At 44.4% G+C, this 142,950-nt stretch overlaps 3 protein-coding genes and 2 long non-coding RNA genes across 6 annotated transcripts; 3 read left to right on the forward strand and 2 right to left on the reverse strand.

The window, feature by feature from the left end:
* Window positions 1-993: 993 nt before the first annotated feature.
* Window positions 994-17,800, reverse strand: LOC309794789. Its single transcript, XR_014292190.1, has 3 exons — window positions 16,417-17,800; window positions 15,516-15,629; window positions 994-2,047 (listed from the first exon to the last, which is right to left on the reverse strand). It is a non-coding gene; the product is annotated as an uncharacterized lncRNA (long non-coding RNA).
* Window positions 17,801-18,169: 369 nt separating this feature from the next.
* Window positions 18,170-52,889, forward strand: ABCB10 (ATP binding cassette subfamily B member 10). Of its 2 annotated transcripts, XM_082611511.1 has the most exons (14): window positions 18,170-18,734; window positions 26,836-27,036; window positions 27,795-27,997; window positions 31,679-31,813; window positions 32,573-32,719; window positions 33,717-33,852; window positions 40,026-40,121; window positions 41,331-41,540; window positions 43,408-43,487; window positions 44,891-45,071; window positions 47,610-47,653; window positions 49,426-49,460; window positions 49,925-50,170; window positions 51,351-52,889. In XM_082611511.1, the coding sequence occupies exons 1-13, from the start codon at window positions 18,239-18,241 to the stop codon at window positions 50,154-50,156; spliced, it is 2,196 nt and encodes a 731-aa protein (XP_082467637.1). In that variant the 5' UTR covers window positions 18,170-18,238; the 3' UTR covers window positions 50,157-50,170; window positions 51,351-52,889. The 2 variants fall into 2 exon arrangements, with proteins under 2 accessions (XP_082467637.1, XP_082467636.1); XM_082611510.1 differs by having other exon boundaries at window positions 18,171-18,734; window positions 49,925-52,889.
* Window positions 52,890-52,896: 7 nt separating this feature from the next.
* On the reverse strand, window positions 52,897-58,578 carry LOC309798831. Its single transcript, XR_014293236.1, has 3 exons — window positions 58,474-58,578; window positions 57,459-57,694; window positions 52,897-56,139 (listed from the first exon to the last, which is right to left on the reverse strand). It is a non-coding gene; the product is annotated as an uncharacterized lncRNA (long non-coding RNA).
* A 154-nt stretch (window positions 58,579-58,732) lies between these two features.
* NUP133 (nucleoporin 133) lies at window positions 58,733-113,950 on the forward strand. Its single transcript, XM_082609426.1, has 26 exons — window positions 58,733-59,016; window positions 60,674-60,792; window positions 63,601-63,704; window positions 65,062-65,169; window positions 66,865-66,999; window positions 67,606-67,776; window positions 69,376-69,531; window positions 69,827-69,897; window positions 73,383-73,530; window positions 74,997-75,144; window positions 76,456-76,613; window positions 78,022-78,113; window positions 82,353-82,516; window positions 83,567-83,661; window positions 86,055-86,279; window positions 89,451-89,573; window positions 90,149-90,248; window positions 90,814-91,065; window positions 91,706-91,839; window positions 94,167-94,325; window positions 100,533-100,668; window positions 102,451-102,569; window positions 104,108-104,188; window positions 104,938-105,002; window positions 106,297-106,385; window positions 110,456-113,950. The coding sequence occupies exons 1-26, from the start codon at window positions 58,835-58,837 to the stop codon at window positions 110,590-110,592; spliced, it is 3,471 nt and encodes a 1,156-aa protein (XP_082465552.1). The 5' UTR covers window positions 58,733-58,834; the 3' UTR covers window positions 110,593-113,950.
* A 3,979-nt stretch (window positions 113,951-117,929) lies between these two features.
* Window positions 117,930-120,379, forward strand: ACTA1 (actin alpha 1, skeletal muscle). Its single transcript, XM_082602069.1, has 7 exons — window positions 117,930-117,948; window positions 118,724-118,864; window positions 118,970-119,294; window positions 119,380-119,541; window positions 119,643-119,834; window positions 119,921-120,102; window positions 120,206-120,379. The coding sequence occupies exons 2-7, from the start codon at window positions 118,736-118,738 to the stop codon at window positions 120,347-120,349; spliced, it is 1,134 nt and encodes a 377-aa protein (XP_082458195.1). The 5' UTR covers window positions 117,930-117,948; window positions 118,724-118,735; the 3' UTR covers window positions 120,350-120,379.
* The last annotated feature ends 22,571 nt before the right edge of the window (window positions 120,380-142,950 follow it).

The raw sequence follows: 142,950 nt of genomic DNA on the forward strand, positions 1-142,950 counted from the left end.
AGAGTTCTTTTTTATTGAAGGCTACTTGGAAAAGACCAATAATCACAAAAGTAAATATTAGAATTACAGGTAACTACACCTTCAGAGAGAATTGAGCCATGTTCAGCTGTTTAATCAATTGTTTTCATTTGCAGAATCAGGATGAAACCTAAGATGCTATTAATGTCATCTCCTTTCTTCATTTAACAGTGTCATAAATATTGTCATTAAATATTGTTCTGCATGATTTTTAATGGCCTCAAAGTCGTCCATTGTAGGGAGGTACCAAAATTTGTTTTATGAATCTTGAACTCTGGACCATTCAGTTTGCTACAAATTCCTAACAATTTCTTTAGATTAAGTTCCTAGAAGTGGAACATTAAAATGAAGTGTATTAAAAAAAAAATGAAGTGTATTTGTCGAGTTTTTTTTTAACATGTTGCCAAATAGTCCTCCCAAAAGATTGTACAATTAAGAATTCCACCAAGGGCCTCCCTGGTGGCGCAGTGGTTGAGAGTCCGCCTGCCGATGCAGGGGATACGGGTTCGTGCCCCGGTCTGGGAGGATCCCATATGCCGCGGAGCGGCTGGGCCCGTGAGCCATGGCCGCTGGGCCTGCACATCCGGAGCCTGTGCTCCGCAACGGGAGAGGCCACAACAGTGAGAGGCCCGCATACCGCAACAAAAAAAAAAAAAAAAAAAAAAAAAGAATTCCACCAAAAGGTGTATGAGTGTGCTGTTTGCTTACATTCTCCACAATACTTGGTATGGTACTTTTAAATATTTTGCTTAATTTTTAAAATTGAATTATAGTTGATTGACAATATTGTGCTAGTTTTCAGTGTACAACAAAGTGATTCAGTTTTATATATATAAAACATATATATATAAATGTTTTTTTAAATTATAAAATTTTAAAAATTCTAAAATTATAATTAAAAATTTTTAATTAAAATTAAGATTTTTTAAAATTATAATTTAAATTTTTTAATTAAAAATTTTTTTAATTAAAAAATTTTAATCTTAAAAATTTTAGGGGGAGGAGCTTCAAGATGGCGGAAGAGTAAGACCACCTTCCTCCCCACAAATACATCAGAAATACATCTACATGTGGAACAGTTCTTACAGAACATCTACTGAATGCTGGCAGAAGACCTCAGACTTCCCAAAAGGCAAGAAACTCCCCCACGTACGTGGGTAGGGCAAAAAAAAAAAAAGGAAAAACAGAGACAAAAGGATAGGGACGGTACCTGCACCAGTGGGAGGGAGCCGTGAAGGAGGAAAGGTTTCCACACTAGAAGCCCCTTCGCGGGCGGGGCTGCGGGTGGCGAGCGGGGGGAGCTTCGGAGCCGCAGAGGAGAGCACAGCAACAGGGGTGCGGAGGGCAAAGCAGAGAGATTCCCGCACAGAGGATCGGTGCCGACCGGCACTCACCAGCCCGAGAAGCTTGTCTGCTTGGCTGCCGGGGCGGGCGGGGCTGGGAGCTGAGGCTCGGGCTGCGGTCGGAGCGCAGGGAGAGGACTGGGGTTGGCGGCATGAACACAGCCTGAAGCGGGTTAGTGCGCCACGGCTGGCCGGAAGGGAGTCCGGGAAAAGTCTGGACCTGCCAAAGAGGCAAGTGGTGCGCGAGGAGAGGGGATTAAGAGCACTGCTTAAAGGAGGTCCAGAGACGGGCGCGAGCCGCGGCTATCAGTGCGGACCCCAGAGACGGGAATGAGACGCTAAGGCTGCTGCTGCCGCCACCAAGAAGCCTGTGTGCGAGCACAGGTCACCATCCACACCTCCCCTCCCAGGAGCCTGTGCAGCCCGCCACTGCCAGGCTCCTGGGATCCAGGGACAACTTCCCCGGGAGAACGCACGGCACGCCTCAGGCTGGTGCAACGTCACACCGGCCTCTGCCGCCGCAGGCTCGCCCCGCACTCCGTACCGCTCCCTCCCCCCAGCCTGAGTGAGCCAGACACCATGAATCAGCTGCTCCTTTAACCCCGTCCTGTCTGACCGAAGAACAGAGGCCCTCCGGCGACCTTCACGCAGAGGCGGGGCCAAATCCAAAGCTGAACCCCCGGGAGCTGTGCGAACAAAGAAGAGAAAGGGAAATTTCTCCCAGCAGCCTCAGGAGCAGCGGATTAAATCTCCACAATCAACATGATGTACCCTGCATCTGTGGAATACCTGAATAGACAACGAATCATCCCAAATTGAGGAGGTGGACTTTGGGAGCAAGATAGATTATTTTTTCCCCTCTTCCTCTTTTTGTGAGTGTGTATGTGTATGCTTCTGTGAGAGATTTTGTCTGTATAGCTTTGCTTTCACCATTTGTCCTAGGGTCTGTCCGTCCGTTTTTGTTTTTTTTTTTTTACTTTAAAAAATTTTTTTCTTAATAATTATTTTTTATTTTAATAAGTTTATTTTATTTTATCTTTATTTTATTTTATCCTCTTTCTTTCTTTCTATTTTTTTCTCCCTTTTATTCTTAGCCATGTGGAGGACAGGCTCTTGGTGCTCCAGCCAGGAGTCAGTGCTCTGCCACTGAGGTGGGAGAGCCAACTTCAGGACACTGGTCCACAAGAGACCTACCAGCTCCACGTGATATCAAACAGCGAAAATCTCCCAGAGATCTCCATCTCAACACCAGCACCCAGCTTCACTCAACGACCAGCAAGCTACAGTGCTGGACACCCTATGCCAAACAACTAGCAGGACAGGAACACAACCCCATCCATTAGCACAGAGGCTACCTAAAGTCATAATAAGGTCACAGACACCCCAAAACACACAACCAGACATGGACCTGCCCACCAAGAAGACAAGATGCAACCTCATCCACCAGAACACGGGCATTAGTCCCCTCCACCAGGAAGCCTACACAACCCACTGAACCAACCTTAGCCACTGGGGACAGACACCAAAAACAACGGGAACTACGAACCTGCAGCCTGCGAAAAGGAGACCCCAAACACAGTAAGATAAGCAAAATAAGAAGACAGAGCAACACACAGCAGATGAAGGAGCAAGGTAAAAACCCACCAGGCCTAACAAATGAAGAGGAAATAGTCTACCTGAAAAAGAATTCAGAATAATGATAGTAAAGATGATCCAAAATCTTGGAAATAGAATAGTGAAAATGCAAGAAACATTTAACAAGGACCTACAAGAACTAAAGAGCTAACAAACAGTGATGAACAACACAATAAATGAAATTAAAAATTCTCTAGAAGGGATCAATAGCAGAATAACTGAGGCAGAAGAACGGATAAGTGACCTGGAAGATAAAATAGTGGAAATAACTACTTCAGAGCAGAATAAAGAAAAAAGAATGAAAAGAATTGAGGCCAGTCTCAGAGACCTCTGGGACAATATTTTTTTTTTTTTTTTTTTTTTTTGCTGTACGCGGGCCTCTCACTGCTGTGGCCTCTCCCATTGCGGAGCACAGGCTCCGGACACACAGGCTCCGCGGCCATGGCTCGCGGGCCCAGCTGCTGCGCGGCATGTGGGATCTTCCGGGATAGGGGCACGAACCCGTGTCCCCTGCATCGGCAGGCGGACTCTCAACCACTGCGCCACCAGGGAAGCCCTGGGACAATATTAAACACACCAACATTCAAATTATAGGGGTCGCAGAAAATGAAGAGAAAAAGAAAGGGACTGAGAAAATATTTGAAGAGATTATAGTTGAAAACTTCCCTAAAATGGGAAAGGAAATAGTTAATCAAGTCCAGGAAGTGCAGAGAGTCCCATACAAAATAAATCCAAGGAGAAACACGACAAGACACATATTAATCAAACTATCAAAAATTAAATACAAAGAACAAATATTAAAAGCAGCAAGGGAAAACAACACATAAGGGAATCCCCATAAGGTTAACAGCTGATCTTTCAGCAGAAACTCTGCAAGCCAGAGGGGACTGGCAGGACATATTTAAAGTGATGAAGGAGAAAAACCTACAACCAAGATTACTCTACCTAGCAAGGATCTCATTTAGATTTGACGGAGAAATTAAAAGCTTCACAGACAAGCAAAAGCTAAGAGAATTCAGCACCACCAAACCAGCTTTACAAAAAATGCTAAAGGAACTTCTCTAGGCAGGAAACACAAGAGAAGGAAAAGACCTACAATAATAAACCCAAAACAATTAAGAAAATGGTAATAGGAACATACATATTGATAATTACCTTACATGTAAATGGATTAAATGCTCCAACCAAAAGACACAGACTGGCTGAATGGATACAAAAACAAGACCCATATATGTGCTGTCTACAAGACACCCACTTCACACCTAGGGACACATACAGACCGAAAGTGAGGGGATGGAAAAAGATATTCCATGCAAATGGAAATCAAAAGAAAGCTGGAGTAGCAATTCTCATATCAGACAAAATAGACTTTAAAGACTATTACAAGAGACAAACAAGGACACTACATAATGATCAAGGGATCAATCCAAGAAGAAGATATAACAATTGTAAATATTTATGCACCCAACATAGGAGCACCTCAATACATAAGGCAAATGCTAACAGCCATAAAAGGGGAAATTGACAGTAACACAATCATAGTAGGGGACTTTAACACCCAACTTTCACCAATGGACAGATCATCCAAAATGAAAATAAGGAAACACAAGCTTTAAAGGATAAATTAAACAAGATGGACTTAATTGATATTTATAGGACATTCCATCCAAAAACAACAGAATACACATTTTTCTCAAGTGCTCATGGAACATTCTCCAGGATAGATCATACCTTGGGTCACAAATCAAGCCTTGGTAAATTTAAGAAAATTGAAATCATATCAAGTATCTTTTCCGACCACAACGCTATGAGACTAGATATCAATTACAGGAAAAAATCTGTAAGAAATACAAACACATGGAGGCTAAAGAACACACTACTTAATAACCACGAGTTCACTGAAGAAATCAAAGAGGAAATCAAAAAATACCTAGAAACAAATGACAATGAAAACACGACAACCCAAAACCTATGGGATGCAGCAAAAGCAGTTCTAAGAGGGAAGTTTATAGCAATATAATCCTACCTTAATAAACAAGAAACATCTCAAAAAAACAACCTAACCTAACACCTAAAGCAATTAGAGAAAGAAGAACAAAAAAATCCCCAAAGTTAGCAGAAGGAAAGAAATCATAAAGATCAGATCAGAAATAAATGAAAAAGAAATGAAGGAAACGATAGCAAAGATCAATAAAACTAAAAGCTGGTTCTTTGAGAAGATAAACAAAATTGATAAACCATTAGCCAGACTTCTCAAGAAAAAAAGGGAGAAGACTCAAATCAATAGAATTAGAAATGAAAAAGGAGAAGTAACAACTGACACTGCAGAAATACAAAGGATCATGAGAGATTACTACAAGCAGCTATATGCTAATAAAATGGACAACCTGGAAGAAATGGACAAATTCTTAGAAATGCACAACCTTCCAGACGGAACCAGGAAGAAATAGAAAATATGAAGAGACCAATCACAAGCACTGAAATTGAAACTGTGATTAAAAATCTTCCAACAATCATTTTGTAATGTATAGAAATATCAAATTACTATGTTGTATACCTGGAACTAACAGTGCTGTAAGTCAATTATACTTGAATTAAAAAAAAAATAAAGAAACCAACATTGTTACATTAAAAAAAAGAAATCTTCCAACAAACAAAAGCCCAGGACCAGATAGCTTCACAGGTGAATTCTATCAAACATTTAGAGAAGAGCTAACACCTATCCTTCTCAAACTCTTCCAAAATATAGCAGAGGGAGGAACACACCCAAACTCATTCTACGAGGCCACCGTCAATCTGATGCCAAAACCAGACAAAAATGTCACAAAGAAAGAAAACTACAGGCCAATATCACTGATGAACACAGATGCAAAAATCCTCAACAAAATACTACCAAACAGAATCCAACAGCACATTAAAAGGATCATACACCATGATCAAGTGGGGTTTATCCCAGGAATGCAGGGTTCTTCAATATATGCAAATCAATCAATGTGATACACCTTATTAACAAATTGAAGAAGAAAAACCATATGATCATCTCAATAGATGCAGAGAAAGCTTTTGACAAAATTCAACACCCATTTATGATAAAAACCCTCCAGACAGTAGGCATAGATGGAACTTTCCTCAACATAATAAAGGCCATATATGACAAACCCACAGCCAACATTGTCCTCAATGGTGAAAAACTGAAACCACTTCCACTAAGATCAGGAACAAGACAAGGTTGCCCACTCTCACTACTATTATTCAACATAGCTTTGGAAGTTTTAGCCACAGCAATCAGAGAAGAAAAAGAAATAAAAGGAAACCAAATTGGAAAAGAAGAAGTAAAGCTGTCACTGTTTGCAGATGACAGGATACTACACATAGAGAATCCTAAAGATGCTACCAGAAAACTACTAGAGCTAATCAATGAATTTGGTAAAGTAGCAGGATACAAAATTAATGCACAGAAATCTCTGGCATTCCTATACACTAATGATGAAAAATCTGAAAGTGAAATCAAGAAAACACTCCCATTTACCACTGCAACAAAAAGAATAAAATATGTAGGAATAAATCGACCTAAGGAGACAAAAGACCTGTATGCAGAAAATTATAAGACACTGATGAAAGAAATTAAAGATGATACAAATAGATGGAGAGATATACCATGTTCTTGGATTGGAAGAATCAACATTGTGAAAATGACTCTACTACCTAAAGCAATCTACAGATTCAATTCAATCCCTATCAAACTACCACTGGCATTTTTCATAGAACTAGAACAAAAAATTTCACAATTTGTATGGAAACACAAAAGACCCCGAATAGCCAAAGCAATCTTGAGAACGAAAAACGGAGCTGGAGGAATCAGGCTCCCTGACTTCAGACTATACTACAAAGCTACAGTAATCAAAACAGTATGGTACTGGCACAAAAACAGAAATATAGATCAATGGAACAGGATAGAAAGCCCAGAGATAAACCCACGCACATATGGTCACTTTATCTTTGATAAGGGAGGCAGGAATGTACAGTGGAGAAAGGACAGCCTCTTCAATAAGTGGTGCTGAGAAAACTGGACAGGTACATGTAAAATATGAGGTTAGATCACTCCCTAACACCATACACAAAAACAAGCTCAAAATGGATTAAAGACCTAAATGTAAGGCCAGACACTATCAAACTCTTAGAGGAAAACATAGGCAGAACACTCTACGACATAAATCACAGCAAGATCCTTTTTGACCCACCTCCTAGAGAAATGGAAATAAAAACAAAAATAAACAAATGGGACCAAATGAAACTTCAAAGCTTTTGCACAGCAAAGGAAACCATAAACAAGACCAAAAGACAACCCTCAGAATGGGAGAAAATATTTGCAAATGAAGCAACTGACAAAGGATTAATCTCCAAAATTTACAAGCAGCTCATGCAGCTCAGTATCAAAAAAACAAACAACCCAATCCAAAAATGGGCAGAAGACCTAAATAGACCTTTTTCCAAAGAAGATATACAGACTGCCAACAAACACATGAAAGAATGCTCAACATCATTAATCATTAGAGAAATGCAAATCAAAACTACAATGAGATATCATCTCACACCAGTCAGAATGGCCATCATCAAGAAATCTAGAAACAATAAATGCTGGAGAGGGTGTGGAGAAAAGGGAACCCTCTTGCACTGTTTGTGGGAATGCAAATTGATACAGCCACTATGGAGAACAGTATGGAGGTTCCTTAAAAAACTAAAAATAAAACTATGATATGACCCAGCAATCCCACTACTGGGCATATACCCTGAGAAAACCATAATTCAAAAAGAGTCATGTACAGGGCTTCCCTGGTGGCGCAGTGGTTGAGAGTCCGCCTGCCGATGCAGGGGACACGGGTTCGTGCCCCGATCCCGGAAGATCCCACATGCCGCGGAGCGGCTGGGCCCGCGAGCCATGGCCGCGGAGCCTGTGTGTCCGGAGCCTGTGCTCCGCAACGGGAGAGGCCACAGCAGTGAGAGGCCCGCGTACAGCAAAAAAAAAAAAAAAAAAAAAAAAAAAGAGTCATGTACCAAAATGTTCATTGCAGCTCTATTTACAATAGCCAGGACATGGAAGCAACCGAAGTATCCATCAACAGATGAATGGATAAAGAAGATGTGGCACATATATATAATGGAATATTTCTCAGCCATAAAAAGGAACAAAACTGAGTTATTTGTAGTGAGGTGGATGGACCTAGAGACTGTCATACAGAGTGAAGTAAGTCAGAAAGAGAAAAACAAATACTGTATGCTAACACATATATATGGAATCTAAAAAAAGTTGTCATGAAGAACCTAGGGGCAAGACGGGAATAAAGATGCAGACCTCGTAGAGAACGGACTTGAGGGTACGGGGAGGGGGAAGGGTAAGCTGGGACAAAGTGAGAGAGTGGCATGGACATATATATACTACCAAACGTAAAACAGATAGCTAGTGGGAAGGAGCCGCATAGCACAGGGAGATCAGCTCGGTGCTTTGTGACCACCTAGAGGGGTGGGATAGGGAGGGTGGGAGGGAGGGAGATGCAAGAGGGAAGAGATATGTGGACATATGTATATGTATAACTGATTCACTTTGTTATAAAGCAGAAACTAACACACCATTGTAAAGCAATTATACTCCAATAAAGATGTTAAAAAAGAAAAAAAAATTTCTAATTAAAAAATTTTTTTTAATTCTAAAATTTTAAAAGATTAAAAATTTAAAACATTAAAACATTATATATATAAATGTTGTTTTTCAGATTCTTTTCCGTTATAGGTTATTACAAGATACTGAATATAGTTCCCTGTGCTATACAGTAAATACTTGTTGTTTTAAATATCTGGGTTCATTTAATATAGTGGTGAATGCAACTGGTTAATTTAGTAGGGAGAGACTGATATCTCATGGCTTTAATTAGCACTTAATTACTAGGCAAGGTCAATACTTTTTCATATATTTTGGCCATGTTTTCCTAGTTGTATGTTTATTTTTCTACATGAACTTCAGTATCAAATAGATTGGGTCCTAGAAAAGATTTATTGGTATTTTTATTGAGGTCATGTTAAATTCATAAATTAACTTATAGAGAACTAATGTGTTTATGATACTGAGATGTTCTGTCTAAGAACACTGGATGTTTTTCCATTTGTTTAAAATTCACTGTTGTATCTTTTAGAAGTGTTTCAAAGTATCCCCATATAAATTTTGCACATTTGTTTTTATGTTTATTCCTAAATACATTTTCTATATTATATTGTCTACATGGCAATTGTGTATCTGAAGCCTCTTTTTCTTTTAAGAAATTTATTTCTTTTATTTATTTATTTTTGGCTGCGATGGGTCTTCGTTGCTGCACGTGGGCTTTCTCCAGTTGTGGCGAGCGGGGGCTACTCTCCGTTGCATGCGTATGCTTCTCATTGCGGTGGCTTCTCTTGTAGCAGAGCACGGGCTCTAGGCACGCAGGCTTCAGTAGTTGTGGCACAAGGGCTCAGTAGTTGTGGCTCGTGGGCTCTAGAGTGCAGGCTTAGTAGTTGTGGCGCACGGGCTTAGTTGTTCCGTGGCATGTGGGATCTTCCCGGACCAGGGCTTGAACCCGTGTTTCCTGCATTGGCAGGCGGATTCTTAACCACTGCGCCACCAGGGAAGTCCCTCTTATTTGTTGTATGCTGATACTGTACAATATTTTGCTATCTTAATGAAACTTTTTGTTGAGTCAGCTTTAATTTTGATTCTCTAAGGCTATTTAGGGTTACTATCATATCATCTGCATTTTCTTTTTTTTTTTTTTTTTACCAATTCTCCTGTCTCCTTTTATAATTAGCATTGGTTAATATCTCTAGTATCAATACAATGTTAAGTAGTAATGTACATAATGGGCATCCTTTTCCTGTTCCTGATCTTAATAGAAATGCCTCTAGTATTTCCCCTCTAAGTAGATGGTGGTTTAGAGCTAAGATATATGATATATATATGAATAGGAATAAGAGTTGAATTTTGTCAATGATTTTTCAAAATCTAGGGAGATGATGTTATTTTTCTCCTTAAATGTGTTAATATGGTATATACAGTTGACCCTTGAACAACATGGGTTTGAACTGTGTGGGTCCACTTATACTCAAATTGTTTTCAATAGTAAATACTATAGTACTGCACAATCCACGATTGGTTGAATCCTCAAATGTAGAGCTGGGGATACAGAGGATCTTCAGATAATGGAGAAACTGTGTATACCAAGGGCCAACTATAAATTATTCTTGGATTTTTTAACTGCACAGAGGGTCGGTGCCCCTAACCTGCATGTTATTCAAGGGTCAATTGTACTATATTAATGAATTTCCAAATATTGAACCAACCTTGTATTTTAGGATTAAATTGTACTTGGACATGATGCATTATTTCCTTAATGTGGTGGTACATTCTGTTTACTAATATTTTGTTTAGTATCTGTCTGCTGAATTGTGTCTACCTAAAATGTTGAAGTCCTAAGCTACAGTACCTCAGAATGTGACTGTGTTTGGAGATAGGGTCTTTAAAGAGGTAATTAAGTTAAAATGAGGTCTTTAGGGTGGGTCTTAATCCAATGTGACTGGTTTTCTTATAAGAAGAAGACATTTGGACCAAGACAGGCATGCATACAAAAGAAAGGCCGTGTGCAGACTCAAGGAGAAGGTGGCCATCTGCAAGCCAAGGAGAGAGGCCTCAGAAGAAACAAAACCTGCTGTCACCTTATCTTGGACTTTCAGCCTCCAAGACTGTGAGAAAATAAATTTCTGCTGTTTAAGCCACCCAGTCTGTAATATTTTGTTCAGGCAGCCCTAACATATAATAAAGTATCTTAGTCTTGATAATCATAAGTGACATCAGTCTGTAATTGTTTCTGTATTATTTTAAACAGGAATCAGTATCAATATTATACTGGCTTTATAAAAGTTTTCCCCAACATCACTTAGTTGAAGTTCATCCTCTAATAGACTCTTCAAGTGGGGCTCATAAACTCTGTTTTTCCCAAGCTTCTGCATGTTCAAATAAATTTTTCTATAGTGTTGATACTTGAAGGAGAATATAGTGGGTTGAATAGTGTCCCACAAAGAGAGATGTTCAAGGGACTTCCTTGGCCCAGTGACTAAGACTCTGCCCTCCCAATGCAGGGGGCCCAGGTTTGATCCCTGGCCAGGGAACTAGATCCCACATGCCGCAACTAAGAGTTCACATGCCACAACTAAAGATCCCACGTGCTGCAACTAAGACCCAGTACAGCCAAATAAATAAATTAACATTAAAAAAAAGAGAGAGAGATATTCAAGTCCTAACCCCTGGTACTTGTGCATCAACTTATTTGGAAATTGGGTTTTTGCAGATATAATTATCTGCAAATCTTGGGATGAGAGTATCCTTGATTTAGGATGGACCTGAAATGCAATGACTGGTGTTCTTCTAGAGAAAAGAGGGTGAGATTTTAAACAGAGACACAGAGGGGAAGACCATGTGAAGACAGAGACAGAGATTGCAGTTATGCAGCTATAAGCCAAGAATGCTGGCACCCACTGGCAGCTAGGAGTGAGGCATGGAACAACAGATTGTCCCTCAGAGCCACCAGAAGAAACCAATTCTGCCAACACCCTGATTTCAGACTTCTGGCCTCCAGAACTCTGAGAGAATAAATGTCCATTGTTTTAAGCCACCAAGTTTGGTAATTTGTTATGATAGCCCTAGGCAACTAATACAGACTAAAATCTTTAGTTCATACTTTTCTTTTCAGAGCTGCTCCATGGTTGCCTTACTTTGTGTGTTACTTTGGAGAAGTCTGAAGTCTGAAGGCTGTCTAGTTCTCTTGCCCTTGCAAGTTATTTAACCCTTTTGCCTGGAGGCTTTGAGAACTTTTTCTGTATCTTGAAGGTCTAATCTACCACAATGTCTCAGAATTGACCATTCTCTGTTAATTTTCTCAAGTGGCTGTGGGTTCTTTATCTATTTTTATAGACAATGATGGAGATGGGTATTTTTATTTATTTATTTATTTATTTATTTATTTATTTATTTATTTATGGCCACACCGCATGGCTTGCGGGATCTCAGTTCCTCAACCAGGGACTGAAATGAACCCTGGCCACGGCAGTGAAAGCACCAAATCCTAACCACTAGACCACCAGGGAACTCCCCCATATTTTGCTTTTAGGTAATCTTTTGCTATCTTAAAAAATTTCTTCTTCCTTTTTTTTCTTATCTTTGTTTTCTTAGTTGTTTGTCAATAGTATTAACTGATTTTTGAATAATGGTGAAAAATCCAAAAGTTACAGAAGGACACCTACCCTTATACCCCATTCACTTCTCCCCAGAGGCAACCACTGTTCCTTGTGTATCCTTCCAAATATATTCTATGAATATATGAATATTAGTGCCTGTCAGTGTATTTATATTTTTTACTTTTTACACAAATACACTATATTATACATGCAGCCCTGCACCTCGCTGTTTTCATTGTACATCTAGGGTATGGTTCCAAATTGGTGCATATAGAGCTGCCTCATTTTTTTGAAGATTGCATGGTCTTCCATTGCATGAATGTACCTGAATTTATTTAACCAATGCCCTAATGCTGGACTGCAATTTACAGTCTTGCTATTATAAACAACACTGTAATAAATATTTGGTACATATTTATCATTCCACACATGTGGGAGTATATATATATAGCCTAAATTCCTAGAAGTGACACACCTATTAGAATGGCTAAAATGCAAAACAGTTACAACACCAAATGCTGACAAGGATATGGAGCAACAGGAACTCCCATTCATTGTTGGTGGGAATGCAAAATATACAGACACTTTGGAAGGAAGTTTGGCAGTTTCTTACAAAACTAAACATACTCTAATGGTATGATCCACAAGTGGTGCTCCTTTGTGTTTGCCCAAAGGACTTGAAAACTTACATACACACAAAAAACTGCCCACAGATGTTTATAGCAGCTTTATTCATAATTGTCAAAATTGGGAAGCAACCAAGATGTCCTTCACTAGGTGAATAGATTAATAAACTGTGGTATATCCAGGCAATGGAATATTAGTCAATAATAAAAAGAGGGCTTCCCTGGTGGTGTAGTGGTTGAGAGTCCGCCTGCCAATGCAGGGGACACGGGTTCGTGCCCCGGTCCAGGAAGATCCCACATGCCGCGGAGTGGCTGGGCCCGTGAGCCATGGCCGCTGAGCCTGTGCGTCAGGAGCCTGTGCTCTACAACGGGAGAGGCCACAACAGTGAGAGGCCCGCATACCGCAAAACAAACAAACAAACCAAAAAAATAATAATAATAATAATAAAAAGAAATGAACTATCAAGCCATGAAAAGTCATGGAGGAAACTTAAATGTATATTATAAGTGAAAGAAGATAATCTGAAATGCTACATGCTGTATGATTCCAACTATATTATATGGAATTCTGGAAAAGGCAAAACTATGGAGACAGTAAAAAGATCAGTGGTTGTAGGGGGTTGGGGGGAGGGAGGGATGAACAGGCAAAGCACAGGGGATTTTCAGAGCACTGAAAATACTCTCTATGATACTATTATGGTGGATACATGTCATTATACACTTGTTAAAATCCATAGCATGTACAACAGCAAGAGCAAACCCTAATGTATGCTATGGACTCTGAGTGATGATGATGCATCAATGTAGGTTCATCCATTGTAACAAATGTCCCGTCTGGTGGGGGTGTGGTGGTTTGGGGGCTGTGCTGTGTGTGGGAAAAAGGGGTCCATGGGAACTCTCTGTACTTTCCACTCAATTTTGCTGTGAACATAAAACTGCTCTAGGAAAATAAAGTCTATTTTTTAAAATCCTGGGGGCGTTTGCAGGATCAAAGGATATATGCATTTAAATTTTTAATAGATATAAGAGCTTTCCAGAACTACTGTGGCAATTTACATCAGCCTTGCTTATTTTTATACCTCACTCTCATCAATATAATATAGTTGAACTTTTTGATCGTCACTAAATTGTTAAAGGAATAGGGTATCTGCTTGTCATTTTAATTTTCGTGTCTCATTATAAATTAGATAGAACACCTTTTTTTCTTTTTTTTTAATATGTCTGAGCCATTTGAATTTCCTTTTGGGTGAAATGCCTGTTCATTTTCTTTGCCCATTTTTCTATTAGGTCTGCACCTAATTTTATAGTTAGAAATCTACAAATTGGAATGAGAATGATAGTGTTAAGATCTTATATTTTGGATTGAAAAATATAGTTATCATATACCCTGCAGTCAACCTTCCATCTTTTAAGCATGAGGTGAAACTAGAACTGAATGAGAAAAGTAATAGGGTATGGGTCCTTTTTCTGTATATCTGGGTACAACCTCAGCCTCTTAACATAAAAAAAAATACCATACCTAAATGTTATAAAGAGCATAGAATCAGGTGCACCGTCTAGTTTCATTTATGCTGTCTTTTGTGGAACAGTCCCGAGCTACATTTCATTAGATCATGCAAGGTTCTTTGTGTAGCCTGAAATCTGGACAGCTGCTGAACATACTTTTTGGTAAAATAAAGTTAAGCATTGTACCAGTTGTGATCTGCAAACTGACTATTTAAAGTAGCCTGAATAGGGACTTCCCTGGTGGCACAGTCGTTAGGACTCTGTTCTCCCAATGCAGGGGGGCCCGGGTTCCATCCATTGTTAGGGAACTAGATCCCACATGCATGCCGCAACTAAGAGTTTGCATGCCACAACTAAGGAGCCCACATGCCACAACTAAGACCCAGTGCAACCAAATAAATAAATAGATAAATATTTTTTAAAAATAAATAAATAAAGTAGCCTGAATAACTCAGTTGCTTTTTTGGCCAAACATGAGTAAGTGGACAAATAGTGAGCATGTGTTGCAGTATCAGACGAGATACTGACCTTTGTACTACTTTCCTAGAGCTACCTTAATAAAACAAAAACAAACTGGTGGCTTAAAACAAATTTATTGTCTCATGGTTCTAGAGGGTAGAATTCTGAAATCAAGGTTTTGGAGGGCCATGCTCCCTTTGACACTTGTAGGAGAATCACTCCTTGCCTATTGGCAGTTTCTGCTGATTTGCTGGCCATCTTTGGTGTTCCTTGGCTTGCAGCTGTATAACTGGATCTCTGCCTTTGTCACCACGTGGCATTTTCCCCGTATGTCTCTGTCTTCACATGGCCACCTTCTTATAAGGACACCCTACTCCATCTCCAAAATGACCTCATCTGAACTATATCTGCAATAACTCTATTTCCAAGTAAGATCCCATTCTGAAGTACTGGGGTTTAGGATTTCAACATACCTTTTTTGGAGGGACACAATTTAACCCATAACAACCTTTCTCTAGAATCTTCTGGGAGAAGGTGAGAGAGACAAGGTAAAAGCCAAAGAGGCTGACACCTTCTACATACATTGCATTCAGCCTGCCTGAGCCATATCGGCATTTGCTGTAAGCACACAGTGTGGATGACTTACCAAAAGCTTAATTTCGGAGGAACTTACAAAGCACTTCTGCCCCACGTGGATCCTAGTCCTTTCGTTTGTGATTCACTGAACTGCATGCTCCACCTTCAGCCATCACCCTGCCACCCTGTCCCTGACAGGACAAGCTGCAAGCTGCAGAGAAAAAGAAATGAACTAAGAAGGGTCAAATGATCCCCCATTAGATCACAGATCAGACTGCAGGCTGGGGAGACTTCTGTCTGCTTCCCATGCTATTGTGCTCCGAGTGGGGCCCCCCTCCTGTTGTCCACCTTGTCGTCCTTTGAGAGCGACAAGGACCCATACGTGGAGCTGTTCCTGAAGTAGTCTCAACTGATCTCAAGTTTCAGCCAAAAGACATCCTTTTTGAATTCGACACCTATTGGCCGCCTAACCTATTAAGCATCCATTCACCAAGGGCCAGATTTTACTACTTGGTTCAATCAATCACCCCTCTGCCGAGAGCCCTTTCTGTCTCGCTGTGGGTAGCATCTGAACTTCTGCTTGCTGTCTCAGAATTAATGTGCAGCCTTTCCTTGCTTTCCTGAGGAATTTTGTACTACTAATCCACTCACATCTAAGTGGTTTTTTTCCTTCTTTCCCAAACTCACCTTAGAGCATTTCTTGCCCTTTTCAGTGGCCAAGGAATTTTATCCTAACTTCTAAAAAGGCGGTGAGAAGTTATCCTTATTTTAAAATGGGAATATATATACGTATATATATATAATTGCCAATATATATTTAATATATATCTTTAGAGCAGGCCACACTTTTTTTTTTTTTTGGTGTGATGACTATATAAGTCCAGATGAGCCTTCAGCCAATTATTATTCCCTGCTCCATTCCCCCATTGTATTTTTTTTTTTAAAGAGCCATGGACACTTTCTTTAGATTCTTTGCTAGTAAATAAAAAATTTCTTGCCTTGAATATCATATGATAGCTGGGTGGGGGGTTTTTGTTTTGTTTTTTTTAAGCATGACAGTTTTGTCAGGGATAATTTTCAGATTATCAACTGACTGATTGTTAGAAATGCAAGCAACACAGAGAGTTTTGGTTTTTTCATCAGCTACACTTCAGGTATTTTTCTTTTGACTCCAGGCCCCAGAGATTGCTGGCTGAAAAGGCCTGGCGGACTTCATTCCAGGGAAGGCAGAAAGCAAAGGCCAGTCTGCTTTCCCCAGTGAGCAGCAGCAGCAGCAGCAGTTTTCTGGAAAGTAGGAAACAGAAAAGAAGAGGAAGATTAGATGTGAGTTACAACTGTCACTTTCTCTCCAACTGGGAGAAGGTCATTCTCTGACATGATGTGGGGTATGGGGCACTGTATCTCCCTTGTTTGCAGAAGTCACCTAACAAAATCTTTCCCAGTAGGACATACCTACTCATAAATCAGCAGCGTCAGCTTCAATCACAGCTTGCATTCTAGAATGTAGACACCAGGGAGAGGCTGACCTAAGGTAACCTGGGGGGACTCCATGCCCCCCTGGTCTCAGAGGTTGGAATTTAGAGGATGGCATGCTTCCTGCTGTCTTCACAGGAGCATTTAGAGTGCGATTTAATCCCGCATTATCTTTCCATTATGGGTACTTCTCCTCAAAAATCCTACATTCCTTATCTACCAGGGCCCCAAGTAGGGGGAGGTAAGTGAGGCACTTTTCTAGGGCCAAAATTTAGGGGAACCCTAAATAGCCCCAGTAATCAAGATAAACGGTATTTTAACGCAAAAAAATTAAACAAACAAACAAATTGGCAAACAAAGTTGCTAACTGCTTGATGTTGGAAATAAAGCTCCCAGGGCTGGGATCAGGGTGAGGAGAGAGAGGTGGGCTCGTACAAGTGCGGGGGCAGATCCTGCATTTGAAATTTTGATATATTGTTCATTATGGGGTTTTTTGCATTAATTTTGGCCTTTAAAAATTTTTTAACTAAAATACTTATCTTGATTATTGACTTTTTTTTTCGAATCCATAAATACTGCAGCTGAGGCAATTGCCTCTCACTGGCCTCACCCGAGTCCCGGACTATAAAATACTGACGAGTCAACAAAAAGCTATCCACCTTCCCGAACCAGGACTCTTAGATAAGTACCAGGCTCCGCGGTACAGACGCCCTGCCGTGAAGTCTCCGCGTCCCGGTGGGTTTAGACCCTCCCCTCCGCCTTTCCGCGCTCGGGTATTAAAACACTGAGCGTTCTGCCTGGCCTTACTCGGAGCGGCCGGCGCGCCCGGACCACGTCCGCTTCCGCACGTCTGTCCACGTTATGAGATGACCCCTTCCCTCTCAGAGACCCAAGTTTCACTCACTGCCAAGCCCGTCCAGCACAGCGGTCCCCAGGCCTGCGCACTGCCGCAGCGCACTACCCGCCCGCCTCTTTCAGGCGCCGGGCCCGTGTGGTCGCGCCTGCGCGCTCCGCCGTGCGCGGGCGTGAGAAAGGGCCCGCGCCGCTCCCAGGTTCTTCCGGAGGGGCAGAGGAGGGCGAAACTGCTCCCCGCGCGGCAGTGAGCAGGCGCAGCGGCACGCGGCGCTTTCTTCAGCCTCAGCCACCGCGGCTCCGGCGGCGCGCCAGTCGCTGGGCCGCCCGGTGGGGGGCGCTGCGGGCCGGGGCGCCCGGGGTGGTCGGGGCCGGGCTCGCCGCCCCGGGGCGGGGCCGCGCGGGCCGGGATGGGGCGGGCGCCGGGGCGGTGGTCCAAGCCGGCTAGCGGCGGCGGCGGGCACAGGAGAGGCTGCGGACTGAGGACGCGGCGCCATGCGTGGCCCCCCGGCCTGGCCGCTGCGGCTGCTCCTGAGGCGGGGCCTAGCCGCCCGCGCCCCCGGGACCCGGCCGCCGCCGACGCTCCTGGCGCCGGCGCGGCTTGGGGACGCGGGGCCAGCGCTCCTCGAGGGTGGCGAAGCCGCGCGAGGCCCGCGGTGCCGGGCGGGCCGCTGCCCGGGCGGGGGTCCCGGCAGCCCCGCCGGCGGCGCGGGCCTGGCGCGGCTCCTGGCCCTGTGGGCGCGGCCCTCCGGGCCCTCCAGGTGCGGGGCGCTCGCCGGGCCCGGCGTCCCGCGGCTCCCGCGCGCCGCGCTCCCCGGCGGCCCAGCGGCGGTCGCGCGGGCTGGGGGCGAGGCTTGGCTGCGGGAGCCGGCCTTGCCTGCGGCCGCGGCGACCCCCGGACACAACCCGCTGCAGCGGCCCGTGGCTGCCGGGCGCTCGGAGGCCCAGAAGCTCCTAAGGCTGGCGCAGCCCGAGCGCCGGAGGCTGGCAGGTAGGGCCCCCGTCCCCTCCCCTCGGTCACCGCGACCTTACACACGCGAGGTCCGGGGCCGCCGAGAGAGGCACTGCGGGGGCGGCAGGGGGACCTGGGGCCACTGGAAACGGTGAGGAGGACGGGGTGCCTCTACCTGGGCGTCCCCACCTGGAGTACGGACCAAGCGCGCCTGCTGTAGCGGTGTGGAGCCGGCAGGCCCGCCGGGAATCCGCTCCCAGAGCTAATGTTTGTTTTCTTATCTTGATACATATTATACAAGTGGGGCGGCATCTCAGTGTTGAAGTGTTCGGGTCTGTTCCGTTTTTACTTTGCTGGCGTTCTCAGAATGACCTGGGTTTTTTTCCCGTATCTTTGTAAAATTAGTCCTAGCCCCAAATAAACCTATGTTGTCATATGTGCGTGCTTCAGGCAAGTTTATTAAGCAGCCAACAATATTTTTACTCTGTGAAGCAAAACAGCGTAAACTTTTCAGGTTTGTCCCCTGCTTTTGTCTCCTGGGTGGTAGGCAGGAAGTTACTAAGTTCTTTTTAGAAGAGTCAACACTGGCCATGATCAGTGATCTGTAAACTCCAGAAGTGTTGAGAAACTGTGAATCATAACCCAACTAAATCATAATTAAGTAATTTTTAAAAAGAAGTCAAAATGAATATTTTTAGGGCTTCCCTGGTGGCGCAGTGGTTGAGAGTCCGCCTGCCGATGCAGGGGACACGGGTTCGTGCCCCGGTCCGGGAAGATCCCACATGCCGCAGAGCGGCTGGGCCCGTGAGCCATGGCCGCTGAGCCTGCGCGTCCGGAGCCTGTGCTCCGCAACGGGAGAGGCCACAGCAGTGAGAGGACCGAGTACCGAAAAAAAAAAAAAAAAGAATATTTTTAGAAACAAAATCCAGATAAACAGATTTTTGTATAGCTTCTCATTTTAGCCATAAATGAAGAAATGTTTAAATGCAAGGGCCTTGTAAGATCTCAAAGGTTTTGAGACTTCTCCAAGTCTTCGTTTCTTTCATAAATATTGAATCTCATTGTGTGCTAGGCCCTTGGGTTCCACTGATGAACAGGAAGAAGCATGGTTCCCGCTCCTGCTGGGGCTTGCAGCTTAGTGGGGGAGAAACATTGATGAAAAGATATGTGACTGGAGATAAAACTGCACATGTCATGAGGGCTTGCAAAGAGGGCTTGTGAGGTTCTTAGGCTTGAAAGAGGTGAGAATCCCACCTTTTTTTGTTACAAGTCCATTGCTTTAGGAAGGATAGTCCTAGAGAGCTATTTGTGATGTAGGGCAGGTTGGTGCCGAGGAGGAGGGCAGTAGAGTGGGAACATTTATACCTCTCACTGACTGTTACAGTTTAGGGGGGTTCTTGGTATTACTGAGGTATAAAGAGAACTATCTCATTGCTCAGTTGGTTGTGCGTGTGTTTTTTTTTTTTTTTTTTTTTTTTTTTTTTTTTTTTTTTTTCTTTTTGCGGTATGCGGGCCTCTCACTGTTGTGGCCTCTCCCGTTGCGGAGCACAGGCTCCGGATGCGCAGGCCCAGCGGCCATGGCTCACGGGCCCAGCCGCTCCGCGGCATATGGGATCCTCCCAGACCGGGGCACGAACCCGTATCCCCTGCATCGGCAGGCGGACTCTCAACCACTGCGCCACCAGGGAGGCCCGTGCGTGTGTTTTGATGGAAATAAAGTTTTCCTTTTTCCTCTTTTAAAAGAAAATTTTGAGGCTAGGAGCTCTCGCTGGCCTGTGAGCTGCTTGGGAAAGGGGCTGTGTCTGCCTCATCTTTCTGTGTCTAGTTCTTAGCCTGTGTGTGTGGTACAGAGCGGGGCTCAGGGAGCCTTCAAAGAAGGAATAAGTGATAGTCCAACCAGGCCCAGAGGGAGGCCTGAGTTTAGAAACCCTGAGCACTGAGGGGTGTGTCCATCATTCCCGTATGTAACTAAAAGTAAGCGTAAGGAAATCCAGTTTTGTTTTGTTTCTGAAATTTTAGATGTCAAGAAGGTTTTTAGGTGTCGGGCCCTGTGGCACCCGCACATGCTGGCCACAGTGGGTGGCCCAGCCCTGCCTCTCCTGTGATCACCATCCCTGTACCCTCCTGCCCTGTCCCACGTGTCCTGCCTGCTAGCATGCTGAGAAGACAGCCTTAAACAGGAGAAGAGCTGTATCTCCTTTTATTTTAAGAAGGGGAGCTATTTAGATCTACTGCATTGAATCATTGTGAATGTATAATTTGAGGAAATAAGTCTGGGGTTGGTACGTTAATTTTTTCCCACCTTTTAAGCAGATAGTAAATACCTATTGTATTTAATATGATGAAAGCGCCTTATTAGGACGTACGGTTTCCTCTGAAGTTATTATATGTAATATATTGCAGCCCCTCTGGATGTTGGCATTTGAAAGATTGAGAGAACATTGAGGGGGTCACCGTTAATTTGTCGTTGTAAGAGCAGCCTCAGAAGTCGGCACACCTCTTTGCAACTGGAAATAAAGAGCAAGGGTGTGTGTGTGTGTGTGTACTTTTAAATCAAGAGGCCAAAAAAAGCTGAGTTGAAGAGAAGGAATTCCAATGTTAATTTGTTAATTTTTAGGAAAAAGAATACAAAAATCCTTTTTCAAAAATTCAGCTGTGCATTTGAATAACAGTGTTTTCATCTGTGTTCAGTAGTTTGGTGAGCATGCTACCTGAACTGTGACCAGAAAACTTTGATCTTAAGTGATTTGTGTCAGAAACTTTAAACAGGGTCCACCATTTGAAATGTTTATAGGTATCTGCTGAGAACAGTCATTTCCATTTCTCTTCTAAAGGAACCACAGTCCTCGATGCTCTCCGCGGCCCCTCCTCCCTGTGTCTCACTTTATGTAGGAATTTGCAGATATCTTCCAACAGCTGTGGCCTACAAGGTTACTCTGCAGTCTTTTTTCACTGATAATTCTTCATCTTATCACCTTGGTCACAGGAGTCTTAAAAGATGGAGGAGCTCACTGCGGAGCCCCTGTGGGCTGATGGGATAAGAGGTAACTGGTCAGAGCCGTCCTGCTGGGCCTGGCAGATAGAAGTGGCTGCTGGGGCTCCCAGGGAGTTAGAGGCGAGCTGCGCCGTGCGTGGAGTTGGGAGTTAGGAGGGGGCCGTGAGATGCCAATGGAGGGTCTCTGTGTGGCGGGCCCGGTGCAGAGGAGCTTGTCTCGCTCACGCTTTGCAGGCAGGTCCCTGGCCAGATGTGGCAGGTGCACGTCCAGCCCTCCACCCCCAGGGTGTTCACTTAAACGCTGATAAGGGCTTGTGTGGTTTGAGAAGAGGACAGTTCTCAGAACCTGACGCCCGCCAGGAGCTTTTGCTGCATTTGTAGTTACATTTTATGGAGATAGACCGTGATGTGACCAAAATGAACAGAGTGGTGAAACCAGTGGGTGCGGTAAGCAAGGAGAGGGCGAAGCATGTTTCCTGCAGCCCAAGTCGGCACAGAGGGTCTGACAAGGACAGCACTGGTGGGGCAGTGAGGCTGAGCCTCCGCAGTGGAGACCGCTCCAGAAAGCCCTACGGAAGTACCACGTTGCAGAGAAAACATGAACATTCTGTATCTGTGCTGCGAAACGTGCTAGTCGGAGTTGATTCAAGATGGAAATACACACCAGATTTTGAACTTAGTATGGAAAAAAAAAAGTGAACTTTCTTTACTTTTTAATGTTCATCGCATGTTGATTAATATTTTGGATATATTGGATCAAATAAAATATGGTATTAAAATTAATTTTACCAGTTTCTTTTAAATGTAGCAGCTGGAAGATTTTAAGTTCTGTGGGCGGCGCCCGTCGCGTGTCTGCTGGACAGGAGCACCGCGTCACAGGCAGCCCCGATGCTCTGGCCTTGCCCAGACCTTTGTTCTCCAGGTCACTCCACAAGCCTGTGAGGCTTCCTCACCCTCCACTTCCTGCTGGCTGTCAGCCCCCTTCACCTCCTGCCCAGACCAGCTTAGCTAGATGCCAGGCTCCTTCACCTCAGCCTCCAACCTGCACCGGGCCTCCACTCCTTTGTTCCCTGTAGACACAGAAAATTCCTTTCCTCCCCTGTCCCTCCCGTCAGAGAGTGGAGCTACCTGCAGGGACATGGGTCATTCCTGATGCCTTGCGGTGACAGCTGTAATATAGATAATAGCAGATACTTACTGTTTACTAGATACTGGGCACTGGGCCAGAGGCTTTACGTGTGTGTGTGTGTGTGTGTGTGTGTGTGTGTAATTTCTCCTCACAACATTTCTGTGAGGGAGGGGTTCTTTTTATTGCTATTTGACAGATGAAGAAACTGAGGCACAGAGAGTTTGAGTGACCCACTCAAGGTCAAACAGCTGGATGGCAGAACTAAGGCACTGACCCTGTCAGTCCCAACTTCAGAACTGACCTTCCCAACATGCTTCCCAAATCTGAAATTCTCAGGTCCTGTAGAATCTAGTTCTTAAAAATATCTGCAGTCCTTGTCACCGTCCGTATCCCCTCTGCCCCTCCCCGTTTCACCCCAGTTCCCCTCTCACCTGGATCAGGGGAGCCTCAGGTCCTTTCTTTTCACTCTGCTGCCAGAGTGGATCATGTAAAATGCAAATCTGACTGTCTCACTCCCCAGCCCGAGGCCCTTTTAGGCCTGCCTTGCTGCAGAGTCCCTGTTCTACTTTAGAACTCAGAGCCTCGTATGCCTCCACTTTATTTCTCAGTACTTCTCTGCACCAGAGCCCCTGTTCCAGCTTTATCCTGCAGCCTTTCTGCTCCCTGCCTGCTCTCACCCCAAGGCGAGACCCCTGCTGTGTTCTTGGCTTGGAATGTGAGAAGATGAAGGAGACAAGCTTTGTCTCAGAATGTGGTTCTGCAGTGTATGAACTGGGTGACCTTGGGCAAGCTCCCTCACCTCTCTGTGCTTGAGTTTCTTCTCTGGAAAAAAAAATGGGGGTGATAAAAGCGTTGTTGGAGAGAGTGCATATCAAATGCTTCAGAGAGTGGTGGGTGGTTGGTGCCTTAGTACTTGAGTGACATGGGGGTAGATGCACCTGCCCAGCAAAGCGAGCAGACGAGTCATTAAAAGATCCGTCCTGTATCCAGTGGTGATAGACATGCTTGAGAGCCTCCTCCACCCCCCAGACCTGTCCATCCAGGAGCTGTCTACCAGCCACAGCCCTTCTCCCAACAGCCTCCGTTTCAGGTTTTCCATCCCCTTTCTTTTGGAGGAGATTTCTCTCATTCTTTGAATGCTGTGATGCAGTAGAGTGAGGGTAACGGAAAGATACTTGAAGATACCTGTCAAGAGACAGATAACAGTTGCTTGGGTCCCGTCAAGCAAGGATAGGAGCAAGCAAGATGTTTAACCATGGAGAAAAGGTGGAGAAGAGTTTCTAGAAGGATTATGGTATACTTGGCTTGTCAGGTTTGGGGAGGAATCAGAGATGATAGTTGTGGCGCAAATCTACATGATTCATGAATGTCTGAGACGGTGCTATGTAGTAAAACCTTAATTAACAGGAATCCAGCTAATCCAACGCTGAAAAAAAAATTTAACTTTTGTATACATTCAACTTGTAGAAGAAAGAGGCAAATGGCAATAAAGACAAGCTGTCAATCGTTCTTTGTTTTTTTAATTAAAAGGAAAGAGGGGAGATCCTGGAACGACTTTTGATTCAGCCAAATTCCTTTCCCTTTGTAATCATTATCGTTACTGTGTAGGAACTAGTGTGTGTCCATGATATACAGGTTCTTATTTTGGAATTGTAACTTTGAGTTTGAAAACTAGAGGCGGGAGGGAGAGATGGACCTTGATGGCACTCTGCATACATAACACTTACGGAAGTATTTGCCAAAGGGAAGAAGCAGACCAGAGAAGCTGGCTGCTGATGAGGGATGAAACAGGCCTTTCGGGTTAACCCCCCGCTCGCCAGGCCACTCACTGCCTTCTGGAGCAGCCCGTTTGCCGTGGCCGTGCCCTGCAGAACCCGAGCTACACTTGCCTCCTACACCCTTCGGGCTTCCAGTCCCTCTGAGCGCCGTTTTGAAACAAGACCCCAGGTCTTAAAGCAGAAGGAAATGGCCCTTGGCCAGGTTCACATTATGCAGTTCGGTTGTGATAAAGGGGTTTTCAGCCAGTCACATGGGCTTTCTGGCTCCGGTAAAGAAGTCATTGCCACACGGACTTCCTGAGCCGCCAGATCTTACGGTTCTCTTTAGGCTGTTGTCGAACTGTGATACGCTTTCATGCCTCCTTTGCCAAAGTTCAGTTTATTTGTTCATTCATCCAACAAATATTTATTGAGCTTTTCCTATATACCTGTCCCTGTAGGCAGTGGGGATATAACAGTGAACAAAACAGACAGAAATCTTTTATCCTACTGGAGAGAGACAGTAGACAAGTGAAGCGTTGGGAAGCGCTCGGAGGAGAACGGAGGGCGAGGCTGCTGTGTGTGGGTCTGTGTTAACAGATAGGGCTGCAGAGCGGGCCTCCTTGAGGGGAGAGAGTGTGTGCAATGTTCCCGACTTAAGTCAGGCTCACGTTCCTCCTGGAGCTCTGTTTGCCAACTGAACAACTGGTTTACACTGAGTTCGCTCTCTACTCTTTTTATTAAGGTTTCGTGAAAGTAAAGCCTTTCACTGAAGTGTGAGCATCAGGCAAGACACAGATAGAGAAGCTGTTTGCAGGGTGTTGGGAGCGCCCATTCCCCAGGGTTCAACCCACATTGTGTCCACTTGGGGTTCTCGCCATTGATTCTCCTGTGATGGCGCTAGCTGGGCCCCAAGCGGGACCAAACTCAGAAGGTGCACAGTGGCACGTGCCCTGCCCCAGTCATTCGATGCCACTCTTCAGAAGGAATCTCTGTTACTTGTTTCTTGTTACTCTCCTGGAGATATTCTGTGCATTCATGAACTTGAAAACCAACAAGCAAAAAAGTCCCACGGATGTTAACATCTGTGTCCTGGCCTTTTTCACTAACAGTGTATCTTGGTGGATGGCTTCATGTCGCTTCCTATAGACTCACCTCGTTCTCTTTAACGACTGCATAATATATATAAAATAAATGCTCCATAATTGATTTAACTTTTCTCCATTAATGAACGTTTAGGATATTTTGAATCTTTTGCTGGTATAAGCAATGTCATAATGAACACCCTTGAGTGTACATGTTTTGCATACACATATGGGAGCATATCTGTAAGTTAGAATCTTAGAGACAGAATTGGTGGATGAAAGGGAATGTGCATTTACGTTTTGATTGATAAGATCACATCGCTCTGCCATTGCAACCTTACCAGTTTGCACACCCACTAACAGTGTAAATGCTTCTTTTCTCACAGCTTTACCAACACCGTGCTGTCAAACTCTTTGATCTTTGCCAATCATTAGATGAAAACTGATACATCTTTGTAGCGTAAATTTGCATTCCTCTTATTAGGAATGTTGTTATCTGATACATGTTGTTCCTAATTGGATTTTCTTGATATTTTCTTTTCTGAAAAGATACTGTGCCCTGTGTCTTTTTTTTTTTTTTAAGGAGTGTGAACAGTTGTGTTCTTACATATTTTATTATCATGCTCATATTCTGGTACTTTATTTCCCAGAGCAATAATATTAAGAAGGAATGTATCACATGTGTAATGGCTGCCCATTAACTGCTTTCCAAAGGTTCAAGTGTTTTGAAATATTAGACATAATCAAGAGCTTTACCTGCATAGTTTGATCTTCAAGCTAAGATACAGTTAGATGCCAGGGAATAACAATGTATAGCACAAATGTAGGAAAAATAACATCTCGGGAGGGAGGCCAGAACGAATTTTTGTGGTTAGCTGTCAGTTACTCCTGGGGAAGAAGAGAGCAGCAGACCAGGGTAAAGCAAAAGCCGTCTTGTCTGGGTACTTGGGGACGATCAGTGAGGGCCCTTACAGTCATCCTGCCTGATCTGGCCCTAGAACCTACTCGGTTCTTCCCTTTAGTCAGGGGTCCAGGAGCTAAAGGGAGGAGACTCCCAGCATCTGAGAGCATCACATGCTCTGAAAAGTTTATTCGGGAAAGAAGCGTGATGAACTCAGCACCCTGCCCCTTGGCCGAAGCACCGATGAACCGGAGAGTTGCTTGTGTTTTCCAGCTGCAGTTGGGTTTCTGACGGTGTCCAGTGTCATCACCATGTCCGCCCCCTTCTTTCTGGGGAAGATAATCGACGTCATTTACACAAACCCCTCTGCGGACTACAGCTCCAGCCTGACCCGCCTCTGCCTGGCGCTCGGCGGCGTGTTCCTGTGCGGCGCCGCGGCCAACGCCGTCCGCGTCTACCTCATGCAGACGTCAGGTGCCACGACCCACCTCCTGGGCTACGTGGGGTGGGGGGGCGGATCTCATGGGTTCCCTGTGCTCCGGTCCCCATGTTGTCCTCTCTTCCTCCACCGCGCGGGGGACAGGGCCAACACCGGGCTGGGGATTGTTGTAGATCACGTGCTCTGTGCTCAACCCGCCTCTCCTGTGAATTGCAGCGCAGTCGCCTGTGTGCCTTCCGGGAGGTTTGAGTGAGGCGGCCGCAGAAGCCGGGAGGTGCCCCGCGCTGTGCCGCCCCTGCAGCCGGGGCCGGGCGATAGTGGTCGGTGTCACTGTGAGGCCTGCTTGTTAGTAGGCGGTGACACCACAGTGACGCTAGAGCCCGGGACACCCGACTCCAAGTCGGTTGCTGGCCATTTAGCTGATGAAATACTCTGTAGATAATTAACCAGTTCTTGCCATTTGAAGTTCAATCCAGGAAAGGATTGCGAAGGAGAAGCAAAATTAGCTTTTGAGGAGTTAACGTCGTAAAACTTCTCTGTAAGTTATACTTTACAAAAGTCTCTTGGTCACATTCCGGTTACCGCTATATCCTGTCCTCGGGCTGTGGGCACCGAGAGGAGGTCGGTGCTGGTCACCAGCGCGTGCCGGGCAGCGCGGCCGGGCTCCCACCGCACCCGAGCCGGCGCAGACAGGCCTCCGGGGCTGCGGCTCAGGAGAGGCGCCGACCTCGGGCCGCGTGGCTGCGTGTTAGCGGCTGAGCCCAAGCCGACGCCAGTGCTCTTTGCCTTGCAGGTCAGCGCATCGTGAATAGATTGAGAGCTTCGCTCTTTTCCTCGGTTCTGAGGCAGGAGGTCGCTTTCTTTGACAAGACGCGCACCGGAGAGCTGATCAACCGCCTGTCCTCGGACGCGGCCCTGCTGGGGCGGTCGGTGACCGAGAACCTCTCGGACGGGCTCAGGGCCGGAGCCCAGGCTTCCATTGGCATTGGCATGATGGTATGTCGGCCCGGCTGCCGGGGCGCCCTGCGGCCGGGGCTCGGCCCGCGCCCTCTTCTCAGGCGTGAGGTGCGCTCCGGTGAGCTGTTCTCATCGCTGTCGCAGAGGCCGCGGGGACCTGGAGCAGCTGCTTCCTTGGTGGCACCTGCGCCTTCGCTTCTCCGCAATGAATTCCTGTCTGGAGAACGGACCGTTGCATTTAGAAAAAATTACCTTGTTCCCTGAGTTTTCCGAGAACGTGTGAAGGTGGTGGGAGGGCCCTCGGGTCCTGAGCGTGGGTCAGAGGAGGGGTGTCAGTTCCATCCCCAAAGGCAGGAAGCTGCCACTGCCGTCTGGATGGGACGGAGGCCTCGTTTCCTCTCCTCCTCCTGTCAGGAGCAGGTCCCCTCCTGCACGCAGGCAGCTCTGCCCTCAGGGGAGCCCTCTCCACCCAGGCCCGTGTCCCTACCTTAGCTGGGGGCTTGAGCCCAGCTCCCTTCTTCACACCAGGGGTCTCTTCAGACCTGCTTGGCTGGCCAGTAGGAATGTAGTGCAGGCCACGTGTGCCTACATTTTCTAGTAGCCACGTTCTAAAAAGCAAAAAGAGGGAATTACCTGGCAGTCCAGTGGTTAAAACTCGGTGCTTTCACTGCTGTGGGCCCGGATTCAATCCCTGGTCGCAGAACTGGAACTAAGATCTCACAAGCTGCGTGGCGTGGCCAAAAAAAATTAAAAAAAAAAAAAAAACGAAAAGAAAGGTGAGATGACATTAATCTTAATAATTTTACTTAATATAAACAAAAATCAATTCAACATGTGTTTAATATAAAAATTGTTAGATATTTAAAATTATTTTTTCATATTAAGATTTCAAAATATAGTGTGTTTCTTTTATAAATTTATTTATTTATTTAATTTTGGGGTCTTAGTTGCTTAGCGCGGGTAGTTGCGGCGAGTGGGGGCTGCTTTTTGTTGCGGTGCACGGGATTCTCATGGCGGTGGCTTCTCTTGTTGTGGAGCATGGGCTCTAGGCGTGTGGGCTTCAGTAGTTGTGGCTCGCGGGCTCTAGAGCGCAGGCTCAGTAGTTGTGGCACACGGGCTTAGCTGCTCCGCGGCATGTGGGATCTTCCCAGACCAGGGCTTGGACCCTTGTCCCCTGCATTGACAGGCGGATTCTTAACCACTACGCCACCAGGGAAGCCCCCAAAATATAGTGTGTATTTTATACTTATGGAACATCTAAATCTGGATGCTAAATTTTCATTGGGAATACCTGATCTGTATTTAGATTTCATAAAATTTGTGGTTGAAAAAGTATATTAACATACCCAAATTCCCAGACATACTTAAAACTTTACCAATAACTGAATAGAAATGGAGTATCAGTTTTTAAATTTAGATTTTAATTAAAACTAAATAAAATGCAAGATTTAGTTCCCCAGCACACTGGTCACATTTCACGTGCTCAGTAGCTGTGAGTGGCTGTCATCTTAGTGTACTTCTAGACCCCTAGAATGAGGACGGTGACTGATCTTTTCTCACAGGTGGAAAAGCTTGGTTTTCTGTCCTGTGTCCCACAGGGCATTCAGTCCAGAGCAGAAGGATATGTTGAGCCTGTAAGATCTGATGTACAGAATGGAAGACAGCTTTGAAATCTTATGTATGCCCAGCCAAGAGAGAAGCAAAACTCTGGGAGAAGGGCCCTCCTGAACTAAAGCACCATTTCCAGATATTAATAGTCTAGGGCTCAGGAAGAGCTGGGAACCTCTTTCTGTAGCAGGTGAAGAGAGTCCCAGTGTAGGGCAGGTGGCTCATCAGAGGGAGGGAGCCTTAGTACCTTGAGCTGCATAGCAGAGTACCACATCTGGGGGCTCAAACAACACAAGTTTATTTCCCGTGGTTCTGGAGTCTGGGAATCCCAGATCAAGGTGCTGACAACATAGGTTCATTCTGAGGCCTCTTCTCTTGGCTTGTGGGCAGCCATGCTCTCGCTGTGTGCTCTGCTCACAAGGCCTTTCCTCCATGCTTGTGGGGGGAGAGCTGACTCGCTGGTGTCTCCTCTCTTAAGGATCCGAATCCTATCAGATCAGGGCCCCCGCCCTTATAACCTCATTTTACCTTAACTCCTTCCTTAGAGGCTCCATCTCCAAGTCCAGCCCCATGGAGGCTTAAAGCATATGAATTTTGGGGGGACGCAAACACTCAGCTCATAGCAGGGCCTCACAAGGGGGCATCTCCTGGGACCTGGCCTTTAGCTCTGGAGGAACAGAAGTGTGCTTTGTTTCTCATGGGCTCCCTGGACCCGACTGTGGTAAGCCTGCTCCCAAGAACCTAATGATGCCTGTACCATACTGCCAGCTTGGTAATTTATGTTTGGGGGTCTTCCTCCCACCATTAAGAAGTGAGTTCTGATACTCCAGCGCTCCTTGCATGACAGCACCCTGCGATATTCTTCAGAAGGTTATTTCTAAGCGTGGAACCGGAGCACAGGGAGGGAAGGTTCTGAGCCCGTCCCCAGGGCCTGGGGGGCACCGAGGGATGCTCTTGCCCCCCGTGCAGAGGGCTTGCTTGGGCTGTGCTGTGTTGAGACCTGCCTGGGTGCCTCGCTGCCCCTGCATGTGTCCTGTGGCCACTGCCATCCCAGCGTCTGCTTGTCTGCTCAGGGTGGGTCGTCCCATAGATCAAGGTGCTGAGCTCATTGCTGCCTCAGGGCCTCGGTGTACTTGCTCTTCCAAGACCACATGACCCTGTGGTTTCTCTCTCTTTCTCTCACCTTTGCTGTCCCCTTGGAGGAAGCTCCACGTGGGTCAGTTATCTCCCAGGTGCCTAGAATAGTGTTCGCTGCATGAAGGCATTAGGCAACCAATGAGTAAACAAGTGAATGATTGCGTGCTTCGTTCTTTACTTTACATTTCAGTCTGCAGCTTTTCCTCAGCATTTTAGGGGAGCCTTGTACTGATGATACTATTTTATAATTAATAATTTGTTGAAGAGATGCTAGTACCATTTAAAACGCAATCACCTAATTGCAGGGTTGGCTACGGGAAAACCACACTGTGTTACTTCCCCTTCGAGCAACTCCAGTTGTTAGGAGACTCCTCCTTTTGTTGAGTCTAGATCCATCCGACTGAGATTCCAGTCCTCTGAGCTGCGGAAACAGCTCTAACTTGGTTGTTACACCCCCTGCCAAGTGCTCTTTCAACTCTGTCATATGATGTGGGTATTTTTGGTCTTGCTGCCACCTGAGTCATTTCAGTGAGCTATTGCTCAGGTTGTTCAGAGCCCTTGATCTGGACCTGAATGCAGAACTCCGGGTGTGGGCTGGCCAACGTGCAGCAGAAGGCGGCCTCCTTCCTCTGCTCGCGTCCTGCCCCCCTTCTCTGTCGTGGAACAGCGCGGCCTGATTTACGCAGCCCTGCGCCTGCGCTCTGCCAGTAGTGGTGCAGCAGTGGAGGGTAGAAGAGCCCCACCCTTGCTTCAGCGGCTCTCTGTCACGTCACTCCTGTGTGGCAGGCTGAATATTCATGGGGCTTTGTGAAGACTGAAAATGTTTGAAAAGTTCTACCAAAACCGGATGTACGATTTCGAGACCGCACCTTTAAGCCTGCCTGTTAATTTCAACACACACACACTCAGAGCGGGCAGTGAGAATGTCCTGCTACTCTGTGTAACACAATACCTTTTGGCTTTTGTTTTTGACAGTTTTTTGTCTCCCCTAATCTGGCCACTTTTGTTTTGAGTGTGGTGCCTCCAATATCCATCCTTGCTGTGCTTTATGGCCGATACCTACGGAAACTGACCAAAGTCACTCAGGACTCCCTGGCACAAGCCACTCAGGTAAAGGCCCCTCCCTGGTGTGGTCTCCACTTGAATGAACTCAGAGCCAGGGTATCGGTGGGCAGACCCTAAGGGATGTGCTGAAGCTTTTCAAAAAAGTACTTCCTTTTCCTTACACTAGCCCCCCGGATCTTAGCAACACAAAGTACTACTCTGCCTTCTAGACTAGATTACTACCCACACCTCAGCGTTGAGCCCTCTTGACTGTACACTGTGTGAACTTCTTACTGTCACTATTTCTTATAGGACGAAAAAGCTAATTATATTCTGAAAATAGTTTCTGGATGATACTCTGTCCTTCATTAATTAATAAAGGTAGCTTTGTAATGCTATCCAGTATTGTCTTTTTTAAAACTTAAAAATAACTTATATTTTCATGTTACAAAGCCATGCATATTTATGAAACTAAAATTTTGAGACTATAAAGAGAAAAAATAACATGCATAATTCTAGCTCTCAGAATGCATGTTATTAACATTTTGGAGTCTATCCTTTTCATCTGTCTTTTTCACTACATAAAATATATTTCTTTATCTATGTACCTACCTTCCCATTTATCTATTTACCTATATATATGATGTGTCTATGTATAGATATATATTTGTTTACAAAAACAGGATTGTTTATCATATACTCTGCTTTGAAATCTATTTTTGACTTAGTTGCATATCATGAGCAGCTTTCTGTTGATAGTATCTTAAAAATGAGAACCACATTTTAATTTTGCCTCCCTCGAAATATATGTATTATTTCTCCCAGCTAGCTGAGGAACGTATTGGAAATATAAGAACTGTTCGAGCTTTTGGGAAAGAAATGACTGAAATAGAGAAATACACCAGCAAAGTGGACCATGTGATGCAGTTAGCAAGGAAAGAGGCATTTGCTCGGGCTGGTTTCTTTGGAGCAGTAAGTAGATCATTTTGGAAAGAGTGAAAAGGGTAGACGTTGGGATTGGGAGGGGTTTTTATTCTGTGAATCTTGCCATACATAGAAAATACTTCTCCCTCAAGAGTAAGAATTACCATCCTTAAAATATTTTTGTGAAGGAGGAGGAAAACGAGTAAATGTAATTAAAGGAAAGGTGGTGAGACCAAGACAGTGTGGGATTGGGCACTGATCCTCAGAGTGTGGTCCGGACCAGGCATGTCAGCTTCACCTGGGAACTGGTTAGGCACACAGATTCTCAGCTCCACTCTGGATGTCCTGAATGGGGAACTCCTGGGATGGGGCTGGCAATCTGTGTTTTAGTCCCAGGTCATCCTGATGCAGGCAGTTTGAGACCCACTGAGGATTAACCAAAGTAATCTCAGTGTATTTCAAGAAGGAAGTATAAGAAAATTGATCACGTTGACCACAATGCACTTGGGTAGGACACCGAACTAGAAAATCACCATGATGGCAAATTCATAATATGTTCAAACTGGAAAGAACGTTAGAGGTGATTCAGTAACGGCCGTGACTTAACGGATGGGGAGGCCCAAGGAGGCAGTGCTTACAGCGACCATGACCACGCACCTAACTCAGGTCAGGGCAGGTGAGCGGATGCAGGGCTCTAGCTTCTCAGTGCGGCCTGCCCGGCCCATCACCGTCTAGTGTGCTGATTCCCTCCAGTTAGGGAAGGCCTCCTTACTATCATTCTTCTCCTTTGCAAATTGATTAGATTGAGTAAAATAGGAATCTGACGGGTGGCTTAGTGTTTAGGTTTCTGTGTTAATGAGATTATTTCCTTCAATATTGTGATATTTCAAAAGTAGTTTTAAATTCAGATTAAAACTTATTTAGTATTTTGGAAAAATCTTGCTTGATGGTGAAATGCATAAAGGGAATTATAGGCCATGTGAATGCTTTTTGCATTTGGCGACTGTGGTTCCCACCTGACCTCTGTGTTTTCTTCCCTTAACAGACCGGGCTCTCTGGGAACCTGATCGTGCTTTCTGTCCTGTACAAAGGAGGACTGCTGATGGGTAGTGCCCACATGACAGTGGGTGAACTCTCTTCCTTCCTCATGTATGCTTTCTGGGTTGGATTAAGCATTGGAGGTATATAATTTAAATAGGCTTGGGGAATTACAAATCAAAAATAGGGTTACAGTTTCTGAAATGAAAACTTAACTTTCCCATTACTCCACCTCTCATCAATTAACTAACTGCAAAAACCTCTCCTAGAATGTTACTCCAACTTGACTTTGAAAGAAAGAGCAAAGATACAAGTGGGATCCTCCCCGGGGTCAGGAATTTCCAGGGTTTTGCAGGCCCCCCGTAGCTGGTGGAGCTCTGGGTCTCACTGGAGCTCTTTCCAGCTGCATGTAGGACAGCCTGTTCCCTTTCACCGTAGGATGGATGCTGGGGAGGAAGGGTGGTGTGAACAGGCATGTACAGGAACCCCCGTCCTCTGGTGGTGATGCTTCCATGATGGGCAAGTCACTGGTGGGGAGTAAAGTTCTTTCTGTACAAAGTCAGCCATGTTCAAAACTAGTGAACAGGGCTTCCCTAGTGGCGCAGTGGTTGAGAGTCTGCCTGCCGATGCAGGGGACACGGGTTCGTGCCCCGGTCCGGGAAGATCCCACATGCCGCGGAGTGGCTGGGCCCGTGAGCCATGGCCTCTGAGCCTGCGCGTCTGGAGCCTGTGCTCCGCAACGGGAGAGGCCACAACAGTGAGAGGCCCACGTACCGCAAAAAAAAAAAAAAAAAAAAACTAGTGAACAATCACAAATATAAACAATAGAGTACATGAAGCACAGTTGCTTGCTTTTGTCAAGAATCTGTCAGAGATGAGCTTTCATTGTCTACTGAGTGAAGGGAAGCAAGATCCATGGAGTCTGTGAGGTTTTCTTTTCCGTAGCTTTCCTGAGGCCCCAGCCAACTGGGAGCAGATGATTTCCTGCTTTTTGTTTTCCTTCTTCTCTTTGAAAAGAGATGGAAAGGTTAGATAAACATTTAAGTCTGGTTCAAGGAGCTCAGGTATCCCATGGGGGTCACCTCAATCGACACTCTTGTTTTCAGGGTTTTCTACTGGTTAAAGGTATAGGCCTTTCCTTAGACATCTGCAGTCAGCAAGTGAGGATATTTTCTGGACTGAGATTTCCAGAGACCCCTTTAAAAATAGCATTTTAGTTCCTCTGGCTGGTCTTGAAGACAAAACTGATCAAGACACTTCCGGGTGCTGAGTGACTTGGGAAGCGAGAGGGCCAGTTCAGGAGGACAGAGCGATGACCGTGTTGCTCTTTTCTCTCCGTCTCTTGATTTGGGCCTGTCGGGCTGTAGGCTTGCACACCCGTGTGGGTGGGTTCCTTTCAGCCTTCTGTCCCACCTCAGAGCGGACTTGTCTGCCGCCACCTTCCCTCTCTGTGGCCTTCCTGTGCACGGTCCACGCTTGACCGCTGTCAGCTTTCCTCCTGCCCCCGCCCCAATCTTGCGTTTTCTGCCACATTTGTCTTGATCTTTCTTAGTCCCTCTGCTGACACCTCCTTTTTTCCATAGTACTTGACCTGATAGACACTACCTCTGTTTTGGGGTGTTCTGCTGCCCTACCTTTTGTCCCAAGTTCATAGCTGTGTCTTGCACAGAAATTGGTTGGAAACACAGTTCCCATCCCCTGGGAGTCAGTTACCTCCCCTGGTCACAGATGTGCTGCTGAGGCTTTATCTGTGCTTGAGATTTCGGGAGGCTCGGCCTCCTGAGCCACAGGCCACCGCACAGCTCTGGTTGATGGTTCCTGCCATCTGGCAGTGGAGAGAGGAGTGAAGTGTGGGCAGGACTGTAGGGACCTGTTACAGGTTGAGTTGGGTTTTAAATGTTTTTGTGAAGCTCACTGTTTAGAGTGATTCTGTAATGAATCTGCAATCAAGAAATTCTGTTTTATTTATTAAATAAATCAGAATTTTTATATGTTGGTTCCTGCTTACAATAGATTTTACTGAAAAAAAACCCCAGTAAATTCTACATTTATTTTCTGTTGTGAGAGGGTCAGAGGTGCTATTTGAAGGAAAATATGCTTGTTTATTTTATACCAGAGAAAGCTCTTACATCTTCCTATCGAACCCAATATCTTCTGTTCTTACATTTTTATTGAGGTGAAATTCATGTAACACAAACATAATCATTTTTAAATGTGCAGCTCAGTGGCATTTAGTACATTCACAGTGTTGTGCAACCACTACCTCTGTTTAGTTCCAAAATATTTTCCTCACCTCGAAGAAAACCCCATACTCATCAAGCAGTCTATACCCACCTCCCCAGCCCCTAGCAACCAGTTTGCTTCCTATCTGTATGTATTTACTTATTCCGGATATTTCACGTGAATGGAATCATATAGTTTGTGACCTTGTGTGTTTGGCTTCTTTCCCTTCGCATGTTTTCAAAGTTCACCCACATTGTAGCATGTACTTCATTCCTTTTTGTGGTTGAATAATATTCGATTGTATGGATAGACCACATTTTGTTTATCCAGGGCCATTTTGTCTTTGTTTCTGTTTTCCAGAGTCTAAACTCTTTACTATGTTGTGAACTACTTCTGACTCTTTCCCTTGACTTTCCCTTCCTTCCTTCCTTCCTTCCTTCCAATTAATAGACTTCTTAAAAGAGCAGTTTTAGGGGCTTCCCTGGTGGCACAGTGGTTAAGAACCCGCCTGCCAGTGCAGGGGACACGGGTTCGAGCCCTGGTCTGGGAAGATCCCACATGCCACGGAGCAACTAAGCCTGTGAGCCACAACTCCTGAGCCTGCGCTCTAGAGCCCGTGAGCCACAACTACTGAGCCTACGTGCCACAACTACTGAGCCTGAGCTCTAGAGCCCATGCTCTGCAACAAGAGAAGCCACCGCAATGAGAAGCCCGCGCACCACAACCAAGAGTAGCCCCCACTCGCCGCAACTAGAGAAAGCCTGCATGCAGCAACGAAGACCCAACGCAGCCAAAGAAAAGGAGCAGTTTTAGGTCACAACAAAGTTGAGCAGAAAGTACAGAGAGTCCCATAGACCCCCCACCTCCCATGCACAGACTCCCCCATTTATCAGCATCCCCCACCAGATGGTGCATTTGTTATAATTGATGAATATACACCGACACGTTACCTAAGTCCAGAGTCTACCTTAGGGGGTCACTCGTAGTGGTGTACATTCTGTGGGTCTGGACAAATGTATAATGGCATGTGTCCACTACAGAGTAGTGTCACTACCCTAAAAATCCTCTGTGCTCTGCCTATTCATCCTTCCTTCCCGCCAACCCCTGGCAACCACTGATTTTTTTACTGTCTCCACAGTTTTGCCTTTTCCAGATGTCGTATTGTTGAAATCATGCAGTGTGGAGCCTTTTACCTTAGCTTCCTTCACTTAGTAGTAGGCATTGAAGGTCCCTCCATGTCTTTTCATGGCTCAGTAGCTCTTTTCTTTTTAATGTTGTCTGGATGGACCACAGTTTATCCATTAAAAGGACATCTTTGTTGCTTCCAAGTTTTGGCAGTTATGAATAAAGCTGCTGTAAACATTTGTGTGCAGGTTTTTGTGTGGATATAAGTTTTCATCTCCTTTGGGTAAACACAGAGGAGCACGATTGCTAGATTGCATATGGTAACGGTATGTTTAGTGTTGTAAGAAATCACCAAACATTCTTCCAAAGTGGCTGCACCAGTTTGCACTCCCACCAGCCCTGAATAAGAGTTCCTGTTGCTCCACATCCTCACCAGCATTTGGTGGTGTTAGAATTTTGGATTTTTGCTGTTCTGATAGGTTCGTTGTCATAATTTGCTTTTTTCCCTGGTGATGTGATGCAGAGTATCCTTTTATATATTTATTTGCCATGGGTGTATCTTCTTTGGTGAGATGTCTGTTTGCCCATTTTTTAATTGGCTGTTTGTTTTCTTATTGTTGAGTTTTAAGAATTCTTTGTATACAATAGTCTCCCCTTATCCTCGGTTTCACTTTCTGTAGTTTCAGTTACTTGTGGTCAACTGCAGTCTGAAAATCTTAAATGGAAAATTCCAGAAATAAGTCATACATTTTAAATTGCACACCATTCGGAGTAGCGTGATGAAATCTCATGCTGTCCTGCCTGGGACGTGGGCCACCCCTTTGTCCAGCGCATCCCACCCGTTAGTCTTTTGGTAGCCGTCTCGGTGACCAGATGCATTGGGTAGTACTGCAGTGCTTGTGTTGATGTGACCCTTGTTTCACTTAATAATGGCCCCAAATCGCAAGAGTGGTGATGCTGGCAATTCAGATATGCCAAAGAGAAGCCATGAAGAGCTTCCTTTAAGTGAAAGGGTGAAAGTTCTTGATTTCATAAAGAGAAAAAATCATATGCTGAGGTTACTGAGATCTGTGGTAAGAATGAGTCTTCTGGTCACGAAATTGTGAAGAAGGAAAAAGAACTTCGTGCCGGTGTTGCTGTCGCACCTCAGACTGCAAAAGTTACACCACGCTGCTTGGTTAAGATGGAAAAGGCATTTAATTTGTACAAGATACTTTGAGAGAGACCACATTCACATGACTTGTTACAGTATACTGTTATAATTCTAGTTTACTATTAATGTTACTCTCTTTATAAATTAAACTTTATCTTAAGTATATGTATGTAGGAAAAAAATAGAGTTGACCTTGAACAACACGGGTTTGAACTGTGAGGGTCCACTTATACAGAATTTTTTTTCAGTAGATACGTACTGTAGTACTACAGAATCCATGGATGCAGTTACAGAGGGCCTACTACAGAGTTATACATGGATTTTCACATGCGAGGGGGTTGGCGCCCCTAACCCCTGTGTTGCTCAAGGGTCAGCTGTAGTATATATGGGGCACCACGGTTTCAGGCATCCACGGGGGTTTTGGAACGTATCCCCCGCGGATTAGGGGGAACTACTGTATTTTGGATACCAGTCCTTTGTCGATGTGTCTTTTTCAAATAATTTCTCCCAGACTGTGACCCGTCTTCTCATTCTCTTGACAGTGTCTTTCACAGAGCAGAAGTTTTTAATTTTAATGAACTCTAACTTTCTTAAGTTTTTCTTTCGTGGATTGTGCTTTTGATATGATACTTAAAAAGTCATTGCTGAACACAAGGTCATATATGTTTTTCTCTTATGTTATCTTCTCAGAGTTTTCTAGTTTGGCGTTTTACGTTTAGACCACTTTGAGTTAATTTTTGTGAAAGGGGTAAGGTCTGTGTCCTGAATCATTTTTTGCACATGGATGTCTGGTTGTTCCAGCACCATTTGTTGAAAAGTCTACCCTTTCTTCATTGAATTGCATTTGCTCATTTGTCAAAGATCAACTGACTATATGTATGTGGCTCTGTTTCTGACCAATGCATTCTTAATTTAACCTGAAGGTTTTAATCCACCGTATCTTGTATAAATAACCGTATACCTTAGAATACTTGAATTGCATTTTTTCAGCATCCTTACTGAGGGAAAGTGTTACAAGTATGTGTTCTGGTAGTTGACATGGAGTGTACTTGGAGTTTAAATCATTAATTAAATCATAGTTCAAAGGTGGCTTTAAGAAGAGGTTGGGGGCTTCCCTAGTGGCGCAGTGGTTGAGAGGCCGCCTGCCGATGCAGGGGACACGAGTTCGTGCCCCGGTCCGGGAGGATCCCACATGCCGCAGAGCGGCTAGGCCCGTGAGCCATGGCCACTGAGCCTGCGCGTCAGGAGCCTGTGCTCCGCAACGGGAGAGGCCACAACAGTGAGAGGCCCGCGTACGGAAAAAAAGAAAAAAAAAAGAAGAGGTTGGAGTATTTAACATTGCCAAATTTCTTTTCAGTTTTTAGCCTGGTAAAAGTTTATTTGTTGAGTGTCTGAAAGGAGGGTTTGATTATGTGGATATGTCTTTTAAATGAATATTGGGGTACCTTAAATTCCTTATAAGTATGGGATAAGCATTATATTTTATTTATATTGCTATGTTTTTGAGTAGGTAGACTTTTATGTAACATTGTGATTTTAATTCAGTGGTTGATTAGTATGCCTATATGTATTTATAAATTCCCTGATCTGACCAAACATTAAATCCTTATTAGAAATAATGAAATTGGAGGAGGAGAAACTGAAGGAACACAAGGGTATGAGACTGAGGGAACTCTGATGGATTCCCAGGTAGCTGCTTCAAATCAGATTCTATATTAACAGCAGGTTGTGATCACTGTTCCCGGGGGGCGGGAGTAGCAGAGGGCTGTTTGCTGGTACCCGTGATAGATGTGTGCCTTTGCTTCTCGTCCTCAGGGCTGAGCTCCTTCTACTCAGAGCTGATGAAGGGCCTGGGTGCCGGGGGCCGCCTCTGGGAGCTCCTCGAGAGAGAACCGGAGCTTCCTTTCAATGGTGGGTCTGAAATGGGTTTGCTCCTCTTTACTGGGATTAAACAAATGTGGTTTCGGACTGTGACACCAGCTTCCTGCTCGCCTTGGGATGGACGAACTTGAACGGGATGCTGTCCCTTGCACGCGGCAGGGACAGGGCCATCAATGGGGTGGGCGGTGAGGCAGGACAGCTGCTGGGCGCTGTTACGGGGCCCCAGGGCGTCCCTGGAGGCGTGGGGACTGACCACAAAGTGGGCAGCCACTGTTTACCTCCCTGCAGGCGATTTGCTGCCACAGACAGCAGGGTGGAAGTGAGTGCAGCTCAGGGGTGCAGATAGGAAGGGCCCGGCCAGTGCCCAGACTTGTCTTCCTTGGTGCTTTTGACGTTTGTGTGGGCAGGGGGAGGGAGGACAGGAAGAGGGATCACACGTATAAAAGCCTCTGAGATGCCTGGCTTCGGGGGTGGGGTGGAGGGTGCTGGTGCTAATTGGCTGGAGCTGTCTCCTTAGTCAGCTGCTTCCCGGGAAGCCGGCACTCGGGGCAGCTGTGCGGCCTGGGCCAGCCAGCCAAGGGCTCGGGGGACGGGGCTGTGAGCGGCAACCGCTGCCAGCTGCTCGCTGATCCCTAGGTACTGGCGGTTGGCCCCAGGTCAGTAGTGAACGCCCGGTATTCTCCACTATGACAGGCTGGGAGAGATTGAGCCCCTGCTCCCAAGTCAGGAGCAAGGTTACACAGGACAGAGCAGACCTCTGACCCCCTCTAGCTCTGGGGCTGTTGTGCAGCGCTTGCCTGTTCATCACCATCCTCTCAAAACATTGATTTAGAGAAGGTGAGGTAAACCCTAGACAAGGGAACCGCAGAGGCAGCATACAGGGGGAAGGCCACTGGGCTCGCCTGCATGGCTCCCGGGCTGGAAGCTCCATCCACGGCTCGGTTGGCACGGCCAGGCTGGCTCCTCTTCACTTTGGCGTCCCGTCAGTGAGGCTGGGATGGGGACTTCTACCTCTCAGGGCTGTGAGACTCCAGCCAAGTGGCGGGCGTATGGTTGTACTGCCCGTGCAGAGCGGGTTCAGGGAAGCGCTGGTCGGAAGCCTCCCGACTTGCCCGGGAAGAGCCCAGACTCCAGGACTCGCCATGCTGGGCCGCGTCTGCAGTCAGACAGGCGGGCACTGGGCTCCGGTGTGAGCCTGAGCTTTGCCCTGAGTGATTGGAGCTCCATCTTCCCTTGCAGAGGGGGCCATTTTAAACGAGAAGAGCTTCCAGGGTGCTTTGGAGTTCAAGAACGTGCATTTTGCCTATCCAGCTCGCCCAGAGGTTCCCATATTCCAGGATTTCAGCCTTTCTATCCCAGCAGGATCCATCACAGCGCTGGTTGGCCCAAGTGGTTCTGGCAAATCAACAGTGATTTCTCTCCTGCTGAGGTTGTACGACCCCAGCGCTGGTGAGTGGCTGAGCACGTTGTAGGACGGGAGGCCTCTCCTGAGCCCCCAGAGGGTCAGATTACACAGGGGCCGTGCAGTGTGCGAGTTCTGAACGTAGAGGGTTTGTTCCCAGCAAGGAAATCCCAGACAGAGGATTCACTTTTCGGGCTATGGCAGCTAGTACAGAGGGCCCGTCGGGCACATTGTATATCTTGTGTTCGCCACTCAGGTCCAGAGTGACTTCCTGAACCCCACCTCCTCGTCTCCCGTGTGGTGCTTCCTCCACTGGGAGAGGGGCTCCAAGAAGGTGCCTCGGGGCTGCTCAGCACCACCGGCCACGGCAGCACCATGAGTAAGTGCCGCTCTGTGCCGGCCCTGGGCTTGTGCAGGAGCCCGGGCTCTCCCTGCAGCCCTCCGGTCCTCCTGCCTGGGGCTGGTGTGCAGACAGGGCACGTGGCCATCACTGATTTGCTTCTGGGCCGCTGCTCCGTTGAAGCTTTCTTGTGGTAGTAGAGATTTTCTTATGGATTTTTCTCATTCAGGTTTTTTTTTTTAATTTTAACTGGATTATAGCAGCTTTCAGAGCAGAGAACACATTATTTTACTTTTTTATATCTTTTTAAAATATACAGTTGACATACAACATATTAGTTTTAGGTGTTGTAGAGCATAATGATTCCATACATGTATATACTGTGAAACGGTCACCTCAGCGTGTCGAGTTAACATCCATCACCACACACAGTTACAGAGTTGATATCCTTCTTTGTATCAGAGCTCGGAGAAGATAGTCTGTTTTTGGATTAAGAAAACAATGATGGGGACTTCCCTGGTGGTCCAATGGCTAAGACTCTGCGCTCCCAGTGCAGGGGGCCCAGGTTCGATCCCTGGTCAGGGAACTAGATCCCACGTGCATGCCGCAACTGAGACCCAACGCAACCGAAATAAAATTAAATAAACAAATATTTTTTTTAAAAAAAAAAGAATGGTATTTCTCAGCAAGAAAACAATTGTCGGTATAAAATAAAACCATGAATTTAAAGAGTATGTCTTATGGCCTTTTTGGTTACAACAGTGTGAGAGCTGGTTATGTGCCAGGTAATTATCTGACTCACAGATCCTGACCCACAGAACCACCAAGTGCATTAAAATGGTATTACTACACTGTTTGCCTCTGGAATCACTGCATTGGTTTACCCTCTACTTGCTGTAAAATTCTGAGTTTAGAAAAATCCTAGTGAGGGGGATGCAACTCAAGTCAAAATACTAAGTCTCTAGTTTCTTCATCACAGTGAATAAATTAAGGAGAAAAGCAACTACACTTACATTCCTGCCTTGTATAGCCTATAGAACACTTACACTTTTTAAGTCAAGACCTCAGGTTTTTGTAGGTTTATGAAAGTTTACAGCTGGCTTGTATAATGCCACACACCTAACTGAGAAGGAATGGGATTTCTTGTGTTGGTCGCTGTCATTGTAATCGGGAAGCATGATTGCGTTCCCTCAAGGTGTAGAGGTAATTCTGTCAGCTGAGGTCACAGAGTTACGTCTGACTGTTGAAGCACTCTGCCACTGTGTCAAACGGAGTGTTAGTTGCAGACGGCAGACTCTCCAGCTGTGCTTACTCGGGAAGGCGAGCTGGGTGGATGAGCTAGGTGGGCTTAGTCATCTAACCACTGCAGGGAGGTAGTAGGCGTGGACAATCCAGAAAAGTCCCTTTTAGCTCTGAAATTCCCTAAAATACGTTGGTTTAGATTCTGTTTGGAGATTTTGAGTATGTAATCTTTAAAAAACTGAGTCTGGAGTTTTTACACCAGAGCCTTTCTGTGTTTACATAAGTCACGGGCCCCATGACACCCAGTGACTCTTTTCCTTCTTCTCTGCAAGGAACGATCAGTCTTGATGGCCGTGACATCCGTCAGCTAAATCCAGTCTGGCTGAGATCCAAGATTGGGACAGTGAGTCAGGTAGGAGGAGAGGGCTCCATTTTTATTACATTTTCTTTTAAAATTGCTTTTGTCATTTGCTTTTTTCTTGGTCTTGAGCCTTTCAAAAGAAAAGGAATGGAAGTTTTCTAGATGTATTAAACCAATCTCCAGGGCAGGTTGTTTAGGTTTGTAAATAGTGCTGTTTCCTGAAAACCTTAAACATTTTAACCTCTCGAAGCATTGACTTTATCAGAAGCTGGGGACTGGCATTACTTTGTAATGCAGATAGTCTAGAAGATTGGGGAGAAAAAGATAAAACTTTTTAGCTTCTTCTGGCTCTTCCTCAATTCTCATTTTCATTTCTAGCCAGTCTACTGTTTTGCATAATGGGTTTCAGAGACAAGCAAGCAAAGGCTATGGCCAGAGCCAGGGTCTCCTTGCAAAGAGGCTGCAGATTTCAAGAACCTTGATGTAATGCAGCCTCTTTGATGAGGCTGTTTTCACAGGACCACTCAGTGCAGGGGAATTTTGACACAGCTATTGGTATTTTTATCACCAAGCTTCGTGCACAGCAGGCAAACCCAAGCACCCCCACTCCTGAGCCTCTTCCTCTAATGAGCCTTCCCTCAGCACCACTCCACTGGGTGGGGGGCAGTGACGGGGGGCTTGGCTCGGTGGGGCAAGGGTAACGGCAGTGCCACAGCCTTATTAGGGAGGGAGAAAGAAGCTGGGAGTTCATTTGCTTTTTAGGACTATTCCACAGAATAGCTGTCCAAATGCCACGTTCCTGTCTGCTCTGTGTGTATTTCAAAAAATGATAGATAGAGAGAGAGGCATGGACATATATACACTGCCAAACGTAAGGTAGCTAGCTAGTGGGAAGCAGCCGCATAGCACAAGGAGATCAGCTCGGTGCTTTGTGACCAACTGGAGCGGTGGGATAGGGAGGGTGGGAGGGAGGGAGACACAAGAGGGAAGAGATATGGGAACATATGTATATGTATAACTGATTCACTTTGTTATAAAGCAGAAACTAATAAAATTTAAAAAAGTTTTTAAAAAAAGTGATAGATAGAAATGGATTCTCCCATTGCCCTTGGAAGGCAGGCAGATGGAGAATGCAGACGGGCTCGGGGTCCTCCTTGGGGAGGGGGACTTGGGTTTACAGAGTGCCTGCTGTGTGCTGGATGCTTGCAGGTGGCTACTGTGGGACCCCGTGTCCTGCAGTGGGGGACCTACAGGTGATAAAGGCAGTCCTGCTCGTACTAATGCATGAATTTTTTAATCGCCCACGGGGTATATTTATGGAGAATGAACCAGAAAAATAGTATATATTCTCTGGGAACCGTTTAGTGTCTTAGCTGTAAGTATTGTACTAAGCTCCACTGTATTTACTAGACTGTTGCAATTTGCAATAAATACGTTTTATTTCCAATGTGTAGGAACCAATTTTGTTTTCTTGCTCAATTGCGGAGAACATTGCCTATGGTGCTGACGACCCTTCCTCGGTGACGGCCGAGCAGGTAGAGAAAGTGGCTGGTGTAGCCAATGCAGCTGCTTTCATCCGACATTTCCCTCAAGGGTTCAACACTGTGGTCGGAGAAAAGGGCGTTCTCCTCTCAGGTACCTTTTTGTTACCCCTTTGCAGCAAACACTCTCTAAACACTTCCTGTCGCAGTGCTATTTTCTAATTAGGCTCTTGTCCTTAGAGTTTGTGAAATTAACCTTTTTCGTTTTCTCACATCTCTTTTGTATGTGGACAACTCCCCAGTTCCTTTCACTTTCTACCCCAGAGTTGTTTCCAGATTCACACTGGTGTCCCACTGGGTAGTACTCAGCCACAGCAGCTTTCTCTCATCCCAGAAAAGATACGTTTTGCAACTCGATATCCTTGAAAATTGTAGAAAATAAGACAGATACCACGGATAGCAGGATGATTTGTCCAGGGAGGCAGAGACTGAATCAGGGCAGACGTGCAGCTGAAGGAGCTCCTTATTCCCCACTTCGTAGGTTACGTGTAGACCCGGGACTTACAAACTTTTCTGTAAAGGACCAGAGAGTAGATGATTTAGGTTTGTGCATCACATGTGGTCTCTGTCACAGTCTTATTATTATTTTTTAACGACTCCTTTAAAACATAAAAAGCATTCTCAGCGTGAGGCTGTGCACAGACAGGCCCTGGTCCAGACCTGGACCAGGTGGAGTCTGCTCTGCCCCGTCCTGGACGAATGGCGGCTCGCAGGGCTGTGGCACCATCTGGCCCGTGGTATCGGCTCACCCCGCAGGTCAGATCGCCTTTGGGGGCGGTGTTTCCAGGAGGAAAAGAGAAAACAGTTCTATTGCTTTTGAGTGCAGAAGTGGGACCAATGAATAGAAGAGTAAATCTTTGGTGAAACACAGATTTTTTTTAATTACAAATATTCAACTGTACTTCCTTTCACGACGAGCTCCGTCACTGGATGTGTGCGAGCAGGGTGTGGAGGCCTCCATGTCAGAGTGAAGGCTGCCAGGCTGGACTGAGGCAGGGGTCCTTTCCAGTGCTAAACTGTTTGCTTGAACTTAGACTGCAGACAGTTTAACACAAAAACATTTTAAGTTTGTTGTGTATGATTTGTTTAAACGATAGGCAGTAGCTGAAAAAATGTTTTTTGATAGATTGGGGAAGTTCCGGGGTTTTGATAGATTGGGGAAGTTCCGGGGGTTTTGATAGATTGGAGAAGTTCCGGGAGTAGAACCTCTACTGTGTCGCTGGAACAGACGTGTCCTTGGGCAGGACGCCAGTGTAAGCTGCTGGTGGTGAAATTACCGAGGTGGAGGGGTAGGGTTGGGAGCTACCTGTGCTCTGTCCCATGAGCACAGCACCTGCTCCCTTGGAACAGGTGCTGTGTGTCCTTCCCTTTGACCAGGATGCTCAAGCTCCATCTCCAATGAAATAACCAAAGGTTTCAGTCTACCCTGGAGGAAGGGTGGGTGTCTAGCAGTAGGCCCCCCGTGTGCTCATTGGCACTGAGGTTTTCAGAGCTGTCCAGAGCCCTTGGTGGCCGCTCTGCTGACCCACACCGAGCACTCAGACCCCCACTAACCAGAGAATTGGGAAAGGAAGGGTTTTTCCTCCTTCCCTCATCGTGAGGGTGGGGTTGCCTGGTTGAGGACAGCTTTTAGCAGCACCGCTCATTTCAGTTTAAATGATTAACTTGTCTTAGATGAAATAATAAGTAGGTTCAGCCAGTAACATCAACCAAAAAGGAATGTTTTTGTCACCAAAAGTGGAATTGAGTTTCCTAACGTGAACTAAGTTGGGAGGAGTGAGTTGAGTCCTGCTCTGAGACTTCACCAGTTATAACTTAGGAGAGCGTCCCTGGGGGGAAGGAGAGGGTGGGGTGCAACCGGGATGAGGAGGGGAAGTATCATCTCTGTCCCTTCCCCCTTCCCTCACACCGCCCCCTTGCGTTTAGTAGAATTTGAGTTTTACAAAGGGGGCTGGCTAGCATGGCATAGTCTATCTGTTGCCCCCAGTTTTCATACACGCACAAAGTACCGCATGTGTCGGTTGTTCCCTGGGGCAGGAAAAAGAAAACAGCGTGAGAGTGGAACTATGGAGTAGTGTTCTGGGCGGAGGGTGGCGTTACCAGTCCCAGCTCCTTTCGCTCCTGTCCATCTCACGTACTGCTCTGAAACCCCTAACTTTCTCGAGTTTCCCGTTTGTTTCCTGCTACAAGAGGCGCTCTCTTTGGGGGCGCGGCGCGTGTGTGGTTAAAAGCACACCCCACTGTTCAGACCTCGGCTCTGCCACTGACTAGCTGTGAGGCCTCTCACAGGAGATTTGTGCCTCAGCTTTTCACCTGTAAAAGAGAATCACTATAGGATCTACTTCAAAGGCTTGTTTTTGAGGTGAAATAATACATGTAATGCATTCAGGAAATGCCTGGGACGTAGGAATTCCTCAGTGTTAGCCGTGATAATCATTGTTGTTATTATTAATCTTGAGATAGATGAGGAAACATTGTAATATTTAAAACGTAGGTTTCTGTTCTCGCATCTATCTCAACTATGACTGGGAGAAACTACCTTCAAATAGCCACATGGCTCATCAGAAAAGCCTATTACCAAGAATTTTTGTTAAGGCCTTCAATTTAAAAATGTATATATTGTCATTGTCAGGTGGGCAGAAACAGCGAATTGCAATTGCCCGTGCTCTGCTTAAGGTAAGCCCGAAGCCTCTCGGCGGGGGTTGGCATTGTTCTTAATCAGGGACCTTGTGATTTGTAACATGCAACTTTTCTTCTTCCTTTTTCTTGGGAAGGGGCCAGTGGGTATATGGTTGACAGTTCTGGTGAAAGATGAGTTGGGAATTCCACTGAGTACCTGTGGTCCAAATTTAGCCAGTGTTTCCTGAGTATTAGGAGCCAGAGGGAGAACAGTTTAACACACGGATCTTCCATCAAGAAGCACACAGAATATTTTAAGACAAGAACGTCTCTATGCATGTAACTGAGTCACTTTGCTGTGCAGCAGAGATTGGCACAGCGTGGTACATCAACTGCACTTCAGTACAAAAAAATAATAAAATTAAAGAAGCATGCAGTCTAACTGGTGGAGTAGTGATTATATCAAAATACCAAAATAATACAAGTATGCTTACTTGTATAATCTGTAATCACCTGCTAAACTGAATAGTAGACTTGAAATACTTAATACAAGGCTCCTAAGAGGAGAGGGAAAAGCTGAAAGTCATAGACATTGTATTTTTTAGGAAATGATGGCCTTCTCCTTTGTTATATAACTATTCTCAGATTTATAGGTGATTTTTTAAAAAAAAACAGCTTTATTGAAGCATGATTTACATAAAATTGACCAGTTTTAAATGTACTTTTCAGTGACTTTTAGTAAATTTACTGAGTTGTGCACCCATCACACAAACCAATTTTAGAACATTTCTATCACCCTGATACCCTTTTGGAACCTTCTGCCTTCCCAGCCCCAGCCTGCCACTAATCTACTTTCTGTTTGTCTAGATTTGCCTTTCTGGACATTTCAGATAAATGGAATCAGACAAGATACAGTCTTCTGCTTCTAGCCTCTTTCAGTAGTATAGTTTTTGAGGTTCCTCCATGTTGTAGCCTATATCAGTACTTTATTCCTTTCCATTCCTTTGTATGGACAGACCACAATTTGTTTATCACCCAAATGTTAATGAACTTTTGGATTGTTTCTGGTTTAGGGCTGTTGTGAATAGCACTGCTCCGAATGAATAGTGTACAAGCTTTTGTGTGGGCGTGTTTTCATTTCTTACTGATAGATTCCTAGACAAAGCTAGAATTTATGTGTCTCTCAGTTCTGTGTGTACTACTCCTAGCTAAACTACAAGCAAGACCTTGAGAGTCTACACTCCATCTGACTCACTTAAGAGCCCCACTTCATACAGTTAGTTGATTCAGCAGCAGGTTAAAACTGCACTATGAAGAATATCCGGTTCATTGATCACTGTGGTCATGGTTTAAAATCATCTCTAAATCTTCCATTTATGTGCTTATCTCAGACACTTATGAGCTCGTTTTTCTTCTTTTGTAGCAGCTTAATTGTGATAGAATTCACACGCTCTACAGTTCACCCATGGAAAGCATACAGTTCAGTGTTAGCGTATTCAGAGTTGTGCATCCATCACCATAATCAATTTTAGAACATTTTCGTCACCTCCAAAATAGCATCCGCACACCACCCTGCCTATTTCCCCATTGACCCCAGTCCCAGGTAACGACTCTGCCCCTGCAGAGGTGCCTGTTGTGGACATTTCCTCTAAGTGGAATCACACACGAGGTGGACTTCTGTGTCTGGTTCCTCTCGCTCAGCAGAATGTTTTCAAGGATCATCCATGTCGTGTCATGTATCAGCACTTTATTTCGTTTTATTACTGAGAGTTTGTGTTTTTCTAATAAAACTATGTTTTCTTTTCCTTTTAATGTTTTTCCTTGTTCAGAATCCCAGAATTCTTCTCCTAGATGAAGCAACCAGGTGAGGCTATCTTAATGTGTAATTGGATTAAACCAAATTCTTCCTCTATCACAAACTTATTCTGTACTTCAAGTGATACAGCTGAGAATGCGTTACACTTTAAAGTCACGGGGTCTGAATTAATCATGACAGTTGGGAGGCAGTGAGCAGGCCGAGTCATGAGTTGAGGGTTCTAGTTCCAATTGAGATATTTGTGATGAATCCCTGACCACCAATCAGCAACTGTGCAAAATGCTTTTAACTTACATGGCAGTAGTTCTATGGAGATCAAGGGTCCAAAGCTTCTTTTTTTTATAGTAACTTTATGATATAAAATATAGATAGTTGACCCAAGAAGTTGCAGTTTTGATCATAGTGAAAATTGGCTGCTGATGAGGGGCCAGTGTACGTGTACCGGGAGATAGACGCGTGCACAGTGTGCGTGGCCCTGACGTCTTGGCTTCCCTGTGGGCTCTCCTGTGTAGCGCGCTGGATGCGGAAAACGAGTACCTCGTTCAACAAGCTCTGGATCGGCTGATGGAAGGAAGGACGGTGTTCATCATCGCCCATCGCCTGTCCACCATCAAGAACGCCAATATGGTAGCTGTCCTTGACCACGGGAAGGTCACCGAGTGTGGGAGACACGAAGAGCTGCTCCTGAAACCAGACGGGATGTACAGGAAGTTAATGAAGAAACAGAGTTTCATTGCAGCATAAAGAAGCGATTACTGGTAAACTTCATAGGAGACACTTTAAAGCAGAGCAGCACTGCAGGAAAAAAAATTTTTTTAAACCCAGGCTGTAAGAAATCTGTAAATCATACTTCAGGTTATTTGAAATCTGCCTATTTTTTCCAAAGATTGTAAAATATTGTTTTGAGATCGACCTGTTCTCAAGACCTTTTTATTCAGAGTTTTAATAATTGTAACTTTCTAAATGTCTAGCTCACTGAAGTTATTTTCAGGTTTTGTACTTTTATCTTGGAATATTTTGATTAATATAGCCTGGCACCTCACTTTCTTTTATCTGCTGTTATAAATTGAAGCTATTGTCAAATGATGACTTTTAAAAGGGAATTATAAATAAAGAGCCTAATTGTTTTAGGCCACTTTACCAATCACTGTGTAATCTCTTGGTAGTACTCTACCTACTTTGGGTATCATTTTACCAGGTAGCATAATAGAAGGTGAAAATCTAACTCTTTATTTTATCCTGATAATCTCATAAAGCAAACCTGACATATATATATGTGTGTATCTATATATATATATATGTATCTATCTATATATGTGTGTATATATATATATATATATATATATATATATATATACACACACACACACACACACAGAAATAGTTAAGGTCACATGGGAGGAGGGATCATGTATGTTCCCCACCTCCTCTGTCTTCAGAGGTGTGAAAGTTCAGGGACATGTGTTCCTCTGGGCTGAGACTGTGTTTGGATGTGTGCATTTTCAACATTTTTGGCACATGAGAACCTGATGAGTTGTGAAAAGGGAAGAGGCCCCATCCTTTGAATATGAGAACTTCTGATTTCATTATTTACATATTTGTTTCTGTGAATTTGGGAAGCCAGGTATTATCAAGAAGGATGTAAAAATGAATTTTACACTGATGTTGTCTGAGGCATGTATCTTGAAAATTATCTTTTAAGAGTTTATAATTCCTAGCCAAATTTTACAGCCTTTTATCGGTTACTTTGTTTTGAAATTTCATTCAATGAAGCTAAATTCCAAAATTATTAATGTAACTGTAATGTTCAACCTTAAAACATTTGAAGGAAGCTTATATGTTCTTGTTATTCTGCAGAAGATCAAGAAACCTTAAGAGCTTGTCACTCTTCTGAGAAGAGGACATAACTAACCATCTTTCTTTTATTTGTGGTTATAGTTTTATTCACCTAAATTTCTGAAAATTCCTCAAGCAATGCTGACGCCATTGGATTTGTCGTATTTCATATCAGCACCATTAATTTGCTGTTGCCTCAAGAAAAAGTACTTTTCTACATTGATAATGCCAGAACCTAAGAAGTAACAATGTTGATGTGATTAAAATGGAAGTTTCCTCGTGTCCTAAATATTGATTAGTTTCCTGATTATACTGGAAGAAACCACTATTTCATGATAAGCATGGAGTATTACATTTCATTCTACGTAAGGGAATTTATTAATGAATAAAATGAATTCAGTGAATGAATGAACTCTGTTCTTTGAATTAGTAAACAGTACATCTGTGACAGTCATTTTAACAAGCTTTACTTGTTTTCTTCATGGTTTACTACTACGGTACAGTTCTCAGAAAGCAAACAAATACAATCACAAGGTTGGATCTGAAGAAAATCTCTTTGTGCCATAGAAATATTTACAAAATTGAATTTGATCATTATATTTTATTTTCTTATACAAGGTGTTTAATTGTGTCTTGGGTAACATTTTATATCATGGATTAAAATTCAAGCACATTACATTTATTGTGCACTTTATTTCTATTATTATTACAGATGCAGCTTAATTGTCACTTGCCACTCACTGATAGGGTTTTGATATGAGTCTGCAAGCAATTGATTTATTATGCAGTCAGACCCCTCTGCTAAGGATAATCTGTATCTGCAGCCACTCCCCAGCGCTAGCATTGCCACCTCAGCTCCACCTCAGATCACCAGGCATTAGATTCTCATAAGGAGCGCGCCACCTAGATCCCTTGTATGCACAGTTCACAGTAGGGTTCGCACTCCTGTGAGAATCTAATGCTGCCGCTGATCTGACAGGAGGTGGAGCTCAGGTGGTGATGCCAGCGATGGGGAGCGGCTGTGAATACAGATGAAGCTTCGCTCGCTCACCTCCTGCTGTGTGGCCTGGTTCCTAACAGGCCACGGACTGGTAGCGGTCCGTGGCCCGGGGCTGGGGACCCCTGGTCTAGAAGATAAGCAAAAAGAAGTTTAAATCACGTGAAAGCCTCCACGTGAAGATAAAATGTCACATCAGTGAGCTTAGTGTTTTGTTGTCTGCTCTCCCAGGCTCCTCTCTCTGCAAGGTCTCTGACCTTGAACCTGACTGGTTCCCAGGAAATAATCACAAATTAAACCATTATAGGCCGTACCCTGTATGTGTACTTTTATAAAGTAGGTCTCCACTTAGGGAAATCCATTTTATTCCATAAAAGTGCCAAAGCTGTTAGAAAATAAATGAAAGCAAATGTAAATGTTGTAAAACATTAAGTATATTAATGAAAGAAGTATATGGAAACTGCATTGTAAATGTTCGTTTGAGGGTGTTTGTTTTTCTACGTTTTTACATCTGCGGCATCATGGAGCTTAGCTGGTAATCTCCATTCAACTCATTCAATAAACATTTATGGAGCATCTTCTATTTTGTTAGGTCCTGTGCTAGGTGCTGGCTGCACCTCCTTCATGAGGCTGGCACAGGGGTCCACAAGCTGTGACCTGCTACCTGTTTTGCATGGCCTGCAAAGCTAAGGATGGTTTTTACAGTTTTAAATGGTTAAAACAAATTCATAATACATGAAAGGTATATGAAATTCAAATTTCAGTGTCCATAAGTAGAATTTTATTGGAACACAGCCATATTCAGGGCAACAGACAACAAGCTAGAGATTCTTCCTCTCTGGCCCTTGACAGAAAAAGTTTGCAGCCTCCAGCACTGGGGAAAACACCACACCTTCTTCACTGCTTGAAGGACGTTTAAACTATGCTGAAATTTAGAGTTATCTCAAGAAGTTCCATTGCCACTAGATGGGAGCCTTGGAAACGGCTGGGCCTGGATAATTTCCATGATGGAAATTGTACTGCATTGTACCCCTGCCTTTCCATTTGAAGAGGATCATAATTACTGTGCTGCTGAGAATGGAATTCTGATAGTTCTACCACATCTGCAGGAAATAATCCTGGCTGCTTTCCTGTTGTTGACTGCAGGGACGAGTCCCACATCAGTCAGTTTGGTCTTAACAGAATGGGCTGAGTTTTATGAAGGTTGGACAGAGGGAGGCACACCTAGGCTGAGAATCTTACACACACACATGCTGCACTTGTGGGGTATTTTTTTTATCTTAATGAAACAAAAATGGGCTTATATAGGACATAATCATTTTTAACCAAACTTTTTTTTTTTTTTTTTTTTACCGGTACGGGGGCCTCTCACTGTTGTGGCCTCTCCCGTTGCGGAGCACAGGCTCCGGACGCGCAGACTCAGTGGTCATGGCTCACGGGCCCAGCCGCTCCACAGCATGTGGCATCTTCCTGGACCGGGGCATGAACCCGTGTCCCCTGCATCGGCAGGTGGACTCTCAACCACCGCGCCACCAGGGAAGCCCAACAAACTGTTTTTATTTGATAATATCTTCCTATATCTGCAAGTATTCATTACACACATCCACATGTATTCTTTTTAACCATACAGCATTCTATAATGTGAATATACTAGAAATCTATTGTTGGACATTTATCTTACTTGCTGTATTCTTTGCTGTCATAAACAACATTACCTATATATCTTTGTTTTGATTTCTTTGATTTTTTTCAGACAAATTCTAAAAGTGAAATGGCCAAGTTTAAAGAGCATATACAAATTATAAGGCTTTTTGATAGATTGTCCTCATAAAAGACTACTAATTCATAATCCCACCAGGAGGCTATACAGTAGGGCCTCTTTCTCCACAGCCTTTTCAACATGAACTATTTTCATTTTTTAAAACATTCCTGCTAGTTCAACAGGCAAACAATGCTGATGGGTGGTTTAACTTGCATTTCTTTAATTACTAGTGAAGTTTAAGACCTTTTCATGTGTTTTTTGTCATTTTTAGTCTTTGATTTAGTGCTACTTCATGCCCTTCATACATTTCCACTTTTTTCTATTGGGGGTAGCTTACTTTCTCTTACTGATTTTTTTTTAAAGTTTACTATTTTATTATAAATATTTTTTCTTCAGATTTTGTGTGTTTTTTGACATCCACAAATGTAATGGTGTCTCTGTTCTCTAATTCTCACAAGTGGGCACTATTAGTTTATCAGAGGCTCAAAAAGGTGACACAGATGGTAGATAGCAGAGGTGAGATCTGAAACAAGGCCCATTTAATTCCAGAGTCTATACACTCTTGTCAGTTACTACACAGTAGTTAGCAAAATGACCCAAGACTGCTGTCTCAGTAACACTTGGGAATGCAAATGTTAGAAATGCAGATTCTCAAGCCTCAGCCCAACCAGTCAGACACCGAGGTGGGGCTCGGCCGTGTAGCTTAGCCAGCTCTCCAGGTGGTGCTGGTGCCCACTTAGGCTGGAGAGCCACTGCACTACACTACCCTTCCTTCTGGATTTCTAGAGTAAGTGGCTGCACTAGATTAAATGAGGTAGAAAGATAAACAGGGAAATGGCAGCACCGGGGAGGGATAAAGAAGCCCTTGGCTGCCTGCCCCAAGGCGTACACGCTGTCTTCTGTTCCACGTGCCTTCTCCACTCTATCCTCCAGGAGGCCAGCCTCCACAGACTGTCCTAGTGTCCTCCTCCCTCACACCCTGGCCTCCCTGCACTGAGGTCACAATACGAACACTCCCAGTCCCCTTCCTTCTGGGTTGCCATGAGTTGGCTGCATCTCCTGACCCGAGGCCACAGCTCTGGCAGGTGGCCCTATTTCTCAGGTTCTGATGACTACTTCCTTTCTTGGCCCACACCTGCTGTTAGGAGCCTCAGGGATTTACACAATCCCTAACAGTCCTTTTTTTAAAATTTATTGATTTATTTTATTTTTGGCTGCATTGAGTCTTTGTTGCTGTGCATGGGCTTTCTCTAGTTGTGGCGAGCGGGGGCTATTCTTCATTGCAGTGCATGGGCTACTCACTGTGGTGGCTTCTCGTTGTGGAGCATGGGCTCTAGGCACTCAGGCTTCAGTAGTTGTGGCATGAGGGCTCGGTAGTTGTGGCGCACGGGCTTAGTTGCTCCGCAGCAATGTGGGATCTTCCCGGACCAGGGCTCGAACCCGCGTCCCCTAAATTGGCAGGCGGATTCTTAACCACTGCGCCACCAGGGAAGTCCCCCTAATAGTCCTTTATTAAACTCTCTACCCAGCTTGAGGATGCTATCTATTTCCTTTGGGATCTTGTTTGATAGAGTTTACAAGCCCCTTCCTGGGCCCTCATTTCTCCAGTCTCCTCTACTTTTACTCATTTTGTTGGTTGGTTTGTCTAAAGTCCCTGGAATGCACCAAGCTCTTTGCTGCTTCAGGACCTTTGCCTGAGGATCCACTGCTTCAAACACTTTTCCTCCTCTTCTTTGCCTGGCTGACTGCACATCTCAGCATAGACGGCCTTTTCTCTCAGAGGCCTTGTAGATCTTCTTCCAAAATCAGGTACCCCAGTCATTCTCTGTCAGACACCCTGCTCTTTTCTTTCATAGAACACATCTCAACTTGTAGTTGCGTAAATAAATGTGTGTCCATTTGTTCAGTATCCATCCTTCTCACTGGCCTGTGACTCCATGAGGGCAGGGCCCATGGCTGCTTTGTTTACAGTTATAAACCTCAGCACTTAGCGCATAGTCTGGCACGTGGTGGGTACTCAATAAATCCACAATGAATGAGTGACTGTCTATTCGCCATCCTTCCTTAGTCATACATCTGGACCTCAGGGAAGTTCCTCTGAGTACAAAGGTGCTGGCGAGTCGTTCCAGCCCCTGCAAATAGCAACTTTTATAACTGGCTGGTGGACAAACCACTAACCATACCCACAAAGCCCAAGAACAGATTTATCCCACAAATACCCACTCAGCCACGACTACTCTCATCCCCCTGGTAAGAATGAAACAAGAGGGGAATGCACGGGTCTATAAAAGCTATAAGACTCAAAGATGAGGTGCAAAGTTGGGTTATAAATCTCAGGGGAAGAAAGAGCAAAGCAGCTTGCCGATATAACCTTTGAGATGACTGTCCTGATGCTATAACATGCACAAAAGAATGGCTTCCCAGGGGAAATGCCAACACCTGACATCCACATTGTGGTCTCCCACATATGCATATGCCAGTGTTTACTTAACCATTCCCTTATTTCAACAAATATTTAATGAAAGTCTATGTACCTGTTATGGTGTGCACAAAGGGAACAGCTGTTAAGGCATTCAAAAGGAGCTAAGTGAGAGACGGTTATGTAAACAACTATCATGCAGTGTAAAAATATTATAAATAGCCTCTACATAGGAGCACAGGGGGCAAACGATAAAGGGATGCTTAGTCCTTTGGAAGGCTGCACCGAGAAGGCAGCACTGAAGTAAGACTTGATGTAAGAAGCAGACACTTGTGGGCAAAGGGGGAGAGAAGGCATTTCAGGCAAAAGAAACATGTGCAAGGGCAATGGAGGGGGGTGTGGGTTAGGGACAGAAAAGCCAGCCAGAGTTAAATCACAAAGGACCTTGCAAGGGAGCTTAGCAAATTACCTTTGGGCAATGATCGGCCAGAGCATTTAAAAGCCCAAGAGCAGCTTCTGGTTTTCCTGTTCGTTAAGCGGTGTTGATTAAAAAAAAATATTCACAACCTAAAAGTTAAGGGCTTCCCTGGTGGCGCAGTGGTTGAGAGTCCGCCTGCCGATGCAGGGGACACGGGTTCGTGCCCCCGTCTGGGAAAATCCCACATGCCGCGGGGCGGCTGGGCCCGTAAGCCATGGCCGCTGAGCCTGCGCGTCTGGAGCCTGTGCTCTGCAACGGGAGAGGCCACAACAGTGAGAGGCCCGCGTACCGCAAAAAAAAAAAAAAAAAAGTTGAGAGTTGTGTTTTATTTGGCAGAAATTTTTAGGACTTCAAGCCCAGGAGGCAGCATCTCAACTAACCCTGAGAGAACTGCTCCGAGGAGGTGAGGGGGGTAGCCAGGATATATAGAGGTTTGGCAACAAAGGGCAGGTAGTCTGAATGTCAAAATATTACTGTTAAAGAAAATCAGGTATGTCAAGTTATGGAATTTAGTACTTTTCTATGTATGGGAAGATGCAAGAGTCTGGGCTCACCGAAATCATTCCTTTGATATGCACCTCAGCTATCTGGGGCCAGCATCCTGTGTTTTAATATCCTGAGTTTCCTCAAGGCTCACCAGCTCACCATCAGCTGTGGCTGCAATCGCTGATGACTGACATCCTCTGTTTACTGATATGGCAGGCAATATTCCATTTATCAGCTGGCAGCGTGGGAGGACAGTGTTGTAAGACTACACAGAGGCACGGAGACTCAAAAAAGAGGCGAAAGTCTACAAAAGAGGGAAAAGGTGAACACGTGAACCAGGGCAGAGGCAGTGCAGATGTGGTTTCTACTACAGATGCTCAGTACAATGTCCCAGGTGTCACTGTGGAGGAGAGTGTGAAGAATGACCCTAGGACAGAGCTCTTCCTTTTTTTTTTTTTTTTTTTTTGCGGTACGCGGGCCTCTCACTGTTGTGGCCTCTCCCGTTGCAGAGCACAGGCTCCAGACGCGCAGGCTCAGCGGCCATGGCTCACGGGCCCAGCCGCTCCGCGGCATGTGAGATCTTCCCGGACCGGGGCACGAACCCGTGTCCCCTGAATCGGCAGGCGGGCTCTCAACCACTGCGCCACCAGGGAAGCCCAGAGCTCTTCCTTTTGCCTTGGCCAACTGCCCAGTTTTACCAAATGGGGCAGAGGTGGTAATAAGATAGGGGTCCTAATGAAAGCATGAAACCGCTTTTAACGATTAAATTGTGAGGGGTCTGCAGGACTTCCAGGTGAAAGCGTCCACTAGGCGGCTGTCAGAAGCCTGTGGTTTTTTAGCAGGATCTGGTTAGCGATACGGACTTGTGGCGTCACCAACGTGAATGGGAAATGACAAACCTAAAGAATAACATCTAAAACACTGAGTGTGAAACCAGTGTCAGATTTAACACTTTTCCTCCCTTCTCAGCTTGGACCAGGGAAGAACTCATTTCCCCAGAGGCTCAGGAAGGACCAGCGTGCAGAGGCTTTGCGTTCCAGTTGCTGGAGGGCCACCCCCACCCGCCGGACTGGAGAAGGGCACCTGCTTTTCCTGCTTCACTTCCCTGGAAATTCCGGATTCTCGCCGCTCCAGGACGGGGCCACGCGCACAGGGTCCCTCTCCCCTTCTAGGGGCCGCCACCTTGACCACGCCCCGTGGCTCGACGCTACCCTGTACGTCACCACCGCGCCCCCTCCTTCTCGGTTTCTCCTGCCTTCCCGACCACGCCCCGCGCCTCGGCGTGGCGCTTTGGTGTCATCACAGCGCGCCCCGCGTCCTGGCGCTGCGCTTTGACGTCTTCACCGCGCTCCCTCCCTCCCGTCAGGTGTTCAAGCTTCGCGCGCTGGCCGAGCTTCAGCCCCACGGTCGTAACGTGCGTTCTCTGTAGCCTCTCCCTTGCGTCATGTTCCCGGCCGTCTCCTCTCCGCGGACCCAGGGGCCCGGGGCCCGAAGGGGCCCGCTGGGCGCAGTCGGGCCGGGCTCCACGCCCCGGGCGACCAGCAGGAAGGGTCTGGCCCTGGGGTCTTCGGTCAGCTCCCCGGTGCTCTTCTCGCCGGCCGGCCGTCGTAGCTCGCTGAGCTCTCGGTGAGTGATCGTCCCGGGTTGGGTTCGGCGACTCACAGGCCTCCAGAAGCCACCGGAACCGGAGACGGCTCGGGACGCCAGAGTACTGGGAGAAGAGATCTCTGTCACCCTTGCATCCTTGTGTGTTATTTCAGCCTCGCTTTGATTAATTCATCAATTGAATCTTCGCATCATGCACTTTTAATGGAATTACCTTTGTGTAGAGGTGAAGAACACATTGGATTAGAATCCGTGGTTACCCGCCTCACTCTTAGTATCCCTGTGATCTGGTGTACGTCACTAATGATCTCTTCGTCTGCGAAATGATACCTGACCTGAGCCTGCGAGGAGTTAATATGAAATGCCACGATGCAGATGTAAAGTGACGGAGAGTGAGGACCTCAAACCCTGGAAAATCATTATATGTGCTTAACATACTAACTGCCCTTAATATCCGCTGGTGGATAATTAAAGGGATTTTAGCTACAGAAGTTAGCTTTGTAGCTAAATTAATAGGGAAAAGGCTTTCCATAAGCAGTGAGATAAGACTAGTAGTTTTGTTACCAAATAAAAGCGTGGCACACCAATTCACGTCAGTCGTGAAACCGTGGCCTGCATCTCCCCTTTCATAATTAAACTAGAATTTTAGAAGAAGCTAACATGTGTCTTGAGTGGTTTCTTTTGAATTCGTCTATCAAAAATGAATTTTCCCCTGCAAGAAGACGGTAATATTGGATCTTGAACTTATAGTTAAAATTTATCTATAGAAGTTTGCAATACTTTAAAGGAGAAATGATTTTTAAAGAATACCTTGTATCCTTTTGCGTTTTGTAAAGTGCTCTTCAAATGGTGATCTTGTGATTGTTTTCTACTCCTTTTGAGGAAAGTCAGTGAATAAAAGTCATACTTTGTTTTTTTTTTTTAATTTCTTCTTACCTTTCGGTAATTATTGAAAGAAAAAACCTTTGTTATAATACTTTGTCAGAAACAATGCTCTCAATCACTCTGTGCATCTCCTCATTTAATCCTGTGATAAGAGGTAGGATAACTTTTATACTAATAAATTTACACTGGTTTTCTGAATGTTAAGAAGAAGGGGAGAAGGAAATATAATTTCTACTGCTGTATCTGTTGTCGAAGACCAGGTAGCAGCAGATACTCACGACCCTATTTAATTTCTTGATTTTGATTGTATAAATCTGGTAGATTCTTATAATTCTGTATCTGATGAGAGCTTAAAGATAATCTAACCCAATGTTTGTAAAACTTTTTTGACCACAGAGTATGATAAACTCTATATTCTATTTCGTTTTTTAAAAATGTTGATTGAGACCCTCAAAATGACCCATAATTTGAAAAACACTGATCTAGTCCAGCCTTCTTATTTCACAGCTAAGGAGGCAGAGTTATAAAGAGTTTAAGTGAATAGATCATGCATCTAATTACTAGAGCATGAAAGTCTGAAGCCAAGTTTTCCTAAATCCTGTCAGTCTTTTTTTTAAATGAAAAATAAATTTAATAACACAGTATATATGAGCCAGAGTTTTTTCACTGTTATACTTCATCTTCTTGTTTATCAGAGATTTTCTCTTTATTACGAAAATATATACATAAAAATTATAATGAATAACGGAAAATTTTAAGTTATGAGTGCAATAATATGGTCTCGTTTCTTTAGAGGAACACCTACACGAATATTCCCACACCACTCCATAACTGAATCTGTGAACTATGATGTGAAAACATTTGGATCTTCTCTCCCTGTTAAAGTCATGGAAGCCTTAACACTGGCTGAAGGTGGGTATCATTTTCCATTTGTCTGTGTTAGCAATTCAAAATGAAGCCTAGGTCTGGCATGGAGATTGAAATTTGTGCTTTCTCTGGTATACCTTCACTTCAGTGGAGAGAAATAGGTGACTTATTTGGTTTTTCATTGTAATTAAGTAATATGATAAATTTGGGAAGCAGAATGAGTTCATTTGAGCGCAATCAAAATAAGTGTTTATGGGCTTCCCTGGTGGCGCAGTGGTTGAGTGGTTGAGAGTGGTTGAGAGTGGTTTAGAGTCCCCTGCTGATGCAGGGGACACGGGTTCATGCCCGAGTCTGGGAGGATCCCACGTGCTGCGGAGCGGCTGGGCCTGTGAACCATGGCCGCTGAGCCTGCGCGTCCGGAGCCTGTGCTCCACAACGGGGGAGGCCACAACAGTGAGAGGCCCGCGTGCCGCAAAAAAAAGAAAAAAATAATAAGTGTTTATGGTTGTACATACTGTATATGCAAAACTTAGTCCAATTTCAAAAGTTGATTGAGTGTATGAAGTTTAGCTTTTTAAACAAAATCCAAAAAACTACTGCCTCACATTATTGGTTTTAATAATGCAGTAGAATCAAGTCTTACCTCCATTTCTGGATCCTGTGGAGTACCCTGGAGGCTGTGTGCACAGATTTATGTTATCAATTTGGTGCACCATTAGAAGATTCTCCTGGCAGGCAATTAGAGTGGAAGTGTGGATGGTGCAGCCAACGCAAGCTTTAGAAAGACACCACTAAGGATGAGGAGTTGGGGTGACTAGAAGAGCAAAGTTCAGAGCATCCTGTGATTTCCTGGGACAGTGTTTTTGAGACTGCAGGTAGTGACAAATCAGTTTAGTGGTTCATGACCAGCATTTTTTTAAAAAATGAAGTAAAATAGATTGCAAAATATCAGAGTGCTTCTCATTTTGTTTTATTAAAATTGTGTATGAATGCATCATGATGTAAAATGTATGTCATACTGTGAATGACAGTCACAAAAGTTTAAAGTACTCTGTTCCACAAGAAGGAATATTTCTGATCAACTTGAACCAGCACATCTTGCCAGTAAGTCCATGGGAGCTTCAGGTCCGGTTATTTTCAGGCAACTAAACTTCCATGAATCTTTGTCATGCATTGTTCCTGTTTTAAATATATATTTTCTTTTCCCGTCTAAAAATTTCAGCTTAAATTGCATTTAAATCTTTTGACACACTCCTAGTTCCTGCCACCAGATCATGTTAATAAGAAATAGTACACAGCCTCAGAGGAGAGAGTCTCTAGAAATCAGGATGTGTGAATTGAAGAGTGTGTAAAATTGAGAGGAACTCATCCTCACGTGGAGACTTCCAAGTGCTAGTCAGTTGGTGTGCTGTGTTAGCGTCCTTGAGGGTTCACCAGTGGAGGATTTGGAGCTGCTGTAGTGCTTTCAGGAAAAGAAAATACGGAGCAGATACTCCAGTTCAGCAAAAAGCCCACCCTTAACCTAGGTATGATGTGATATTTTAGCTTGTACATTATTGATGCCTTTTATTTTGCCCCTATACCCTGACTTTTTTTTTTTTTTTTTTTTTTTTTTTTTTGCGGTACGTGGACCTCTCACTGTCACGGCCTCTCCTGTTGCGGAGCACAGGCTCCGGACGCACAGGCTCAGCGGCCATGGCTCACGGGCCCAGCCGCTCCGCGTCATGTGGGATCTTCCCGGACCGGTGCGTGAACCCGCGTCCCCTGCATCAGCAGGCGGACTCTCAACCACTGCGCCACCCGGGAAGCCCTACCCTGACTTTAAACGAACAGCAAAGCTCACATTAATTAAATTTCTAGGGCCGCTAATACATTTACTCAGGTTTACCACCAACATGTACAACAGCAATAGAGCAGTCCCCTTATCCACAGGCATATGTTCCAAGACCCCCAGGGGATGCACCAGCCCTTGTGTATACTGTGTTTTTTCCTGGACGTACATACCTGTGATAAAGCGTAATTTATAAATTAGGCACAATAAGAGAATGTCCAAGTTGCCAGTGTCACTTCTCTGTGCTTTCGGCCATGTTTAAGTAAAATAGGGTTACTTCAACACAGGGACCGCGATACCGCAACAGTGAATCTGATAACCTGCACTACTACTAAGTGGCTAATGGGCGGGTGGCAAAGGAATGATTCACCTCCCCATCAGGACATCGGGACGGTGTAAGATTTCATCACAAACTTAAGAAGTGTTATTTCTGGAATTTTCCATTTAATATTTTGGACCGCAATTGACCACGGGTAACTGATACCACAGAAACCAAGGATAAGGAGTGACTACTGTATACTAATTTAGTTTTGTCACTTAATACGGAATGTAACCATATAATGAAGTAATTTATACTTTCAAAGAGCTCTTATTTGAAAATCTTGTTCTTTTGAAGGAATGTGATTTTTCCTTGAAATATTTTATATATTTAATGAGAAGGTTTATTATTTGTGTTGCTTTATCAAAATTATGAATGTTACTAAATACAATATTATAAAAAGTAAGATGTCTGTTTATAACAAAAATTAAGAAATATTAAACCTAGGCCCAAAATATACTTTTTGCCTTTAGATATATTTCTAAAAGTAGTTGTCAAAGTTAAATGGATCTCTTGTTTTGGATATTAATAACTCTTGAATTATTCAAGAGTATTTTTTGTTGTGAGTTAACCTCGTTTGTGTGTGGTGATTACATTTTTAGGTGAAGATGGTGGCAATGAAGAAGATTTTGGTGTGAGGAAATTTTAAGTTTTTCTTATTCATACTTTAAGATTAATTACGTACCTCATTTTTTTTCTTCAGTTGACGATCAGCTGACTGTTCACATAGATGAAGGTGGATGGGCTTGTCTGGTCTGCAAAGAGAAACTCATTATTTGGAAGATTGCTCTGTCACCTATTACCAAGGTAATGGTTCTTTAGAGAGCTGGAAAGAGAGAGAGGAGAGGATTCCTAATTGGCTCTGAATTTTTACTCTAAATTTTTAGAGTTGTTGGAGGACCATAATCTGAATCTACTCAAGCATTATAGATTTGCATTTTCATAGCAATATGAAATACTGAGCATATCATTTCAAAAAAGTTTCTCCCCTTATCATGATTTTAAGCAAGGTCCATCTTATTTACATTTAATAAAATTAGAGACGTGGAAATTTTTAATGAATGTCATGCTAGTCACTCTGTCTAATGAAGTCTAAGACTAAAAACCATCCACATAAGCTGATGAACTGAGTTTCTTAGAAGATAGAAATGTATTTCACTGAATCTACTGAATGATGCATAATAAAATAGGAAAAAATGATACCAGTTTTTATAACGCTAATTTAACTTTCAATTGTCAACTTCTCACACAGGGGTTTTCATTTGTACATCCACTCCCGTACCCTCAGCAGTCTCTTTTTCTTTCTGCTCCATATCAGGCGTATTCTCCTGTACCACTTATGTTCACTGGGCCATTGTTCCACTGGGACTTGGGCTCCCACTTACCCAAACTCTTCACGTCTATTGGCCTCTGTACTGCTGCTGCCTAGAAAAACGTGTTTGTAGTTTTAGGAGCATAGGTGAGGGAGAGGGCCTGGGGTGGGCATCCTGAGTTAGCAGAGGAATGTTGATACTTGGCTGAGTCTAAGAAATGTTTTCTAGGTGACTTGGAATACTAACTCTGTGGTCATGCAGATTTTAAATGTCAACTAAACAAATCAAGATTAGACTGGGAAAATTCCATGGGAGGCCTACACACTTCTTTCAACCAATAGACTTTTGGGTCTGGGAAGAGATTGGAGTAGTTTATATTAAGGGTCTGGTCTAGCTGCTAAGTTTTCCTGATTCAATATCTCTTAAAATATTTTGTTTTAAAATTACTGAAAATGATGAAAGCCTGATCAAAAAGATATGAGAAGGGCTTCCCTGGTGGTGCAGTGGTTGAGAGTCCACCTGCCAATGCAGGGGACGCGGGTTCGTGCCCCGGTCCAGGAAGATCCCACATGCCACGGAGCGGCTGGGCCCATGAGCCGTGGCCACTGAGTCTGCGCGTCCGGAGCCTGTGCTCAGCAACGGGAGAGGCCACAGCAGTGAGAGGCCTGCGTACCGCAAAAAAAAAAAAAAAAAAAAAAAAAAGATATGAGAAGAAAGAGTATTTGTAGAATGGTATTTCCAGCAATGAATTAGAATCTAAAATACGCAGAGAAAGGAAATAGTGAAGCCAGATGCATATTCAAAAATTTGGATTTGACATGAAAGATTTTTTGTTTGGATTTGTTCTATAGTTATCTGTTTGCAAAGAACTTCAGCTACCACCTACTGATTTCCACTGGAGTGCCAACTTGGTGGCTCTCTCTTACTCTGCTACCTCAGGTGAAGCATATTCTACTCAGGTAGGTGACTTAAAATGCTTATTGAAGTACATTTTTTAAAATAAGGGAGTTCTAAAGTTGGAGGAATCATCCAGCCCAGTTCTGAAACGTAGCTATAAAGCTACAGGAATCAAGACAGAGAGATAACGGCAAAGAGATGGACACACAGGGCAGTGGAACAGAATAGAGAGTAGAGATACAGACTCACTCAAGGGTGGCCCTTTAATCTTTGACAGAGGCGCAAAAGAAATTCAGTGGATCAAGGATGGTCTTTTCAGTAACTGGTGTTGGAATCATTGGCTGTCTTTAGTCTTTATGGAAAAAAAAGCATTCCTCCTAAACCTCATTCTTTATGTAAGGATGAACCCAAAATGGATCATAGATCTAAATGTAAAATGTAAAACTAAAAACTTTTGGAAGAAAACAGGAAAAAAATCATCATGACCTGGGATTAGGTGAAGAGTTCTTAGAAATTACCAAAAACATGATTCATAAAAAAAAAAAAAGATAAATTGGACTTAATCAAAATTTAAAACTTGGCTCTGCCAAAGGCACTGAAAAGAAAATGAAGAGAGAACTACAGACTGGTAGGAAGTATTATACATCGTATATCCAACAAAGGACTTGTATGTAGAACATAAAGTGAACCCTCCAAGCTTAGTAAGAAAACAGACAACCCAATTTAAAATAGGACTTGAACACTTTACCAAAGAGGATATAAGGATGTCATATAAGCACATGAAGAGGTGTTCATATCATTAGCCATTAGGAAAATGCAAATAAAACAAGTGAGATACCACTACACCCCTATTACAGTGGCTGAAATGAAAAGCACTGACACTACCAAGTGCTGGCGAGGATGTGGAGCAACCGGAACCTCATACATTGCTGGTGGACCTGCTGGTGGTACAGCCACTTGATTTTCACTTCTTATAAAGTTAAAGTACCCTTGCCATATGACCCAACAATTTCATTCCTGGCTATTTACTTTAGAGAAAGTAATGCTTATGTTCACACAAAAAACAGTACGCTAATGTCATAGCAGCTTTATTTGTGATAGCCAACGGCAGAAACAATCTGAATGTCCTTCAAACTGATTCATCCATAGGATGGAATACTACTCAGCCGTAGAAAGGTATGAGCTACTGATACATGCAACAACAACCTGGATGAATCTCAAAGACGTCATTCTAAGTGAGATAAAGGTTATATTCAGTGTCAAATATCACCAGTGTCAAAAGGTTATATTCTATTTGATTTCATTTGTTTGGCATTCTTGGAAAGACAGAACTATAATGATGGAAACAGTGATTGCCAGGGGTTAGGATAGCGAAGGGTGTGACATTAAAGGGAAAGCATTAGGGAGTTTTGGGTGCAGATGGAACTGTACTGTATCCTTATCGTGGTGGGAGTTACATGAGTCCACACGTGTTTTAAAATTCACAGAACTGTAAAAAGCAGAAGATTTTATGCGGTCTGAAGAGAAACTAGAGTATAAAAATTCATAGAACTAAAACAAAAGGGGGAAAATGTCAATTTTACTGTATGATAATTTTTTAATGTGAAATTTTTAAATGTGAAAAAAAGGAATTTTGATTTCTGATTTCTGTCAATCAATAGTACACTGCCCTGGTTTCTTTATATCGGTGTCAACAAACTCCCGATTTGGGCTCCTTCTTTTATTGTGGTTGCTGAGTGTTATGGTCTTGTTTTGAGGCTGTTGCTGTCATGGTTGCCACCAGAGAAGGATCCATCCGCTATTGGCCAAGCCTTGCAAGTGAAAACACCTACACAGAGACATCCGTAGATCTGGGAGGTGATAAGACTTACAGTTTCCTAACAACAGTGCAGGTATATGATAGATATTCTTTTATATTTATTGGAAAGCTGTGATTTGGCTTGGAAGTGGGATTTAAATGACTTAAAATTGGGGGTTTTGAGCAGATCATACAGGCAGGGGGTGGGAAGAATCAAAAAGAGGCAAGAAAAGAATGTCAGGATCTAAGATTTGAACACTTGGAGGGAAGCCCTTCTCATAGGACTCTGAAATATCAGTAGTGCATAGTAGCCGATGTTATTCATTTCTGTCAGAAAGATCTTCATAAAATGACTTAGAAACTCTTAGACAGTAGGAGGAATGGTTTGCTAATATATACTCTGCAAGTTTACTGAAGAAATAAAATCTGATACTTGATTTGTTGAACCTGCATGATGGTGAACCTATAACTTAAAAATCAGAATTAAAAAATACATGCAGTTAAAACTGCAACAAAGTTATTCTGTGTAGAATTAATATTAAGTGAATGGATTCATAAGTAAGTGATTTTAATAAAATAGCACTGTTCTTTTAGATTTGTTTTAAGGTACAGATGATTTCCTTCTGTATCAAAGTGATTTGTGTTAATTTTCTTTTCTTAGTCTTAAAGGCTTAACTAATTTTGCTATGTTTGTTCACAGGGAGGAAGTTTTATTTTATCCTCATCGGGAGGCCAGCTGATTCGCCTGAAACCCGAAAGTGTAGGAAAAATTCACCAGCATATCCTGCCTCAAGGGCAAGGTGTGCTTTCAGGAATTGGTCGGAAGGTTTCTTCTCTTTTGGGAATTTTATCTCCTAGCAGTGATCTCATAGTAAGTTGATAAAATAACTTTGTTTTACAAGCTTCTTTCTTAGTGAAATCGATAAGTTGGCCATTTCCTATGAAGTTGGTATTGCCTCTGTATGAACAGTGGTGCACATGAGCTGAAAGCTTTGATCTTTCAGTGAAGCATTTTTATTATGATGGTCAAATGAGTTCATACCCTGTAACGTTAATATTCTTAAGTCACACAGATTCTCTTATAAGTACATTCTTTGAACTAAAACTATGATATAAAATTTTAAACGTGTTTAAGGATTAATTTTGCTTTCTAGACATAACCAAAAGTGTGTTCTCCACCCCCGTGACTCCAGCTATCTGTGTGGATGACTCAAATCTATGTCTGCTGAGCTTCTGCCTCAGTCTCTGGAATAGTGAAGGGAGGCTGATGGGAACTAATGAGTGGGGGGCATCTGCTCTCTGCTAGGTGCTCCATGTTTGTCACCTCCTGTAATTATTAGATGACCTGTGACGTAGAGAGCTTCATCTCCAATTTGTAGATGAGGAACTGGCCTCAGTGAGGCTAAATTGCCCAAGGTTACAGAACCACTCAGCGGCAGATTCATGCCCACGTCTGTTTGAATTGAGAGCACACCTTTTTTTTTTAAACTATGCCGTTCCCTCTAATTTCAGGTTGCTATTATTATCTGCTTCCTTAACTGGTCTTTGAACCTAAAACTTAACATGTCTGGAAACAAATTGCTCATATTCTCTTCTCTCCTGTTGACTTACGAAACTCATTTCTCTTTTGACCTATTTCTAATGGCACTGTCACTTTTTTCAGAGACCCAGGTATAAAACCCGGGGTGGGGTGGGGTGGGGTGGGGTGGGGTGTGTGTGTGTGTGTGTGTGTGTGTGTGTGTCCTTACCAGGTTCTGTAGGTTTGGCTTCTTTCATGTCTCACTGCCATCCCCATCTTCCTACTTCCATTGCAAGGCCCTAATATGCACTCTTGGTTAATTTCCCCTAATTCTTGGTACCAGTCCGCTTTACTCACTGTTGGCCCCTCCAGTCCCATTAGTGGCTAGAGTCATGGTGACAGGAGAAGTGGAGACAATTAGGGTTTTCACTCAACAGTCCTGTATACCCAACTTAAAAAACACATCTGTTCTTCAGAAGCAAGAAAGACGAGGTAACATACCCACGTGGAACTACACACAGCCCTACCAGATTCCTTCTCCTGTAACACAGCTCTTGTGCTCACAAGCCATTGAGACTATCTCCCTTGCTTATTAGGTTTACAAACTCACATTCAGGACTGTGCTGTGTGTGAACCTTATTTTTGCTGCTTTCCTGGTTATAATCCGCATGCCAATTTAGCAGGACTGTCTTGTTCTCTGAAGATCCTGTGACCTTCCCACCTTCTGACTCTGCTCCTCCTGGGCCTTCTGCCTTTATATTTGTGCCTGTGGAAACCCTCCTTACTCAAGGTCTGTTTCAGGACCACTCCTTCCTTTGAATCCTAAATGAAGAATTCTGCTAGGATTGCTAATCAAATAGTTATAAAATGTACTAATTTTGAATTTCAGAAAAATAGTTCATTAACATTAGAACTTAATAATCTATAAACTTTTTTCTCCTCTCCATATAGCTTTCAAGTGTCCTTTGGGATAGAGAGCGATCAAGCTTTTATAGCTTGACAAGTTCAAACATCAGTAAATGGGAATTAGATGATTCTTCAGAAAAACAAGCACATAGCTGGGATATAAATAGAGTCCTGAAGGAAAACATTATTGATGCTATCTGGGTAAGGAACATCTCTATAATTCATCTCTATAATTTTCATTTATGTGAGATTGCTAGTTCCTTTAGTTGTTGTATTTATTAGAACACACTTCAGTGTAATACACAAAGTTTTAGCCAGCAGATAAGCTGAAATGGAGTAGTCAATCTTTAGAAGTATTGGAACTCACTGATTTACTTAACTTTTTAAATGCATACATTCATTCAATAACTGTTTGACTTACTGTGCTGGGGATATAAAGGTGAAAAGAAATGATTCCTAAACTCAAGGAGCTTACATTACTGATACTTTCATGTAGGGATCTGAAAGCAACTATGAAGCTATTAAAGAAGGGGTCAACATTCGGTATTTGGATTTGAAGCAAAACTGGTAAGCAATGAATTTGTCATGAAGAACATAGGAGTTGTTTGGTAAAACAAACTGATGTTTGTTATAAAATGATGAGCAGTCTTGCTCTCTGGTTTTCGAATGCCTCTAACGCTAATCTTACACTATTATGTCTTAACTAAATCGATGCTAATTCACTTGAGAAATGCAGGCAGTTGTCAGCGTTCCACTGTGCGTTCCATTAGCTGTCTGCCCTAGGTAGGGGTCCGTCTGTTCTCCTGTCACAGCCGGAGCCTCTAAGAGCTGCCTACCCCGCTGCTGGGGGTGCTCCATGCTGTCATTTTTCCCGACTCAGTGGAGATGCCAGGCGCTCTTCTCCAGCCCTTTTTCTATTGCTGAAGGAGCTTTAGCCTGTGTTTGTCGCTGTGTTGAATAAAGGAAGGATGGGGTGAGGTTTTGTCTTGGTGGTACAAGTTAGAACGCAGTCATGGTTTATACTCGGAGTGAATTTCCTCTTAGAAATGGTGCTCTGAATGGTGCTTAAGATCCCAGGTTAGTCTGATAAAGCTACTTAATCCCTTGTTATTGTTTAGCTTTAATACCAGAGGCCATATGGAACTTAAAAACCATTTGTAATATGGCTTCTGTGGCAGAGCTCATAATGAGCGCAAATACGACTTGTAATTTTTCAAAACGCAACTTACCAGAAGTTAAGGACTATTTTTATGTGTTCTAGAGTAATTTAGTTTAGTAGAACAAATTCTACTTGTTTCTTGGCTTGAAGTTGTGCTGTTTAATTTTTCTCTCTTGGGCTATTGAGACTATCAGGACCCTTCTTTATAGTTTCTGAAAACCGCATATGTAAACTATCAAAGAAGTAAAAATAATAGTATATATTTAATTTCCCAAAACAGTTTCATTAAATACAGTGTATCTTGTTTTCATTTAGCTTTACCAGACCTTCATAAATTTAGAACTGCTGCCAGGACACAGCACACTGTAGGTGTAGGATGCGGGGATGCTGACGTTTTCTCACGTATAGTTTTCAGAATGGAGACGTGGGTTGAGAACAGAGAAACGTGCTTAGGACTGGCTGTGCCGAGGCAGACCCTGGGCGCCTCCCCCGGTGTTGTCATGCTGACACAGCTCGATTCTCGTCGGGCCTGTGAGATGCAGCTCTCACCCTCCTTCTGGGCCCCCCTCCCCGCCATAGCTCCAAATGAAGCGGTCACCGCTCTTTTGAATACTCTTGTTCCAGCGATCCGTGCAGATGGTCCCACGTCTGGGTGGGTCTCTTCTGCTTAAGAAGCGTGTGTGTCTCCCTGATGCTTATTGCTCCTCCTTGGTCGGTTGCTCCTTTTGGCCAGAGCTGCAGCCTCAGCTGCTATTTGCAGTGAACAGCCTCATGAGTTCTTTTACCAGATTATTACTGACGCAAAGCTCAGGTAGCTTCATTCTGGATTTTTTTGAAATCCTAAATGTATTGCCCTGTATATACTCGCATAAAAATTTGTCAATTTTTTTTAAAAATTTTTGTTTATTCATTTATTTATTTATTTTGGCTGCACCGGGTCTTGGTTGCGGCACGTGGGATCTTCATTGAGGCACGCGGTCTTCTGTTGCAGCACATGTGCTTCTCTCTAGTTGTAGCACGTGGGTTTTCTCTTCTCTAGTTGTGGCACACAGGCTCCAGAGTGTGTGGGCTCTGTAGTTTGTGGCATGCAGGCTCTCTAGCTGAGGTGCGTGAGCTCAGTAGTTGTGGCGCGTGGGCTTAGTTGCCCCGCGGCGTGTGGGATCTTAGTTCTCCGACCAGGGATCGAACCCATGTCCCCTGCATTGGAAGGCAGATTCTTTAGCACTGGACTACCAGCGAAGTCCCTGTCAAATTTTTACTGATTTGCAGAATTGGTTATCTTCCTATCATCTTTACTACCTAAAATAGCTTCATGTTTTTCTAATCAGGAAGATTTTTTTTATAAAGATGTCAAATGAAACTAGTCCAAGCACCACTCCCTGAGGAATCCTCTGTTAGCTGTGTCTCTGAGCCTCAGGGGGCACCCATTACCCCACGGCAGTCCAGTCTTTGGAGCGACTTCAGTGTCGAGCCTCATCTGGGCGTGGCCGTCTCTCCCTCCCTACCTGGTACGGAGGATGGCTCTCAGGACTGCATTCTCTGTGGCCTCACTCGCTTCCTTCTTACGTGTCATCAGGAGCTCTTTAGGTCACTGCCAGTATGTTCAGATGTGGGCCAGTGTCCTTGATTCTTCTTGGGAATTCAGGTAGAAGTGATAAGGGCTGGGGAGCTGGAGGAAGAGAAGAGTGGAGAAGGGAAAGGAGAGGCGCATTAGGACTGCTTGGTTTGAAGTGCATGTTGTCCAGCCACTAGCTCGGTTTATTATTTTTAGTTGTCAGTAGAGGGTGCTTGCCACCCTGTTAATATTTCTGAGACTTGAACGAGAGTTGCTAAAAATGCTACTAAATGTTTTAGAAGGGTTGAGATTAGAGGCCATTTAATTGGTTAGGGGCAACAACTTTGATAGGCTTAAGAGGACCATATACACTTTAAGATGGAAAAAGGTTTGTTTTTCACATATACAGCAGCAGTTCTATGATTGGTTATTAAAATTAAAAACAAAATGTTTTTCCTCTGTACAAAAGTCAGCTTTAAAGAACAGATTAGATCAGCGGTTGGCAACCTTTCCTGTGAAGGGTCCAAAACTGTTTTATATTTTCAGGCTTTGGGTACCATGTGGTCTTCACTGCAGCTCTTTTACTCTATCAGTGGTAGCATTAAGGCATCCATAGACAACACATAACAAGTGGCATGGCTGCATGGCAGGAAAGCTTCATTTACAAAACCTCAACCTGGGCTCAGTTTAGTCTGAGAGCTGCACTTTGCCAATCCCTGTAATTGATGATTTGTTGGTCTTTTTAAAGTCAGATTTATTGAGTTATATTTACATATAGAAAATACCTTGCACCCTTTTTAATGTATAATTTGGTGAGTTTTGACAAACGCGTAGTCACTTAACTAGAACCGCAATCAAGATACAGAACAGTTCTATCACTCCAAAAATTCCTTGGTACTCTTTTGTCAACCCCTCTCTCCACTTGCAGCTCCTGGCAGCCATTGATGTTATTTTCTGTCCTTATAGTATAAATGGAATCATAGGGTATAAAGCCTTTTGAGTCTGGCTTCTTTCACTTAGCATAATGCATTTGATATTCATTCAGTGGTTTCTTCCTTTTTACTGCTGAGTAGTAGTTCACTGTATAGCTTTACCAGGATTTGTTTATCTATTCAGCAGTTGAAGGATGTTGGGTTGTTTCCAGTTTTAGGCAATCATGAGTAAAGCCACTATAAACACTTGGACACAGGTTTTTGTGTGAAGATAGGTTTTTATTTCTCTTGGGTAAATATCTAGGACTGGGCTTGCTAGGTCATATGGGAAATGCATGTTTAACTCTTCAAGACTTGCCGAACTGTTTTCCCAAGAGGCAATAGATCTTTCTTTCTCACTGATTAGCGATGGGCTCCTGATTTTGTCAGCGGCGTGGCACCTGGCGGACAAGCCCTGTCTCATCTATTACTCACTGGTAACAGTAGAAGATAACGGCTACCAAATGTCAGATGCAGTGACTGTGGAAGTCACTCAGTATAACCCACCTTTTCAGGTAAGGTTTCCATCTGTAAGTTAAAGTACAAAGTGACAGTAAGTCACTTTGCTGAGTTTTTTTCCTAACCATTGCAGGGTCAGATTCTTTGAGAAATTCATCTGCAGAGCTTGGAAGTACAATTTATTTTATTTTTTTAAATCTCTTTATTGATTTTTTGTTATTATTATTTTTGGCAGCTTGTGGGATTTTAGTTCCCCGACCAGAGATTGAACTTGGGCCCTCAGCAGAGAAAGTGCAGAGTCCTAACCACTGGACTGCCAGGGAGTTCCTGGAAATACACTTTCAATAGCTAGTTTTTAGGCATTGCATTCTGTTTGCCATCTCATACTCAGTCCTTTGTTCAGCCTTAGCTAAAGAGAAGTGAGAGTGGGAGCCCCTGACAGTGGGGAGCGTGCTTCTCCTGCTGTAGCTCTGTGAAGGGGTCTTCATTTCGGTATCGCTGAGAAGAAGGAAAACACTGATGATGAGCTGTAGAGTGAAAAATAAGGAAGAAACCTGACATGAACTGGGCTTTGGTTTTGAGCCCTATATACTACAGAAACATCCCGTTTTTGCTCAAAGTAGGATTATATTTGTAGGTAACCACATTATATACTTGTCAAAGTTCATGTGAACGATTAAAAGGCAAGCTCTCTAATTTTAAGCTTCTTAATAGCAATTGAACATTGTTGAATAAGTATGATGTTTTTGAGGAAAGGCCTTAACTGCTGTAAATTCATTCATTTAATCTTATATAGTATCTAATTCTGTTGAACGCTCACTCTTAATATGATTTGTGTAGCTGAGTGCCGTAAGGAAATCTTTTAATTTGGACTTTTATTTCAAACAGAAATAAACCTTATGTGTTCTGATTATACAAGAAAACTATGCTCAGTGTTAAAATTTTTCAGACAGTGGGAAAGGGTATAAAGAAGACAATTTGAGAATTAAAAAATTCCATGTTTATGTTATGTTTGTAAAATTCTTTTAATAAATGGAATATCCTTTTTAGCTTTCACTAATTTTATGATTTAATTGGGTCTTATTTCTATTTTTAATTTCATATATGAACAAATTAACTCAGTTTTCTTGTGCTTGATATCTGGACAGTGAAGAAAAAGACAATATTTATCAGGTGTCGTTTATAAAATAAATTTGTCAATTCAAAAATAAATAATGAACTAATCCTTTTATTTTCTTCCTCACATTTGTTACAGGCGTTTAGTTAAAATCTTATCACCATGGAAATGGTTTCAAACTTTGCTAATTATTTGCAACTCAGCAACTGGTCTCTCTAACTGATGTTTATAAGCTTATTCTCTCATGTTTTGTAAATCATCTGATGGGTAGTGTTTAGGTTTTCACAAGGATAATCAAAGAATTATTTTATCATTTTTATGAGCGTACAAAAGTGTGAATTATAAAATCATACAAGTATTTTTGTTTCAATTCTGATTAAATGTAATCTTAAATTTAATTTTCAGTCTGAAGACTTGATTATATGTCAGTTGATGGTCCCAAACTTTTCAAACCAGACTGCCTATCTGTATACTGAAAGTGCTGTCTACGTGTGCTCCACAGGAACTGGGAAGTTTTCTCTTCCTCGGGAGAAAATCGTCTTCAATACACAAGGTACGGTAGTGGTTTTAGAAAACAGGATTAGGGAACTCATTAGTCATTCTAAGCAGTTTTTGTTCTCTTTCCATAAACTTTGCTTCAAGCATGATGCCTGTGACATTCAATACCACGCCTACAGTAGCTGAAAAACTGGAAGGGTGGTAGAGTTCCCAAACTGATATATTTATGGGCAAAAATTAGTAACATTGGGCTTCCCTGGTGGCACAATGGTTGAGAGTCCACCTGCCAATGCAGGGGACACGAGTTCGTGCCCTGGTCCGGGAAGATCCCACATGCCGCAGAGCGGCTAGGCCCATGAGCCATGGCCACTGAGCCTGTGCGTCTGGAGCCTGTGCTCCGCAACGGGAGAGGCCACAACAGAGAGAGGCCCGCGTACCGCAAAAAAAAAAAAAAAAAAAATAGTAACGTTTTTCCCAGAAGAGGCCAAGAAGAAAAGAACTGATGCTAACAGAAGTAATTGCTTGTTCTTGGTCAGTAAGAGTGACTTATTCTGGGGCCTCCCTGGTGGCGCAGTGGTTGAGAGTCCGCCTGCCGATGCAGGGGATACGGGTTCGTGCCCCGGTCTGGGAGGATCCCATATGCCGCGGAGCGGCTGGGCCCGTGAGCCATGGCCGCTGGGCCTGCGCATCCGGAGCCTGTGCTCCGCGACGGGGGAGGCCACAACAGTGAGAGGCCCGCATACCGCAAAAAGAAAAAAAAAAAAAAAAAAAAAAGAGTGACTTATTCTGAGTTGATGTTCTTAAATGTTTGTCCAGACCCCTGGGTGAGAAGAATCCCAGGTGCTGGACTCATGCAAGGGGGCTGGAATTGGGGGGGAGGTGTGGGTGATAGGGGGAGCCAGCCAAGAGTGAAAAACACCAAGCAGACAGTGTCATCAGGGTCTTTATCTTAGGGGGCAAAGGGCAAAATCCATGTGAGGCAGCAGGATGGAACCTCAATTCTCTAGTCCCGGCACCAGAGCCTTGACTGGGTGAGTGGGATGCTGTTAAGACTCCAAGAGAGCTTAAACCTTTTCCTTCCTCACTGGCTAACTCAGTAAGTCAGGGTAGGGTTGGCAAGCTGTACTCTGAGTCTTGCAGAAGGGATGATTTTCTCGTTTGGTGCTCTGTACCCACCACTCTTGCAAGGCACAGTGAAGGACACAGCCTACCACTCCAGACAGCGGGGAGCCTTGTCTTTTGACGCAGGATTACAGAGTAGGAGTAACACGGCAAAGGATATCACCAGGATTTTCTGCTGGGAGGTGGATTTAGGAAAGTACTTTTTGGTTATGTCTATCTGATCGTGTATTTTTCTTTCTCTTAGGAGATAGTATTTTAGGAGCTGGTTCCTGTGGGGGCGTTCCTATCCTTTTTTCTAGAAACAGTGGCTTGGTGTCAATTACTTCAAGGGAAAATGTGTCCGCATTGGCAGAAGACCTTGAAGATTCCCTGGCATCTTCAGTTGCTGGACCAAGCAACGAGGTAATGTGGTTCCATAAGATTTTTTTTTTTAAAGTATAGTTGATGTAAAGTGTAGCTGATTTGCGAAGGATTTAACGACTTTTATCAGGGTGTTTCCCACAAACGTTTAAAAGTCAGACACTTTTAAAAGAGTTGTGATGAAGACATTAGTTCTCTTATCTCTCTCATCTCTTTTGTCCTCTTATTCAGAAGCGACTACTTGTAAGTCCTTCAGCTGTTTTTTTTTTGGTGTTTTCCTCCACATTTCTAAGTAATATGCCTGTATTGCTGTCTCTCATTCACTAATTCTCGTTGTCTGTAGATCTCCTGTTATGGAAGATGAGGACTTGGGGTAACCTACATTCCTCTCTCTGCGTTTATCATCCCAGTATACATTTTTTCCATTATAATGGCTATATGAATGTTGTTTATAGTCCAGAGTGAAGCAGTGTGCTGATTACATTTCCTTTAGTGGACAACTTTGTGCGATTCTTGGAGTGGACTAATTTCATATTTGCTTACTTTTCTTTGATATCTGGCTTAATCTTCCCACATCCTCCAGCAGCTCCGTAGGCGCCTTTCTGTAAAGCTTTGCCGAGGGTCATGTCTCTAGAGAAGCCTCTTGCCTGCTGTCTGCCTGGAACTGCCCTATTTCTTGTCCTCAGGACCTGTCCCCACACTGCACGGGTTTGCCTGGCCTCCTCCCTGCTCTGTCACTTGCTGCTCCTTCTTCTTTTCCATCTTTGTGTTGCAGTTGGAACCGCAGATGTGTGGTGGTTGTGTTTCTCTTTCTTCTGGGATGATTTTTGAGGGGAGAGTGGGGGAAAAAACCATCATTTTTTTTTTTCCTGTCATCTTGAATTCTGAAATACCCTGATCCGTAAAAAAGATTTTTATCATTCTTTTACAGGAGGCTAAAAATTAACACTGTTTGGGGTAATTTCCATTTGAATAGTATGTAAAATATATAGACTGTGTAATTCAAAATGAAAATGATTTGATACAGGTTCAACAGAAAGTAACTTTTTTTTTTTACTTTTATTCTTTTGTAATCATGTGGTTTTCATAATACTGCTGTATGTTAAGATTGAAATCAACCATTATGCTTAGAAATATACTTTGTGATGAGTTGTATAAAGGTAAGCCTATAAGAAGGTTGTGTTGTGATGAAATCTGCAAATGATTTTACTCACAATATAATTCCTGAATTATATATACATTTTCTATAGGACTTTAGTTGATCATTTGGTGTGTTTTATCTTGTTTCAATAAATGTCTTAAGTATCAATATATAAACCGTTGGTATAGAGAGTATGGCAAACAGCTGTGTGTCTATACTGTTGCTTTCATAGGTGGGTCCAATGTTTAGTCCAATAACTAAGAATATTCTTACACCTTCACCTCTAAATTATAGTTTGTTATTTTACAGAGTGTGGTTTTTGATACCTCTACCAAGAATGAAACTATTGCCCAGGAAGATAAAACCAAATTGCTAAAAGCTGCTTTTCTGCAATACTGCAGGTATGACAAGTTTTTAAAATTACTGCCCTTTTGATGTCCAAGGACACATGTTACTGACATATGCTGCTTATTTGTTGACTAGTGGGAACGAGTTGGAGGAGTAAAGCCATCCAGGAGAAGATGTTTTTCTGAGCTTTAGCACTTTAACAAACTCTTGTTCTGAACTTGGTAGCCATGGGAGGGTTCTAGCTAGGCTGGGAGAAACCTGGTGTAACACAGCCTCTCCACTCAATGGAAACAATGTCCCACTAGAAATGGTGGTCCTGAAGGCAGCTTGCAAGCATGCTTTATGTATAATGTGAAGGCAGTGAAGTTGCATACAAAGGGTTATCATCGCTGCTGTAAAGGAATTAGTCTTGGCCTGTTGGTTGAGTTCTGCTGTGTAGAAATCACCATAGAACTCAGTGGCTTATTTAATACAGCTTCTGGCTCTGGGTCTGGCTGTTTGGGGCTGTGCTGGAGTGGCAGTTTTCTTGGTCCTGCCTGGGCTCGCGTGTGGTCTGTGGTCAGCAGCCAGCTGTCTGGTTACACTTGCTCCCATCTGGGGACCCTGGCTGGTCAGCTCTGTCTGCCGCATGTGGCATCTCTTCCTCTAGCAGGATGCCCTGGCCTGCTCACAAACCTCAGGGCTCTGGAAGTGGAAGAGAGGAAGCCTCGCTGCACAAGTGCTCTTCGAGTTTCTCCTTGGTCACATTTGCTAATATCCCGTTGGCCCCAGCGAGTCCCGGGGTGAGGCCCCGTGGAAGGCCGCTCGCGGGAGGGTGTGCGCGGGGTGGAGGAAACAACTGCACTCACTCTGTCGCACTTGCTGACCCTATACAGTCATTTCAGTTTGTCCTGCACACACGTTCTGCATGTTCTGTATCTGGTACCTTCCATTTATATTGGAATGAACACTTGGGAAAACTGATCTAGCCCTTGCTCTGCCCCTGATTAGCTGTGTGAGACTTTGAACAGATTGCTTAATGTCTCTGGAATTGGGGTTTAGCAGATCTTTGTTTTGAAGAAATATTCAGACTTTACTGCCTCCATTTTCGCCGCTCTCAGCTCACGGTCCCGTAATTCCACTCCTAGTGGCATCTGGTGCATGGAGGCTCCCTCTCACAGAAGGGACACACTTGAGACTTTGCAGTGCATTTACAGTTTGAAAATTCTGTGCCATCATACTGATGATCTACTGAGCTTAATTTCCTGTCCAGAAGAGGGCACCAGTGTTTTGTTTCTATTTTTAAATAGTATTCTTTTAATCTTGTTCTGTTGCATGGTGTTCAGTCTGACTGCCAAGATTTGGATTAATACTCTGATTTTATCTTGTATAAATTTATCCTTTAATTAACAGTTCTGTCAGACTTGTGGCATCTCAACATTTAAATGGTAATGGAGTCACTGTACCAGTTTCCTGTGCCTGCTGTAGTGAATTGCCACAAACTGGGTGGCTTAAAACAATAGAAATTTATTCTGTCACAGTTCTGGAGGCCAGACGTCCAAAAGAACGGTGGCAGCAGGGCCGTGTACCCTCTGAAGGCTCTGGGGAAGGTCTTCGCTAGCCTCTCCCTTAGCTCCTGGCTTTCCTTGGCCACATACGCATCCCTCCAGCAGTCTCTATTGGCATATGGCCTTCTTCCCTGTGCATCTGTCTTCACGTGTCCTGTAATGACACCAGTCATTGGGTTTAGGGCCCACCCTAATCCAGTATGACCTCATTATAAACTTAGCTGATCGTATCTTCGAAAACCTTATGTCCAAGTGAGGTCACATGCTGAGGTTCTGGGTGGACTTGGATTTGGGGGAACACTATTCAACCCAGTATAGTCATTTCTAAATGTTTTACTGGGGAAGATGATTAAGTACGAAAAGGGGCCCCTGACCTCAAGTGCTCAGAGCGTAGTAACCTTAGGACCGGTGTTGTGGGGCTTCTAACACAGCTGTGCCTTCCACTTATCCCATTCAGCGTAAAGTACCCTGAGGTTACCAAGTAGTCATTTCTGGGGTGGTGTCAGCCAACGGTCTAAAACAATTAGCCTCTTCACAGATGGGATCATGGAATCTTTAACGCAGCATTTCTCAGCCTTCTCACTAGTGACATTTGAGGCCAGAAGGTCTTTGTTGTGGGGCCGTCCTGTGCACTGTAGGGTGTTTAGCAGCATCTCTGGCCTCTTCCCACTTGATGCCAGTAGCATCCTTCCCCCCAACCCGTGACAACCAGAATTATTTTCAGGGAGTCAAAGCTGGTGGATAGAACTCTAAACTATTATCCATTCAGTTTTTTGCTAAGGTAATATTACTATTTTTATAGCATGGTTTCTTTGAAATTAATTTTTATATTATTTTGATTTTCATTTTACTTAATATAGATATAAAATCTTTTGTTCGTGAGAGTTTTAAGAAACTTAGTCTGTTGATTAAAATAGTTCATTATTGAGTGATTGTGCTGTGGTCCACTTTGTATTCCCATGACCTCTAGCATAACTAGGTTTCTGGCTTCAACCTTGCCTTTAACACTTTGTGGCAGTGTTTCTGTGTTTCTCTGGTCAGCTCTGTCTCCTGTTCTGCAGAGACCATTTCAACCCTTTCCTCGCCTCGCTACCTTCCCATTTCTCTGCCCCTTTCCCCCCCAAGCAGCTGACTCAGGCTCCCGTTCCACAGAGATAGTAGAAGCCATCAGAGGACAACTCCCTGTACTTAGCACCCACAAACTTACCTGCATCCCGACTCCTCTTCCCTTTTCCCTCCCTGGGGAGTAGGGAGAGGTGTTCTTCTTCCTAAAGCCAGTCTCTCTGTTCTGAGTGCCATTGTGTCCTGTTTCCCTTGAGACTATACTCTCTCAGTTACTCCCCTTCTACATCTTTGACCTTGTGCTGGCCTCTTCTCATCAGCTGTTAATCATATTTAATCTACCATTTTTAAAAAAGACCAGTCTTTGAGTTGTTGTCCCCCTTTGAGCTAGCACCTCTTCTGTTTGTTCCTGTTTACAGCTAAACTGCCTGAAACGTTGTCTCCACTTGTTATTGTCTTCCATATTTTTCTCTTTCTACTCCCTGCGCCAGCTTTCCTGCTTCCTTGGCTTCATTTGCTGAAGAAGCACAGCCCTACCTTGCTCTGGGCCATTACATACAAATGAAGAATGTTCAGAAGCAGTTGTGTGTTCCACAGGAACCTAGTTGTAACACATGTGAAACTGTGCTTGTCTTCTCCAGAGCTTATTCTTTCTTTCCTAGCCCCTGTTCCAGTGGCAGATCCTAGCAGCCACAGTCAGTTGTTCAGTCATCCTTATACATCGGACCCAACCGATGGCCAGAATTTCCCTCCTGTGTCTCTTTCTCAAAGCTGTCTGCCTGTCTCCTTCACTCCTGCAGCTGCTGCTGGTGGAAACTCCCGTCCTCTCTTGCCTGGATAGGTTTCTGCAGTAACTTCCTCACTGGATTTTTCTCCCTCCTGTCTGATCCCTCATCTCCATAGCGTAGTTAGAATGATCTTTTAAAAATAGAACAGATGGCGACATTTCCTTCTAAGCTCCAACTCCGTCACATGCTTTACGTGACCTTCTGTGCTCTGTCCTTTGTTTCTGAGAGGTCTGCCTTGGACCCTTCTTCCCTCTCTCCTCACTGGGTGATCTCTCCCCCAGGGGTTCCGTTCTCTGCTGGGATGCAGGCGTACTTCTTAGAGGTGTGCGTTGTGCTCTCTCCGCCGCTGTGTGCCCCTCCCACACTCACCCCAACCTCCCTGCACCTCTTCCTCCAGGAAGTGTTCCCTGCCCCTCGGGGGTTTTGGTTTTCCCTCTGTGTGCTATGTGGCCTCTGTTCTTTCCCTGTCTAGTGTGTGTGTGTAACTGCTTCTTTAATCATCTGACTCCTCATGCCACTGTATACTTTGTGAAGTCTTAGGACTGTGTTCTGATGTTTTGTGTATTGTTCTGTCTCCAGAGCCTGCATATCATCAGTGTTCAACACATATTTGTTGAATTAATGAATGCATAATTGTCTCCCTTTTAAATAAATGTTATTAGAAGTAATAAACTTTGGGCTAACATATGGGACTTTTAATTTCACAATTCACTTTTTCATGATGAGTTTAATACTTGTACTTTTTTTTTTAACATCTTTATTGGGGTATAATTGTTTTACAACGGTGTGTTAGTTTCTGCTTTGTAACAAAGTGAATCAGCTATACATATACATATATCCCCATATCTCCTAATACTTTTACTTTTGATACTTTTGTTTTTTTATTTTATTTCAGAAAAGATTTAGGTCATGCTCAAATGATAGTTGATGAGCTGTTTTCCTCTCACTCTGATTTGGATTCCAATTGTGAACTAGACAGAGCTGTTACCCAAATCAGTGTGGACCTGGTGGATGACTACCCTGCTTCTGATCCACGGTGGGCTGAGTCTGTCCCCGAGGGTAAGAACATCCTAATTTTAATGTTATGGAGAAGAATATTCTGGTTCTTTTGTTCAAGCGTTTCTCAGTGCATATTTTTTATTTTCTGAAACAATTTAATATTAATTCAGTATTTTATAAAAGTTGTAACTTTCCTTATAGTAGATTTTTAAAAGGGCTCAGAACAGGGAGCTTCTGGATGGCCTTAGTGGTTAGGATTCGGAGCTTTCACTGCCACGGCCCGGGTTTAGTCCCTGGTCGGGGAACTGAGATCCCACAAGCTGTGCGTCATGGCCAAAATAAGAAAGGAAAAAAAAAACCACCTCATCTATTTTACATACATACATGCATACATACATAAAGGGCTCAGAACAGGTCTACATAGTAGAATAGAAACTGAGGAAACATTGGAGCAAATCCTACATGTTCTGTCTGAACAGATTAATCAGCCCTACTTAGTTTTCTCAGCATTTTGTTTCTAAAAGGAAATTGGTGGCATAGGTAGGCATTTGACACTTGCCCCAAATTAAATGATAATTTTAGCATAACTACTGAACTTGGCTAATGGAAATTATGTGCTTCTCTAAGAGCAGCAGTGGTCAGATCTCAGCCTGTAGAAGTGGGCATGTATCCTCCTGTTCGCCCTGGGTGACTGTCCCTCTTACCCTCCACGCAGCATCGGGGTACTCGGGGGTTCCCAAGGACCATGGAACTGTCACAAACATCCTTTCTCTCCCTAATTTCCTGCCTGGCAAGTAATTCTCATTAGAGTCTTAGGAAGAAACCATCAGTGCTTACCTTCTTTCTTTGACTGTTTTGAGCTGTCAAGCTTAGAATGATATGAGTGATTAAACTAATAATAACATATTTGTGTTTTGAATAAATACGGTATGAATTGTATCAAACCCCCAAGAGTTTCGTCTAAATTTTTAACCTCTTGGGTAATGTAATTAATAATTGCGTTGAAAGGTTAGTACTTTCCTTTTGTATAGATTTTTCTTAACTTCTAATAGCAGTACTTTCTGTCAAGCCAGTGTATTATGTTTTTGTCTTGTTATTGTGTTTCACCAGAAGCACCTGGGTTCAGCAATACATCTTTGATTATTCTCCACCAGCTCGAAGACAAGATGAAAGCCCATTCTTTCCTTATGGACTTCATTCACCAAGTAAGCATCCCAGTTGCTGTGAACAGGGATGGCCAAACACCTGGCTTTACTGTGCCCTTTGTGGCTCTCTCCAGGACAGTGGGAGACCCTTTCTCACTAATTCTGAGGTGTTTCATTGGGTGGGACATGACTAGTGTTGTCCATTTTCTTTGCTGACTTAAGTAAATAATTCCAGGGCTGTTTGGAGGCCTGTTACTACAAGAAGCAAAGCTGCATTGAAAATAGGATAAAAAGAAGAAAAATAGTGTATTTCAGCAGAAATGTTATTTCAGCTTTTCTTGTTACATCCTATGATACCCTGCTTTTCATTCGGATTTCCTGTGTGCTTTTATATAAAACTTAGGTTTTCCTGAGTTGATTTTGTATTATTAGTAAGACAGTGAAGAATCTGAAGGCAGTGACAGGTTTTTCTATGTGGATGTGTAATTTCGAGGTACCATTAGCATCAGATACTCATTTAAAGTATTCTTTTTTTTTTAAGGGGTAAGGGAATTCCCATTTATATTGAGCCTAATAATAGAAAATGTTTTTGCTGCTAGACAGAGTTGTTACACAAAATCACCCATCCTTACCTTGTTGATCAGTTGTGGCTCCCAGGCATAATCCAAAAGAATTAATTTAAATCCATTTTTGCATACTTTTTCCCAGAATCAGTATGCCTGCCTGTTAAAGAGACTGAAGTCAGTGCCGCCTAATAGAACCTTCTGTGGTGATGGGACTGCCCTGTGGCTGTGCCGCCCAGTGTGGCAGCCTCAGTCCTGTGCGGCTGCTGAGCACTTGAAATTGCTGCTGCAGCTGAGGAACTGAAGTTTTCTCAATTTAAATTTAATTAACTTAAAGTCACCACTTTGCTGGATAGTGGCTACCTTATTGGATGGACAGTGTGGTTCTAGAGGATTCCAGAAATACCTTGGTTGTTTCTAATACCTCATTCTGCTTCAGTTTTAATGCACAGTCTGGCTCCAGTCTGCTCTTACTGTCTGGGCAAGAGAACTTTATTTGTTCATTGAGTCTTTTCTTAGTGTTTTAGGTGGGCTGCAGATCAACGGGGAAAAAACATATTTTCTCCTGATGTAATTGTCAAGTGTTATCAGTTAACTCTTCATACATAACAAATACCCCAGGATGTGGTGGGTTAAAACAACTGTGGGTTAGCAGGGCGTTTCTTTGCTGATTTCCCCTGGGCCCTCTCCTTGAACTGGATTTGGGGTGGGCTGAGCTGGCAGGTCCCCAGGCGTCTCTCGTCTGACTGGCAGTCGGTGCTACCGTCCGTTGGGGCCTCTTGGTTCTCCCCCCACTTAGTCTTATCCTCTTCTAGGCTGGACTGGCCTCCTGTGGTCTCCAGGCGGCGCTTCAAGGGGATGAACTTAGAAGCTGTAGGCTTCAGACGTCACATATTATCACTTCCACCAAAGCGACTTGGTCGAAGCAAGTCACAAGGCCAGGCCAGATAAAAGGGATTGGGAACTTGATTGTGCCTCTTGATGGAAGGGGTGGCAAGGTCACGTTGCAGAAGGGTGTGCAGAAGGCTGGGGTGGGAGGAGTCCGTGGCCCTCACATGCCACACTGCGGGGACGCTAAGTTATTGGAGGGGGGGCGAGGCGGGGGGAGCCATGGGGCTGGAGCCGTTGTGGCATCTCTTGGTACAGTCTCCCTGGGCCTCAGACCCTCGTGGAGTCACACAGCTGTTGGCAGCAGCGTCCGTTGCAAGGGAATGTCTAGCCAGATCTAAAAATCCCAGTCTGCCTGTGCCTTTATATTTCTTTAATATTTAGAGCTTATTTCATTGAAAGACTTATGTTAATAATCAGGAAAAATGTACAACTAGATACTTGTATCTAAGGAAATAATTCTGACTATAAAACTCTCCTCCTTAAGCCAGAAATGGGCATCAAGCAAATCAGAGGCAGCTGATGCAAAGGGTCAGAGACCACCCCCCGACCCTCCCCACGGCTTTAGGGTTCTGGAAGATGGAGGCTGCTGAGTTTCTAGTTCTGAAAGTCTGGAGTCTAGGGGAGTTGATCAATGTAGCTAGAAAAAACAATTTTATGATTTTGATAACCATAAACAATAATTTGAGGAATAAGGTAGGTAGAGACAACAGTAGTTGACCCTAATCTTAGAACCGGAATCTCTGTACTTTCTTACAGGTGTAAATGGCCCTGGCTGGAGAGAGAGAGAGAGAGAGAGAGAGAGAGAGAGAGAGAGAGAGAGAGAGTGTGTGTGTGTGTGTATGTGTTAGGAACAGCCCCGAAGACCAATAGACGGAGGTCTTTCTGGGGGAGGATGGGGCCAGCATCTGTACCCAGTGAGCTGCTGGTGGAAATGTGACTGCGTTCTCCTGTATGTTACTGTGAATGCTTTCTAAGAATACGTGTTCGTCTTGTCACAAGGTCGGCTTGTTTGGACGTCTCGGCACTTTTCCAGTGAGAGGGCTGCCGATGGCCACACGGCTGCTGCTCTGTGAACACGCCGAGAAGCTGGCCGCCGCCATTGTCCTCAAGAACCACCACTCGAGGCTTTCCGACCTCGTGAACACAGCGATACTGATGGCTCTAAACAAGAGGGACTGCGACATCCCGTGCAACCTGACCCCCGCAGACGTCTTCTTCAGAGAGGTGAGATGAGACCCGTCCTCCCCTTAGTGCGGCTCTGGAGCGCTGTGCCATTTACAGAATGGGCCCCTGGTGAGGAAAGGTTTGAGAACAAAAGATGTCCTTGAAGTTTTAAATTGGACTCCATGTTTTCTGGGTAAATTATCCCTCAAAAGTATCACTCATTTATCGCTTTCCCTGTAAGTTAGGGCTTGTAAAGATGACTACAAAGTCTTCCCTATCACGTCTGGATGTTTTCCTTGTGTTTCTCCACACCACGTCTTGACTCTGCCCTGGAGGGCATCTCCATGGTGGGCTCCCCTGTCCCCCGGCTTCTGTTGTTTTGATGAAGGTGCAGCACCATCAGGTCAGAGCTTGGAGCTGTCGTCCCCAGCTTCCTTCCTTGCTGCTTCCACCTGTTTGCTGTGCCTGCTGTCGGACCAGGCTCCTCTCAGGCCGCCCTCTCCGCCCCTCCAGCGACTGCTCTGTCCCAGTGCCCCTTCACGCCTGGACCTAATCGTAGCTCCCCATCTTGCTAGCCCGGGGCTGCACCATCCGCCTTGGTCCCCTGACTCCCGCCCACATCTTTGTAAACAGTCCCTTCACTAAACTGTCCTCAGCTGCCTGCTGGGATCCTGCTCTACACCTCACTTTTAAAGTCAGATTTATTTTCAGAGGAAAAGAAAAACCTGCTGTTAACTTGGGAGGGAGAAAAGATGAAGGTGCTGGCCAGCTGGTGGCAGCTGGACACTGGTCAGAGCACACAGCTCTGGTACCTGAGTGACACCTCACAGCCTCATGAAAGGCAGGGCTGACTTTCCCGTCTCCCTTTACAGGTGTTGATGCCAAGACCCAGGGGCCGGTTGACTCAGCTGAGACCACAGACCCTGGCTTTGAGCCACTGTTCAGCAGGCTGTCTTGGGTGTGCTAGTCAGTTGCTTCAGGAGTTTATAGGGCTGTTCCTTCTCCCTTTGTGGTGTTATCTGAGTTTAGAAACAGTGCTAGCTTTTCCCCCAGCTCTGTGGAATTTGGAATTGTTTTTTTGCATTTGGGAAGCTTTTCTGTTTGGTGCCTCTAATTTTATCTCCTTCCTCGTGCAGTCTGGCTGTCATCTAGCATCTAACAGCCTGTGCCAAGGGTCTCTTCTACTCTGAATATTTGATGTACTGCAACCAAAAATAAGACACTGAACTATGTTCAGTTCTGTTGACTCCATAAATGTATTTAGTTTGAAGAAGGCCTCATTTTTATACATTTGGACTTTTTTTCTAGGGAATGTAAGGCAAAGCACTTTTCTGTTTTATTTTGTTTTTTAATCAAGTATACCTGAAATCTGAATGAAAAAAAAGAAAGACAATTCACCTCAAACTTCATGACCTAACCAAACTGTTGTCATTTTTGTGTCCTTTTTTGTCTTTATTCATACATAATTTTACATGATAAAGTTTTTGTTTTTCTTTTTTAATTATTAATGACAAATTGAGTTGAGCAAGAGCCTGATTGCTTTTTCTGCTTTTGGATCAAAGTGCAAAGCATACTAGTTAATTAAGTATAAGTACATTTTTCCAAGTAACTGGAAAAAAAAAGGGTCTGGAAATTATCAATTGGATGATACATAATTCATGAGTAGCACCATAGGAATATGATAGGAAAAAAAAAACAACTAAAAATGTGATTGGTTCCTCAAAAGAATGCTCCATATGGAAGATAGTAATGTTTAAGACTGTTTACATCACCATTTATCTTAATTTCTCTTTACATTTACTGGTCTTAAGCTTCCTTTGGGTGAAGTTCTAAAGGTCCTCCCACATGGCATAACCATAATAAAAAGAGAGAGCTGAAGAGGGTATGCGTGTGTTTAGTGAAAAAATATATATCAATTTTTTTTTCTTTTTACCTGTCCATCCACTTGGGAGTGGTAAATTACATTACAAACAGGTATGCATTTTAAGACAAGAGCTGGATAACCCAAGTCAGGCTCTGATTGCTGGGCTGTGTAGGGGAGATGTGATCTCACAGCCCTGGATAAAAGGTAAAATAATACAGACTCTGCTTGAGGGTTGACCCTCCACCTGTTACCAGTCTGGAAGGAGCCCCCGCACCTCCTGAAGCTCTATAAAACGAGTTAACTGCTTCAGAACAGGCCCTCAACAGTGTTGGTACAGCTTATGAACAATGTTTGAAACCATTGAACATGTAACTCACATGGTAAGGCTGTCTAGCAAGTGTCTTGGCATTTCATTTGCTTTTATATTATTTCCTGCCTTTTATATCACATATGCTTTCATTATCTTTTTCACATTAACAGTGTAAAAAATTCTTACAAATTCAACGTGCCAGAGGTTTCTTGCTAGGGCTGTTAGGATCCCTTTGACTGACATCAGAAATAATAAAGGAAGAAGAGTGATTTTGTTTGGGCTCCATTGTGTATGTGTTTATGAATTGTTCCTTCAACTAGTTTGTAAGCTCCTTGAGGGCAGCAAATCTAATTTCCATTTCTTCTTATCTCTGAGCGTCCAATGCTATGCAAACTCTAAATGCCAAGTAAATATCCACTTGATAAATAAAGGGAGAAAAGCTTAACTGTGGGCTGAAATGGAAACAAGTGTTTCAGTGCTTAACATTTTTGCACAGTTACCTTCATGTGTTAATGACAAAAAATAGAACAGTTACAAGTTATTTAGTTAGTTTCTATGTAGCTACTGGTGTTCTACAAACATTTCTATTATGTCTAAAGAAAAGAAATTCTTCAAAGAAAGAAATTAGCAAGTTCATTGGTTGGATAACTATTTTAATCCATTAGTTCATTCGTTTAATTCATTACTTTGGGGTCTCGCATTGTTATGTGACATCATTTGTAGCCTAGTACTATTTAAAGGTGGCATTGAGCCCTCATAGCTATAATAAACAAATATTTCAGTTACTTGATATTTAAATTAAAAACCTACCGGCTACCAATCCAGAATTTGCTTATTTATCAGACTCAGTTATTTGGGCTCTCCACCTTTTAAAAGTTAGGAGATTCTAACTTTTCTTGGCTTTTAAATTTGTTTTCATCACTGACTGTCCCTTTGACCACTGAGCAAAGGGTGTGACTTAGTGAGGAAAGCCTGCTGAGTCGATTCCAGGCAGCTGAATCGTGGCCCATCGGCATGGTCTCTGTTCCTAGTAGGTGCCGTCTCTGTCCTCCCTCAGGTGTCCCAGGTAGATAGCATCTGGGAGTGCTTACTGGAGCGCGAGGAGCAAGTCTTGAAGGACACGACCTTGGAGCCAGTTGAATGGGCGGAGGCAGCGATCAGTGTGAACAGTATTCTCAAGGTACGAACGCACGCTGAAGATACCAGCAACTCAAAGCCCAGGCTGTGGATGGAGGAGAAAGTGGTCTCCATGTTCCTACTTTGTATCACCAGTGATCCATAATGGTTTAGCCATTCATTCATTCCAAAAAGTTAGGAAAACCTCAGTCATTTTATCAGTCAGTTAATATACATCTGAGTGTTTGCCTTGTACATGTTAAAAGTTTCTATTTGGTAGAATAAACCTTTTATTTGGAGAAGGACATGTATATCATTGCAAAGGTATTAATGTTACTGTAACTGTCTGCTTTTTAATTACACAAAAGCACACTACTTATATTATTGATTAAAATGTTTCATTTAATTTTAGCTCATGGACTTTATAGTAATGGTCTTCCTAGTTCGGTTACCATAGTTTTCTAAAACTGAAGTTAAACTCTAGAGTAAAACAAATTTCAAATGCAGAAAGAATCAAAAAGTAGTCCTACAGGTCTGTGCCGAGTAATTTTTTGTAATAATAGACTTGATGTTTCAGATTATCTTAGAGATCCTGGGATCCCTTGCTTCCTGCATGTGATAACACATTTCATTTTCCAGGACATGCTGCAAGCTGCAAGTCATTATCGACAAAATAGAAACTCCTTGTATAGAAGAGAAGAGCCAGTAGAAAAAGAACCTGAGTATATTCCATGGACAGGTGAGATTGCAAGCACTGAGCCCAAATATACTGATTCATTAGCAGTTGTTCAAAATATATTTCTAATGGTCTGTTATTTTCGGAAGCCATATTGTTCTCCTAGTGCAAGTTTGTGAGTGAAATGAAAAATAACATAAGTGCCATCTCCAAGATGAGTAGTTCTTATGAACATCACTTTATTGCCTTGGAATAATTTGTAGATCTCTCTGTAACTCATTTTTTTAAACTGGTGCTCACGCATCTACTAGGTTTGAGTACGTATAGTTATTCATAGCAGCAGGCCCTGGATGTACTGACTGTATTTTTTGTTGATTTAACACAAGGAAGTAAGTAGAGTAGCATTAAAGGAATTTAGAAGGAAGAAGAATCATGTTTACCTGGCTTTGCTGAGGCCGTCCTCATAGAGAAGATGGGTTTGAGCAGGACATAGAGAAGTATCAGCTGACCTCCTATTAGATTTCTTTTTCCATCCATCAAGGCTGACGGGATGTAATTTTTAGGCAGTTGGTCTCTCCCGTAGCCATTATAGAATCCTTACTTGTCATTATTTTCTGTGATTTTACAGCAACGAGTGGTCCTGCTGGCATCCGAACAGCAATAGTGCGCCAGCATGGGATTGTCCTGAAAATGGTTTATCCTCAGGCGGACAGCAACCTCCGAAACATTCTGACAGAGCAGCTGGTAGCACTGATTGATTGCTTCCTGGATGGTTATGTTTCTCAGCTCAAGTCTGTGGACAGATCCAGTGATCAAGAAAGATATAACAATCTGGAAATGGAATACCTGCAGAAAAGATCAGATCTCTTATCTCCGCTTCGTAAGTGCCTGATATTTACTGAGGGCTGTGGGTCTTGAGTCTGCAGAACGGATGCAGGAGCCAGATCATTCACGCAATGTGTTATGCCGTGTAATGTCGTTAACCCGGCTGTAGCTCAGAGCTTAAAGCAGAGCTTTCCTATGTACAGCTCTCTGTGTTCATTTATTCATCCTTGTTGTCATTACTTACCAGGTAACAAGTGTCCTAGATGGTGTTAAAGATGATTTAAAAATGAATAAATTAACAGCATGTGGAGACTGCTTACCATCTCAGACCTTCACAGGAACAGCTAGACTGCAGGGTAGAGCAGACAAGGGTCGTTCCAGGGTGTGGAGAGGTGGTACGGCTCTTCAGAGGAGGACACGAGACGGTCACAGCCAGGATTCAGAGAAGTAGCTTGTCTTGCTACATGAAGGAAGGGAATAGCATCTTAAGTGGGCAGTGATGAAGCAAGGGACTGAATTTACATCTTTAATGAGCTTATATGGATTATGAAACTAAATGCCAGTAACTGGAAAGGTTTCTATTAATTATTTTTAGTATATAATATGAATAAAGGTAAAATTTCAAGGAATTTTTTTTATTACATATGAAGTTTTCGCTAACAGGATTTTTTTCCATCTTATTCTCATTTCCATAGTCACACTAGGCCAGTACCCATGGGCTGCTTCATTAGCAGAAAAATACTGTGACTTTGATATCTTAGTACAAATGTGTGAGCAGACTGACAACCAGACAAGACTGCAGCGCTACATGACACAGTTTGCTGATCAGGTAACGAACCCTGGGGGTGTAGGCAGTGGGTCCTGTAAGAAGGCTTTACCATTTCAAATCTTACTTGGGGTTTTTGGAAGATGATACAGTCTTTTTGCAGATTACCGGATACTAACTTGTACATTATGTTTCTTTGTAAATAGGTAGACAGTTCTTTATATGTAAATATTACTGACGGATTCTTTGACCTTTGAAAAATATGTTAAGACTTTTATTTCTATTCTTACATTTTCAGTTATAATTAAAAGTACTTAGGGATACGGATATTGCTAGAGTTCTAAAGTTTGAGTAGAAGATCTTGGGAGCATGGGATGCTACTTTTAGAGAGCTCAGGTTTTCGTACACCTAAGATTCTTGTTTTCCTTCTTCGACATGCTTCCTGTTTTCGTTTTTTTACGCTTACTATTTTTTTTTAAAGTTCGCATTGTGACACTATTCAGGTACATTTAAGTTGTTCCTTAAAGCCAGTCTATTCAGTCAGTTGATCTTTATGTAAAAACTGATTTTTTTTCTTACTATAAAGGTAACATTGTATAAAATTCAGGAAACCACTATAAACAAAAAAGAAGATTAAAAAATCATTCATAATTCTACCACCCAGAGAGAACCCTTTTTAACACTTGGTTTGTATTCTTCTAGTCTTTTTACTCTACCAAACATGTTTTGTTAACTGCTTATTTCACTTAATACATAACAGACATTTGTCCATATCATTAAATATTACACAACCACATTTTTAATGTTGTTATGATATTTCATGGACTGGATGTAACTTATTTGATCAGTACCTGATTGCTGGACATCGCTTATCTCGTATTTCACAATAGTGCTGAAGTAAGTACTTTGTGCCCGTCATAATTTTTATTCTTTTTAAGGATTCTTATTCTCCATCCTTTTGTGCTTTGTTCCTTTTATTTTCTTTAATATGTTTACTAGTTATTTTAAGTCCTTTTGTGCTGATTCCAAAATGATCATTCTTAGGTCTGCTTCTGCTGCCTGCATATTCATATTTTTCTGCTTCTTATGTCTTAAAATTTTTTAAAAAAATATTTATTTATTTTTATTTTGGCTGTGCCGGGTCTTAGTTGAGGCACATGGGATCTTCATTGCGGTATGCAGGATCTTTTTTTTTTTTAGTTGTGGCATGCAGACTCTTTGTTGTGGCATGCATGTGGGATCTAGTTCCCCGACCAGGGATTGAACCCGGGCCCCCTGCATTGGGAGCATGGAGTTTTACCCACTGGACCACCAGGGAAGTCCCTTGCAATTTTTTAAATTTTGGACATTGTGTACGAAAGAACCGTAAAGATGGAAATCAATGCTGTTCTTTCCCCTGGGAGACAGGTAAGATGAGAGCCAGATCACTCAATACATCAAGAATAGAGGTGGGTCAGGGCTTGACTGCAGCTTCCGTTAAATTCATTCATTTCTGGTTTCAGATGTCTTATGGGGCTGGTGTGTTCCTTGCAGAATTCCCCCTTTAGTGGAAATATCTCTTAAGTACTGTGAGACTGCAGGACACTTTTGTCTTCCTTTCCAGCCCAGCCTCTCACACCACCCCAGCATCCAGCAAACGTCCTGTGGGGAAACTGGATGTGCCTCTCTAGATTCTGATTTATTTTGCCAGCCCACATGGACACGTGGCACCCAGTTCTGCCCCTGAGAATCTTTCATTCTGGAAGGATAGTGTCTCAGTACTGTCCAGTAGAACTTTCTGTGGTAATGGAGACCTTGCTCATATGTGCTGTCCCAAATGGAGTCTCTGACCACAGATGGCCTTCAAGTACTTGAAATGTGACTGGCATCTCTGAGGAGCTGAATTTTACATTTTAGATTAAGTTTAAGCAGCTACATGTGACCGGTGACTGCCATATTATTGGACAGCGCACATCTGTATGACCCTGAGCAAGATCCCCTTTCTGAATCTGAATGTCCTCATTTGTTAAATGAGGTGATTTGAGGACCCTACAATGCAGGAAATTAGTGTTTAAAACTGGATTTCTATTCTGGAGTCTAAGACCTGTGGGAGAAATTTAATACTTTATTATCAGAATTTTTTTTTTTTTTTTTGCGGTGCGTGGGCCTCTCACTGCTATGGCCTCTCCCATTGCAGAGCACAGGCTCCGGATGCGCAGGCTCAGCGGCCATGGCTCACGGGCCCAGCCGCTTCGCAGCATGTGGGACCTTCTCAGACCGGGGCATGAACCCGCATCCCCTGCATCGGCAGGTGGACTCTCAACCACTGCGCCACCAGGGAAGCCCCAGAAATGTATTTTTAAAAACTGTATTACTATATATTATTGAATTCTTGGCTTTGTTCTTTATAGAATTTTTCAGACTTTCTCTTCCGTTGGTATCTGGAGAAAGGAAAGCGAGGCAAATTATTATCTCAGCCTATTTCTCAGCACGGACAGTTGGCCAATTTTTTGCAAGCTCATGAACATCTCAGCTGGTTACATGAAATTAACAGCCAAGAATTAGAAAAGGTAAGAAGGATTCAGTTATATGGAGCAGATTTAGGCAACTTTTTGTTTAGTTTTAACTAGTCTCGTTTTTTGTAGTTAAATACTACTTATGGATTTTTTTAAAATGTGTATCTCCTATTCTCTCACATTATTTGATAAAAGTATTTTTCATTTATGATGGTATTACCATTACTTGTTATACCTCAGTAAAAAAAAAAAATGAAGACTATTGTGATTTGACTGTTATTACAGTAAAATAAAGCACAAAAACTTTCATAATTAGCAGTTATTGGCCTTTTTTTTTTTTTTTTTTTTTTTTGCGGTACGCGGGCCTCACTGTTGTGGCCTCTCCCGTTGCGGAGCACAGGCTCCGGACACGCAGGCTCAGCGGCCATGGCTCACGGGCCCAGCTGCTCCGCGGCACGTGGGATCCTCCCGGACCGGGGCACGAACCCGTGTCCCCTGCATTGGCAGGCGGACTCCCAACCACTGCGCCACCAGGGAAGCCCTATTGGCCTTTTTTTGTAATGAGTATTTTCTTGTAATAAAAATGTTCAAATTATCAGTAAAAAGAGTACATGAATTAAAGTTTGTCCTTGACAGGGTATTGACATGAGAGCAAATGTTGGGGTTTTTTGGGGTTTTTTTGGCTAGGCTCCTGTTACAGCCCTTTTTTTTCTTTAATTGGGGTATAGTTGTTTTACAACGTTGTGTTAGTTTCTACTTTACAGCAAAGTGGAGTTCCCTGTGCTATACAGCAGGTTCTTACTAGTTATCTATTTTATCCATGTTAGTGTATATACGTCAATCCTAATCTCCCAGTTCATCCCACCCCCCACTCCCTACCCACCGCTTTCCCCCTGTGGTGTCCATACATTTCTTCTCTACATCTGTGTCTCTGTCTCTGCCTTGCACACTGGTTCATCTGTACCATTTTTCTAGATTCCACATATATGCATTAATATATGATATTTGTTTTTCTTACTTCACTCTGTATGACCATATCTGGGTCCATCCACGTCTCTACAAAAGACCTAATTTGGTTCCTTTTTATGGCTGAGTAATATTCCATTGTATATATGTACCATATCTTTTTTTTCCATTTGTCTGTTGATGGACATTTAGGTTGCTTCCATGATGTGGCTGTTGTAAATAGTGCTGCAATGAACAATGGGGTGCATGTGTCTTTTTGAATTATGGTTTTCTCTGGGTATATGCCCAGGAGTGGGATTGCTGGGCCGTATGGTAGTTCTATTTTTAGTTTTCTAAGGAACCTCCATACTGTCCTCCATAGTGGCTGTATCAATTTACATTCCCACCAACAGTGCAAGAGGGTTCCCTTTTCTCCACACCCTCTCCAGCATTTATTGTTTAGATTTTCTTATGATGCCCATTCTAACCGGTGTGAGGTGATACCTCACTGTAGCTTTGATTTGCATTTCTCTAGTTAATGATGTTGAGCAGCTTTTCATGTGCCTGTTGGCCATCTGTATGTCTTCTTTGGAGAAATGTCTATTTAGGTCTTCTGCCCATTTTTTATTTGGTTGTTTTTTTTTTATATTGAGCTGCATGAGCTGTTTATATATTTTGGAGGTTAATCCTCTGTCCGTTGATTCATTTGCAAATATTTTCTCCCATTCTGACACTTGTCTTTTCATCTTGTTTATAGTTTCCTTTGCTGTACAAAAGCTTTTAAGTTTCACTAGGTCCCATTTGTTTATTTTTGTTTTTATTTCCATTACTCTAGGAGGTGGGTCAAAAAAGATCTTGCTGTGATTTATGTCAAAAAGTGTTCTTCCAATGTTTTCCTCTAAGAGTTTTATAGTGTCTGGTCTTGCATTTAGGTCTTCAATCCATTTTGAGTTTATTTTTGTGTATGGTGTTAGGGAGTGTTCTAATTTCATTCCTTTGCATGTAGCTATCCAGTTTTCCCAGCACCACTTACTGAAGAGACTGTCTTTTCTCCATTTTATATCCTTGCCTCCTTTGTCATAGATTAGTTGACCACAGGAGCATGGGTTTATCTCTGGGCTTTCTATCCTGTTCCATTGATCTATATTACTGTTTTTGTGCCAGTACCATATTGTCTTGATTACCATAGCTTTGTAGTATAGTCTGAAGTCAGGGAGTCTGATTCCTCCAGCTCCGTTTTTTTTCCTCAAGAATGCTTTAGCTATTCAGGCTCTTCTGTGTCTCCGTACAAATTTTAAGATTTTTAGTTCTAGTTCTGTCAAAAATGCCATTAATAATTTGATAGGGATTGCACTGAATCTGTAGATTGCTTTGGGTAGTATAGTCATTTTCACAATGTTGATTCTTCCACTCCAAGAACATGTATATCTCTCCATCTGTTTGTGTCATCTTTGATTTCTTTCATCAGTGTCTTACAGTTTTCTGAGTATAGATCTTTTACCCCCTAGGTAGGTTTATTCCTAGGTGTTTTATTCTTTTTGCTGCAGTGGGATTCTTTCCTTAATTTCTTTTTCTGATCTTTCATACTTAGTGTATAGGAATGCAAGAGATTTCTGTGTGTTAATTTTGTATCCTGCAACTTTACCAAATTCATTGATGAGCTCTAGTAGTTTTCTTGTGGCATCTTTAGGATTTTCTATTTATAGTATCATGACATCTGCAAACAGTGACAGTTTTACTTCTTCTCTTCCAATTTGTATTCCTTTTATTTTTTTTCTCTGACTGCCGTGGCTAGGACTTTCAAAACTATGTTGAATAGCAGTGGCTAGAGTGGACATCCTTGTCTTGTTCCTGATCTTAGAGGAAATGCTTTCAGTTTTTCACATTGAGAATGATGTTTGCTGTGGGTTTCTCATATATGGCCTTTATTATGTTGAGGTAGATTCCCTCTATGCCCACTTTCTCGAGAGTTTTTATCATAAATGGATGTTGAATTTTGTCAAAAGCTTTTTCTGCATCTACTGAGATGATCATATGGTTTTTATTCTTCAATTTGTTAATATGGTGTATCACACTGATTGATTTGTATATATTGAAGAATCCTTGAATCCCTGGGATAAATGCCACTTGGTCATGGTGTATGATCCTTTTAATGTGCTGTTGGATTCTGTTTGCTAGTATTTTTTTGAGGATTTTTGCATCTATATTCATCAGTGATATTGGTCTGTAATTTTCTTGTTTTGTAGTATCTTTGTCTGGTTTTGGTATCAGGGTGATGGTGGCCTTACAGAATGGGTTTGGGAGTGTTCCTCCCTCTGTAGATTTTTGGAAGAGTTTGAGAAGGATGGGCGTTAGCTCATCTCTAAATGTTTGATAGAATTCACCTGTGAAGCCATCTGGTCCTGGACTTTTGTTTGTTGGAAGATTTTTAATCATACTTTCAATTTCATTACTTGTGATTGGTCTGTTCCTATTTTCTGTTTCTTCCTGGAAGAAATAGAATGGAAGCTTATACCTTTCTAAGAATCTGTCCATTTCTTCCAGGTTGTCCATTTTATTGGCATAGAGTCGCTTGTAGTAGTCTCTTAGGATGCTTTGTATTTCTGCGGTGTCTGTTGTAACTACTCCTTTTTCATTTCTAACTTTATTGATTTGAGTCCTCTCCCTCTTTTCTTGATGACTCTGGCTAAAGGTTTATCAATTTTGTTTATCTTCTCAAAGAACCAGCTTTTAGTTTTATTGATCTTTGCTATTGTTTTCTTTGTTTCTATTTCATTTATTTCTGCTCTGATCTTTATGACTTCTTTCCTTCTACTAACTTTTTTTTTCTTCTTCTTCTTTCTCTAGTTCCTTTAGGTGTAAGGTTAGATTGTTCATTTGAGATTTTTCTTGTTTCTTGAGGTAGGATTGTATTGCTATAAACTTCCCTCTTAGAACTGTTTTCACTGCATCCCATAGGTTTTGGGTCATTGTGTTTTCATTGTCATTTGTCTCTAGGTATTTTTCGATTTCCTCTTTGATTTCTTCAGTAATCTCTTGGTTATTTAGTGATGTATTGTTTAGCCTCCATGTGTTTGTGTGTTTTACGTTTTTTTCCCTGTAATCGATTTCTAGTCTCATAGCATTGTGGTTGGGAAAGATGTTTGATATGATTTCAATTTCCTTAAATTTACCAAGGCTTGATTTGTGACCCAAGATGTGATCTATCTTGGAGAATGTTCCGTGTGTACTTGAGAAGAAAGTGTAATCTGCTGTGTTTGGATGGAATGTCCTGTAAATATCAATTAAATCTATCTGATCTATTGTGTCATTTAAAGCTTCTGCTTCCTTATTTATTTTCCTTTTGAATGATCTGTCCATTGGCGTAAGTGAGGTGTTAAAGTCCCCCACTATTATTGTGTTACTGTCGATTTCCTCTTTTATAGCTGTTAGCAGTTGCCTTATGTATTGAGGTGCTCTTATGTTGGGTGCATGTATATTTATAATTGTTATACCTTCTTCTTGGATTGATCCCTTGATCATTATGTAGTGTCCTTCCTTGTCTCTTGTAACATTCTTTATTTTAAAGTCTATTTTATCTGATATGAGTATAGCTACTCCAGCTTTCTTTTGATTTCCATTTGCATGGAATATCTTTTTCCATCCCCTCACTTTCAGTCTGTATGTGTCCCTAGGTCTGAAGTGGGTCTTTTGTAGACAGCATATATATATATGGGTCTTGTTTTTGTATCCATTCAGCAAGCCTGTGTCTTTTGGTTGGAGCATTTAGTCCATTCACATTTAAGGTAATTATCGATATGTATGTTCCTATTACCATTTTCTGAATTGTTTTGGGTTTGTTTTTGTAGGTCCTTTTCTTCTCTTGTGTTTTCTGCTTAGAGAAGTTCCTTTAGCATTTGTCGTAGTGCTGGTCTGGTGGTGCTGAATTCTCTTACCTTTTGCTTGTCTGTAAAGCTTGTGATTTCCCCGTCGAATCTGAATGAGGTCCTTGCTGGGTAGAGTATTCTTGGTTGTAGGTTCTTCCCTTTCATCACTTTAAATATATCATACCACTCCCTTCTGGCTTGCAGAGTTTCTGCTGAGTAGTCAGCTATTAGCCTTATGGGAGTTCCCTTGTATGTTATTTGTCATTTTTCCATTGTTGCTTTTAATAATTTTTCTTTGTCTTTAGTTTTTGTTAGTTTGATTACTGTGTCTCGGTGTGTTTCTCCTTGGATTTATCCTGCCTGGGACTCTGCACTTCTTGGACTTGGGTGGCTATTTCCCTTCCCGTGTTAGGGAAGTTTTTGACTATAATCTCTTCATATATTTTCTCTGGTCCTTTCTCTCTCTCTTCTTCTGGGACCCCTATAATGCGAATGTTGGTGTGTTTAATGTTTTTGTTTGTTTGTTTGTTTGTTTGTTTGTTGCGGTACACTGGCCTCTCACTGTTGTGGCCTCTCCCGTTGCGGAGCACAGGCTCCGGACGCGCAGGCTCAGCGGCCATGGCTCACGGGCCCAGCCGCTCCACGGCATGTGGAATCTTCCTGGACCAGGGCACGAACTCGTGTCCCCTGCATTGGCAGGCAGACTCTCAACCACTGCGCCACCAGGGAAGCCCAGTGTGTTTAATGTTGTCCCAGAGGTCTGTTAGGCTGTCTTCATTTCTTTTCATTCTTTTTTCTTTATTCTGTTCCACGGCAATGATTCCCACCGTTCTGTCTTCCAGGTCACTTATCCGTTCTGCTGCCTCAGTTACTCTGCTATTGATTCCTTCTAGTGTAGTTTTCATTTCAGTTATTGTAGTATTTATCTCTGTTTTTGTTCTTTAACTCTTCTAGGTCTTTGTTAAACACTTCTCTCATCTTCTTGATCCTTGCCTCCATTCTTTTTCCAAGGTCCTGCATCATCTTCACTATCATTATTCTGAATTCTTTTTCTGGAAGGTTGCCTATCTCCACTTCATTTAGTTGTTTTTCTGGGGTTTTATCTTGTTGCTTCATCTGGGACATAGTCCTCTGTCTTTTCATTTTGTCTATCTTTCTGTGAATGTGGTTTTCATTCTGCGAGCTGCAGAATTGTAGTTCTTCTTGCTTCTGAGAGCAAATGTTTTATATATGTCTCTTTTCCCAGTAATTAGTGTGGGTGGCTGATATTTTATGTGTAATTACTCTCAAAGTATGGTACTGATCTGTTTTTAGGCTTGCTAACAGTGACTTGATATTTCATTGATACAGCTTGGGGGGGGAAACCAAGTTTGGGTTTTACTTAATCCTTATTGCAACTTGAATTAGTATCCAGGATTTTATCATAGTTTTCATATTTTGTTTATTGTAGGCTCATGCAACACTTCTAGGTTTGGCAAATATGGAAACTCGTTACTTTGCAAAGAAAAAAACCCTTCTTGGCTTGAGTAAATTGGCTGCGTTAGCTTCAGGCTTTTCAGAAGATACACTGCAAGGAAAAATTGAAGGTAAAATACAATATTTGAACAAGAAGACATACAAATCAGTCATACTGTCAATGTATTCTTAGAATGTGCTCTTGTTATCATTTAATGGGGTCCATTAGAAACAGGAGCCATCTCCTTTGAGAGGAGTGCTTTCTATTCAGTGTCCTCAGGCAATTACTCAGTTACATAATTAGGATTCTCTTTTTATGGAAAAGTAATTTGTGCCTTAAATAAGAATTCCTAAAGAGTAAATTCAAATGATTTGAACAGAGTACTCTGATTACACCCCTAGTGACTCATATGCTAAGAACAAACTGCAAAGAAACTTGACGTTTACTCAGTGGGTTTGCTGTAGGTGGTGGTAATTCTGTAGTGGTGGTCTGCTGTAGCTGGTGGATTCTTCCTCATTCTTTTATTTTTACACGCTAATAGTGCCTTTTGTTCTAGAGAAGTGTGTATATGTTCTGCAAGGCTGGCTGGTAGTCTGAAAGGGGAGCTGTATTTTAACCTGGCCACCAGAGTTAGATCATGTTAATCAAAATATCTTGGGCTTCCCTGGTGGCGCGGTGGTTGGGAGTCCGCCTGCCGATGCGGGGGACGCGGGTTCGTGCCCCGGTCTGGGAGGATCCCGCATGCCACGGAGCGACTGGGCCCGTGGGCCGTGGCCGCTGGGCCTGCGCGTCCGGAGCCTGTGCTCCGCAACGGGAGAGGCCGCAGCGGTGAGAGGCCCACGTACCGCAAAAAAAAAAAAAATATCTTAACACAAGGCTTTATTATTTCTGGTTCCCCCCCAACTTCTGGTCATCACTTTGCATTTTGATCACTTCTTCTTAGCTTTTGCTTTGTTAGCACAATGGGAATATTTTCAGGTCTCAATAATTTCCTACAGACTATTATCACAGTGTATCTAATTGAAGGGAGTAGATTTTTAAGAGATAACATTCTATTGGTTATACAAATTTAATTATGGAAATTAGTAAAGTATAGAAAACAACAACAACAACAAAAATAAATTGTCTATAATCCCACTGCCCTAGAGATAATACTTTTTTAATCCTCCCAGTCTGTTTTCTTAGGTATAGAAATTGCACAAAACAGTTTTGTTTAATTTTTACAAGCTTGGGATCATGTGGAATGATGCCAGTATTTGAATGAGCATATCTGTGATTTAGTCACTCCATTTTGCTGTAACTGCTGTTAGCAAACAGTTCTCTGTCCTTTTTTCCTGCAGCCCAGCTCATTCTCGTGTGTGAAGCCAGGTAATGATAGTTTATGTAAATCAAAAGCCCCTGTCACCCTATCATATGGCGATAAATAACCATTGCTGGGTAATAGGTCTGGTGCACAGTCCTCTGGCTTGTGTTTTTCCTGGCATATACTTGTGGTGGCTTTTAAGTAGATCACTTCCCTTAGTGAATGAAATTATACTAGAAACTCTGGTAAAGTAAAAAGTAGTACTTTACAGAGTAACCTTAAAATGGACTGAGAGACCTCAGATTTGGGGGACTTGTGCTTCTGAAATCCATCTGCTCTACAGTTGCTTCAATCAGTAGGTTTGTTTTCTTAGCTCTTCTCTCCCCTCCTAATATTTCTGGTTGCTGTGATAATCCATATGACTTGGATCAAACCCTGAATATTTGTAACATAATTAGGAATCAAGAATAAGCAGAATTAATAACATTCTAGGATCACTGAATTAGTGATGGGATTACCTTTAGAGCTGTTCCTTTTCTTTTTAAATTCAGATTTGTTTATGACAGAGCAAACGTGAATGTTCACCCCTCCTCCTGTGTTGCCTCCTAGAAATGGCTGAGCAGGAGCGCTTTCTGCTGCACCAGGAGACCCTGCCTGAACAGCTCCTGGGCGAGAAGCAGCTGCGTCTCAGTGCAATGCCGGTGCTGACTGCACCACAGCTCATTGGCGTATGTGCTTTTCAAATCCCTGCACCATTTCTTAGTCTCAAAGCAACCTCAGTGTTTCCTGGACCACGTAGTACAGTTCCTCAGAGTAGTCATCTTTCCATTTCTTATTTTCCTGGTCACTTTCCCCTGGAGTCAGGTGTCAGAAGCTGCTTAGGAGGAGGGTGCCAGTTAGCAGAAAGCAGTGGGTCAGCCTCTGGCCCCCATAGCTCTCTGCCTGTTCCTCAAGACGCTTATCCAGGGACCAGAAGAAATTACTTCCATTGTGCTTTTCTAGTACAGGACAGATATGTACCATGAGACATAGTTCAGGCTCTTCAAAAAAAATGGTTTTAGGAACTGAATTTGCATAGCCTCTAAGTGCCATCGTTACCATTTTCCTCTGCAACATAGCACATTCCTGAGGACATAGCTAGATTAGGGGCTGCAACCCAGATAAGGTAATTTTGTTGCTGTGCACACTTAATAGCCTTAATTCTGCTTCTCTCTTTTCCTTTCAAGAAAGCATTTCACATGCAAAAGCAGTGTCAAGGATCACCTTGAATTGCCCTAATTATGTTACTAAGAAAGCAGACAATTCAAAAACTTCAGTATTTTAGTCATTATTAGTAACAGATTTCCTATCATTGAGCTCAGAGCAGCCTCTCCTGATAGAGCACATTTAATTTAAAAATCTAAGGGGCTGTTGCCTCTAAGACTCACCATTATTTTATGTATTGGTAAGAAGGAAAAAGTTGTCCAACTTTACCTTGATACTGAATCAATTTTAATACTACATTCCAGTTTCAGGGATGTTAACATTGTGGGGAAAAAAGGTTCAGAAAAGTGAAATAAACTATTGTTTTCAAGTGTTGTAAGACAATGACAACAAGTAGATAGCTTTTCTTCTGAAATGGTTTGAGTATTGTCTTTGCTGTTAAAGGATTATGTGCAGTATTTTAAAATGAAATTTATGTTATAAGTAGTTTTTGGAAAAAGAAGATAGGAAAAATTCAAATTGATATTGTTAATAAGGCAAGCATTTTTCTGACTATAAAATTATGGGACATTTATGATCATATAGTCAGCTGTGATCTAACCAACCAGGGATAACCATTGGTAACATATTGGTGTGTTTTGTTATCTCTTAAGTAAACTGTAGACCAACTGCATGCTATCTCATAGGTCTCAATTTTTAAAATTGTTGAAAGGGCAACATTTCAAAAGCATTATAGCCAGCTTTAAAAATGCAAGGGCAGCTGTTTATTACAGAGTATGCTCGAAAGAGTACTGAAATGTATACTATCTCGAACTTATGAATATAAATTTACTGGCATTTTAAAAGTATATATACCAAGTTATACAAGTTAGTTACTGTGAATGAACATAGGTGTGTTTTAAAAGACAGTTTGCTGTGAGGTAGATGGAGTATAATTTCCAAATGTTTTGCTGTTCTTTGCTATAAAGATACCTATAGACGTGATGACTTCTCTGTAAATCTCTCCAGTCTTGGTTATATGAAGAGTTAAAATAATTCTCTACCTTATTTTAACTTGCCATAGCTATATATCTGTGAAGAAAACAGAAGAGCTAATGAGTATGATTTCAAGAAAGCTTTGGACTTGCTTGAATATATTGATGAGGTGAGTAAAATCACTTGATGATCTCAGGCAAGGATCACAATTTGTGTATGGTTTTCTGTAGAACTGAGTACATCTTGAAAATGTCTTAATTTTAAAAGACTCTCAAAAAAATAAAATAAAAGACTTTCTGGTTCAGCTACCCGTAACTCTTGGAATACATACAGCTCTTTAGAAAAGCGGCCTAGAGGTCTCACCTCTTGATAATTCTCACACATTTCCAGGTGTCTTTTTCCCTGCACAAATAAAAAATGTTGCTTTTCAAGGTCCTGACGTATTTTTTCTCTTTCATTTATTGAGTCGTTGTTAGTTTCTCAAACTGATATGCTGCTTGTCAATTTATTCTTCATAGTATTCACCCTAAGAGAAGCTGTTTCTCAGCCTTCTTAGAAAAAAAAGATTATAATGATAATTCTATAGGGTGAGTAGTCGGCCCTGCAATTGAAAGTAATTTGGTAGATTATAAAGACAATAATATGTTGGCTTTTATGGTACTCTGTTTAAAATCTTGACTCTCTCAAGCTTCTTGATAAAATCAGATTGTCTCAGAATAATCGGAAACAAATTCACACAAAGTTCTTAAGAGTTTTACTCTTCTGAGTAGTATTAACGTCTCAAAGAAAGGGAAATTTTTTAAAATTATAAATTAAAGCATAATATTTACGCAGAATTAGGAGTTGACATAACTCAAATTTAAGCATGTATTTTTTAAAATCAGGACTTAATGAGGATTTTTTTGTTTTGCTGTGAAGGAGGAAGATATAAATATAAATGATCTAAAACTGGAAATCCTTTGCAAAGCTCTTCAGAGAGATAAGTAAGTTCCCATAGTGTGAATATAAGACATGGTTTTGGAAAAGGACTCTTTAGGAAGATTATGATACCATACACATCAAATCGTTTTGTAACCTAATTGTATTGTAACGTACATTATAAAAATGTTAATGGTTTCATTAGCAATCCTAATTTTTTAAATTCAATAATTAAGGAATAGCTTAAGGACTTGGGACCACTGGTATGATAATTCTCTACTTTTGATTTTAAATTTTACACTGTCAGTTTGCACAGAATTGTGTATGTTCCTTATTTTCACAGAAGTTGGGCCAGTTCTGCCAAGAAAGACTTGAGGCTACAAATTTTTTTTTTTTTAAATAAGAAGTTAGTACAGTTTGAGAATCAGTACCCTCTTCTAAGTTATTGCGACGTCTTTTTCACTGTAATCTCCCTGCACAGGAGGATTTCTGTCCACTGGAACTGTGGTATTAAGATTCAGTGGCAAAGAGAGACAGAATGATCAGCTGTAGAGATGGATTTTTCCCAGGGAAAGAATTTTAAAGAGAGCATGACTTGAGTACTAAAAGCCTTCTCTACTCAGTTTTCCTTTTTCCTGTGGCTTTGAGAAATTGCAGTGGAACTATTTTTACTAAAGCATTTCTTCCTCTAATCACTCCCAGATAGTTAAAATTGTTGTCAAATTTGGTCTTGGAGGTCATCCTCCGAAGCATCTAGCTCTACCTGTTGGATTCTCCTTCCCAGTGATAAAAAATGTATTGTGTCATTTGACTGCAATACGTTGTCTTGGCTTCCTGATTAAACACTTCAGGGTATCATGAGGGGTATAGCCATTGATTACTACAAAGCAGTGGTTCTGTGGATTTGTATTTCAGTAGTAGATAATCTCAACTAGATAAAGAAAACTTTTTAGGTTACACCAGACACTGGTTGCCATTTTACTTTTATGAGAAACAGAATACAACATTTTTAAACTATCGCCTGTGCTCTGAAGGGTCATACTTTAGGGTTGTTACTAGGTTGTTACATACAGAATTTTCTTGGGAAAGATACCTCACTACTTGGTTTTGACATCAAATACATGCTGGTTATATTGGGTGAATAGCTACCTGAGTATAGCATCTCATATCTAATAGAGAGACTCTGGGTATATCCAACATTTAAAGCTCCTTTATTTAAATAGTTTTCAACAGTATCACAAAACTCAAGATTCTTCACCCCCTACAAACATCAAAACAAATCCACCATAACAAACAAGTTATTTGTTTCAGATTATGGCCACAGTTTCATTTTCTCCTCACAGTGATTTTGTTTTCTAGCTGGTCCAGTTCAGATGGTAAAGATGATCCAATTGAAGTATCTAAAGACAGTATATTTGTGAAAATCTTACAGAAACTTTTAAAAGATGGTAAGTGGTTTGTTCATGTTGGAAATTAGTGTCACTCGTCAGGTTTAGAATCTTATAATGGAATTTGCCTAGGTGTCAAATGCCAGGGGGTTAAAATTAAACGGTATCATACTTAGAATTAGAGAAATTTGTTTAAAATAAAGGGAGGGCTCTTTCCTCCCCTGCACGTTGGGGAGCTGTGTCATGGTGGAGTTGCCGTCTGCTTGGCCACTTAACTCTTGTGAAGATTGAAAACCTAAAATATGACTTTTTTTGGTATATCCCGTACTGAACTGGCCATACCACGCCTGAGAGCAAACTACAAAATGTTTTATCAATCCATTTTGGACATTAATACTATAAAATTAGTTTTAAGAACAAAATGAGGGGCTTCCCTGGCGGTCCAGTGATTAAGACTTCATCTTCCAATGCAGGGGGTGCGGGTTCGACCCCTGGTTGGGGAGCTAATATCCCACATGCTTCAGGGCCAAGAAACCAAAACATAAAACAGAAGCAATATTGTTACAAATTCAATAAAGACTTTAAGAATGGTCCACGTCAAAAAAAGAACAAAATAAAAGGAGACAGGAAGGGAGTATGTTTTGTATATGTTTTGTACCTAAGACAAGTGAGCAAAATTCCATTTGCTGATCGAGGTGCAAGTAAGTAAAGAAGCGTTTATGGTTAAATGTTTATTATGAAGGGAGAAGATGAATTAGAGGGTACTTAACTTTTACTTTCATATAACTGGAGCTTAATATATGGAGAAAGACTAGAGGTGAGAAATTTTCCACATTTTATACATAAAGACAAGTGTGGCTCTTTTGTTGTAGAATTATTAAATCAAAATATATGATGATAATCCAGGCAGTGTGCAAAATAGGCTAACCTAGTGTTTACCAATCTTTTCAGATTTAAAGACACTGTCTTTAATACCAGCTGGAGAAAAGTACACAATGACCAAAAAACACAGTAAATTCAGCAGCCCTTCTAAGTGGATGTGGATTTTATTCATGATGCTGACATTTACACACATTCGGAAATTTCTGTACATATATCTGCAAGACACATTATTTAATCTACCTAAGACATGCCCGGTGTGCCTGGTACATAGTAGTCACCCAACAAACATTTGTTCTTTGAATGCCTGGAATTATTTTACAGATTCATAGCCCCAGTTCTTCTGTAATAGATTCCACTCTGCAGTCCTCTGCTTGAGAATCACTGGTTTAACCGAAATGACAGGGGCCTCAGAAGCACTGTGGAGCTCACCATACCAACCAATATGCTGAGGTGAAAGAGCAGTGAACTCTTGGTGTTTACATGCCAGAAGTTCACTCTGGATAGAGCTGTCGACCTCAGCATTGACCTGGATGTTTACTTATGAAAAATGAATATTTGACTACCACATTGACAGTAGATTTACTGAATGCTTTTATTTTCAAAGATGAATAAATAACACAATGGCAATTAAAATTGCCTTTTCATTGTCAAAAAAATAAAAATAAAAAATTAAATAATGAAGGGGTATAGCAATAGAAAATATCTTTTGCTTAAAAATACTTGAAATTCAGACAGAGTTAAAATATATCTACTAGGCTTTCTCTTTTCTAGATTTGGAATTGAAGAAATAACTGGATATGGTTGATTTCTCTGTGCTGTTGAAGAGATTCATTCGGACCCAAACCTGATGCTTTCCATGAAGTTAGCTCTTGTAAAGGTGCCACTGAACCGAACTGTGGCTAATTAAGTATTTGGTGCTATTTAAAGTTCACTTTTCAGTTTTTGCTATTTTTAGATTATAAATCATAGATGGAAAACAGAAATAGAAACCTATAATTTTACAAAAAGAATTATTAAATTTTGACCAAAGGACAAAAACAAGTGGAAACTATTATATATAAATTATAATATGTAATGATATAATATATAATACATATATAATAACATACATTTATAATATATATATATTATAAAACCAAGCCAAAGACATTTATTTTTGGAACCTTTTTAATAATATGGCTTCCATGTACAAGAGTAAATGTTTTTTTTTTTTTTTTTTTTTTTTTGCTATACGCGGGCCTCTCATTGCTGTGGCCTCTCCCGTTGCGGAGCACAGGCTCCGGACACACAGGCTCCGCGGCCATGGCTCGCGGGCCCAGCCGCTCCGCGGCATGTGGGATCTTCCGGGATCGGGGCACGAACCCGCGTCCCCTGCATCGGCAGGCGGACTCTCAACCACTGCGCCACCAGGGAAGCCCAAGAGTAAATGTTTTTAAAGGGCAGATTCTGAAGGTAGATATAGATAGTTTCACATTGTATTTCATAGACTTGGGCAGCCCAACAATTACTTCAGCCTGTGGAATGAATTCAGCCTGCAGATATATTTAAATTACCCACCTGGAGCTTTTCAGTTTTTACATGTTATTAAAGTACATTATACGTACAGAAAAGAATGCATGTCATTGCATGGAGTATAACATTTTTCCTAATTAGTCGCTGGCATTTAATAGTTGAGAAGAGTTCTTACAAAAGTCTTGTTTTCTGACTTGTCTTAAAAATCAAAAGATTTGCCTACACCAGACTGAAATATTTACCTGGCAGCTGTCAGCTGGAGCTGATGAGCACTGCCCACTTTGAATGAGACGCTGGTCCTAAGTTTACCAAAACCCCTAGGCCATCTTCCTCATGGTACCTGCCAGGGCTTTGCAGGCATTTGAGTTTTTTTGACTCCTGCTCTAAAGAAAAATAAACCATCAAATATTATGTCTAACAGAAGGCATGTATTATAAAAATAGAAGTTAAATAAGATGGTTTTTTTTAAGAAGTAATCTTTAGGAAATTAATGTGATATTTTCACAAGTGTCATGCTATTTTACAGAGAAAAAGTCTATTGAAAGTGTGTTAATTGTAATAACTGATATATAAATATTGCAGATTTAGTCTCATAACACTTATGAGATTTTTTATTATATAATAATTAAGTATCAAAAATGGTGCTAGGCACTTAGATGGTATTAAAAATAAACAGTATCTGATTTTGAGAACCTTACGATAATGTAACAAACTATAAAATATTGCCTTATTAATTTAAAATGTTTCCTCCAGTTCTCTTTGTCAAATGAGAAAAATCGTACATACTGTTTTGTGACTACACAGATGCTCATTGGCTTTCCAGCTCAATAGAGGACTGACGAAGACATGGTTCTTCCCCCTCTCCAGTCGTAGAGAGAAACTGTAATACGTTTGGCGACACTGTAGATAGCTTTCACGGCAGTGTTTCTACTAAAGTATTTTCCTGAATAGGAGAATATTGTTTGAAATACTTTTCTTCTCTTTTTTAAAAAATTTTTAAACAAATAAACTTGAAATACAAAATAAAGTTGATAAACTTCAAGGAAAATACATATTACCAAAGTTGACTCTAGAAAATAATTTTTAAAAAATTAAGCAGACCAATCACCCCAGGAAAAAAACATTAAAAAACGGTTCTCAAATAAGCACTGCAGTGAAGAATTTCTAGAGTGTGGGAAGACCACTCATCCAAGCAAAACAGTGGATCTTTGATCTGGGGGACAGATAAATGTCTGAAAGTCTTTTAAGAAGATACGGTATAACTTGTCTTCCTTGATAATTCAGATTCCTGTCTTTCAAAATTTACAGCTGGATTATAAGCAATCTTTCACTGATACCTTCTACCTCTCACTATATAGCTGCTTAGAAAGCTGTTTCCTTGGGCTTGAAATACTTATTTTCAAGTGATAATTAGTTTAAAACTTCCACACTGAAGGAATGGCTTAAGCTGTGGAGAAAATGAAAGTATTTCAGATTGTATTAAAGACTAAATAGAGTGGCTGTTTTGACCACTAGGGTGAAGAACAGTCACGCAGCCCCTGCTAAGTAAGGAATGTCATATTCTCAGGCCTGCGAGTATGCTTGGCAGATGGGAATGAATTTAGAACAGAGTATTTCCCAATAGCAGAGTGACGTTATATTTTAAATAGAAGCACAGGTGTTTTTATCATCAGTCATCTCAATTCGTTTGAGAGTTATGTTAAAAAAAAAAAAACGTTCTGTGTTTGTGTTTATAGGCATTCAGCTCAGTGAGTACCTGCCAGAGGTGAAGGACCTGCTGCAATCAGACCAGTTGGGAAGTTTGAAGTCCAATCCTTACTTTGAGTTTGTTTTGAAAGCTAATTATGAATACTATGTCCAGGGACAAATGTGATTTTGCTAAAAATGGTCATTGTTCCCGAAAATTTTTATGAGTGTGTCCTTATAAAAATTTTAGACCTTAAACATCTAGAAGTTTGTACAGTTTTATAACATGTATTTCTGAATTTTTTATACTTTATTTGGAAGCTACTACAAAATAGTTGTATGACTGTGGTTTTAGTTTTTGGTTACATGATAATTTTTTCTTCCTCTTTTCCATCTGAAGTTTGTGGTCTTCGTACTTGCTACCCTTCCTTTTTATCTCACTCCATCCAGGGTCCTGGTTCTGGCTACATGTATGCATGGATCACTTCTAGACTTCAGCTTCTATAACTCTAAAAATGGCAAGATTGCACTAAGTTGTCTCTGAAATTTCTGTGACTCTGGATGTTATGTACTGGACAGTGTCTGGAATATTTGGTATCTATTTTGGTTAGGTCTGGGGGAAAATATCTAGTGGGATAAATGTCAAAACTTGCTAACTTATTATGAAACTAAAAGACAAAGTGGGCCTAATTCATGAAAAATGTCATACTTTTCTACATAAATAAGAGTATTAATAAAAGTATTGGTGAATAAAACATATTTATGTGGCTTTCTAATCTATCTATAGGTTATCATATAATAGGTTATAACCTGTCAGTATGGGGATTCAGTCAGGTTTATGCATTTTCAGGATGATTTACCCTGAATTCCATCTTTACCACAGTCTGTGTAGCTACTCTAAGGTGTCTGTAATGCTAGAAACCTTTATAGGTTTTCTTAATGTGGCAACTGATTTAACTGAAAAGTAGTTGTTCTCAAAGGTTTGTCCTGACCAGTGTTGTCACTCAGTTTTTATCGGGCTTTAAATAAAGACGGAGTTGCTGGCATATTCAGGCTTTGGTCCAGTTGAATCCTCACTAAACAACTTGCTCCAACAGCTGAAAAGGTCAGGAGTTAAATATGGTGAAGAGAGTCCGGTTCCCGGCTTCACAAAGTGCAGCTCTCGCGCGCTCTCCCCTGCAGGCTCCAGACCCCACCTCTGAGCATGTGTGGATGGATGGGTTCACGGAGGAGCTGCTCTCAGCAGCCACTAAAGCAAGGAAATGGGCAGCCCCACCTCTGTCTGCAGCACGAGTGTTGGGACAGCGTGGGTCGCAGTTAGGGATATCCTGAAGGGCACTAGGGGAAGTTAGGTAGAGGAACTTGTCAGACGGCATAAGAAGTGGTTGAATTCTTGTGTTAGAAGACTTTGGTTTTACAGGGCCCTACGGTTCTCACCTGTGAGATCCTGTCAGGTGATACTGTGACAGGGACACAGGACCCTGCCACCTTCATGCGCTGCCACAAAGCCAGTTATCCCCGTGTGGCGAAAGCCAGTCTGACGATGACCCCGGCCTGTGGACCACGAGGATGTGAAGCTGCCGTTCTCACAGCAGGATGGATAGTTGTCTCATTTTGAGGGAGAAAAAGGCTCTCTCTTCTATCCGTTAGAGATGGTAGCCGTAGCTCCAAAACGGTTGGGTTTCTTAAATATTATTTTAACAGTAATAGTGAAATTAAGGCCTAAGATATTGAGTAATTTTTTCTTCTAAATTTAAAAAATTTATTGCACAACGAGGTCTTCTTCATTAAAGAATGACTGATTTTTATATAAACTGAGTAGTTGACAATGACAAAGTGTAAAGGTGCTGTAAAGGTGAGCATGTTTACTAGGAAAGAGAAGGTGTACTGACTTGGAAAAGGTTTTCTTCACTCCTGTCTTTGAACGCTGCTTGAAAAGTCACAGCTTGTGGCCCCAATTAAATCAAACAGGAAGGTTGGGGGTTTGATCGTGAGCAACAGGCTTTGTGTGTGGCTGTGTCTTAGGAACTTGTGGATGTGTTGAGGATTAAGACAGAATTTGAGAATCACAGCAAGAGACAGTGCTGGAATTCTTGGTGAGGTGGAAGGCGACTGATGCCCTCTGTTTTAGGGATTTCATTTCTGAAGAAAACTTTTTAGAAATCGGGTTGTGCTGCTTTTTTTACTTTGAGGTCTGAGTCGTGTTTTTCTCACAGCTTCACCCTCCAGGTGTAGGGGGCTGTTGGGAATCGGTGTGAAGCACACTTCTCGAGGTGACTGGGCCTGAAGGAGAGCCACGCCAAGGTGACCACAGCCTCGCTCCCCACGCACGTGTGCATTTTGAGGCTAATAACTACGAAAGTATTAGTGTAGCCCACCTACCTGTTCCTGGAGACTTTATTCAAGGAACGCTTCTAAAGAAAACAGCTTTCTATATTCCTACATAAAATTCACTCATTAAATACCAAGTATATGTTTTAGATATAATCTTGTATAATTCTAAAATTTAAAAAGTACTGTAGAAAATGTGAAACCTATTAAGAAAAAAGAAGTGCGTGGAGGAAAATAAGCCCCTGCAATCCCACCAGCCAGAAATAACTTCAGTTACCATTTTGAAATATATCCTAGATTGTGCATGCATCAGTATTTGGACTGTGCATGTGTTACATTTTGTAACCTGCTTATTTTGATGTGAGGTATTTTGAGCATTTCTCTGTATCTTTAATCTGGTATTTCTCAACCTTTTTTTTTTAACATCTTTATTGGAGTATAATTGCTTTACAACGGTGTGTTAGTTTCTGCTTTATAACAAAGTGAATCAGTTATACATATACATATGTCCCCATATCTCTTCCCTCTTGCATCTGCCTCCCACCCTCCCTATCCCATCCCCCTAGGTGGTCACAAAGCGCCGAGCTGATCTCCCTGTGCTATGCAGCTGCTTCCCACTAGCTATCTATTTTACGTTTGATAGCGTATATATATGTCCACGCCACTCTCTCACTTCGTCCCAGCTTACCCTTCCCCCTCCCTGTGTCCTCAAGTCCATTCTCTAGTAGGTCTGCATCTTTATTCCCGTCCTGCCCCTAGGTTCTTTATAACCTTTTTTTTTTTCTTAGATTCCATATATATGTGTTAGCATACGGTATTTGTTTTTCTCTTTGACTTAACTTCACTCTGTATGACAGACTCTAGGTCCATCCACCTCACTACAAATAACTCAATTTTGTTTCTTTTTATGGCTGAGTAATATTCCATTGTATATATGTGCCACATCTTCTTTATCCATTCATCTGTCAACCTTCCTTTTCATTATCACTCCTCCTAAGGAGACTTCTTAAGACAATTTTCTTTAATCACTCTGCTCCCTTCACCCCCTCTGAAAGTTTAATACCACAAATATATTGTATATCTTTTTATGTACCACAGCCTTTAGAGCCATGCATCACTGTAACATCTAAGATTTTTTTTAACCCCCTAAGAACCAACTTTTCCCCCTTCAAGAATGCATGTCGGGCTTCCCTGGTGGCGCAGTGGTTGAGAGTCCGCCTGCCGATGCGGGGAAGACAGGTTCGTGCCCCGGTCCGGGAGGATCCCACATGCGGCGGAGCGGCTGGGCCTGTGAGCCATGGCCGCTGAGCCTGCGCGTCCCGAGCCTGTGCTCCGCAACGGGAGAGGCCACAGCAGTGAGAGGCCCGCATACCGCAAAAAAAAAAAAAAAAAAAAAAAAGAATGCATGTCTTCAGTATTCTTCAAGGTACAATTTTTTTTAATGACTCCCTGACACTTTACCATATGGCTGGATCATAATTTAACAGGTCTCTCTCTCTTCTTAACAGTCTTAAAAACAGTTGGGTTAATGGTTTGGGGTTGGGTTGGGTTGGGGTTTTGTCTTTGGTTTTTTTTCTTACCGTAATACTGGAATAAACCTTTGTACAAAAATCTTTGTTCATTCCAGATACATTTCAAATGACACCGACTCTTCCTGTTCAGTTAGTGATGACGTTGATAAGCGGTCAGTGAACCGTTCTAATGATTTTTAGTGTCCTTTGCTCACCTCCCCCCTCTGACCTCCTCCAAACACTTAGAAGAAAGGTACTGTACCATTTATTGTTTCTTGTGTTCCAGGCACTTACCTAGTTTCAAACTTCAAATCAGTCTTAAGGAGTAGGTGGTATCCTCAGCTGAGTGTCTCTGGAAGACACCGGCCCCAGGCCACATAGCCCATCAGAGGGGCGGGTACACCCAGATGTGCTTTACCGAAGTGCACGCGTTTTTAACTAGTTCATTATGGCTGGCCTGGTGGGCTGGGGTAGGGACGAGGGGAGCGGAGGGGTAGGAGAGGGGGAGGAGGCCAAAGGCAGCCTGGGATGGAATCATTAGTCCCTTAGAGATGCCAAAGCAGAGTGAGTCCCAGTCTGAGAAAACCAGTAGAAGATCGAAGTCCTCTCTTCCTGCCTGCCACGGTCAGCTGGACATTTTTGGATGTGTGGCTTGGGAGGGCGGTGAGTTGGTTTTTTCCTTTACCTTCCTGCTCGCTGGAACACTTCTGACTCTGCCTTGCCAGGCAGCCCCCCTCCCTGTTCTTTTTGAGATGACAGAGGATGGCTGCACATGGAGCCATGGCTTCATTTAAGATGTCTTTGGCCCTTCACTGGAAGAGATCCCTCGAGGATCTGTTATGTTCCAGAACATACCAAGTGTTGGAGGAGGTTAAAGGGACATAGAAAGCAGCCCCGAGCACTCCTAGGGAAGGGTGGGTCTCTCAAGCCCCTGTGTTTCCCAGGACGTGCTGTCTGGCTCATGGAGCCTTGGTTTGCTTCTTTTTAAAGCTAGTGCAAATAGTACCTGCCTCATGTACCTCCAGGCAGTTACAGGATTAATGGAACAACACAAAAACATGTGAAGCACTTTACAGATTCGTGTCTAAATAGGAAACACAGTAGAAGGCTTAGACTGCTTGAGATTGGGGACCACAGATATGTGAGGAGCTGAGGGGATGCGGCTGGATTGGGTGTGAGCACAGTGGCTGGGCCCTAGCAGAAGGGCCTGTCAGAGGATCGAGCTAAGGCTGCCCCCGAAAACTTAGAAGCAGGAGCTTTATGTCGAGCATACCCTGCATGGCTGACCTTTCCTCAGGGTGTCTTTCAAAAGGCTGTGTAGGCAGTGACCCACTTACTCAGGCGTGGGGTGCTGGGGTGATCCCCAGAGTGTACATGTATGGAGACGGCCTTCCACCTGCTCCTCAAGGCCATTTATGAACCAATGAGAGCTCAGCAGGACCAGGATGGGCCTGCGGCCGCCCTGTGGTAGCCCTCGGGTACTATTTCAACCCGCGCAGGCGTCCCAGCTGGCGTTCCCAAGCCCACCTCCCCAAGGTTTGCTGTACCAGCAGATTTCCTCTAGCTTGTGAGTGCTTGATTCATAGCTTTTCATGTGTGTCTGAATCTAATAGACCCTGAGCTTAGAGAAGCTCGCTATAGGAGAGGAGTTGCACTGAGCAACAGTTCTGGCAAATACAACCTCCTTCCCCTTTAGGATGTCAACCAAATTCTTAGGTATTCAGTAAATGACAGCATACTCCTTCCTACCTTCAAGACCAAAATTTAAGCTATTCCCCTTACACTGTACATAGAGTGCATTTGCCAGTTTTGTTGTCTTTTTTCTAGTGTCGCCACTTCACACTGCCACAGCAGGACACACGGTATCTAAAATGAAATGTAGCTCTGTCCATTATTCATTCATTCTCTAATTTCAGAAACGATATGAAGCCACAGTGGCATTATACTCACTACCGAGGCCCCATACCAACCAAACTCCTTATTTTGTCATTGACTTTGGCCATTTTGGGGAAGGGCTGCCATGATGTGGGCTGCGGAGCAGGGTTTCATACACTTCTATATCCCTCCTCAAGAGGACCCACACCTGTCCCGGCTGCTGAGTGCCACCACCAAATGTGAATGGTGGCTATTTTGGGAACACTTCAACGCATCAGAAAAATGAGTGGTTCCATCCTGGCTCACACCGCATCCCTGATGCACCCCTTAAAGCATGTCACTGAGTTCATCACAGAAAATTGTTTCTCCCTGTGCCCTCCACAGCAAGGTTAGAACTGTTCTCATCCGGGAGCGGGGGGTGGGGGGGTGGGGGTGAGAAGCGCCAACTGGGTAACCTCCTCTGACCCCCACTCCACCTTACCATAAGTAGATAGATCCAAATCCTTCTAGAAAATTAGAAAGGCATATCCCCATATATCAGCGGTATAAATAGAACCGCTTCAGCAGGCTCTGGTGGACCGGTGACTCTACAAGGTGGATTGGGAAGCGGCCGGCCTTGGCTGGGCATCACCCTCTAAATATAACGATGAGTTTGTTGAGCCTTTGCAGAAGGAAAACGTTTTGCCCATCCTAGAGCGCGACGTCCTTGTCCTCTTTACCGGGAGGAGGGACGGGCGCGGCTTCATCTAGTAAGAACACCGCACCGTTCCCACCTCCAGGTCGTGGGCTGTGACCTTTGCCTTTGGGCCCCAGGAGCGGGGCCCTCAGTGAGCTCCGCCAAGGATGCGGGGGGTAGGGCGCTCCGCGCGGCCCGCCGCACCCCGGAGCGCGCCAGTCACGCCCTGAAATTCACTGCCTTCACAAGCCCCCGAGCGCGCCGCGCGTCCCCGAGGCGGGCAGGTCCAGGGGCCCTGGCTTTGCGCCCGGCGCTGCCACAGCCGCCGCCCGGGCCTGTCCCCGGGAGCCCCGCGCCTCCTCCCCGGCGCTCCGCCCTTGCCTCCCGCCGCTAGCTGTCTGCGCCACGACAGCTGCGCGCCCGCCCGCCGCTGGTGACCCTCTCCGGTGGGGGTGGGGGCCGACGGGTCAGCCCTCTGGATTCGGGGAGCTCGGGGTGGGGAGAGAGACCAGGTTCGCTGGGGAGCCGGCGGGAGGGGTCCCCTGCCTCCCCTGCCCGGGACACGGGTGTGACTGCTCCCCCGGTCCTCTCGGGCCCACCACTTGAACACGGCTCCCTCCTCCCTGGAGCCGCACTTGAGGTTCGGGGGTCTGAACAAACAACCCGAAGAAGGGGTGAAAGGCGGGGCGCACCTCCCCGAGGCCCAGTGCGCGCCCAGCGGCCGGGGGCGGGGCAGGGCGGCGGCGGCGGCGGACAGGTGCAGCCCGGGGCGCAGGCGCGCTGGCGCACGCCGCGCACTAAGTGACCCTCGCCGCACCCCAGGCCCTCCGCCGGGCAGCTGGGCGGGGTCGGGAGGGACCGACCAGAGGGGAGACGCTCCATATACGGCCCGGCCCGGCGTTACCTGGGCTTGGGCCAGGCCGCTCCTTCTTTGGTCAGCGCGGGGGACCCGGGCGGGGACCCAGGCCGCGAACCGGCCGGGGGAGGGGGCTCTAGTGCCCGACACCCAAATATGGCTCGAGAAGGGAAGCGACATTCCTGCGGGGCGGCGCGGGGGGAGCGCCCGAGGGCTATATAAAACCTGAGCTGGGAGATGAGCGGCCACCGCAGCGCCCGAGCCGGAGAGCAGCAGGTGTAGCCACCCGCCGAGGTAGGCGGGGTCGGGATGGGGACAGGGGGACGGGGCACCACCGAAAGGAGTCCGGAGAACTCCGGGTAGGGCCCGGCCGACTCACTATATCAGTCCCAGCCATGCGTCCTCAGTGCGGCGCCTCCGACCCCAGAGCCACGTGCGCTTTAAAGAAGAGACAGGAAACCTTCGTCCTTTGGAAACTTCTCCAAATTTATGCCCAGCCCCGCGGGCTGCTCTCCCTGACACTTAGTTTGTGCCCAAGTAGATGAAAGGTTTTGCTCTAGTCGTCCCCAGGGCAGTTCCGTCCCAACCGAGCCAAAGGACAGCAAGGGCCACTACTCCCCGGCCCGAGGCCCGAGGGCGCCTCGGTTGTGAGTCTGGTGTGTCGTGGGGGTCCGGAATCGGCCATTCGTCCCCGGGTGGAGCGCCCAAGTCCTTCCCACGGCGTCTCCTTTCACCCTCACAGTCGCCCAACGGGCAGGGTTCGCGGACCTTCACCCCCTAGGTGAGACCCCGGAGGTGTGGAGAGGGCGGCGCCTGCAGCCAAGGAAGAGAACCCTCGGGGACAGTGTGCCCTGGGTTCCCGGATGGAGAAAAGCTCGGTGTGGTCTCCCCCCAGCGCAGGGCCCGGCAGCGAAGCTCGGCTCGGGTGGCATTGATTGCTTCCCCTTCGGGACGGCGCCGGGCTGGGGGCTGAGTGTGTCCATAGGCCCCGGGGGAGGGAGGGCGCTCAGGATGGCGGGGCCTTCCGCCTGACACGCCGAGCGTCTCCACGGCCTTCCCGACCTTGCAGAAACCAGACACCATGTGTGACGAAGACGAGACCACCGCCCTCGTGTGCGACAATGGCTCCGGCCTGGTGAAAGCCGGCTTCGCCGGCGACGACGCCCCTAGGGCCGTGTTCCCGTCCATCGTGGGCCGCCCTCGCCACCAGGTCAGGCTGCCAGTCCGCGGAGGGAGCCGGGCCGGGTCCCCGCGCAGCCCAGCCCCGCGCCACCCGGAGCCGCGGTAACGAGCGCGTGGTGTCTCCGCTCCGCAGGGCGTTATGGTGGGTATGGGGCAGAAAGACTCCTACGTGGGCGACGAGGCGCAGAGCAAGAGGGGTATCCTGACCCTCAAGTACCCCATTGAGCACGGCATCATCACCAACTGGGACGACATGGAGAAGATCTGGCACCACACCTTCTACAATGAGCTCCGCGTGGCCCCCGAGGAGCACCCCACCCTGCTCACCGAGGCCCCCCTCAACCCCAAGGCCAACCGCGAGAAGATGACCCAGATCATGTTTGAGACCTTCAACGTGCCGGCCATGTACGTGGCCATCCAGGCCGTGTTGTCCCTCTACGCCTCCGGCCGTACCACCGGTGAGTGCCGGGGAGCCACCCCCACCCCCCTTCCCGAGCGCCGGGCACTGAGCCGCCGCTGACCCCCGGCCCCGCCCCCGTGCAGGCATCGTGCTGGACTCGGGCGACGGCGTCACCCACAACGTGCCCATCTATGAGGGCTACGCGCTGCCGCACGCCATCATGCGCCTGGACCTGGCCGGCCGCGACCTCACCGACTACCTGATGAAGATCCTCACCGAGCGCGGCTACTCTTTCGTGACCACAGGTGCGCTGCGCCCCGGGCGCCCCGGGCGGGCGGGCAGGCGGGCGGCGCGCGGGCCCCCGGGCCCCGCGCTGAGGGCTCCTCTCCCGCCCCGTCCCCCGCAGCCGAGCGCGAGATCGTGCGCGACATCAAGGAGAAGCTGTGCTACGTGGCCCTGGACTTCGAGAACGAGATGGCCACGGCCGCCTCCTCCTCCTCCCTGGAGAAGAGCTACGAGCTGCCCGACGGCCAGGTCATCACCATCGGCAACGAGCGCTTCCGCTGCCCGGAGACGCTCTTCCAGCCCTCTTTCATCGGTGAGCCCCGAGCGCCCGCCCCTCGGCCCCCGCCCGCCCCCCGGGTCCCCCGCCCGCCCGCTCACGCTCCACCCCGTGGCCCCCAGGCATGGAGTCGGCGGGCATTCACGAGACCACCTACAACAGCATCATGAAGTGCGACATCGACATCAGGAAGGACCTGTATGCCAACAACGTCATGTCGGGCGGCACCACCATGTACCCGGGCATCGCCGACCGCATGCAGAAGGAGATCACCGCGCTGGCCCCCAGCACCATGAAGATCAAGGTGGGCAGCGCCCCCCCACCCCTACGCCCCGCTTCCCCGGCCCGCGAGGGGCTCCGGGCCGCGACCGCGTCCCTGACGGACTGTCACTGTCACTGTCTTGCAGATCATCGCCCCGCCCGAGCGCAAGTACTCCGTGTGGATCGGCGGCTCCATCCTGGCCTCGCTGTCCACCTTCCAGCAGATGTGGATCACCAAGCAGGAGTACGACGAGGCCGGCCCCTCCATCGTCCACCGCAAATGCTTCTAGACGCCTCACCGACAGCCGCGACTTCTCCCCAGGACGACGAATCCGCTCGCGGCGCAGGCGGCTGACCTCGAGCCACCGCGCGGCAACTGCCCTCCAACCACCTGCGCTGCTGCCGCCGCAAACCGACACTGTTTATAACGTGTACATACATTAACTTATTTACCTCATTTTGTTATTTGTAAAACGAAGACCTGTGGAAGGAAATGGAAAACTTGAAGCATTAAACTCAGCCGTTCTGTTATGCTGCGTAAAGTTGTCTGTCGTGTTTATTTGCGGGGGCGGGGAGCGGCCGGGGTCGGGGAGGAAGAGGGACCCCATCTTCCTCCAGCACTTTGCACAATACTCGGAACGAGTGCACGCCTTTCAAGACCGTAAGTTAAGTCTGCCCCTGCTCACGGCTCTCCCCTCTGGCTCAGATCCGTTCCCCAGACTGGCAGGCGCGCCGGGGCCCCACTTGACCTTCGGGCGTGTCCGGCTCTGCACTGCGTTCGGGTCGGCGGCGGCGCTGGGGCCGCGCACGGGTGGCCAAGGGACGCCGTAGGCAGGGCGCTGACCGTGGTGCTGGGCCCAGGGGCCGCCCCGCAGCGCGCACTTCCGCTCCGCCCGCGGCGGGCGTGGCCTTACAGAATCCGGGTTCCCTCCGGAATCTGGGATCTAACTGAAAGGGCTTGTGTTCATTTGTAAGGGAAGATCACCACTTCTCTTCCCGATTGGGAAGTCCTTTGCTTCGTACCAGGTGATGGTGGCATAAAGGAGCGCCCTTTCCAGGGTGGGGCGGGGGAGGAGCGGCGCTGAGGTGGGAGGAGGGCGAGGAAGGACCAAGTGAACGCTCCAAAAGAAGGACAGCGCATCCTAGGCGGGGAAGGGCCCTGGGGGCCGGCCAGCAAGGAAATGCCTGCAGGGAAGGGAGCCCCGATGGTGCTGAAGAAGAGGAGGTAAGCAAGAGAGAAGGAGCAACCCCACTGCACTCCCGCAGTGCCTGAAAGGCACAAAACATAGTAACAGTTTGCATTTCTATGAGAGAACACTGCATCTACATATTTTAAAGTAGCCTAGTGTTTCCCAGTCAAGACTTTCGGGAAAAGTGGTCCCTAAATGAAATAGATTCTGACTCAAAGAAGGTAATACACTCATTCAGAAATAAGTTTATAAGTAGAATTAACAACATAGCTGTGTTATATGCCACTTTGCCATATGTTTATTCCCTCCTGTTATGGCCTATTGAGAAGCTTCCGAAATCATTGAAGCCTCCAAGGTAGGAATACTGCCAAATCCAGATATGAAGAGAATCACCATTCAGTAGAACTTAAGATTTTAATAAAACAAGTATACGATACCAAATCCGCTGAAAACCATGCATTTATCCATCCACCCAGGATGGATAAAGGTTTAAAATGGGCCAGGGCTTCCCTGGTGGCGCAGTGGTTGAGAGTCCACCTGCCGATGCAGGGAACATGGGTTCGTGCCCCGGTCTGGGAAGATCCCACATGCTGCGGAGCGGCTGGGCCCGTGAGCCATGGCCGCTGAGCCTGCATGTCCGGAGGCTGTGCTCCGCAACGGGAGAGGCCACAACAGTGAGAGGCCCGCATACCGCAAAAAAAAAAAAAAAGGGGGCTAAATTCCAGCCTTTCAGAGGTACCCAGCTTTTATGGATAATAGTACATTTACACAGGCATATTTGAGCAAACAACACACACACAGCCTGAATAATTCGTGTAGCCAACAGCTGGGAAAAAATGTCAGAATTACATGAGTCAGCTAACCAGCATGTTAAATCTTTTTTAACCAAAACCCCAGATCTCTTAATTAGGATTTAAGTAAGATATTTAAGGAGGTAATGACCAATTTCTCCTGTGGTCACAATCATCAAATGCCTGAGAAAAGTTTTCAATATAATCTGTAGCATTTCCTTCTGCCCCAGCTTTGACGTTGTTCTTCTACTGAAAACATGTGCAAAAATTAGGAATTGTGTGGTTTCGCTGGAAGTGTTCCAGATGACCTTTTCTTTTCTGGTTCTTCTCTAAAAAGAAACAAGCATCACACATTTCATTGGTGTTCTGTATCTTTCCTGCTCTCCTTGTGATTATAGGTATTTGGTAAATTGTGTTACCTATATTAGGCCTGAAAGAAGATTTTTGGTGTGCTGTAGTAAAGATTATATATATATAACATATATATTATATATTATGTATATATAATTAATGTATAATTATATGCATATATAATTAATGTATAATTATATGTGTATATAATTATATACATTTTTATATAATTACATATAATTTTATGTGTATATATAAACACACACACATGTGTATAGAGTGTATATAGTGTGTATAGAGATATACACATGTTTGTGCTGGGTGAGCACAGCACGCAGCAGCTCTAAGTGTGTTTGCAGTATGAAGAAGCGAGAAGCTCCTGTACGACAGCAGGGTACTTGGCGCTAGAGGGAATAATGTTAGGGCTAATTTCCCACTGAAAAGCCATCTCAGAGAATCAATTTTTGGAGCTGTGAGAGAATTAAAAGCAACAAAAAAAATGTCCCCACCAAACACTTATGGTGTATTTCCTTAGACCTGATAGGTCTTATCTGGGATCTAACTGCAGTTATTTCATTGTCTCAAAAGCTCATTAAATAGCCGTAATTTTTTTTCACACCAAATCTATATTGCTAGTGCCCAGTTGAAGGAAGAAGGGACAAAGAAGAAAATGGGAAGAGAGGATGTGTCAGGATGAAAAAGAAGGATTAGGCTGAGTGGGAAAAATAAAAGGATCTGGGATTGGGGTACAGCCTAGGCTTTATAATTTAAACCTTTGGGAGTTAGAATTAGACCATGGAATACCAGAGTACCTCCCAGCTGTTTAGTCCCCTGAACTGTCACCCCAGATTTGGCAGAACCCTAAGGGGTTAATGAAATATTTTATTGCCCATCTACTATGTGCCAGGGGTACGGAGAAGGCTAAGATGTGGTCCCATCCTGGGAGTTCACTGTCATGACCCCCGCCATCACCAGGCACTTATGCCTTGACTCCGATCACCGCAAAGCCTGTTGGAGGAGCTGGCTGGGATATCGGATGCTGTGGGTATATGGCTGCTTTGCACTCGCCACCATCAGGCTGGCTTCCCTCCCGCACGGCATTGTCTTCTGACGAGGCTGGACGGTTCCAGAAATAGATTCTTACAGGGAAACATCCATCACTGTGCTGGAGGAGGCCTGCCCGCCCCTGGCCTTGGGGACACAGACTACTGCTGCCTCTCACCTGGCAGTGCCTCTGCCCTGAGAACAGGAGTCAGAAAGGGCTCGGGCCACAGACCAGCCCTGCCCCCAAGGGCACTCATGTGGCCAGCCCACCTGCCTGCCTTCCTCCCTTTCCTTCTTGCCTCGTTTCTGTCGCTTACATTTCCTCTCTGCCCCGCACTGTCCTTGGAAGTCACCCCCTTTTGCACTGTCACTATGTCACAGTCCTTTTGGGGAGCTCCCACAAGCTGATGTGCCGTGTCTGACCTCAGCTCAGAGAGAAGCCGAGAAGACCTGGTGTGATGGCGCACTGGTGAGGTGGGCAGCATGGCGGGTCCCACGGCTCCGGGTCCACCTGCGTCCTTGTCACCCACAGCCAGAGCCACTCCCCCCAGAAGGCCATGGGCTGCACCTTCCAGAAGGGGCACAGACGGCAAAGGCAGCTGGAGGTTAGCTGACCTGAATGAGGAATGGGGGCCCCTCGTTAAGGGTGGCCCTTTCACTGGGTGCAGGAGCCCTGAGCCTTCTGATTGACCCTGCCCCTGCTTGTCAGTTTCTTAATGGCTTATCCTGATGGAATGGAGCAGGACCCTAAGGGGTCTTCATAGAACAGAAACGCCCCCCTCTATGTCCTCTGCCTGCCTGTTGTCTGTAGAAAAACTTTAGCCAACGAATAAATTTATTCAGAGAAGTGAGAAAATGCAGAAGCAAAGAAAAGCAGTCAAACAAAAATAACAATTATTTAGTCATTAAACAAAGTCAAGGATTTTAGTTCCTCCCCAAGGGTTATAGATAATATCCTGAGCCATATCCTGTGAGCTACCTTGTAGGTATTGAAACTCCCACCAGGTGGAAGAAGTTAACTACATGATGACCAGATTGTAGCCATGACATAAGCTGCCACAATTCCCAGAACTGGCCTCAAACTGACCCTGGAACTGAAGGCTCACTCTACTGAAAACAGTCACGCTGACACTGACCAGACCACCCCATGACCAATTTCAAGGTGACAGTCAGAGATGGCTGTGATGTTGCTGCATGTAGCCCCCTCCCTCTGCCTATTCACCCCTGAAACTCCGCTTTAAAAGCTCTTGCCCTTTGATTGGCAGGGGATAATTGACCTTTGGACATGAGTCCACCTTCTCCCCAGGTTGCCAGCCTCCAGAATAAAGCAAACTTTCCTTTCTACCAACACTTACCTCTCAAATATTAGCTTTCGAGTGATGAGCAGCCGGACCTGAGTTCAGTAGCACTGATGCTGAACAGTTTCTGAGGGTGGTGATTGAGTGAAAGACTGAAATGTGCAAAGGTGATGTTGGTGGTTCTCAGAGCTTCCGTAGAATCAGGATTGCCTTTCCTGTGACAATCATTGGGGTTTCCTAAACCTTATCACCACGTGGAGAGTTCTGGTCACTGGAGATGGACTCGGGAATAGAAGTCTCTCTACATCATGGGCCAAGGGTGGCCATAGCACCCCTGGATCCTTGTTCACCCATCTTTCCTAGTTTCCTTCATGGGACCTGTATTAAGTTCCTGTAACAAATTACCACAGACTGGGTGGCTTAAAACAACAGGAATTATCTTTTTCCACAGTTCTGGGGGCTAGAACTCCAAAATCAAGGCAGGGTTGTCATCACTTGAGGCCTCTCTCCTTGGCTTGCAGATGCCATCTTGTTCCTGTGTCTGCACGTCCTCTTCCCTCTCTTCATGTCTGTGCCCAAATTCCTCCTTATAGGACAACAGTCATGTTGGATTAAGGCCCTCCCTAAAGACTTTGTTCTAATTACTCCTGTAAAGGCCCTGTCTCCAAATACAGTCACTTTCTGAGGTCCTGGGGGTTAGGACTTCAACCTATGATTTGGGTTGGTGGTGACACAATTCAGCCCACAATCGAGACAACAATTTAACCCACTATAGTAACTAATAGGCCACTAGTAACAATTCATTTTAATAGTCCATGCATCTCTTATGTTAATATTGTGTCTTATGTTATATGAAGAACTTTCACATACATTAGCTCATTTTATCTTATAAGGTAGCTAGGAGAGGGATTATTACTCTACTTTCATAAATGATAATGGTGAGGCCTCAAGACTGAGTGACTTGCCTAAGTTTATAAACTTAGTTTATAAATTAGTAAAAGTGGCAGAGGAAAGACTTTAACTCTTGACTCTATTCTTTTATTTTCAATTTTGATGTACCCTTATATTTTATATACATTTCTTGTAAACAGCATAAGGCTGAATAGTTTTCCCAGCCTGACAATTTTGTCTTTTAATTGAGACACTTTGTCCGTTTATATTCAATGTGATTACTGGCATATTTGGGTTTAAATCTATCATTTTATTTTGTACTATTAGTCCAGCCTGTTCAAAGTCTAAAATTAATCAATACTTTTACTTTCCTTGGACAACACAAGACCCTTGAGGACTGCTAATTCATCCATTTATTTTCCTCCTGACTCATCACATATTTTCATTCTATCTTTATAAACCCCTACATATTATTATTTATCATACATCAGTCATGGTTTTAACCTCCTCAAAATAGTGTAATTGTCTTATAGAGCTTAGATTTTCTTGTATATTAACAATTTTCTCTGCTCATTTCTTCTTCCCTATGGGTCCCTTCCAAGGGAGATTATTCCCTTATGCCTGAAGCACAGTCTTTAGAATTTCCTTTCGTGATGGTGTGCTGGTTGCAAAATCTTTCAGTTTTTGTTTGCTTATATGCTTATTTCTCCCTCATTCTTGAAAGACACTTTTTTCTCATAAAGAATTCCTGGATAACAGTTATTTCTTTTGGCATATTGAAGATGGCATTTCTCTGCCCTCTAAGTGCTATTGTCGCTGTTGAAAAGTCAGCCGTCAGTCTAGTCCTTCTTTGAGGAAATCTGCATTTCCATTTCCCCACATTTCAGCTTAAAAAATTTTTTTCTCTTTGTCTTTGATATTCTGCAGTTTCTCTATGTCATACCTAATTGCAGGTTTCTTTTTACTTATCTCGTTTGGGATTTACAAACTTTTGAACATGTGGATTGCTGTCTTTCAACAGGTTTGGGAAATTACCAGCCCTTGTTTCTTCCAACGTTGCCTTCAATCCTATTTTTTCTCTCCTCTCATTCTGAGGAATTGACAAATTGGGCTTCACCAAGTTTAAAATAGTTGCTCATCAAAGAACACCACTAATAAAATGAATAATCAGGCCACATACTGAGAGAAAATATTTGCAAAACATGTATCTGACAAAGGGTTGGTATCCAGCCTATATAAAAATAACCTATAAAATTCAATAACAGACAAAAATGCAATAAAATGGGCAAAATATTTTGAATAGACACTTCACAAAAGAATATATAAATGGCCAATAAAATAAGCATACAATCATACTCAATGTAATCAATGGCTGTTGTCAAAAACAAACAAACAAAATAACAAGTATTGGCAAGAGTATGGAGAAACCGGAACACTTGTGCATTGCTGGTGAGAATGTAAAATGGTATAGCCGCTATGGAAAAATGTTATAGCAATTCCTAAAAAGTAGAATTACCATATGATGTGGCAATTCTACTTCTGAGTATATACCCCAAAGAAATAAAAGCAGGGACTCAAAGAGGTATTTGCACACCCATGTTCATAGCAGGATTATCCCAATAGGCAAAAGGTGGAAGCAGCCCAAGTGTCCATTAATGGAGGAATAGATAAAATGTGGTGTATATGTACAATGGAATATTATTCACTCTTTAAAAGGAAGGAGATTCTGACACATGCTACAACATGGATGAGTCTGAAGACATTATATTAAGTGAAATAAGCCAGTCACAAAAGGACAAATTCTGTATGATTCCACATATATGAGGTACTCACAGGAGTCAAATTCATAGTGAAAAACTAGAAGGGTGATTGTCAGGGGCTTGGGGGAGGCAGGGATGGGGAGTTAGCTTTTAATGGGAACTGAATTTCAGTTTGGGGGGATGAAAAGTTTCTGTGGATGGATGGTGGTGATCGTTGCACAACAATGTAAATATACATAATGCAATAGAACTGTAGACTTACAGATGTTTAAAATGCTAAATTTAATGTTATGTATTTTTTTACCACAATCGAAAAAAAAAAACAAGCACGTGAAAAAGTGCTCAAAGTTTTTAGTCATCAGATAGATGCAAAATAAAAGAACAATCTTATACTATTATATACCCACTATTATGGCTAAAATTAAAAAGATTGACACCAAATATTGGCAAGTATGTGGAGGAACTGGAACTTTCATATTCTGAGTAGGAATGTAAAATGGTACAACCACTTTGGAAAACATTTGGCATTTTCCTATAAAACTAAACATATACCTGCTCTAATACCTGATAATTTTATTCCTAGGAATTTACCCACTAAGATTAAAGACATAGTCACAAAAGGACTTATGCAAGAATTCTGATAGCAACTTTATTGATAATAGTAAAAACTGGAAACAGGTCAGGTGTCCATCAACAGAAAAATGGATAACCAAACTGTGTACAGCTGTATAATGGAATACAATTCAGCAATAAAGAGGAACAGACTTCAAATGCACATACAACTTAATGGATCTCAAAAATACCCTGAGTGAAAGAAAATTTACACATATATACAGTAAGATTCCATTTATATGATATTCTAGAACAGGCAAAACTAGTCTATGGTATAGAAAAAAATAAGAACAATGGTTGTCTCTGGGAGTGGGATGGATATTGAGAAGTGGCGTGAGGGAACTTTTTGGAATTACGGAAATGTTCTGTATCTTGATATAGGATTGGGTTACAAAGGTCAGATTCAGTGACTGTACAATTAAGATTTGTGCATTTCATTTTGTATACATTTTAATCAAAAGAAAAAATTGCAGGCAAAAAAATAAGATGTCAGAACTTCTGATACCCTCTACATTAAAAAAGTTTTCTGAGAGATATACCATGTTCTTGGATTGGAAGAATCAACATTGTGAAAATGACTCTACTACCTAAAGCAATCTACAGATTCAATTCAATCCCTATCAAACTACCACTGGCATTTTTCATAGAACTAGAACAAAAAATTTCACAATTTGTATGGAAACACAAAAGACCCCGAAGAGCCAAAACAATCTTGAGAACGAAAAACGGAGCTGGAGGAATCAGGCTCCGTGACTTCAGACTATACTACAAAGCTACAGTAATCAAGACAGTATGGTACTGGCACAAAAACAGAAATATAGATCAATGGAACAGGATAGAAAGCCCAGAGATAAACCCACGCACATATGGTCACTTTATCTTTGATAAGGGAGGCAGGAATGTACAGTGGAGAAAGGACAGCCTCTTCAATAAGTGGTGCTGAGAAAACTGGACAGGTACATGTAAAATATGAGGTTAGATCACTCCCTAACACCATACACAAAAACAAGCTCAAAATGGATTAAAGACCTAAATGTAAGGCCAGACACTATCAAACTCTTAGAGGAAAACATAGGCAGAACACTCTACGACATAAATCACAGCAAGATCCTTTTTGACCCACCTCCTAGAGAAATGGAAATAAAAACAAAAATAAACAAATGGGACCAAATGAAACTTCAAAGCTTTTGCACAGCAAAGGAAACCATAAACAAGACCAAAAGACAACCCTCAGAATGGGAGAAAATATTTGCAAATGAAGCAACTGACAAAGGATTAATCTCCAAAATTTACAAGCAGCTCATTCATGCAGCTCAATATCAAAAAAACAAACAACCCAATCCAAAAATGGGCAGAAGACCTAAATAGACCTTTTTCCAAAGAAGATATACAGACTGCCAACAAACACATGAAAGAATGCTCAACATCATTAATCATTAGAGAAATGCAAATCAAAACTACAATGAGATATCATCTCACACCAGTCAGAATGGCCATCATCAAGAAATCTAGAAACAATAAATGCTGGAGAGGGTGTGGAGAAAAGGGAACCCTCTTGCACTGCTGGTGGGAATGTGAATTGGTACAGCCACTATGGAGAACAGTATGGAGGTTCCTTAAAAAACTAAAAATAGAACTACCATATGACCCAGCAATCCCACTACTAGGCATATACCCTGAGAAAACCATAATTCAAAAAGAGACATGTACCAAAATGTTCATTGCAGCTCTATTCACAACAGCCCAGAGCTGGAAACAACCTAAGTGTCCATCATCGGATGAATGGATAAAGAAGATGTGGCACATATATACAATGGAATATTACTCAGCCATAAAAAGAAATGAAACTGAGCTCTTTGTAATGAGGTGGATAGACCTAGAGTCTGTCATACAGAGTGAAGTAAGTCAGAAAGAGAAAGACAAATACCGTATGCTAACACATATATACGGAATTAAAAAAAAAATGTCATGAAGAACCTAGGGGTAAAACGGGAATAAAGACACAGACCTACTTGAGAATGGATTTGAGGATATGGGGAGGGGGAAGGGTAAGCTGTGACAAAGCGAAAGAGAGGCATGGACATATATACACTACCAAACGTAAGGTAGATAGATAGTGGGAAGCAGCCGCAGAGCACAGGGAGATCAGCTCGGTGCTTTGTGACCACCTGGAGGGGTGGGATGGGGAGGGTGGGAGGGAGGGAGATGCATGAGGGAAGGGATGTGGGAACAGATGTATATGTATGACTGATTCACTTTGTTATAAAGCAGAAACTAATAAAAAAAATAAAATAAAATAAATAAAAAATAAAAGAGACAACTCATAAGGACCTACTGTATAGCACAGGGAACTCTACTCAATACTCTGTAATTACCTATATGGGAATGGAATCTAAAAGAGTGGATGTATATATATAATAACTGATTCCCTTTGCTGTACAGCAGAAACTAACACACCATTGTAAGTCAACTCTACTCCAATGAAAATTAATTTTAAATAAACAAAGAATCAGTCAAAAAAAAATTTTTTTTTTATTTTTCATTTTAGGGGGTTTATCTGAATTGCATTGTGGGTAATTTCCTCCAATTGATCTTCCAATTTACTAATTCTCCCTTTAAATTACTTAACCTATTTTAAACCCTTTTGCTCAGTTTTAAATTTCTGGTATTGAATTTTTAACTTTTAGAAAATTTTAGAAATTATTTTATTTTCAAATTAACTAGATCATATTTTTATAGTTTTCTGCTTCCTGTGGATATTCGTTAGCTTGTCTCTTCTTTAAAAGAGCAAGCATAGTTTTTTAATAATATGAATCTAATAATCCTAGTGGCTAAAGTCTTGGAGTTTCTTTATATTACCTATTGTTCCAGTTCATACTCACACTACCTTTTTCCATGTGTACTTGACAGTGTCGCATTCACTGTCTTTGAAGAATTATTTCTGGGACACTTGGAAACCCAGAATAAAGGTGACTCTCTCAGGAAAGGACTTGTATTTGTTTCTGCCAGGGATCTCCTGGGATACCACTAATCTGAGATGATGGTAAACTAAATCCACAGCCTGAGGTCTCTTGGTCCCCCCAGATGAGGTGGACTGCAAATGCATGTGAGAACTCAGCCTGAGTTTACAATTTCCCAGTAATCTGCACCCCACGCCACTACCACGCACTTGGTACCAGGGCCACTCGCCTGTCTGATCCTCAAGTGTCGGTGTGGGGCAGGGCTTACCCCTGGCTCACTCCTTCACGCTTCCTTCACGCTTCCCCATGGTGTAACCCTCAGTGTCCCAGCTTCACGAGGGAGGCATCAAGCTTTGCAAAGCTTTTAAACCCCAAGTGCAAGGTAAGTGAGAGAAACAAACACTCTCAGGGCAAGAGCTGTTTCTAGAATCACTGTCCTGCTGGTAATTCTTTACTATCTTGTCAACTCTTCGGTGCTTGTAAGATGTTCAAAATACTTGATCTGGCTTTTTAGTTGTTTTCCACAGGAATGTTGTTCCAAGAACTCAGCCTGTCATATTCCCTAAAAATAGAACTCAACATCTTTCACGGTGCAGGCCTGGCTTTAGCCACGCTTGAAACACAGCTCAAATCTCATAAATGGGCTTGAGGAATTTTGCCCCAAATTCTGTTGCCTTATTTTAAATCTGTTATATTTTCCCTGGGCCTAAAAATACACTGGGTCTGAAAATTCCCCAGGATAACAGGGCACCAGCTGGGAGACAGAGCTGCCTGGAGCCCTTCAGCCCAATGTTAATGTGCCCTGTGTCAGCAGGGACCCATTGGACCAGGGAAAAAATGAAGGGCAAAAAGGCAAAGCAACTCGGTCAAAGTGATAAATCACCACGATGGTTTCTGTATGGGAGGATGATGGGTGATTTTTTCTGCCTTTTTTATACTTCATTATTCTTTTCAACTTTATTATTTTCAAGATATAAGTGTTATGTTAATATTTAAAATACTTAAGTGAAAAATGAAAAAATAAATAAACAGAGAAGAAAAGGCCCCTCTAGGCCCTCAGCCCTGAATGGTATTTCTAGCAGCAGAGATGAGTTTGGGCAGATCCATTTGCAGCCACGCGGGTGGTGGGAGGTGGGGACATAGAGAGGAGGTTTGGAGAACGGCTGTGTCAAGTGTGATCCCAAGGTGGCCCCCGCTGAAAGGACTAAACTGCTCCTTTCATTTCTCCCGTCTGAGCTCCACAGGCATCCTGAGTGAGCTGGGCAGATGGCACTGGGGAGAGCATCTCTGGGTTCCAGCCCTGGCTCCCCAGAGGACGTTGGTTTCCATCGGTAACAGGCGGGGGAAGCCCTGCTCTAGGTGGTCCCCGTTCCTCTGACAGTCTGTGATCCCGCCCCCACCCCCACTTCTCCTGCTCAGGACCCCTAGGAGAGGAAGGGGAGGCTGTTGTGAAGCCCCTCAGGATGCTGGACAAGGGGATGAGCAAAGAGAAGGGGAGGAGGCTTCAGTGCTCTAAAGAGTTTCTCCACATCCAGGTTCCCTCTGAAGCTCTGAGAAGGCTCTGTTTACACTTTGCCCTTCCTAAGCCAGAGTGTCCACAGTTCTGCCTCCCCTCCCCCTCCCGCCCAGTCCATTCATCAGCACTCATTTACCGAGCGTCTCTTCTATTGTAGACACAAGAGGCACTACATGGAATTACTAGACTGCACTTGAACTTCTCCAGTAAATGCTTAAAAAGGATGCCTACTATGCTTACCCTCTGTCTTTGGAAGGTTCTCTGGAATCTAGGTTTTCCTCTGAGTTTTGTCTCCGGCCTCTAGTGCCGGTATAGAGCAGGCTGGTGGAGAACCAGGTTCCAGGAGGCCCGCGTGCTGGGATCACCAGGGATGCCCAGAGCCTCCCTTGGGAGACGCTGTGTAGTGATTTCTTCCTACGCTGCCCTGGCGGTGGAAGCCAGGAGTTTGAAAGCTGGGGATCTCAGCACCTCTGAAATTACAGGGCGTCTCTCACTGACCTGAGAGCGAGCGCAGTGGTCCAGTCTGGACAGGGTGGAGCCCTCACAAACAGCCCTTCCTCAAGCCTCTGCTCCCCTGGGCACTTCCCTTGCTGCACCCCAGTCCCAGCCCTGCACTGGGTGGTCATATTTTTTCCAAAGGGCAATCCAGGCAATTTGAAGCAAACAGATTTGTTCCCAGCCACACGAGAACACAGGGTTGTGGTTCACAGCCAGGGAGATGTCCTTTTTCTCCACCATCTTCCTGGTTATCCAAGGACGCAGGTGTGGGGCCGACCTTCCCTCAGCTGGAGAAGCCAAGACATCCAACATCTAGTCTTGATTATTCTTTTTTTAAAACAAATATTTATTTATTTATTTGGTTGCACCAGTTCTTAGTTGCAGCTCACAGGCTCCTTAGTCACGGCATGCGAACTCAGTTGAGGCATGCATGTGGGATCTAGTTCCCTGACCAGGGATTGAACCTGGGTCCCCTGCGTTGGGAGTGTGTAGGCTTTTTTTTTTTTTTTTTTTTGGCTGCGTTGGGTCTTCGTTGCTGTGCGCGGCCTTTTCTCTAGTTGCGGCAAGCGGGGGCTACTCTTCGTTGCGATGCGCTGGCTTCTCGTTGCGGTAGCTTCTCTTGTTGCAGAGCATGGGCTCTAGGGTGCAGGCTTCAGTAGTTCTGGCTCGCGGGCTCTAGAGCGCAGGCTCTGTAGTTGTGGCGCACAGGCTTAGTTGCTCCGCGGCATGTGGGATCTTCTTGGACCAGGGATCGAACCCATGTCTCCTGCACTGGCAGGTGGCTTCTTAACCACTGCGCCACCAGGGAAGTCCCTAGTCTTGATTATCCTTTAACTCATTTTCCAAAAGCACCCAGAACTCTGTCACTCTTGCCCTGCTCGTTGGCACACCTGCAGCTATAAGTTTGCTGATTTACTCAACAAACTTTTACTGGGCACCTACTATGTGCAGGCACTGTGCTGGGAGACAAGGAGGCCAGCCGAAGAGTCCAGGTCTCAGCCTCAGGGAGCCCTCAGTGCAGAGTGGGAAACAGAATTCATCAAACGACAGTGCAAGCCTGTCCATTTAGCATGGGCTGCAAGAGAGGCGTGGGGTGTGACAGTATAGAAGAAGCCAAGGGGGTGGGCTCCTGAGCCAGGGCGGTCGAGGTACTTTGAAGGTGAGTAGGCAGCAGCAGGTGAAGTGAGGAGGCTTCAGTGTGGTGTGGTGGGGTGGGGATGGGGGAGGGTGGTGGGCAGAGAGGATGCAGGGGGAGGCAGACCCAGCCTGAAGACCCTTCATCGCTGAGTGTATATTTTTTCTTTATTCTAAGAGCGGTGGAAAGCCATGGAACTGTTCTAAGCAGAGAGAGAGAGAGTGAAGCTGCCTGCTGGGGCAGGAGGGGGTTCCAGGATGCCTCTCGGGTCTCTGACTCACCTGCGGATGCTCACTGAAATGGGCACCCGGAGCTTGGGAGCTGCGGCTGGTGTGGCAACCAGGCAGATTGGTGGTCCCAGGCAGGAGGCGGGCAGGGCAGTCCTGGCCCTGAGGGGGTGCAGCCTGGGCTCTGAGGCGGTAGTGTGACATAGGCTGCAGCCTCTCACTTCCTCTCATTCCATTCCCACCTTGGAGCTGGCCGGGTACTGGAATGTTCTCTATAGAAAATCCAGAAAGACCACGGGAGAATGAAGGTTTGTGCTATTTCCCTCCCATCTGAGGGGAAGGGATGGGGAGGGAGAGGGAAGGCAGGGAAGGGAGGGAGAGGGGAGGAGGGGGAGGGAGGGGGAGGGGAGGAGGGGAAGGGCTGGGGAGAGGAGGAGGAGGGGGAGGGGGAGGGGGGAGGGGAGGAGCCGCAGCTGTCTGCCCGCCTTCCGGTCACACGGGGAGTCGGGTGCCAGCCCCCACCGCCTACCTCTATTTTTACATCAGCGCCGCTGGCAGCTGGCTGGTTGAATCGGCTTCCCAGTGGCGGAGGGACTCTGGCGGCAGGCGAAGGCCAGGGAAGCATGTCGTCTCAGCAGGAACTAGTCTCTCCTGCGAGGAGATCTTCGCCTTTCCCCTGAGCTGCTGTGCCCGGGCCTTGACAGCTGCCAGGCTGTCAGGGCTCTTGGGGACGGAGCCGGGAGTCACCAGGACAACAGCCTGGGTTGGGCAGCGAGCGCAAGGCGTGGGTGGCTGCGGGGCGGCTGGAAGCTGTGCTAATAGGCAGTGAAACGCGCCACCCCGCGGCGCGATGGGCCCAGCGACACGCGACCGGGCGGGTAGCAGACGCTCAGAACCCCGGGCCGGAGCCCGGGCGGGGCAGTCAGATGCCGGAGGAGCCGCCTTCCTCCCGGCGGTGCCGCGTCCTGCAAACCCTCGGCGTCTCTGAGCCTAATTCCCCCCTGTGCGAGGGGGTAGCGAGCCCAGCCCTGCGGGGCTGCAGGATCTCAGACGCTCGGTACTGGTGTCCGCAGTGCCGAGAGCGGGGGCTACTTCTTCCTCTCGCTGTGTCTTGAGGGGAGCTCGGCATACACCCCCTCCCTTGGTCTGTGAAGGGTGCAGGAGCCTTCCTGAGGTCACCGGCAGGGTCAAGGGCCAGAGGTGCTCTTCCCCGCGCCTTTGGGCCCCTCTGGGCCTCAGCCCGCATGTCGAGCAAGATCATCTCCAAGAGAACATTGCTCCTCTGAGCTGCTGCTGTACCTTCAACCACCTGGCTGTTTGGTGCATGGAATCAGAGGCTGATGTTGGGTCCCCGCTCCTGAATTCACCTTGTTTGCATCACAGGGTGAATGTTGACTGTGTCCATCCTGGGGATTTAGATTCCCAGAAGAGGGAGTCAGAGTTGACCCTTGCTGGGAGGAAGGGGATGGGCTGGGAGCAACACACCTTTCTTGCCTGCTCTGAGGGGTGGGTGCTGCCCTCCCCACCCCCCGCAGACCCTCCAGCTCCCGGGCCTGGTGGAGGAGAGCCATGAGTCTCTCTGGTCTGTCCTCTGACATTCCGAGCGAGAGCCTGGTGGCCCAGGGCCCGGGCCTGCCTGTGCCCTCAGGCTGGGGCAGGCCAGGCTGAGCCTGACCCCATGCAGCTCAGAGACCCGAGGGTCACGCCCATGGAACAGACACCCGACCACTGGCACAGCCTCTCCTTTTGGGGACTCCGGAGCAGGCATCTGTCTTCGCCTTCACACACTCCATCTGACCCTAGAAGGAAGCAGAGGGACAGCGACAAGTGGCCAATGTGGTTTTCTCCCTTTCTCCCTGGGTGAGTAAGCTCAGCTGTACACTCAAACTTCAAAGTCAAGAGCGGCCGTGGTGGGCCCCGAGGGGGAGACAAGGGTGTCCAGACCCCGTGAGGGACGCACACGGGGCGGCCCAGGCTGACGCACAAGTGTCCTCTCCGCCCTGCCCCGCATCCCTCCTTCCCCACGTCTCTGAGCACCAGGCACCCAGCTCCCCTCACACTGTGTGTCCCGTCTTCCTGTTGGGTATCTGGAACTCTTGGCCTGTCTGTGGACCTGGGCAGTGGGCAAGGCGTGGCCCCAGGGGAAAGGCAGCGGGCCTTGAGCTGCTGGGACCCTCTCCCAGGGCTTCAAGTGTCAGGCCTCGGTCTCGTTAATCTCAGGTGCTCCTTGAGGGCGGTGGCCAAGCTCCCCAGTAAAGTGGCCACCAAAGCCACGTCTTTCCTCCCACGGGGGCTAGCTTGGTGGGGCCGCTGGTCCAGCAGCGAGTCTCTGCCTGTCGTGACCTGGGGTCAGGGGTCTCCCCACGGTGCCCTGTGCCAAGGAGCAGCTGGCCCCAGGGGAAGCTAGAAGTTTTCCCATTTTGCAGATTGGAAAGACAAGGCTGAGAGGCGATTGTAAAATCCCAGGCTGCTGTTGCGTCAGGAAGCTGGTTATTTCTCCCACGTCCCGGGATGCCCGGGGCAATGAGATGGGGGGGATGGTGGGCGAACCCTTGGGAGCTGTGGAAACACGGAGTTAGGCTCCTTCCTGGGGAAAGCCCCAGGGGGCACGACCCTCCCCCGTCCCCTCGGTCAGAATCCACCTTGAGGACAAAGCCCGCCACCTCCCTTCGCAGGTGTTTTATTTTTCTCTCTTCTAAGTGGCCTCCCCTCGCCCTATGCACCTGGTTTGCCATCTCACGGGTTCATTATCGTCCAGACTGAGCTCCCAGCGCTGGGTCTGGACTGCAGCCTGGGGTCAGAAAGAAGGGAGTGGGGGGAGAGCAGCCTTCCTGGGCTGGACTCACAGTGACAGCTGGGCCGCATGCCTGCCATTCCCCCCAGCACGCTCATCCTCTGGATATAGGGGCTGCTGGCACAGCCAGGGCCCTGGCTCCAGGGCTGGACACTCTGCTGCTTCAGGGCAAGGCCAGCGGGCCGGGCTGGGGCGTCAGCTTTCCCCCTGTCCTTGCATGGTCAGGGCCCACAGCCTGCATTCTGATTTGTGTGTATTATTAGGTCCCAGGACTCCTGCAGCCCTGGGTGAGCCTCAGAGGGTGGGCCCCAAGCCAGTCTGTGAAGGGAACTGGCTCCTGAACTTGAACTATGTTTGGGGATCCTTCGCCTGCTTGAGATGGCAGGCCCGCCAGCTCCTGCTGGCAAAATGGAAAGGTGCCTCAGTGCCTTTCCTTGCTGTCCTTCCAACTGCCCTTGAGCCCATGATGCTTGGCAGTCCCCTCCTGCACTTTCCCTCACCCCCGACCCCTGGGGCTCCTTTCTGTTCTATAACCTAGTTCATGGCTGACGGAGCTTCGCTGCTTTCTCTCCCTGGTGACATGGGGGGAGTGTTTACTAGGGCGGTGAATGCCACGATTCTACAAGGAGGGTTAATTTGGGGAATTGGGACCACACTGCCCTGGAGGTGAGGGGGGGGTCCCCGTCCAGGGCACAGAGCCCCCCAACCCCCAGGCAGGAGGAATGCCCAGACACTATTTGACGATGACTGTGAAAGGGGAGAAGCTGTGCAGCTTTGCCACCGAGGGGACGGGAGTGACAGGCCCCGCACTCTCTGCCTTCGGTGCCTGCCCTCCGCCTTGGGGGCTCAGAGCCAAGGCCAAGCCTAGTGAGCAGGTCTGGTTTGATTGGACTATTATTATTATGAATTAATTTTTTTACAGGTAAAGAACTTCATTAACCTTTGTTTCAAACGTTATTCCCAGGCTTCTTCAGCTTACTGAGCTGCAGAGAATGAATTGTTTAAGCAAAGGCTGAAAAGAGATGCAGTGTCCGGGGGCCTTGGGCTTAAAACTCTCAGAGATCTGATTTTATCACATCCATGAACAAAATGTTTAAAAGCAGCCATAACATAAACTGGCAGCTCCTAGTAACATCTTCAAGTTTTATCTTCTTCAGATGTTGACTCAATTCAGTTTGCCTGGTTCTTAGAAGCCTCATCAGAATTCCCCGCGGGCTCTGGACCCTCACCATCACTCCTGACCCTGGTTGGAGTGCACAGGTGAGGGGCTGATGTCAGGAGGCCGGGCCTGAGGCAGGAGCTGCAGGAGAAGCCAGGCCAAGCAGAGGGCGCCACACCCTGACCCCTTGCCCGAACCCTCGGCCACATCCCCTTCCCAGTGGGCGGCTCAGGGTAAGGGCTGCAGCCTTTCTTCACAGGGAGCTCCTCCCAGGCAGGCCGATCTCACCTGTGCTCTCACAGCCCTGGGTGCCCCACCTCCTGGGGACAGAGGTCCTACCTCGCACTGGGGAGCCTCCTCTGCAGAGGTGGGCACAGCCCCCAGGGCATCTGAGCTCTCCCCACTCACTCGACAGTCCCTCGGGCCTTATCTTCCGCATCTGTAAACAAGGGGCATTGCGGTCACCTCCAGGGGCTCTCTCTGCCCCAGCCCTGAAGTCCTGCCTGCACTTCCATTCCAAGATCAGGACGTGGTGGGCTCTTGAAGGCCCTCTTGGCTGTGGCAGTGCTGGTGGACCCTCCACCCTCGGGGAGGAGCTCTGGTCCCCCGGCTTGCAGCGCCCAGGCTGTGGACCTTCTTGTGTCCTCTGCCCTCTGCCTGCCGGCTGGGGCCACCACGCTCACCACTGGGGTCACCACTGTGTCAGAGGGAGAGGTTGATATTTCTGCTGCCCTGAGAACAGTGTCCTGAATGGGGTAAGCGCAATACATGTGTTTGTTGAATGCATTAAGGATATATTATTTAAAACCTCAATTAGAGATTTTTCAGAAATAAACTTTTATTTTGGAACATTTTTAGATTTGCAGAAAAGTTGCCATGGGAGCATGTAGACTCCCATACATCACGTCCCCAGTTGCCCCACTGGTAGACCTTCTGTTAACAGGGAGGGTTGTCACCCTTGGGAACCAGCCTTGGAGCGAGGCTATTACCCACACTCCAGGCTTTCTCTTGTTTCTCCTGTTCTCCCGCTGGTGCCCTGTTTCTGCTCCAGGACCCCATGGATGCCACGTTGCACTAGGCTATCCTGCTCACCTCCTCTGGTCTGTGAGAGTTTCTCAGTCTTAGCTGGTTTTTTGTGACTTTGACAGTTTTGAGGAGTTCCGGTCCGGTATTTGGTAGAAGGTCCCTCAATTTGGGTTTCCCTGGTGTTTTTCTCATGATCAGACTGGGATTCTGGGTTTTTGGAAAGAATACTAAGAGGTAAAGTGCCCGTCTCCTCATATCACATGAGGGGACCCGCATGACCCCCCTGCTGATGTGAGGGCACGTGGCTGAGGGGGTGTCTGCCAGGTTTCTCCAATCTGAGTGACTATTTCACTTTCCCTACAGTATTCTTTGGAGCCCAGGCTTAGAGCTTAAAGGAGGGGGATTAAGCCCCACCCCCTGGAGGAGGGAGTATCTCCATATATTTTTTGGAATACTTTGTAAGGATGAGCTGCCACTTCTCACCCATTTATTTACTTCTTCAATCATAATTTTCATCAGTATGGGTTTATAAATAGAGTTATTTTATACTTTGGGTTATAATCCAGGGCTATATCATTTATTTTGTTGCTCATATCCTTCTGAATTTGGCACCTGAATCTCTTACGGGTTGCGTAAGATAGTAGAAAATATATATATTGGTCTCTGCCCCTGGTTCCTGACACAGGGCTCCTGAAACCCTTGTGATTTCCTGGGCGATAGGACGGTCTTCTGTTCTAATTAGGTGACTCTGCGTGGCTCCTGAGGGCTGGTCACCAGCAAGACCCAGCAGGATGAGACGCTTGGAATTTTCAGATCCGCCTCCCATTGTTTTGGGAAGGAGAAGGACTGAAAGCAGAGTTAATGATGGATCACGCGAGCCTCCATAAATCCCAGTAGGCTGGGTCTTTAGAGCCCAAGGGGAGGGGCCCACAAGGTGCTGCCTTGGCCACAGGATCCTGAGAAACGGGGTCTTCACTCCTGCAGGAGGAGCCCAGCCGGGCCCCTGCCCAGCACAAGGCTGGCCGTCTGAAGGTGGCCGGCTTTGCCATCACGGCTGAGCTCTGCCTTCACCTTTGGGGACGCCGGCAGTGACCGGCCGCCAGCCACACGACCGGTTTGTCACCAGCCCCCTCCTCTGTGTGGGCACAAAAAGTTCGCGCAGCTTGGGCCTGAGGTCTCGCTCTTTAAGTCCGGGCAGAGGGCACATCTGAGGGACACGGGGGGCTCAGAGATCTCGGAAGCTTCCAAATTAAAGGGAAAGGAATCTTGGCTGGAAGCACCAAGCATCTTAAGAGACGTGACTGTAGTAAAACAGAGAAGTACCGTAACTCTGCCTTCTGCTTCAGACCTCGTGCAGGGGGAGCCCTGCGGAGGGCTCGCCAGGCCTGGGGCCTCATCAGTGCTGATCGCACAGGGAACGGTGTGCTCTCTGGGGAGAGAAGCGGGATTTAAGACTGAGGCACGTAAGGCAAGGTAACAGGCATTTATTGGGCTCCCACCGTGTACCGAGCACTCTGCTGGCCACTGGGAGAGACAGCAGGGAAGAGGAGACATCTGTCCTGCCCAAAGAGCATCTCTCCTGTCTCCTGAAGAAAGTAAGGTGCACAGGAAACCACCCTGTAAATAGGGATGCTGGCCGGTGACACCTCTGTGATTCTGCCAGTTACGACCGGGCTTCCCGCAGGCCAAGTCCAAGGCTGCTCTCTCTGCAAGCTCTCAGGGCACCTTCAGAGAGGCACAGCCAGGCGCGGAAGGGAGGGCGCATGCCCCAAAGCACTGCCCTGCCCATGTCAGACAGGCATCCCCTCCAGTAAGAACCTGAGCACGACCCTGTGCCCTTCTGCTCCTGCCTCAAATAGGAGCAGGCCAGGCAAACTGGACCTCTTACCAGTTCCCTTGGAAGCAGAAAAGGTTACAGTGGTGTGGTACAGAGGATAAATAGCCCCCAGAGATGTTCATGTGCTAATCCCCAGAACCTGTGACCCTGGTACCTTATATGTCCAAAGAGATCACAGATGTGACTAAGATAAGGACCTAGAGATGGGAAGCTTATCCTGGATTATGTGGCTGGGCCCAGTGGAATCACAGGAGTCCTTATAGGAGGGAGGCAGAGATTCAGAGTCAGGGAAGGAGAAGTGATGGGGGCAGTGATGCAGTTGCAGAAGGGGACCAGAAGCCAAGGAATACAGGCAGCCTCCAAGGAAACCCACTCTCCCCAGGGCCTCCAGAAGGAATGCAGCCCTGATGACACCCATTTCAGACTTCTGGCCTCCAGAAATGTCAGACAGTAAGTTTGTACTGTTTAAACCACTAGGTTTGGGTTATTTGTTACAGCAGTGGTAGGAAACTAATACAGCTAACTGTCTTATGAAAAATGGCCCTTTCTAGGGCTATCTTCCTGCTTGGCCTGGACCACAGGTTGTACAGAAGCGATGGAGACCATGTTGTAAAGGGGGATGATTTCTTTGGGGTCTGTATTAGGTACTTGACTTGACGTTTATGTTGGGTTCCCACCACCTCCACATCAAAAGCACATTTATTATATGCATCCACCTTACTCGGATGGCAGCAAACTTGCTTTCCGTTCTCTAAAGTTCTTGCTGACTGCTCTTTGGAAGGCAGTAATTATGTGCCTTTGCTATTTAGAGCCTCTTCATTTCCTGGATATCAGGATGACGACAATACCCCACAGATAGACCCTCTGCCACCCGAGGATTTATTTTCACATGTTGCTTTTCCCTTCTACATGACAAAGTGTCTCAAGGGAAAGGCAGCTTCGCGGAGCCAGGCACACAGAACGGTGGGTGACATTTCTGTGCACGTGTGTCTGTGAGGATGTGGGTGCCATGTTCTCTAAACCTCTCCAGAAATAGACGAACTAAAACTTCCATGAGATTGAGGAAGACTTAAAGCAACAACCCCACTCTAGTCTCTGTGCTTTGTAGCTGGTTTAAGGCTGAACCATAAATATGTCCCTTTGGGGAGGGCTCCCTGCAGACAGAACCCTTCATAAATGGAGGTCCCCAGTCATGTCACAGATGCGCCACATGGAAACCAGCAGAGTTAGTGTCCCACGCCCTGCCATTCATGACGGCGCTCAGAAAGCAGCGCCTGCACGTCATATAGCATCTTAAACCTATTCTCATTTTACAATTGAGAGCTGCTTCTTTGTCTCTGAGACTTGAAATATGGCAAGTCTGGGCTGTCTAGGTGCTGGGCTCCTTGCCTAGTGTGGTGGTGAGGCAGGTATTTGTCGATGCATCACTTGCCTCACCCTGGAGCCTATAACTCAACCTGGATTAGCTTGCGTCATGTATACTTCTTGATTGATGGATGCTCAAGTGATTTTCAACAGAAGTGCCAAGACTACTGGATATCCACATGCAAGAGAATGAAGTTGGACCCCTACCTTATACCAACACAAAATTAACTCAAAATCAATCATAAATCTAAATGCAAAAGTCAAAATTATAAAAATCTTAGAAGAAACATGGCAATCAATTTTTGTGTCCTTGGAATAGGTGATGGTTTCTTAGATATCATACCAAAGGCACAAGTCACAAAAGAAATAGGTAAATTAGACTTCATCAAAATTAAAAACTTTTTTCCAAGTTCTGTGTCTTCTTTTTTTAAAAATTG

This window comes from Mesoplodon mirus, assembly GCF_964341445.2.
Source record: "Mesoplodon mirus genome assembly, chromosome: 2".
Lineage (NCBI taxonomy): Eukaryota > Metazoa > Chordata > Mammalia > Artiodactyla > Ziphiidae > Mesoplodon > Mesoplodon mirus.

What these genes read in the sequence shown, in the direction of transcription:
- ABCB10 (XM_082611511.1), top strand. Translation starts at nt 18,239, where the DNA reads ATGCGTGGCCCCCCGGCCTGGCCGCTGCGGCTGCTCCTGAGGCGGGGC. An exon ending in CGAGCGCCGGAGGCTGGCAG is followed by an intron (nt 18,735 to 26,835) that starts GTAGGGCCCCCG and finishes TGTGTTTTCCAG; the next exon opens with CTGCAGTTGGGTTTCTGACG. An exon ending in CTACCTCATGCAGACGTCAG is followed by an intron (nt 27,037 to 27,794) that starts GTGCCACGACCC and finishes TTTGCCTTGCAG; the next exon opens with GTCAGCGCATCGTGAATAGA.
- NUP133 (XM_082609426.1), top strand. Translation starts at nt 58,835, where the DNA reads ATGTTCCCGGCCGTCTCCTCTCCGCGGACCCAGGGGCCCGGGGCCCGA. An exon ending in GGCTGAGTCTGTCCCCGAGG is followed by an intron (nt 82,517 to 83,566) that starts GTAAGAACATCC and finishes GTGTTTCACCAG; the next exon opens with AAGCACCTGGGTTCAGCAAT. An exon ending in TTATGGACTTCATTCACCAA is followed by an intron (nt 83,662 to 86,054) that starts GTAAGCATCCCA and finishes TCTTGTCACAAG; the next exon opens with GTCGGCTTGTTTGGACGTCT.
- ACTA1 (XM_082602069.1), top strand. Translation starts at nt 118,736, where the DNA reads ATGTGTGACGAAGACGAGACCACCGCCCTCGTGTGCGACAATGGCTCC. An exon ending in TGGGCCGCCCTCGCCACCAG is followed by an intron (nt 118,865 to 118,969) that starts GTCAGGCTGCCA and finishes TCCGCTCCGCAG; the next exon opens with GGCGTTATGGTGGGTATGGG. An exon ending in CGCCTCCGGCCGTACCACCG is followed by an intron (nt 119,295 to 119,379) that starts GTGAGTGCCGGG and finishes GCCCCCGTGCAG; the next exon opens with GCATCGTGCTGGACTCGGGC.